General features: G+C 40.8%; 2 protein-coding genes and 1 non-coding gene across 6 annotated transcripts; 2 read left to right on the forward strand and 1 right to left on the reverse strand.

Annotated features, from left to right (window-relative positions):
- The first annotated feature begins 207 nt into the window (after positions 1-207).
- Positions 208-72,739, forward strand: NCK1 (NCK adaptor protein 1). Of its 2 annotated transcripts, none has more exons than XM_047783026.1 (4): positions 208-309; positions 54,772-55,015; positions 69,085-69,797; positions 72,038-72,739. In XM_047783026.1, the coding sequence occupies exons 2-4, from the start codon at positions 54,790-54,792 to the stop codon at positions 72,230-72,232; spliced, it is 1,134 nt and encodes a 377-aa protein (XP_047638982.1). In that variant the 5' UTR covers positions 208-309; positions 54,772-54,789; the 3' UTR covers positions 72,233-72,739. The 2 variants fall into 2 exon arrangements, with proteins under 2 accessions (XP_047638982.1, XP_047638990.1); XM_047783034.1 differs by lacking the exon at positions 208-309 and adding an exon at positions 57,825-58,053 and having other exon boundaries at positions 54,978-55,015.
- An 11,282-nt stretch (positions 72,740-84,021) lies between these two features.
- IL20RB (interleukin 20 receptor subunit beta) lies at positions 84,022-118,207 on the forward strand. 3 transcript variants are annotated; one of them, XM_047783047.1, is made up of 7 exons: positions 84,022-84,450; positions 99,168-99,294; positions 101,260-101,450; positions 105,773-105,897; positions 108,168-108,318; positions 111,419-111,561; positions 113,566-115,399. In XM_047783047.1, exons 1-7 carry the CDS (start codon positions 84,381-84,383, stop codon positions 113,692-113,694), a joined length of 936 nt encoding a protein of 311 aa, XP_047639003.1. In that variant the 5' UTR covers positions 84,022-84,380; the 3' UTR covers positions 113,695-115,399. The 3 variants fall into 3 exon arrangements, with proteins under 3 accessions (XP_047639003.1, XP_047639012.1, XP_047639007.1); XM_047783051.1 differs by lacking the exon at positions 113,566-115,399 and adding an exon at positions 117,263-118,207 and having other exon boundaries at positions 84,147-84,450; XM_047783056.1 differs by lacking the exons at positions 111,419-111,561; positions 113,566-115,399 and adding an exon at positions 117,263-117,405 and having other exon boundaries at positions 84,139-84,450.
- A 17,142-nt stretch (positions 118,208-135,349) lies between these two features.
- On the reverse strand, positions 135,350-135,456 carry LOC125113984 (U6 spliceosomal RNA). The gene has a single exon (XR_007131659.1). It is a non-coding gene; the product is annotated as a U6 spliceosomal RNA (small nuclear RNA).
- Positions 135,457-144,179: the final 8,723 nt, after the last annotated feature.

Below are 144,179 nucleotides of genomic sequence, written 5' to 3' on the forward strand. Positions count from 1 at the left end.
TCTCAGCTCACTCCACACCCAGCGCAACGCTTGATTGACAGAGGGGCCCGCCCACTCTCGGCGCAGCGCAGATCGCTCTCGCGTCAGTGATAGGAGGGAAGGGAGCGGCTGAGCCTATCAGATGGGGCAGGGAGGGGGTTTCCTGCCCGCGCGGATCCGCCCGCGGCCTCGCAGCCAGTCCGTACAGCAGCCCCGCCCACTCGCCGCGCGCCCCGCCCCTCTCCCCAGAGCTACGCGGCGGCAGAGCGGAGGCCTCGTGCCCTAACGGCCATCGCGGTGGCCGCGGTGGCATCCCGGTGCCCTCCTCAGGTGAGCTGGGGCCGCCTAGGCTCGGCAAGAGGGGAGGTGAGACGGTCCTGCCGGCAGGCAGACGCACGGACAGCTTTTCCTTGCTTCCAGAGTCTTCACAGCCTGTTACTTGCCGCGGCACTTCCTCTTCCCCGGCGAAGTTAACCCCCGGGGGCGCCGTCTGCCGGCCCCGAGTTGAGCCGGAGGGGGCGGGGAGGCCGCTCGTCCCGGCCTAGGCATTTGCCTGGCTGCTGCGCGCGACCCTCCGGCCACTGCCCTGGGCGGCGCGGCCCCGCGGCCTCCCTGTCCATCCTTTGGGCGTCCGGTCGTGTTGAGCGCAGCGGCCTGCGGCCCCGTGAGGCTGGGAATGTGGCGCGTGTCCCCCACCCCGTTTCTTTTCCTAACCAAAAGTCGTGTTGGCTGTTGTGGCTCAGTCCGAGGCCGCAAAGGTAGGGACGTGGTAGACGAGGGCAGGGGCGTGCACACCCCCAGCTTGAGAGTGGGGGTAAGGAGCGTTTCCCTGTGTTGGGGGTGGACATCCTGGTGATGCGCCATACGCCCCCTCCAGCCCCCCCCTTTCCCTCCTACTGGAAAAATGCGGGTTATTTTAATCTTGTGGATTTGCGGTAGATTAGTACGAGAGTTGATTGAACTATGAGCTTTTGACTATATTGTGTTCTAATATATCCAGTAAAAAGAATGTGTCTCGATAGTTGGTTTTGTAACCTTTCTTATCTGTGTCCATAAAAGTTAAATTAGCCGTCAGCAACTCGGGAAGCTGGATTTTGCTCGGGTCTGAGAACCCTAACATTATGTGCGCTTAGTTAATGTCTAACTAAGGAATTAGTTACCTAAAAATAATTCTGGCCGTTGGATTTGGTAAGAAACCATGAGAGTTAGGAAAGAAGGTAAGGAGAAATTTCTAATCCTGTATTGGGTGGTGAGCAAATAAGCTGAATATCCGGACAAAACTGGTAAGTGTTGCAAGAGGTATTCACTTTTTAAAATCTTAACTTAGGCAGATTTATGAAAGACAATTTGTACAATTTATTAAGCACTTGGAAAGCACTGTACCCAAAGTCTCCATCTTCAGCTATGAGTGCATAGTAAATGGGCAAATAATCCAAGAGGAAGGTTTTATCTGTTTGATAATTGTCAGTAATGTTCAGTTCTTAAATAGGCATCCCATTCACAGTTTGATAGAAACTCGAGATGTATGCAGTGGTTGATTAATAGTTTTATTTTATCTTGATCACAAACGTGGGGACTTTCTTTTTTGGAAATTATGATTTGTAAGCATTCTATGCAGAATGGTCAAGATTTCTTAGCTGTGCTTGTTCATGTATTAAATTTTAAATTGTTTGCTTTCTTTTTCTAAGCATTATATTTAGTCCAGATTTAGAGGCCTTTGTAAATAAAACTTGAAGCATACATCAAACATTTTTTCTCATGCCATTGGATTTTTCTTTTCTTTTTAAATTTTTATTTATTTATTTTTTTGTTTTTCTAGGGCGGAACCCGTGGTATTTGGAGGTTCCCAGGCTAGGGGTCGAGTGGGAGCTACAGCCGCCGGCCTACACCACAGCCATAGCAATGCCAGATCTGAGAGGCGTCTGTGACCTACACCACAGCTCATGGCAACACCAGATCCTTAACCCACTGCTCGAGGCTAGGGATGGAACCTGCATGTTCATGGATGCTAGTCAGATTGGTTTCCACTGAGCTCCGAGAGGAACTCCTTTTTTTCTTTTTTTAATTCAATGAATTTTAGTATATATTTATAGTTGTACAACCATCATCACAACCTAATTTTACTCTTTTTTTTTTTTTTCTTTTTCCAGGGCCACACCTGCAGTATATGGAGGTTCCCAGGCTAGGGGTCGAATCGGAGTTGTAGCTGGCGGCCTGTGCCACAGCCGCAGCAACACTGGATCCGAGCCGAGCCGTGTCTGCGACCTACACCACAGCTCACAGCAACTCCAGATCCTTAACCCACTGAGCGAGGCCAGGGATCGAACCCAAAACCTCATGGTTCCTAGTCGGATTCGTTAACCACTGAGCCACAACAGAATGCCACAATCTCATTTTAGAACATTTCTTCCCCAGACCGTCAGTTCATTCCTCTATTTTATTTTATTTTCTTAACCTTTGAGAACTTTCTTGTCAAAGCTCAAGGTAGATGTGATTATTGTTGTAAATCACTTGTCAGGAAGACTTAATAAATACAAATGCAGTCCACTTTTTTCCCTTATAGTTTAATAATTTTTACAGTTTGCTCTCCTTTATAGAAAAATACCAAATGCTCTCTACTTATACCAGAAGACTAAATGATTTTTTAGTTATTTAGTTAATAACTAGGATTGGAGGAAACTCTTGAAATCACTAAGCACTTAAGTTCTCCATAAATACTTTGCTGTGCTGTTTTAGGAAGACTACTGACAGGGCCAAAAATGACACTTAAGGATTATTTAATAAGGCAACAATTCTATCTGGATATTTCTTACTTTATTTGAAAGATAGAATTTATAGCTTTCCCATGAAAACTGATTCCATATGCTGACTTTGTCTTTAGTGATATTATCCTGCCTTAAATTAGCCAGACATAAAAATTGGTTTTATCTTTGACTTGTGTCCACATAACATTGGCCAGTTTTTGTCAGCTATTTTCTGAAATTTATTTGAGATTATCTGTTCCTTCCCACTAGCATTGAGCTGCATTTTCTGCCTGAATTTTCTCCCCACTCATTATGTCCTGCCTTCTGCCTCGTTCTTAAAATAACACTTGCAACACTCTCGCTGTTAAACCAGCAAAAATTCGCCGTTATTTACAGAGCCTAATTCAGAATTCCCATCTTTCTAACAGTCTGCTGAAGACCTACTTTTTCTAATGATAGCACTGTTTCTCTATAGGAGCTGTCCACCCTAACCAAACCAATCTCTGTTCTCATTTAGAATTTGTATTTTTCTGTTTTCATGTCTTATGTTTAGCCTGCATTCTTTAAAAGGAATTTTCCTCCTTAAGTAAAAAATGAAGTCAAATTTTGTTGAAGTTTCATTTTTGGTCTTTTGGTGCATTCTTCTTTATCTTTATGTTCCCTTTGTTGCTTTCCTTTGAATGCAGTCTTTACTGTTTTATCATTCCTTTGATTTTTAATCTTATGTGGGCATGTATCATAATACCATGGAGCAATATTGTGGGAACATTGGGATCCAACCTTCTGTTTTTTAGATAGGGAAAATAATCCATACGGACTAACTGCACAGTTAACTAATTCACAGTAGTGATAGTGGCAGAGCTGAGACTCAAACCTTGATTTCCTGCTTGACTTCCTAACTCCAGTTCTGTGTATTCCTTTTTTTTTTTTAAATGCTGTGTTATTAATGAAACCATACTTCTTTTCATAACTTGCAATGTCATTTTGTATTGTTTGCTTCACATTACTTTGCACTTTGTGTATTTATGTATTCTCATAGTTTCAAAACTTGTGTGTCAGGGCAGAGGAACCTTCATGACTTGCATTGCTTGAATCATTGAAACAGTGATTTTTAAAGTCTACGTAAAGTCTTCTAGCTTGTTGGGTATATTAACAGAGTTAACAAAAATAATATTGTCATGTTCACAGTTGAGTTCTATGACCCACTGAAAATGAATCTCCAACAGTATTACTATTGAAATTTAGTTTGTTTGAGTCTCTTGATAAAGAGACTGAATTGTGGGGAGCCTTGAAAGTACAAGTGAACAGTGTATTACATATCATGTAACTAAGTTTATTGATCTAACTAAATGTTCTTTTTTTGATAGAACAGTAACATTTTTACAGTTTCCTATTTTGTCATTTTTGTTCATCAGTCAAGAACCAGCTTATTGAGCAATCTGCTTATTAAGCAAAACATTCTGAAAACCATTTGTTCCATTTGGGGAGTTAGCTTTTATGTATTTGTTCTTCACATTTTTTCCCTCTTAACTAAAGTTTCTGTTAATGCCAGCAGTATAGGGTTTCCTTGGTATTTTTCTTACATTTATGTAGCAAGAGTTGAATGGTGTAAGACCTCTAGCATGGAAAACTATCAGGTGAAACATCTCTGGAGAGTATACTTTTCTGATCTGAAACAAATTTAGAAGCTATTTTTCTTTTTTTTTGGTTGTTTATAATGGCATATTTTTATTTTTTTAAGTTATCTTCAAAGATAAACTGTTGACACACAGATTGTCTTGTTTATTCTTGAACTTGTACTTAAGGAGTGCTGACTTGGATAAGTTTAGTATGAATAATTTCTGCTTTTGTTCAAACAGACCAATTGAATAAAGCAGTGAGAATATAGCTTGGGGGAATCGTTTAGAAAATGGATGCATCTAAAAAGTTTTTTTTTTTTAATTTCAGAATTAGCCTTCCAGAACTTTCAGTACATGCTTCAAAATCATGTTGCATTTAAATCCATTCAAGTAATAAAAATAACAAAGAATTTTTTGTACTTTTTGAGTATTCCAGCTATTATAAAAACATCTTATTAAACAAGGCATTGGAAAAATTTTTGGAAATGCTTGGTCACTTCTAAGTACTACAATATTTTTAAATAACATTTTGTTTTTTGAAACATTTAGAATACTTCATGTACAACCATGTCCCTGCTCTACCAGGATTTTGCTGCTCTAGAAAATCAGTTACTTTAATCTTTCTTTCTTTCACATTTCTTTTACATTTTGCATGTTCTTAAAAAGGCCTATAAAGTTTCCATGATTTGGCTTTTACTGACTTCTAGCTGCATCTTTTACCATTTTCTTTTCCCTTTTAGGCTGTTCTTTGGACCTTGAATAGCCAAGCTCTTTTTTTGCCTTGGAGCCTATGAACATGCTCTTCTCCTTGACAGATGTCTTCCTTGAGTTAATAAGGTTGGCTGCTAGTAACAGAAAGACACCAAATAATAATTTCTCTGCCACACCAGAGAAATCCAGAGTTTGTGTGGCACTCATTCATTAGGTGTTATTTCCAGATTTTTTTCCTATTATAAATAACTTTGAAATAAAGATCTTTGTGTATATGACCTTAGAAAATTTTCCTTTTGGTTAATTCCTGTTGTGGGATCCAGTTGAAAATCTCATTAATTTCTTTAAAAACTTGCTTGGAGAAAGCATTGTAAATTTTTTGAAATCGCAAAGGCCCAAAATTTCAATGAATATATCATTGAATTTTTCTATTTGTAGACATACACCCATCACCCAGATCGAAGTGTAACATTCCCATTGCTCCAGAAGGTTCTCTCATGCCTTTTCCCAGTGTGTATCTGCCCCCCCCCCAAAGTAATCGCTGTTTTAACCTATATCACCATAGGCTATTTTTGCCTGTTTTTGAAGTAATATAAGTGAAACCATACAGTGTATACTCTTGTGTGAATGGCTACTAACTTAACGTTGTTTTTGTGAGAGTCACCCGTGATGTTGGATGCAGCAGTAATTGGTCTTTTTCATTAGTGGCATATTTTGTTGGATGAATATATAATTTTTTTAAAAAGTTGCACTTTTAAGGATATTTCCAGTTTTTTAGCTGTTGTGAATAAAACAGCTATGAACATTTATTTACAAGTCTTTTAGTGAACATACACCCTCATTTCTTTGGAGTATCTATATATATGGAAGTAGAATTGCTATGTTTTTGTCTACCAGTTTTTGAACCTGATTGAACCAGTTCTCTGGTCCATAGTAGTTTCCTGTGATTTCTCCCTTTACCATAAAAAGTAGTGACTCCCTATAGCTATATTAATTTGTTTTTAAAAGAACTGTATTAGGCATTCCCACTGTGGCACAGTGGGTTAAAGACCTGTCTCAGGTGGTGCTGTTCAATCCCTCGCCAAGTGCAGTGGGTTAAGGATCCAGTGTTGCTGCAGCTGTGGTGAAGGTTGCAGCTGCTACTCAGATTTGATCCCTGGCCTAGGAACTTCCATATGGCATGGGTATGACCAAAAAAGAAACAAAACAAAACTTTTTTAAATCCACTATTTTAATTGGAACCCCTCAAAAAGCCTTTTTGTACTGCCTTCAGCTAAGAACGATTTTACTCTTTTTTTTTTCTTTTTCTTTTTGGCTTTACCTGCAGCATGTGGAAGTTCCTTGGCCAGGGGCAGAACCTGTACCACAGCAGTAACCAGAGCCACAACAGTGACAATTCTGGATCCTTAACATGCTGCACCACCAGGGAACCTCTATTTTTAAAGGGTTCCAAAAAAAAAATAATAATAATAGTAATGTGAGACAGATATTGTGTGTGGCCTTTAAAAACAAATACTTACTCTCTGGCCCTTTATAGAAAAGGTTTGCCTACTTTGTTCTTATTGTAATGGTTCTGATTTCCTTTAATAAAATTTCTATACTACTACTTCTTTTATTCCCACTCACAACACATAATGAGTGTATATGTGCATTATTCTTGGTCTTGTCATTTATGTATAGAACACAGAACATACGTAGGGAAAGGGGCAGTTGTCGTACTGAGAACAAGTCCAAGTCTTTTTTTTTTTGGTTTTTAGGGCTGAACCCGTGGTATTTGGACGTTCTCAGGCTAGGGGTTGAATTGGAGCTACAGCTGCCGGGTCCACCAGAGCCACAGCAATGCCACATCCGAGCCGCGTCTGTGGCCTACACCACAGCTCACAGCAATGCCGGATCCTCAACCCGCTGAGCGAGGCCAAGGATTGAACCCAAAACTTCATGGTTCCTAGTTGGATTCCTTTCTATTGATCCACGATGATTTTTTTTTTTTGGATTTGAATATTATTCTTTTTTTTTTAATAATTTTTTTTATTTTCCCACTGTACAGCAAGGGGGTCAGGTTATCCTTACATGTATACATTACAATTACATTTTACTCTGTTGCAACATGAGTATTTAGACAAAGTTCTCAATGCTATTCAGCAGGATCTCCTTGTCAATCTATTCTAAGTTGTGTCTGATAAGCCCAAGCTCCCGATCCCTCCCACTCCCTCTCCCTCCCATCAGGCAGCCACAAGTCTCTTCTCCAAGTCCATGATTTTCTTTTCTGAGGAGATGTTCATTTGTGCTGGATATTAGATTCCAGTTATAAGTGATATCCTATGGTATTTGTCTTTGTCTTTCTGGCTCATTTCACTCAGGATGAGATTCTCTAGCTCCATCCATGTTGCTGCAAATGGCATTATGTCATTCTTTTTTATGGCTGAGTAGTATTCCATTGTGTATATATACCACCTCTTCCGAATCCAATCATCTGTCGATGGACATTTGGGTTGTTTCCAGGTCCTGGCTATTGTGAATAGTGCTGCAATGAACATGCGGGTGCACGTGTCTCTTTTAAGTAGAGTTTTGTCCGGATAGATGCCCAAGAGCGGGACTGCGGGGTCATGTGGAAGTTCTATGTATAGATTTCTAAGGTATCTCCAAACTGTTCTCCATAGTGGCTGTACCAGTTTACATTCCCACCAACAGTGCAGGAGGGTTCCCTTTTTTCCACAGCCCCTCCAGCACCAAGTCATATTTTAAATGAGCCACTTTCAGAGTTTTCTGGTGGCCTAGTGGTTAAGGATCTGGCATTGTCACTGCTGTGGTGTGGGTTTGATCCCTGTCCCAGGCACTTTCACATGTTTTGAAGGCAGCCCCCCAAAAAACAACCCCCCCACTTTAATCAGCTCTCTCTGTAGTTGTGAATCATAATTGGTGGAATAAGAAGCTATCCAAGCAGTAATATATATTTACGTATACACATCTAAGTCTGTGTATGTATTTGTATGTGTGCGTGTGTGTGGTTGTATTTTCCTACCTGATAAAAGTCAAAAATGAGAGAGAATTAATCTAAGCCACATAGTAGAGTGGGAGAAACAGGAATTACATTGTTATAGGAAATAAAGTGTGTTTTCCTTTAAGTCCTAACTGCCAAAAATCTCAGTTATGTTTAGTCTTAATTATATGAGCAGTCTCATCACAGGTTTCTTGTATAATAATTTTTCTTTCTTCTAAATGGCATCTATCTATCTATTTATTGGCTGCAGTGTGCAGCGACTTGATGTGGGATCTTAGTTCTCAGACCAGGGATCAAACCTGGGCCACAATAGTGAAAGCACTGAATCCTAACCACTAGACCACCAGGGAACTCCCTATCATTTTTTGATATGTATATTCCAAATTTGTTTCTATGGATATAGAAACTTATGCTATAACAAACTTATGCTCACTTAAGAAAAAAGTAGGATCACATGCTACATCTTGCTTTCTAACTTGGCTTTTATAAATATTCTTTTAAGTCAGTATAAGTTCAAAGATTCTAGAGTCATCTTAAATTCAAATGATGAAGTATAGGTTTCATCACTGTTAGTTTATTAGTTTAGGCTTAGGCCTCTCCAAACCTCATTTTTCTTATCTGTGATGTGGGGATGATACCTAATCAGAGGATTATTATAAGGTTTAAATGAGAATTTATGAATCCATTTAACTGCTAAGCATTGCTTGGTACACATTAGGAGCTTTAGAATCAATGTCTACATGTAAAATGACAGGGTTCAAAAATATAGATGTTTTAAATTTGCTAACTTGTCAAACTGCTATTCAGAAAAAAAATACTAATTTATGCTTTTACCAGCAAACTGTTCCTTAACTTTGTATTATTCTGATTTTTAACCAATCTTGTACATTAAAAAAAAACCTAGCAGAACTATAATGAGAATTAGACAAATCTATAAGCATAATTTGAAATATTTTAGCATAACTCTGAGTAACTAGTAGAACAACAGGACAGAAAAGTCAAAAGAAAAGAGTTGAACAACATAATTAACAAATGAGTCTAATTATATGATTAGAATATTTCACCCAGCACATACAGAATACAGATTTTTTTTTCATGTGCCTATGGACATTTCCCCCAGGTTGACATATGCTGGGCCGTAAGAAAGATGGAAATAATCAGTTCTAGAATATGTGCTCTGACATGTTGGAATTAAGCTAGAATTCAGTTACAAAAAATACCTAGAAAATTTTCAACTCTTTGGAAATTAAACAGTATACTCCTAAGTAACCCATGGATTAAAGAAGGAATGACATTAAACTGTTTTGAATTGAGCGATTAAAATAATATGATGTAACTTAAGGGATATAGGTAAGCTATGCTTAAAAGAATTTATAGTCTTAAAATGCATATGTTAGAATAAAGGCTAAAAATAATAGAAAAGACTTCTGTGTAAAGATGGAGCAGTGAAAGATGCATTACTTTTACTCCCCTCCAAAGTCTATCAAGATGATCATATAGGATATTTTTTAAAGATTTGAACTACATCAGTAAATAGAATGGAAGAAGCAATAAAGTTTGGAAGCTAGAAAGCACAGACTGATAGAAACATTTTAGTAGACTTAAAAATAGTCAATCCTGGGAGTTCCCCTTGTGGCTCAGTGGTAATGAACCCAACTGGTATCACTGAGGATGCAGGTTTCATCCCTGGTCCTCGCTCAGTGGGTTAAGGATCCAACATTGCCATGAGCTGTGGTATAGGTTGAAGATGCGGCTTGGATCTGGTGTTGCTGTAGCTGTAGTATAGGCTGGCAAATGTGGCTCCAGTTCAACCCCTAGCCTGGGAACTTCTGCTGTGTGTGCTGCAGGTGAGGCCGTGAAAAAAAAAATCAATCCTAAAATGGCAGAAGGAAAAATAGGTAAGAGTCCTTGGGCTCAGGAATTGGCAGTATCAGGTTATTTTTGTGGAAAAGGGGGTAAGAGTGGGTGGTGCTGAAAGTAGAAGAATTGCTTGACCGTCTGTTTAAGAAGATAGCTCAGGAGTTTCCATTGTGGCTCAGTGGTAATGAACCTAGCTAGTATGCACGAGGATGTGGGTTCAATTCCTGGTCTCGCTCAGTGGGTTAAGTATCCAGCGTTGCTGTGAGTGGTGGTGTAGGTTGCAGATGCAGCTTGTATTCTGCATGGCTGTAGTGTAGGCAGACAGATGCAGCTCTGATTTGACCTCTAGCCTGGGAACTTCCATATGGAGCATATGTGGCCCTAAAAAGCAAAAAAAAAAAAAAAAAAAAGACAGCTCAGTCAATCATAATAGCCAAAAAGTAGAAACAGTCCAGATGTCCATTAAATGATAAATGGGTAAATAAAATGCGTATTGCAAAAAAAAAAGGATTGAAGTACTCATACATGTTATAACGTGAATGAACCCAGTATGACTATGTAAAAGAAGCTAGTCAGAAAAGGTCACATGTTGCATGATTCTATTTGTATGAAATGTCCAGAAAATACAAATCTATTGAGATAGAGAGTTAATTAGTGGTTGCCTAGGGCTGAGGGTAGGAGAGATTAGAGGGAATTGGGAAATGACTGTTCAAGGATATGGAGTTTCTTTTTGGTGTGATGAAAATGTTCTAAAATTGATTCTGATGGTGGGTTGCACAACTGTGAATATACTAAAAACCATTGACTCATACACTTTAAATGGATCAGTTATCAATTGTATAATATTTGAGTTATAGCTTAGTAAGCTATTACAAAAAAAAAAGCAGCATGAGCCTACTCTTTGTTAATCTGTATAGCTAAGTGACTGCCCTCTTTAATGCCTCAGCAGAGGACTGAAATTTATCCTCTGCAGTGGTTAAAATACAATGTCTCTGAGAGACAGGTGCTAGATATAATTAAAGACTAGGTGTCCTACAGGATTAAGTGAATATGGTCAATGTTAGAACCCTTATTGGGGTCCCTTCTCCTTTGGAGATCCCAGAATGCTGACAGTCAAGTAGGAACTTAGAGGATGCTTCCCTTAGTAGCCCAAGAAGAAAAACTAAGTTACTCACAGTCAGTTTTTAGGACCCTACTTTTATTTTTTATTTTATTTTATTTTTTCTTTTTAGGGCTGCACTGTAGCATATGTTAAGTTCCCAGGCTAGGGGTTGAGTTGGAGCTGCAGCTGCCAGCCTACACCACAGCCACAGCAAGGTGGTATCTGATCTGCCTTTGCAACCTACGCTGATCCTTAACCCGCTCAGCAAGGCCAGGGATTGAACCCTCATCCTCACAGATACTATGTCAGGTTCTTAAGTCACTTAGCCACAATGGGAACTCTAGGACCCTACTTTTAAATATGAGCGGACAATCAAGGATCATTAGGTTCATGAGGAAAGCTTTTAGTACAAGAGACCAAAGCAAATAGAAAAAAAGAATTTGGAGCAATCAGAACAAAAAACAGCTCTTAGAGGAAATTAGAGGATGGAGTGTGTTAAGGATCAGGTGTTGTCACTGCAGTGGCTCAGGTTACTGCTGTAGTCTGTGGCCCAGGAACTTCCACATGCTGCAGGAGTGGTCAAAAAATCTGTCTTTAGACGGTAATAGCTAGAAGAAAACAAACAACAGAATGGAAGTTAAAGTAGAAGAAACTTTGCATAAAGTAGAGGAAAAGATGGAAGACTGATTAAACACACACACACACACACACACACACACACTTCAAAAGTCAGTCCAAGAGAGAAGTAGTATCAGTGAAGTACTCAAGAAAACACCCAGAATTGAACATCATTTGCACTATTGAGAGGCCCTCTGGGTACTCAAGGAAAATGAATGAAAATAGGTGAATCAGAGTCTAGTTAGGAAAATGGAGACTATACCATTTATAACAGAATTTTATAATATAAAGAATTATTTAGCCATAGGTTATGGGTTGAGTTGTGTCTCACCACCCCAAAGATGCTGAAATCCTAACCCTCAGTACCTCAGAATATCACCTTATTTGGAAATAGGGTCTTTATGGCAGTAATCAAGTTAAAGTTCATTAGAGTGCCCCCTAAGCCAGTATGACTGGTGTTCTTTAAAAACAGCGGGGAGGTTTAGACACACGCTTGGACACAGGCATGCATAGAGGAAAGATGGCCATCTGCAAGGAATGCGTGAGGCTACCAGAAGCTAGGAGAGAGGCCTAAAACAGATCCTTACTAGTACCTTCAGACAGAGCATGACCAATACTTGGATTTTTGACTTGTGGCCTCCAGAACTGTGAGATGGATTTCTATTCTAAGCTACAACCCAGTTTGTGTTACTTTGTTGAAACAGTTCTCAGAAACTAATAGACTAGATAATTGGAGAACTGAAAAGGCAATAAAGGAACACTTGGGTGTCACAAAGACAGCAACTATAGGAAGTAATTACTAGTCCCTAGGGTTGGGAAAACAAAGAGAAGAGATTGGAATTATTAGAATTTAGGAGCTTGAAGAGTGGTCCTGAGGAACTGAAACAAACTTCTAAGTAGTTGCTGCCTGCTCAGGAAGTAAAGATATTTTAGGAGATAATGCTGGTCTGGGAATGGCAGGAAAACCATAAAAGCAGAAATTTGCTAACTGGAACCAGTTGCTGATACTGGAACCATTACTATTGCCAGAGTGAAAGTTGATGGTTGATACTGATAGCTCCTTCTTTCCTCCTTGAATCTTCTATTGTCTTCCTAGTGTCCCTTTTATGGAGAGTCTGACAGGAAGCCAGCTAGCTAGCATAGGAGTGTGATTTGCAGGGTTCTGGCCCCTCAGCATTTCAAAGCATAATAGAGAAGAGTAGGTTTGAAGTCTGAGACATTAGTTTAGTGACCAGTACACACAGACACTGAAGTATGTCATTGTGAAATTCTGAAATACATGGGACAAAGGAGATCTATAAATTTCCAAAGGAGGGGAAATGAATCACATTATGGAGATTGATCGTTCTAAACTGCAACCTCAGAAGACAGTGAGCAATGCACTCAAATTCTCAGGGAATATGATTTCCAAGCTAGAATTCTTTTTTTTTTTTTTTTTGGTCTTTTCAGGGCTGTACCCACAGCATATGGAGGTTCCCAAGCCAGGGGTCAAACAGAAACTGTAGCTGCTGGTCTGTGCTACAGCCACAGCAACGCCAGAGCCAAGCCGAATCTTTGACCTACACCACAGCTTACAGCAATGCCAGATCCTTAACCCACTGAGCCAGGCCAGGGATTGAACCTGCATTTTTATGGATGCTAGTTAGGTTTGTTTCCATTGAGCCACGACAGGAATTCCCCAAGCTAGAATTCTTTACTCAGCCAAATTATTAAGTACAAGTATAGAATGTAGATATTTTAAGACATGCAAGGTCTCCAAAAATTATTCTTCCTTAGTTCATTCTTAGAAAGCTGTGGTGTAATTTGCTCTACCCACCTAAAGGAAGGCATAAAACTTAAAGAGGAAAGTGAGCGGTATATGAAATCAAATTCTAGAGGGACAAAAGGAATCCCTAAGGTGAAAAAGGATTCCCTGAATACTAACTGATTATCAGATGAAAGAGCAGTGAGTTTGGATTCGAGCAGATCAGAAGGCCCTGGTAGTTTTATGACACTGAAACTAATAGAATACCTGATGTCTGTTTCTCGTAATTTAGGCAATTGGCAAAGAGTTTGGTGTTGAATTAGTGATGTCTTTTATTTACTAATGTTTTTTTTTATATTGGAGTTTAGAGCTTCATTCTGGAATTATTTCTCTCTTGTATGATCCCATGGTTATCGCATTGAATCCTATGATTTTAAATAGTATGATATGTGGTTGATTCACAAATTCATGACTCTAGGTGAGACCTCTCTGAGTTGCAGGTATAATTATATCCATTATCTCTTACTGTGTAAAAATCACTCCAGAACTGAGTGATTTAAAGCAATAGTTATTTTCCTTTTGCTCATAGATCTGCATTTGGGTAGGACTTGTGTGGAGGTGGCTTGTCTCTGTTCTGTGTGCTGTCATCTAGGTTGGCCAGTTCATATTGCTAGCAAGTTGTTAGCAGTTGACTGGGAGCTCCTTGACTGGCTGTGGGTTGAGGGCCTTGGTTCCTCTCCTTGCATATGTTTACATAGACTACTTGGGCTTCATCACAGCGTGATGGCCAGGCTCTAAGAATAGGCATCTTTAGAGTGTCCAGCAGAAGCTGTAGACCTTTTATGACAACCTTGAAAATAGAATAGCTTGACTTCTGCAGAGTAATAAACCTAACACAGATCCATATTCAAGGGAAGGGAAATTGACTGCCCACTAAGAAGTGGCATCTAGGAGTTCCCATCGTGGCTCAGTGGGAACAAATCTGACTAGCATCCATGAGGATGCCGGTTCGATTCCTGATCTTGCTCAGTGGGTTAAGGATCTGGTGTTGCTGTGAGCTGTGGTGTAGGTCATAGATGTGGCTTGGATCTGGCATTGCTGTGGCTGTGGCGTAGGCCAGCAGCTACAGCTCCGATTAGACCCCTGTGCTGCAGATGCGTCCCTTAAAAAAAAAAAAAAAAAAAACAGGAGTTGGCATCTAAATCACATAAGTCTCTTCATTTGGAAATATTTTCTCCCATTCTGTGGGTTGTCTTTTTGTTTTGTTTAGGTTTCCCTTGCTGTGCAGAAACTTTAAGTGTAATTAAGTCCCATTTGTTTATATTTTTTCATTGTCATTACTCTAAGAGGTGGATCTGAGAGGATATTGCTGTTGTTTATGTTGGCGAGTGTTTGGCCTATTTTTTTTCTAAGAGTTTTATAGTATCTGGTCTTATATCTAGGTCTTTAATCCATCTTGAGTTTATTTTTGTGTACAGTGTTAGGAAGTGTTCTAATTTCATTCTTTTACATGTGGCTGTCCAATTTTCCCAGCACCACTTATTGAACAGGCTGTCTTTTCTCCATTGTATGTTCTTGCCTCCTTTGTCATAAATGAGTTCGCTGTAGCTGTGTGGGTTTAATTCTGGGCTTTCTATCCTGTTCCACTGATCTGTATTTCTGTCTTTGTGGCAGTACTGTACAGTTTTGATGACTGTTGCTTTGTAGTATAGTCTGAAGCCAGGGAGCTTGATTCCTCTAGCTCCATTTTTCTTTTTCAGGATGTCTTTGGCTATTCTGGGTCTTTTGTGCTTCCAAACAAACTTTAAAATATTTTGTCCTAGTTCTGTGGAAAATGTCCTTCGTAATTTGATAGGGATTGCATTGAATCTGTAGATTGCCTTAGGTAGTATAGTCATTTTGATAATATTGACTCTTCCAATCCAAGAGCATGGAATGTCTTTGAAGAGAATGAAAAGGGATTAACCTCCAAAATTTATAAACACTTCCTATAGCTCAATACCAAAAAAACAAACAACCTCATCAAAAATGGGCAGAAGATCTAAACAGACAGTTCTCCAAAGACATACTGATGGCCAAAAAAACATATGAAGAGATGTTCAGCATCATTCATTACTAGAGAAATGCAAATCAAAACCACTGTGAGGTACCACCTTACACCAGTCAGAATGGCCATCATCAAAAAGTCTACAAACAATAAATGCTAGAGAGAGTGTGGAGAAAAAGGAACCCTATTACACTGTTGGTGGGATTGTAAATTGGTGCAACTGCTGTGAAAAACAGTATGGAGATTCCTCAGAATACTAAAAATAGAACTACCATTTGATCCAGGAATCCCACTCTGGGGCATCTATCCAGAGAAAACCATGACTCAAAAAGACACATGTACTCCAATGTTCATCGCAGTACTATATGCAATAGCCAAGACATGGAAATAATCTAAATGTCCATCGACAGAGAAGTGGATAAAGAAGAGGTGGTACATATACACAATGGAATATTACTCAGCCATTAAAAGGAAAGAAATAACAGCATTTGCAGCAACATGGATGGACCTAGAAATTATCATACTAAGTGAAGTCAGTCAGACAGAACCAACATCAAATGCTATCACTTACACGTGGAATCTAAAAAGAGGACACAGTGAACTTCTTTGCAGAACAGATACTGACTCATAGACTTTGAAAAACTTATGGTTTCCAAATGAGACGGGTTGGGGGGTGGGGGATGCACTGATGGTTTGGGATGGAAATGCTGTAAAATTTGATTTTGATGATTGTTGTACACCTATAAATGTAATAAAATTCATTAAGTAACTTAAAAAAAATAAATCACACAATAAAAGCATGCAGTATTGAAGACAGGTTTCAGCCATCTTTGGAAAATACAATATGCCGCCTATATCAAGCTGTATCCCTGATATTGCCACTTGTATATCTCATAGGTATTTCGAACTTAAAACAAACAAAACAAATTCTTAATTCCCCTACTTTTAAACTGCATCCTTTCCCCACCTGCTCCATTAGTCCTTTACTCAATCTTTCTGATTTCATTACATGGTATTGCCATTCACCCAGTAGTTAAAAGCCAAGTGTCAAACTTGATTCCTTTCTTTACCTCCCACATTTTTCATCCATCCTGCTCTTCTAACTCCAAATGCATTTTGAGTTCTTCTATTCTTTATCTACATAGCCACCATACAACTCAAGTCCAGGCTACCAAGATACCTTCATCTTTTCACTTGGACTCTTGTCATTTATTTATTTGAGATATGATTGACATATAATATTTTATTAGTTTCAGGTATACAGTATAACGATTCACATTCATATTAACTGGTCTTTTTAAAAATTTGTGGTAAAGCACACATAAAATTTACCATCCTAACCATTTTTAAGTGTATATAGTTCAATATTGTTAAGTATATTCACACTGTTGTGCAGGCAATCTCCAGAACTACTTATCTTGCAAAACTGAAACTTTGAACTCATTAAAGAACTCCCCATTCTCCCATTCCCCTAGCCCCTGGCAGCTACCATCTTACTTTCTGATTCTGTGAATTTGTATGCTCTAGTTACCTTATGTAAGTGGAATCATTGTTGTTTGTCTTTTTATGACTGCTTTATTTCACTTAATGTCTTCAGGGCTCATCCCTGTTGTTGTATGTGCAAAATTTCCTTCCTTTATAAGGCTGGTAATATTCCATTGAATATATATACTACATTTTTTTTACCCATTCATCTGTTGATGGACACTTAGGGTTGCTTCCACTCTTGGCTGTTATGAGTAATGCTGCTATGAATGTGGATATACCAATATCCATTCAAGTCTCTGCTTTCAGAAATTGCTGAACCATATGGTAATGATTTTTTGAGGAACTGCCATACTTTATTTTAAGGAACTATCATTCCTTCTTCCTTATCTCCCTCCCTCCCCGCCTCCCTTCCTTCTTTTGCTCCTTTCTTGATAGTGGCTAACCTAATGGATGTGAGGTGGTATCTAATTGTGATTTTGATTTTGATTTTCCTAATGATGAGTGATACTGAGCATCCTTTCATATGCCTCTTAGTTATTTGTATATCTTAGGAGAAATGTATATTTAAGTCCTGTATTTTTAATTTTTTTTTGTTATTGTTGTTGAGTCTTAACTGGTCTTTGAATTTCTATTCTTTCCTTTTATCTAATGCTTCACACAGCAAAGAAAGGTTTTTAAGATTTCTGTATTAGTCATGATATGCTAACAGTTCTAATAAGCAACAAATCTCAGAGGCCTAACACAATGGAAGTTTATTTACTTTCTCTTATCAGTGTATTGTATATGTGATGGCGTTGGAGTGGGAATACCTCTGCTCCATGTAATAATTCAGGGACACAGACTTCTCTATTTTTTTAAGTTATCACTGTCATCACAATATGACTTTTGAGGTTGCCTTGAGAGAAACAAATATATGGAAGAAGATTTTATGGCCCACTCTAGAAGTGATATATCACTTTCACCCACATTCCACTGAGGTCAGAACTGAGTTACATGATCCCATCTAACTACAGAGGTGGCTGGGAAATGTAGTATAGAAGTGTGCTAATGAAAGTGAGAACACAGATGTTAATGAGCACTAGCAGTCTGTCACAATGTATATTAGATTAGAACTCCCCACTTAAAACTCTTAAAACGACTTATTACCCATAGAATAAAATTAGCCTATGTCTATTCCAACCTTATTTTGTAATACTCCCCCTTTTTATTCTCAAGTCACATTAGACTAGGTCATTTCCCAAACATGCCAAATATTTTTTCCTGCTAAAACCTAATGTTTTGCAGTTCCTTTTCTTGGAGCACTCTGCTTTAAATATTTACACCACTGCCTCCTTTTCATTTTCAGGCATCAGCTTAAAATACATATCTCTAATTAAAATCCCTAACAAAAATTGGCCTCCTATTCTTTGTCCTTTATGATAGCACTATGTTTATATCACAGCATTTATCACAATCTGTAATTATTTTATTTGAAAAAATTTATTTGCTTTACCTGTATCCTCTACTAGGAAGAGATGTTTCTCACTGTTATATCCATGCAGCACCCAGCCACTGCTTAGCATATTCTAGTCATTCAGTAAATATGTTGTATGAATGAATGACTAATATTCAGAACAGATTAGCATGGAGAGACTGGAGTGAATTACAGCTAAGACTTATTATGGCAGTTTAGGTGAATTACTGAGGGCCTGGGTTTTAGTGGTGGCAGTGTCAATGGAACAGAAAATGATGGACAAAAGACAAAGGAAAAACCAACCCAAATTGCTGTGTGACTGAAGGAAGGAGTCTTAGTAAAGGGGATGATTGTGGCTTGTAATTAATAGATGAGTAAAGAGGATATAAGAGGTCGAGTTTCAGAGATAATGATGAATTGGAATTGATGCATGTTGAGTTTGAAGTGATAGCAAGACTTTCGAGTAGAAATATTGAGAAACAGTAGCTTGGATTAGAGAACACAATTGGGATTATAGATTTGAGAATCAACTGGCCAAGATGATAAGATGAAGCCATAAAAATGGATAATCTATTGAGAAAGAGGGTGTATTTTTGAGAAGAGCGAGGGGATTAAAAGGAGAAGCTATGTAAGGAAATCAGGAGTAGGTAGAGAGGGAGAAGGAGAGCCAATTTAATACAGGGATAAGAAAACCAGAGTTTCAGAAAAGAGGGAGGTTGAGTTTGACTGCTGGTAGTGTGGCTATTCTTTGTGATGATAGGCATTTAAAGTTTCTGAAATATTACCTTCCTGTAAGGTTATAAAATATTCATATTAATATCTGCTTCATAAGGTCATTGTGTTAATAATCAACATACTATATTAAAAGCACTTAGTGTATTTGGTCTGTACAACAAGTATGCAATAAATATTTTGGAGTGAAGTACAGTGAAAATATAGTAAAGCATCAAGGAGGCTTTTTAAGGAGTTGTAGAAAGACAAAAGGCTTCTAGCATTGCTGTAGCATTTTTTCTTTAGAGATACGTTCTTTTTAAATGTTACAATAAGTTAGAGTTGTACTAAAAGCCTATATATGGAGATAAAACTATGACTTTATTTTGGAGTGTTTTTAGTAGGAATTTTCTGATCTGAAAATATACAGAATCATAGCAGTACAATGATAGTTCATCTGTTGATGCTTCTTAACCACATCCTTTCACTGAATCTTATTCCGGAAGCATTTATAATGCAGGTGCTCCTTTGAAAGGCACCATCCCTTTAAAATGGGTTGAGATTAAATTCGTATTTAACACTGAAAGGAAATGAAGGTATATTTTAAATGGAAACATAGTTTAATATGTCAAATTGTACTAACTTCTTGGAACTTTTGATTTTGGTAGTAGAAGTTGGTTATAACTTACCGCTATGGAGAAAAGGAGAAATTCCAGTTCATTTTTGTAGATAATCAAGAGAGCTATTAACATAAGGGAAAGTGGGAGCTTTCCTGCATTTCTTTTCATTATATTCTTTTTGCTTAGGGAACTTTGGCAAGTTAGTTTGGTTGTCCCATAGGTTGCATGACCAGTCTTTTTTTTTTTTTTCCTTCTATCTTGACATGTATTATAATGGGAGAAAGTAAATGATTGTTGTCTTCTCATGATCAATAGCAGTCTATAAGTAAAAGTAGTAGTTTGGAATAAAGGGTAAGGTAAAAATACAGGTAGGTAAGGAAAGAAGTGTTTACAGATGAAGGAGAGGAAGAGAAAAAAAAGCTGAGAGATAATTGGTGAATAGAGCTTCTAAAGTTTATCTTTTCCTTTGCCTTGGGTTTCAACTTGTAGTGTATCAGCAGTTGGAAATTGCTTTGCCGGTGACATGTAATTGGTGACTTTTAGGATATTTGCTACTGGAATGGGTATAATTTCCTTATTATAAAATTCAGATATAATTATCATTGAATTTATATTTCTATACAGTTGTTGGTGGAATTTTTAAATTAGGTAGAAGGATAGAGCAGGAAAGAATGGTTATATAGCTTGTACTGTACTAATTTTTTTATAATTCACATACAGTTCACTCATTAAAATATTCGTTCTGAAATCAACCACAGAAGGAGAAAGGAGAAAAAAATGATTACATGGAGACTAAACAATGGGCTATTAAAAAATCCAGTGGGTCAACAATGAAATCAAAGAGAAAATTTTAAAATACCTTGAGATGAAAGTACTAATTTCACAGTTTTGCAGCTATTACCGCATAGAACACCACCTCCAGAAGAAACCCCACTCCTGTTAGTTGTTACCGTCTGATCTCCCCTACCCCCATCCTCCCAGACAGCCATTAATCGACTTCCTGTCTCTCTAGATTTGTTCATTCTGGACATTTCACATAATTGGGAGTCATATAGTATGTGATCCTTTGGGGCTGGCTCTTTTTTTTTTTTTTTTGTCTTTTTGCCTTTTCTAGGGCCGCACTTGTGGCATATGGAGGTTCCCAGGCTAGGGGTCTAATCGGAGCTGTAGATGCCAGCCTACGCCAGAGCCACAGCAACACGGGGTCCGAGCTGCGTCTGCAACCTACACCACAGCTCACGGCAACACCAGATCCTTAACCCACTGAGCAAGACCAAGGATCGAACCCGCAACCTCATGGTTCCTAGTCGGATTCGTTAACCACTGTGCCACGACAGGAACTCCTGTTGCTGGCTCTTTTTACTTGGCATAATGTTTTTAAGTTTTACCCATGTTGTAGCATATATTAGTACATCATTGTTGCATGTGTTATTCATTAGTGCTTTATTGTTATTACTGCCTTATTCATATAATGGATATTTATAATATTCCATTGTATGAATATACCAAATTTATTCGTTCATCAGTTGATGGACATTTGGGTTGTTTCTCCCTTTTTACTATTTTGAACAATACTGTTATGAACGTTTATGTATAAATTTTTTTTTATTGTGGTGAAGTATGTATAACATAATATTTGTCATTTTGACCATTTTTAAGTATATAGTTCTGTGGCTTTAAATATATTCACATTGTGCAATCATAACTACCAGCTATTTCCAGAAATTTTTGAACTTCTTCAACTAAAATTTTGTGTCCATTAAACACTAATTTTTCATTCTCCCATCTCCCAGCCCCTAGAAACCACCATTTTACTTTGAGTTTCTGTATATTTCTCTATAGGAACTTTATTTATGAGTAGAACCATACAATATTTGTCCTTTTGTGATTGGCGTATTTCACTTAGCATAATGACATTGTAGTATGTCCTTTTTTTTTTGGCTGCCGTGTGGCACATGGGGTTCCATTGGAGCTGCAGATCAGATCCGAGCTGCAGCTGCAGCCAGAACTGCAGCTGTGGCAATGCCAGATCCTTTACCCACTGTGCCAGGAGATTGAACGTGTGTCCCAGCGCTCCCAAGACGCCACTGATCCTGTTGTGCCACAACTCCTGTAGCACGTCCTTTTTAGGCTGGTAATATTCCATTGATTGTGTATATCACATTTTACTTACCCATTAATCTGTAGATGGACACACGTTGCTTCCACTTTTTGGTTTTTGGGAATAATGCTGCAATGAATATGGATGTGCAGGGTATCCAAGACACTGCTTTCATTTCTTTTGTGTGTATACACAGAAGTAGAATTGCTTGATTATATTTTTAATTTTTTGGGGAACCCTTAAGTGTTTTCCGAAGATGATGCACCATTTCACAATTCTGCCAGTAATGCTCAAGGTTTCTAATTTCTCTAGGTCTTCACTAATACTTGTTATTTTCTGTTTTTTTTTTTTTAAAGGATTAACCATCCTAATGAGTGTGAGGTGTTGTCTCATGGTTTTGATTTGCATTTTCTTAATGATTAGTGATGTTAAGCATTTTTTCTTATGTTTGTTGGCCATTTGTATGTCTTCCCTGGAGAAATATCTATTCAAATTATTTGCCCATTTTTTAATTGGGTTAGTCTGTTTTTGTTGAATTGTAAGAGTTCTTTATGTATTCTAGATATCAGTTCTTTATCAAATATGTGACTTGCAAATCTTATCTCCCATTCTATGATAGTGTCCTTTGATGCACAAAAGAGTTTAATTTTGATGATGTCCAGTTTGTTTTTTCATTTGTTGCCTGTGCTTTTGGTGTAAGATCCAGTGAATTATTGCCAAATCTAATGTGAAGTTTTGCCCCATTTTATTCTAGGAATTTTATAGTTTTAACTTGTCTATTGAGGTCTTTGATCCATTTTGAGTTCTTTTAGTATATGGTGTAACTTCATTTTATACATTTTTACGTGAATATACGTTTTAATTTCTTTTGAAGTCCGGGTTGTATGGTAACTATGTTTAACCTTTTGAGGAATTGCCAGACTTTTCCAAAGTGGCTGTACAATTTTACATTCCCACCAGCAGTGAATGAGGGTTCCAGTTTCTCCATTGCCTTTTGCATCCGTACTATATAACCTTCTGGCTTCACAGCCGAATTCTATTAAACATTTAGAGAAGAGCTAATACCTATCCTTCTGAAACTATTCCAAAAAATTGCAGATGAAGGGATACTCCCAAACTCATTCTATGAGACCACCATCACCCTGATATCAAAACCAGACAAAAATGCCACAAAAAAAGAAAACTACAGGCCAATTTCACTGATGAACATAGATGAAAAAATCCTTAACAAAATACTAGTCAACCGAATCCAACAATACATTAAAAGGATTGTACATCATGATCAAGTGGGACTTATCCTAGGGATGCAGGGTTTCTTCAATATCCACAAATCAATCAATGTGATACACCACATTAACAAACTGAAGACTAAAAACCATATGATCCCCTCAATAGACACAGAAAAAGCCTTTGACAAAATGTAACACCCATTTCTGATTTAAAAACCCTTCAGAAAGTGGGCATAGAGGGAACCTACCTCAACATAATAAAGGCCATGTATGACAAACCCACAGCGAACATCATTCTCAATGGTGAAAAGCTGAAAGAATTCCCGCTGAGATCAGGAACAAGACAAGGATGTCTGCTCTCGCCACGACTCTTCAACATAGTTTTGGAAGTCCTAGCCACAGCAATCAGAGAAGTAAAAGAAATAAAAGGAATCCAAATTGGAAAGGAAGAAGTAAAATTATTACTATTTGCAGATGACATGATACTATACCTAGAGAATCCTAAAGACTCGACCAGAAAAATGTTAGAGCTCATTCATGAATTTGGCAAAGTCGCAGGATACAAAATTAATACACAGAAATCGATGGCCTTTCTATATACTAACAATGAAAGATCAGAAAGAGAAGTTAGGGAAGCAATCCCGCTTACCATTGCATCCAAAAGAATAAAATACCTAGGAGTAAACCTACCTAAAGATGCCTTCTGACTGGCTTATTTCAGCAGTTTCCTTAGCTGGCCTTTTTGGTTATAATCTCACAACTCTGCCTTTTTGCTGCCCCTTTCATTAGTCCGTAATAATGTTTGTTGTGTCATAAAAGTTTAGAGCTGAATGGAACTGTAGAGAATCATGGAAGTCAGACCATTCATTTATAGTTGATAAAACAGTGAAGTTAAGAGATTTTCTGCGCATAGCCGACCATTAGCGAAGGGCTGTCAAAGGTCCTGCTTTGCGTCTCCTAGTGGCAGGGAGTGTGGTGAAAAGCAGACTGACCGTTTAAGTCCTCTGGCCTTGAGCTGGTGAATGATCTGGGAGGCCCTGGGACAGGCCGAGGGCTGTGTCTTGTAGAGCTTGGGAGCCTTCTCTGCAGCTATCTCCTGGCTGGGCCCAGATTCCACCTCTGTTACCTAATGGTGGCAGCAGCCTCCCTGGGTTGCTGTCCATAGGACTGGCTGCCATTGGTGCGACCTGAGAAGCATGAGAGCCAACTTGCTCTCTCAGTGACGACAGCTGGGCAGAGACCTAGGCCCCCCCTTTTAGCCAGGGCCTAGATCTTGGAGAGTGAAAGTCAATTCTTAGAACCATGAACAAGTAAGATGAGGGGTAATGATGTCACTTTGCTTATGGGATTTGTTAAGTATTAAAAGCCACAAGGAGACATGGAGGCAGAATTTACACCTTTGGATAAAAAATTGTAGAACAGAGAATAACTTTTTTTTTTTTTTTTTGTCTTTTCTAGGGCTGCACCTGTGGCATGTGGAGGTTCCCAGGCTAGGGGTCTAATCAGAGCTGTAGCCACCGGCCTACGCCAGAGCCACAGCTATGTGGGATCCGAGCCGTGTCTGCAACCTACACCACAGCTCACGGCAACGCCGGATGCTTAACCCACCGAGCAAGGCCAGGGGTCGAACCTGCAACCTTGTGGTTCCTAGTTGGATTCACTAACCATGGTGCCATGATGGGAATTCCCAGAGAATAACATTAAAAAAATTTTTTTTTTCGAAATTTTCAATTTATTTTTTTCTTTTTCTTTTTTGGCTACCCTGCAGCTCATGGAGTTCCTGGGCCAGGGATCAGACCTGAGCCACAATTGCATCCTATGCCAAAGCTGTAGCAATGCCATATCCTTTAACCCACTGTGCTGGGCCAGGAATGAACCCTGTGTCCTGGTGCTGCAGAGACACTACCAATCCCATTGAGCTGCAGTGGGAACCCGTAACATTTGTTTTGATGGAGGTTTACAAGAATATTGTGACCTGACCAGTGAGTCTCCCAAAGTTATCTATGTGGATAGCTGCAAGAACGAAGGCTCTAACCAAGTTTACAACAACTAACCATGCTATAATAGGGCTTTGCTGAAAGCCTTTGAGGAGTTAAGTTTTTAAGGCATGAGCCACCTGTCCCCTTACCCTCCAGTAAACCTTTCTCTGCTCCAAACTCTGACATTTTGGTATTGTTTGGCCTCACTGTGTGTTGGGTACACGGACTTGTATTCTGTAACAATTTGACAAAGTTGTTATTAGACACCACCCTTTGTGTCTAGGTTTCACTTTATTAAATTGTGTTTCCCATTTCTTTGTCAAACTCTACCTGATTGTGTTAACTAGGTCTCCTCACTTTGCTTTCCCCCAAAGTACAGTCTAAAAGCAGGGAGTCGTGTTTAGGTAATGGCAGATGATCCTAGGGAACAAGAGCAAGGGACCAGAGTGAATGAAATAAAAGAAGAAAAGGCAATACCAGAGTGTGTTTTTGAGTTACTCAGTGCTATGGCAATTAAGGTTCAATCCCAGTGGGAACTTCTGAGGATCTGGATGTTTCTCAAATTGCCTATTCAGCGGTGGACAGGAGTAAACTGTATCATCTGTTCTTGTTCTCCTTCAGTTGATGGGTGCCTCAGTCAGGGGTAAATTCTTTCTTCCTACCCACCCCCCCACCATAGGACTGCACACAAGAGTCTGCCTAATGAGTTCCCACTGGTGTCTCACTTCATGTCTTTAAAGAGCTTCTAGGACAGAAGGCAAATGAATTATAGTTATTATTGTGGGGGAAGTAAGCCAAAAGTTGCTTGAAAATATTAGCCTTGGCTTATGACTAGTGTGGTAGGCAGAATAACAGTCTCCCAAGGTATCTACATCCTAACCTTCTAAACTTGTGAATCTGTTACCTTGCCTGGAAGAAGGAACTCGAAATGGATTGATTTTTCTGGATTATCTTGGTGAGCCCATTATAATCACAAGGAGACTTATAAGAGGGAGGTGGGAATGTCAGTTTTAGAAAGAGATGTGACAATGGAAGCACAAATCATGATGATCTGGCTAAAAGCCAAGGAATGCGGGCAGCTTCCAGAAGCTGTAATGGACAAGGAGTGAATTTTCCCCTAGAACCTCCTGAGGGAATGCAGGCTTTGGTTTAGCTCTGTAAAACCTGTTTTGGACTTATCTTCAGAACTTTAAGATAACAAGTTTGTATAGTTTTAAGCCACTAAATTTGTGGCGGTTTGTTATACAGCATTAGGAAACTGATATAGCCAGAATCAAAGGAGAGTTGGATAACATGAAGATAAGTATAAGAGATTTCTGATAGAATCTGCATCTTGCTGCCAGCCTCTCCTTTGATTCTAGCTATTTTAGGTTTTTGCTTTGTAGCAAATTATCACAAATGTACCTCTTTCTCTTCTCAGATGTTTGGACCCTGCATTGGTTCTAATCCTTCACCCAGTCACTGCAGTCTCAACAGAAATTTTAAAAGGATTGGTGGTGCAAGCTGGTACTACCTGCTTTTGCACCTGCTCTTAAGGCAGGGTTTAATATTCATTATTTTTCTCTTTCACCTCCCATTCTAGGCTTCCCAGCAGTTCACCTTCTCTAGGTTGCCTATGACCTCTTAACTTTCATCCCTGAGGGACTTGTGCCCTTAGTTGCCTCGCCCTTTTTGGACCATGGTTGCTGCAACTCTCTGTTCCCTTTATTAGTACCAAACATAGAAAACCTCCTGAGTGTCAGACAGACTGCTCCCTCCCTACACTGTGTTGTACAACAACTCCTAATGAGAATTAGTAATCATTGCTAGTATATTTATTTATTTTTTCTACTAGCCTTATCAGCATGAGGAGCCCAAAGTGCCCAGGTGGTGGTTGTAGCTTTTTTCAAAAAACGCTCATTTATTTAATTATGTTTCATTTAGTACAATTACATTTGCATTAGTCACATTCCAACCAACACAATTGTGGTAAGTGTTGTATAGGGAACTTTCAGGACTCCTAGAGCACGTAAAGGGAGAGAAAGACTAGTTTAGGCCTAACAGTTGGCTGGGGAAGGTTTCTCTGAGGGAATTCCACTTAATTAGAGACTGGATGGATAAGTTGAAATTAAGCAGATAAAGAAGTGGGGAAGAACATTCCAACAGAGAACACATGTGCAAAGCCCCTGCATCAAGGGGGTGCTTGATGCCTCCCTGCTCTGGAACCCTCTATTCCATTGACTTACATGGTTGTAGCTTTTAGGTTCAGTAAAACCCTTATTGTATCTGCTGGTGGAGCATTAACTTTCAGGACCTCTAATATAGGAGAGGTTTTAAACTGTGGGCATAGGAAACCCAGATTCCATAGCTGAGTTACTGGGGTTGATGGTGAAAAAAGTCAGTCCAGATTTTACCTTTTGGTTTCTGAACTCATGCATCCTAGATAATATCTTGGATATAACACCAGAGTTATTGGCTCAGTGCATATATTGCATTCCTGGAAGACCAACAGAGTGAGTGACTGTTGAGCTCAGCCTTTAAAATGCCATTCCATCATTCTCTTAGGCTGGCAGTTTCCTGGTGATGTGATGTGTGTTAGGACCAGTGGAGGCCATGGTCAAATGCTTATTGTTATTTCTCCTTCACCATTGAATTGGTCCTTTGAGATAATGTTAATAAGGTGGATATGATTTTGGTAAAGCAACTTTTTTTTTTTTGGTCTTTTGTCTTTTTAGGCCTGCACCTTTGGCGTATGGCGGTTCCCAGGCTAGGGGTCAAATCAGAGCTACAGCTGCCGGCCTACACCACAGCCATAGCAAGTGGGCTCTGAGCCGTGTGTGCGGCCTACATCACAGCTCACAGCAACACTAGATCCTTAACCCACTGAGTAAGGCCAAGGATCAAACCTACAACCTCATTGTTCCTAGTCAGATTCGTTAATCACTGAGCCATGACAGGAACTCCAAGCAAACATTTTGAAGCCACTGGGTGGTGGTACTGGGCAGAGGTACTATAAATGTTGAGGGACACTTGGGGCAGGGAAGGCAATCCCATTTTTAGAGTGAAGTGTAAATTCTGCTCCCTCCCAGAATGTAAGGATCCCAACTCCACCTGTTTGCCACCTGTTAAGCTCTATGTCTGATAAATTGCTGTTTGTATTTTGCAGTGATCATAATCTTGCTAGAATTTTGTCTTAGGCTTTTTTAGAACATTTTAAAAGTAAGTCAGTATTTTTAATAATAGGGGATCTGATGAACAGAAGTTCTAAATTTAATGTAGTCAACTATATGATTCCATTTATGAGGAATTCAAGAAAAGGCAAACTATAGGGACAGAAAGCCCATTAGTTAGAGGAATGACTGTTAAGGGGCACGTGGTTGGGGTGATGAAAATATTTTAGATCTTGACTGTGATGCTTGGTTATGCAATTTTATAAATTTGTCAAGATTCATTAATCTCTACACTTGAAATCAGTGAGCTTTTTATGTGAATTCTCAGAACTGATTTTAAGGAAAGCAGAGGATTTAATGTACTCATTTGTCAATCTTTTCCATATTTATTATTTTTTTCTTTTATAGGTTGTGCTTTTCGATTCTTAAGTTTGAGAAACTTCTCTGGGATTTTTTTTTTCCCCTGATTTTCCATTTTGTTAATTCTGCTCTTTATTTCCTTTAGTGTCTTGAAATGTACCCAGGATTTGATGTAATCAGGTAAAACCACACAGACTTGGAAATGACTGTCATGAAGGAAGAAGTTCATTAGAAACAGGAGTGACACCATGCCAGGCAAAGAGAGCAAGGGGAAAGTATGGACCAGAGCCTTTGTTGTGGTTTCTGTGCAAAGGAGTGGGTGAGGCAGGGTAGGCAAATTTGAGTGAGTTTGGGATTGGATAGTGTGAGTAATTTATTAATTTATAGCTCTGGGTGATAGGGGGTGGTCTTTAGTTGTCTCAAATAGTGGCCCTGAGGTAATTTAGGGCAGGGAGAATATTGGCTTGGTATGCGAGAATTTTTTTGGAAATGGTTGGGGATATGGGCGATTTGTTGATTGTACATCAAGGATGTGCTTTTAGGCTTATTATTTGCTATCTCTGGGGATTAGGTAACCCTGGGAGGACAGTCCTTCCCTGGGTCTGAAGGGCCCTGCCATGTCAGAGCATTATAAAATATAGAAAATTTAAAAACACGAGTAATATGCTTTCTTGAAGTTTATTCTCTTTTTTCCAGTCTTTTGATTGAAAATACATTAGTTAAGCATATTTAGTCTTATATTTTTGTTACAAACTCATTAAAGCTATAAGCTGAGTTCTGCATTTTGATAGCATAATGCTTTTTTTGTTGCTTGGATCCTAGTTTATCATTTCTATTATTATTTTACATTTTTTTGTCTAGGAGCCTGTTCTTAAGTTTCCAAACATTTAAAAGCTGTTTCATTGGTGGTTTCAACATTATATTGTGGTCAAAGAAGGTGGTCTTTGATATAAGTTCTTTGAAATTTTTTTGTCTTCCTTTGTGACTCTTTAGTACAAGATCAGTTTTTAAAATGTTTCATGTGTACTTGAAAATAATTACATCCTTATTTTTTTTGCTTAGTAACGGGCTCTCTATAGATACATAATAATAGATTAAATTTATTAGTTTTGTGGATCAAGTATTCTATAACCTTACTTATTTCTGATTTATCTTTTTTCTTTTTTAAATGGCTGCACGTGTGGCATATGGACATTCCCAGGCCAAGGGTCAAATCAGAGCTGCACCAGAGGCCTATGCCACAGCCACCAGATCCGAGCTACATCTGTGACCTACGTTGTACCTTGTAGCAACTCCAGATCCCTAACCCCCTGAGGGAGGCCAGGGATCCATCCTGCATGCTCTCAGAGATAACATCAGGTCCTTAATCTACTGATTTGCAATAGGAACTCCTGATTTATCAGTTTTTAATATAAGTAAATTAGAGGTTCATGCAGTAGTTGAAGATTGATTTTTTTCTTATAATTAGTTTTGCCTTATTTATAATGAGTGAGGTGTGTATAAAGTTTTGATATATTTTCTTAGTTTATTTATACTTTTATTACTGTATTCCATACCTCTACATACCTATTAATGTTGCCATGATATTGTTTTGTCTGATAGTAAGATTGCTATATCATCTTTTTTTGTGTTGGTGTTTGCCAAAATATTTTTTCATTTATTTTTAGTCTTTCCTATAAGCAGCTTTAGTTGAATTTTGTATTTTATTTTTATATCAAATCTGATAAGCTTTTATAAATGAGCTAAACTCTTTTACTTCTAGTTTATGACATAAGTAGACTTATTTTTTTCTTGTTTAACACACTTTTTTTTCTTTCTTTTCTTTCTTTTTTAATGGCTGCACCTCTGGCATATGGGAGTTCCCAGGCCAGGGATCGAATCTGAGCCACAGCTGCAACCTGTGCCGCTACAGCTGTGGCAACATCGGATTCTTAACCCACTGTACCGAGCTGGGATAGAACCCATGCTGCCACATAGCACCAGATCCTTAACCTGCTGTGCTACAGGGGGAACTCCTTTTCTGTCTTTTGATGAATTGATAATTGAATACTGCCATCACTCAGTTTGTAACACAGTGGGAATGTAAAATCTTACCTATTGACCTCATTGTTATAGGTAACATATCCTTATGTGGCATCAGCCTCAGGCACCAGATCCTTGCATGCCTCATATGCTAGAAACTGGTGATACAGTGATAAATATTGTTTCTACCTTAGAGTACTGGTATTCCTGAAAGTAGAGTCGGAAGCTTTTATTTTTCAAAAACACTGAAACAACAACAACAACAACAAAAAAAAAAGAATAAGAAAAAGAAAGAAATAGTTGATGATAAATATGATTTTCAGGGAGTTCCCATCCTGGCTCAGCGGTTAATGAACCTAACTAGTATCAATGAGGATGCAGGTTCGATCCCTGGCTTTGCTCAGTGGGTTCAGGATCGGGCTTTGCCGTGAGCTATGGTATAGGTTGCAGATGTTGCTTGGATTCCACGTTGCTGTGCCTGTGGTATAGGCTGGCTGCTACAGCTCCGATTCAATCCCTAGCCTGGGAACTTCCATATGCTACAGGTATGGCCCTAAAAAGACCAAAAAAAAAATTCCTTAAAAAAAAAATAGCATTTTCAGGGAGAAAAAGCATGTCTTTTTTCCTTCCTCCCTCCCTCCTCCCTTTATTCCTCCCTTATTTTAATGGCTGCACCTGAGGCACATGGATGATCCCAGGCCAGGGATTGAATTTGAGCTGCAGCTGTGGCAATGCCAGATTCTTTAACCCACTATGCCAGGCTGGGGATTGAACCTGCATCTCCCCTACAAGCAGATTCTTAACCCACTCTTCCTCAGTGGGAACTCCTGCATGTGTTTCTTTATGGTCGTCTTTTTATTAAAAGGTATAATATATATCCTCTACAACCTTTTGGTTTTGTCATATTAACATTTCTTTACAATATCTGTTAGAACCCATGTAGTTTTAATTGTTTGAACTAACAAATTTTTAAGCTAATTTTAAACAAATATTAGAGTGGTTAATACATGGCTGCTCTATAGAAGCAATGACAAAAAAAAAAAGAAGAAGAAAAAAGAAGCAATGACAGACAAAAATAGAAAGAATTTTAAAAGTTAAAGCCTTTTCTTCCAACTTTGGCCATGAGGAAATTCCTGGGCCAGATATTGAACCCTTGCCACAGAAATAACCCTCACCACAGCAGTGATACCACATCCTTGAGTTGCTAGGCCACCAGGGAACTCCAGATAAAAGCATTGTTATTAAATAAGTTTATCTGTGGAAGTAGTGAACTAGAAGTACAGCTTGTAAAGTGGGATTGAAGCCTTAGCTATGCCACAGTATGAAAATAGTTGAGGTGATCCTGAATTCATATCCCTGTAAGATCATAGAGGCTGAAGGAATCACACATGATACTGGAGACCAGAGTTAAGGACACTGCATAAGACCAGAGATAGGGGTAGGTTGCTCTACTTGTTATAGGAGATAAGCTGCAACTGACTACTGCTTGAGATTAAGACTTATATGGTCACATCTAACTCCAAAGGAGGCTTGAAATGTAGTTTTTATTGCAGTTCCCATGTGCTGAGCTAAATTGAGGAGTTCTGTTACTTAGGAAGAAGACAACAAATAAACAGGTAGACAACTAATGGTTTCTGCCATATGGAGGTATGAAAATTATACAAACTGTACAAGAGAATTTCAGATTCAGTGGGATATGTATTTAGAGAAGAGAAGTTAGGTAGATGCATAGTGAAGGGGTTGACTAATAACTCAGAGAGATGTCTGGGGAAATGGTGCAAAGAAACAACATGAATGAGATCATAAAGGATATTTAGGACTGAAACATGATGTGAAGGTAGCTTAGATTATGATGTTGATTCTGTAAATTTAATTATCACACACATGGTATTCTCTTAAGGCGCCATGGTTACAAGATGTAATGAGACTTTGTCTAAGAACTTGATGTTTAGGGAAACATTATTTAAGCAGCCTGTTTCAATGACAGGATGTTGAGTGTCTTAATAAAATAAATAAAAGGTGATGTAAGAGCACAGTGGAGAGGCACCTAAATTTGCCTTTTCTTATGGGCTTCCTAGAGAAATGACTCAGATTTAGGTTCCAAAGAAGAAACACAGATAAACATCCTTAAAGGATCTCAAATTTAGGGAGCAGAACATGGATCTTTTTCTTTCTTTTGACTGTGCCTGCAGCATGAGGAAGTTCCCGAGCCTGAATCGAACCTAAGCCACAACAGTGACAATGGAGTTAAGGAACTACTAGGCTTCCAGGCAATTCCAGAACATAGATCTTTATGTATGGGTAGAGCCCAGGTGGAGTATACAGAAAGATATGACTGTGTGAAGGTATGGGCTAGGAGGAACCATTGAATTAAAAATCTCAGATTACTCTGGCTGTAGTGTGGGAACTAGGTTGTTTAGAATTTAGTAATTAAACAGAAAACATGATATTATTTAGGAAAGACTTTTTGTTAAAGGAAAAACTCTTTTTTTTTTTTTTTGCTCTTTCTTGGGCTGCTCCCGCGGCATATGGAGGTTCCCAGGCTAGGGGTCCAGTCGGAGCTGTACCCACCGGCCTATGCCAGAGCCACAGCAACATGGGATCCGAGCCGCGTCTGTGACCTACACCACAGCTCACGGCAACGCCGGATCGTCAACCCACTGAGCAAGGGCAGGGACCGAACCCGCAACCTCATGGTTCCTAGTCGGATTCATTAACCACTGCGCCACGAAGGGAACTCCCAAAGGAAAAACTCTTAAAACACTTTACTGAATTTTATTTGTATTGCCGTGGGATAAGAACAGTGATATATGTATTTTTAACCTTATTGTAACATGTTCCCCTGTATATCATATCATCAGTTGGCTTATTTTAAAAGTTATGTAATTCACACACTAACCATTGTTTTATTTTTGCGTAAATTTAAACAGGGTTTTGACACTTGAAGTGGATTTAAGTATAAAGAATTAAAGTATCTAACAAAAAACAAAAAGGGAAGCATGACACCCAGGAAGTTTTAAATGTATATAACTTTTCTAATCTTTTTATTGTGGCAAAATACATGTAACATTTACCATCCTAAACTCCCCTCCCCCAGTTTTATTGAGATATAATTGACATCTAGCACTGTATAAGTTTAAGGTGTACAACATAAAGATTTGACTTACATGCATCACGAAATGATTACCACAGTAGGCTTAGTGAACAGCCATTATCTCATATAGATATAACTTTAAAAGAGTTTTTTTCTTGTGATGAGAACTTAAGATTTACTCTCTTAACTTTATATATCACATAGAGTTGTGTTAATTATCTTTATCATGCTGTCCATTACCTCCCTTGTAATAAAGATAAAATAATTATAACTGGAAGTATGTACCTTTTGACTGTCTTCATCCAATTCCACCTCCCCGACCCCTCTGGCAGCCACAAATTTGATCTCTTTTTCTATGAATTTGTTATTTGTTTTTGAAGTATAATTGACCTACAACAACCCTATGTTCCTGTTATTCAACATAGTGATTTCATATTTCTATACATTTCAAAATGATCATGATAAATCTAATTGTCATCTGTCACTATATAAAGATATTACATAATTATTGACTATATTCCCCACACTGTATATTTCATACCTGTGACTCATTTTGCTTTGTAGCTGAGTTTGTTCCTCTTAATTTCCCTTACCTAATTCTTTTCTCCCCCAATCCCCTCCCATCTGATAACCACCTGTTTACTTTCTGTGTCCGTGACTGTTTCTGGTTGGTTATGTTTATTCATTTTTTTTTCAGAGTCCGCATATAAGTGAAATCATACAGTATTTCTTTCTCTCTCTGACTTACTTCACTTAGTATAGTACCCTCTGGGTCCATCTACATTATTGCAAATGGCAGGATTTTGTTCTTCTGTATGGCTAAGTAATAACTCCATTTTGTGTGTGTGCATGTATGTGTGTGTGCACGCATGTGTGTGTACACATACGTATATACCACATCTTCTTTATCTGTTTATCTATTGATGGGCCCTTAGTTTGCTTCTATATCTTAGCTACTATAAATAATGCTGTAGTTAACATAGAGATGCTTATATCTTTTTGAATTAGTATTTTGGTTTTCTTTGGGTAAATACTCAGGCGTGGAAATGCTGGATCATATGGTAGTTCTATTTGTAAGTTTTTGAGGAATTGCCATACTGTTTTCCATACTGGCTATATCAATTTACATTCCTACCAATGGTGCGTGAGGGTTTCCTTTTCTCTACATCCTCACCAGTATTTATTGTTGTCTTTTTGATAATAGGTGTGAGGTGACCTCTGAATAATGTCCTGCATCTATTTTTTGAATAAAAATTACATATGGAGGGCATGATGGAGAAGTAGAATTAAGTGGAAGCAAATATGTGAAAGATGCTCAAATATTATGATTAATTGCATGTTAAATATGTTTGGCATTTGAGGTGCCCACACGTTTGGTATATGTCAGGAGAATATGGTTGTGAAAAGTAATGATGTAGTCTAAACCTTATTTATACTGTACATCATGGGAAAATGATAGTTCCACTCTGTCCCCTCTGATGTCCATTTTCTTTTGGAAATATGTACAACTTGGAGCGACATTTTTAAGGTAATTAGAGTATACTAATGGGTAAGCAGTGGAATAGTGAGGGGTTAATACAATGAAAAAAATACAAAACATACAAATCTGGTTTTCTTTAGTCAAAAATATTTAAATTACAAACTTTGACCATAGTTTTGGTGCTCAGAAAAGACTTTTTGATATTATCTGATTCAGTTCTCTTATTTTACAGATAAGAAAATGAAGTGGAGTTTGATAGGACATTCCCTGAGTCATAGCTAATGACAGAACTGTGTCTAGAACCCAGATATGTGGTTAGAAAGGAAATTGAATGTAACATAAGCATGTTTTTATTCATGGGGCAGTGAAGCAGGACTAGGACTAGGGTGAAGCAAGCAATCAAGGTGCCTAGGTTACAGAATTGAAGGAAGTAACTCATTCTTAGGTGCAGACCTTTAGGTGCATAACATTATTAACATAATATATGAGCCCTAAAAATGTCAAATAGGGCTAAGAGATACCTTTAGTCCTACAGATTAGGGATAGCCTGAGGAACCTAGATGGGGTGATGGTAGAAGAGAATTATCCCTTAAGACCTAGCCCTCTGTGTGCAGTAATCTAACAGTTTGCAAGCACCAGTAGAGCATTGCTTCACTTTACGTGGGAACAAATGTGGGGTATTCTGTCTTTAGGCCTAGACTGTTTCCTCTTCTCCTTTTTCCCTTGAATTATTTCTCAGAGTGTAGATTTTCCTTTGTGCTTTTAAGATTTTGTTTATCTATACAATGATTTGGGGGTTCTCTCAAGCTTGGCTGCAGGGTTAGAGAATCTAGATGACCCTATCTATAATTTCCTCTGCCATATGGCCCACATATGCAAATATGGAGACAGTTTAAAAATAATAGTAATAAAGAAATAGATAATCCTGCTGTTTTACTGTCATCTCCTTTGGTCTCTAGTTTCTGATTCCCATTTTGTTTTTGAGCGTAGTTACCTAACTCTGTTCTCCTTAGGAAAAGGACATGTTTTTATGAAAGTCCTTTTCCCCAGCACTTAGTGGTTAGAGGTAATCAGGCTGACTAAAACCCCTACTTCTGTGTCTTAGCAAGACAATTTATATATCCCAGAATCTCCAGGATCACATGTGGAGTAGAAAAGCTCTCCTCCAAATATTAGTAGTTCCCATTTTGGGGTTATCCTGTGTGAGGAGAATAAAACCAGAATGTATATATAGCCTCTGTCTTAGAACTGGTAGGTATGATATTGCTTCTCTGGACCTCTTCTGTTTTGTTTGTTTGTTTGTTTTGTTACAACTGCAGTGTGCAAAAGTTCCCAAGCCACAGCAGTGGTAACACCAAATCCTTAGCCCCAAGGCCACCAAGAAAATCCCATTCTGTTGTATACCCGATACTGAGATAGCCTTCTTAACGACTGTTACATCTTGTGTTCTTTAGGTTTTTGGAATTCAAAGCAGGCTGTATGTTTTTAAAATAGGTGTAGTCTGGTAACTAAGAGTTTATAAAATGAAAAGATGGTAGTTGTACTAGTCCAGTCAGAGGTAGCTAAATATGTAAACAGTAGGAACACATTGGACCTAGTATACAGATGCAGTTGGCATAGTTTGATGCTAATTAGGAGCAGAATATGTCAGCATCACAGGCAAAACGGTATTAACAAGAAATAGAACTTCTCCCACTAGCCGGTAAGCTCTTCCAGGATGGCTTTAGCTTTGTAAACTGGTTTGCTTATACTGTGCCTGGCAAGTTAGTAGGACCTTGAAAAAAAAACTAGTAAACATGTTTACAAGCAAAAGCTTGATAAAATCAGTGATTTGGTTGTTTATAAGCTCTACGTAGTTTTCAGTGTTAGGTTTCATTAAACCCCATTCCGAAGTGTTTATACATATATAAACATACACACAAGCAGGGTTGTTAAATTTGGAAGTATCTGTACTTGCTAGAATTAGTATTTCTTTAATCCCTAATCTAGCTTTTTATATTCTTCATTTTTGTTCATTTTTCTTCCATCCAAAGTCTTCTTTCTTATGGTGGTCTTTTCTCCTTTAAATTTGATACTCTGTTTTTTGTTTTTTTTTTTTTTCCCCAGTCAATTCTGGTGCCTATTATCTTACATATTGTATCTTATATATTGACCCTATTAGTTTGTTTTTGTTTTAGCAGAAAGGTAATTTTTTGCTTATGAAATGAAAAATTCAGGGACATTCTAGATTGAGAAATGATTAGGTTTGTAGTGCTGAGGCCTACAACAAAAGTAACATTGTTTTGCTCCTCTTTCCTCCCCCTTGCCTCAAAAAGTAATCCGTTTTTAGCTATTTTTTCTTGTTTCACCCTGTACCATTAGAAACAGAAAAGCTGAAAGTGATTACTTCTTGAGTCAAAGGGGTGGGAAAAGTGGAGGGAGAACAAAGGACTGCAATTTCTTGAAATTCTAAGGAATTTTTAAGATTTTCATTTAAAATTTTCTTTGTTTAAATTTATAAGTAGACCTTCCTACACCCTCCAACAGTTCTATAAAATTTGTATTTGTGTAATTTTTAGTCATAGCTGTCAGATAATCTGTCAGTTTCTCTTTTTCCTATAATCCTACTCCAATTTGGACTATTTATTCTAGACCTGCTTCAGAGTTTGATTTGCTTTCTTTGGCATCCCGGAAATCTTTTTTGCCATTCTTCATTGGTTCCCCTGCTTCCTAGATCCATTGTCTTCTTTTTTCTTACTTTTCTCCTTTCTTTAGCTGTAACATGTTTTCCATTTGTTTCCTAAGTAAGGGTACATTGGAATTAAATAATTTGTGAATGTGTGTCTGAAAATTATTTTATTCTTCTGTCATACTTGGCTGTGTATAGCTAGACTTATCACTTAATGGGTATAGAATTTAACTTTTGCAAAATGAAAGTTGTTCTGGGGATGAATGGTGGTAATGATTGCATAACACTGTGAAAGTACTTAATGGCATGGAACTGTATACTGAAAAATGTTTCAGATGATAAATTTTATGTTTATTGTATTGGTTTGCTAGGGCTGCCATGATGAAGTATCACAAACTGGGTGGCTTAAACAACAGAAATTTATTGTCTTTTTCCACTGTCTTTGTAATATTTTTCCCACTGAGTGTGACTTTGTACTAACCAGTGCCTAAGATAACCTTAGTCATTACTGGATTAGAACCTACTCTGATGACTTCATTTACCTCAATTATCTTGTTAAAGACCCCATCTCCAAATTTAGTTCCATCCCAAGGGTCTAGAGGTTAGGACTTCAGCATCTGAATTTGAGGGGTGGGGGTGGGGGTTTGACCCATAAAAAGGATTTTACTACAGTTTAAAAAATACATATAAAAATATGATTACAGTCGGAGTTCCCATCATGGCACAGCAGAAACAAATCCGACTAGGAACCATGAGGTTGTGGGTTCACTCCCTGGCCTTGCTCAGTGCGTTAAGGATCTGGTGTTGCCGTGAGCTGTGGTGTAGGTCACACACATGCTCAGAGCCCACTTTGCTGTGGCTGTGGTGTAGGCCGGCAGCTGTAGCTCCGATTCAACCCCTAGCATGGGAACAACCTCTACATGCCTCAGATGCGGCCCTAGAAAAAGACAAAAAGGCAAAAAGACAAAAAATATATATATACATATATGATTACAGTTAATTATTAACCCATTTGTTTTGTTGTCATGAAGAACAATAAGGATTAGACCAGTTAATGTGTTTACACTTGTATTTATTATGACATTAAATTCATTATATTATGCTTTTGTCATAGATGGTGATTTATACCATAATTGTCTGCTTATAATTTGGCAGTATTAGGAGTTCCTGTCTTGGCTCAGCAGAAGTGAATCTCACTAGCATCCATGAGAATGCGGGGTCGATCCCTGACTGTGCTCAGTGAGTTAAGGATCTGGCATTGCCGTGAGCTGTGGTGTAGGCATTACTGTGGCTGCGGCAGTGGCATAGGCCGGCAGCTGTAACTCTGATTCGACTCCTAGCCTGGGAACCTCCATATGCTGAGAGTGTGGCCCTAAAAATACAAAAAAAAAAAAAAAAGGTGGCAGTGTTAGCAAGATTATTATATTGCTTTTACTTTAGCAGTAGCGTATAATGGCTTCTTTATACAAAATGTAATATTCAGATTATAAAAGTCTAATCGTGAATCTTGGTATGGCTTATTGTAGTTCAGAGAGAGTTAAGTAAACTTTTTGATACTTGACAAAATCATATGGGAACAATGCCTTGTATATAAAAGGCATTAACTAAATAAACTGTTTAAGAAATAGAGTTATAGTCTTTTTTGAGAGCAGGATTTTTCTTGATATGCCTGTTGTTATTCTTAGGCTTAGCTCAGTGTCCTTCTACCTATAATAACTACTCTATACATTTGTTGAATGAATTAGTGAATGAATTTTGATGTGCACAGGACTTTAGACCTTGTCATTATTTTGTGCTTGCTCATACTGGGAATGTTTTCAAGTAATATTTTCAAAAGTGAATAGAATAAGGTGGCATTTTATTTGACCTATTCTTTGAAAGAATAGCGTTGATATTAAGTAGTCTTTATTTCAGACTAGCCTTTAAGTTTTTGTTTTCCCCATGGTGGATTCTTATCTATGTTGTCTTATTAGTAAGAATGTCTACCAATTAAAATTACTTGATAAGATAGTAGGTTTTAAAACATTGAATAGAACAAAATAATCTCATGAATTGCCTGTCTTTTTGCATTACTTATAGCATATTGAAGTTTGTAATTTGGGGATTTTCCCTCCTTCATTGTTTACTGAGAGATCTGCAGCTCAACCACACTTCCTGCACTAGTCACTTGGGTATTGTCACTCTACTGATTTTTATCAGAAACAGGAAATTGTCAAGATATGTGTTAAAGTATAGCAGATTTGTATTAGCATGAGAGATTTCCCTTTAGAATTTTTTTCTGTTACTAGCTGGTTCTTTACTTTTTCTTCAGAATATAATAGCTGCCTTACCCCAAATGGTCATATTTATCATGATCTACATAGATAGTAAACAGTGCGTTTCGTCATAGTTTACATATCATACACAATATGATAAAATGATGATTGTTAAAATGACTTAGTGACTTAGATACACCTAATGAGTTTGTAAGAGTAGATTTGGAGGAACATGACTTTAGGTGTTTGGCCTGATATTATTCCCATATTTAGATTAGCAATTCTTTAAAGGTTCCTAAAGTGGACATTTTAGGGAGTGTATAAGGCCAAAACTATTTTCATTACACTGGGATGTTCAGTTTCTTTTTCCACTGTGGAATTTCCAAAGACTGCCTGAAATGTAGTGATATAAGGATCTTAAAATTTGGAAGATCTGCAAAACTCAGTGCATATTTTATAATGATACAAAACCACATATGAGTACAAATAATTCCAATTAAAGTATAAAGCAGACCAGTGGATATTTTCTGCTGTATATTTATTTTCATTTACATACAGTAAGATCCACACTTTTTGAAGTGTGAATGAGCTTTGGCACATACTTAAGAGTTATGTAATCACTGTCACACCTTAAGTACAGAATAGTTTCTTTATTGTCAAGAAAAAAAAACTTCTTGCTTTGTAATCAGACTTCCTCCCTCATCATGTGAAAACCACTGATGTGTTCTCTTTCCCTGTAGTTTCACCTTTTGCAAAATGTCCTGTATAGCCTTTTTGAGTCTGGCTCAGTGAGGTTGCTGGGTCCTTTGGTAGGTTCTACCTAACTTTATAAGAAGCTGTGAGACAGTTTTACAATAGCACCTTTACTATTTTGCATTCCCACAAGCAGTGTTTGTATTCCGGCTGCTCTGCAGCCTCCTTCACAACTAGTTCTGTCAGTTTATGTGTTTCCTTCCTTCTCTCTTCCTCTCTTTATTTTGCCCATTAAATTGTCTGCTTTCTTCACTCCCTCCTCCTTTCTTCACCTCCCTTCTCTTTTTAAGCTGTTTAATAGTTGTGTAGTGGTTTTTAATTTGCATTTCTGTAATGACCAATGATATTGAAGATCTTTTCATATGCTTATATGCCATCTGTATGTCTTCTTTGGTGAAGTATCTGTTCAAATATTTTGTCTGTCTAAAATATTAGATATTTTAATATTAAATGTTAAATATTTATGTTTCTGCCCCATGGCTTTGCCAGGCACAGCCTGAGGCAGCTCCCTTGGGGCTGGAATCTGTACTAGTGGCTTTACTCACCCGGTCCTCATTGCTTTGGGCTCATAGTCTTTGGCCTATCTAAAGCCTGTGATAGCCTCCTCTTTGGAAACAGGAGAGTCAGCCTTCATGACTTTGGAATTACCTTTGGGGTCCTTCTTCTCTTGTCCTAAAGAATATCTCAAGTTCCCAACTGTATAGCTCTATGGTCCCATCCTGTAAAGTCTAATACAGCTGACAGTCTTCCTTCATTCCTTCCAGTTCAGATTGGCTATTTTCTGCTGGGGTGGCTAAGTCTGATGTTCATACCCATGCTAATCTCTTGACCAAAGTGTCCCTTGGCCACAGCCTTAGAGTTCTTTTCTGAATATAGTGCTTTGTTATTTTTTATAATATGTATGAGAATTTCCCAACTTTAAATTTCTGTTTCCTTTTTGATTAACAATTCAAGCTTTATTTCTCTTCTTGCATTTTACAATGAGCAGTCCAGAGAAGGCAGACTGCACCTTCTGCACTTTGTTTAGAAATATATTCAGCCAAATAGTCCAACTTTATCCTTAAAAATTCTGCCTTCCACTCAACACTAAGACATGAACAGTTCAGCCAAGCTCTTTGTCATTTTATAACAAAAGTTGTCTTTCTTCTGTTTTCTTTTTCCTTTTTTTTCTTTTTCTTTTTTTTTTTAATGGCTGCAGCTGCAGCATGTGGAAGTTCTGGAGCCAGGGATTGAATCTGAGCTGCAGCTGCTACCTATGCCATAGCTGCAGCAATGCCAGATCCTTAAACCCAGTGTGCTGGCCTGAAGATTGAACCTTAGCCTCCTGAGTTGCTGAAATTACATTTTTATTAAAAAAAAAATTTTTTTTTTGTATTTTTTTAGAGCTGCCCCTGCAGCATATGGAAATTCCCAGGCTAGGGGTTGAATCAGAGCTGCCAGACTACACCATAGCCATAGCAATGCGGGATCCAGGCCGCATCTGTGACCTACACCACAGCTCACAGCAACGCTGGATCCTTAACTCACTGAGCAGAGCCAGGGATTGAACCTGCATACTCATGGATACTAGTCATATTCATTACCACTGAGCCATGACGGGAACTCCCTGAAATAAGATTTTTAACCCACTGTGCCATAATGGGAGCTCTGTCCTCCAGTTTCTAATATTGTGTTCCTCATTTTTGTCTGAGACTTCATCATTGACCTTTACTGTGCCATGAATATTTCAAACAACACTCTGTGACCACTTAGATATTCTTTAAGAAGACTGAGGCTTTACTGCTACTCTTCTTTTCTAAGCCTTGGGGAGAAACTGCCCTTAATAGTCCACTCGCAGCTATATTGACTTTTTCCAGTATGCTTTTCATATGCTTATATGCCATCCATATATCTTCTTTGGTGAAGTGTCTGTTCAAATATTTTGTCTGCTTAAAATATTAGATATCTTAATATGTCAAATATGTTAATATGTTAAATGTCAAATATTTATATATTTCTGCCCCATGCTCATCTAGACTCTACCAGCCTCTGCCCATTATCTTGTTCCAAATCTTCTTCAGGTATTTGTTGCAGTAGCACTCCCACTTCTTGGTACCAGTGTTTTGTCTTAGAATATTTTGACTACTAGTACAAAACACCACAGCCTGGGTGGGAAGAGTACTTAATTCCATTCCTGAGAGCTCCACGCTTATGACCTGTTTATCTCCCAGAGGCCCTGCCTTCTAATACCATCACTTTATGGGGCTTAGGATTTCACCATGAATTTTGGGGAGACAGAAACACTTAGACCAAAACAGTGGTATTCTTTTATTATATTTTTAATAATGTCTTTGGGTCTATAATGGTATTCTCTCATTTCTGACATTAATTTGTATTTTTGGTCATTCTTGCTAGAGGGTTGTCAGTTTTCTTATCTTTCTCAAAACATCTTTTTGGTTTCAGTCATTTTCATGTTGTTTCAGTCTCACTGTTTCTGGTCTTTATTAAGTCCTTCTGTTTCTTTTGGGATTAATGTGCTCTTCTTTGTGGTTCCTTAAGGTGGAAGCTTAAATTATTGATTTGAGACCTTTCTTCTTTTCTAATACTTCATTAACAGCGTTAATTTCTTTCTAAGCAGTGTTTTAGCTTCATCTAACAAATTTTATCATACGTTGTGTTTTCATTTTCTTTCAATTCAAAATATTTTCTAGGAGTTCTTACGGCTCAGTGAGCCATATAGTGTCTGTAAAGGTGCAGGTTTGATCCCTGGCTTTGCTCAGTGGGTTAAGGATTCGGCATTGTTGCAAGCTGCGGTGTAGTAGATGCGGCTCGGATCCCGTGTTGTGTGGCAGTGCCATAGGTAGGCAGCTGTAGCTCTTATTTGACCCCTAGTCCAGTAATGTCCATATGCTGCAGGTGTGGCTGTGAAAGGAAAAAAAAATTTTTTTCTAATTTCCCTTGAGAAGACTCTTTGATATATGAATTGTTTAGAAGCATATTGTTTAATTTCAAAATATTTAGAGATTTTCCAGTTATCTTTCTGTTACTAACTTCTAGTTTAATTCCATCATGGTCAGAGAACATAAGTTGTATAATATGAATTCTTTTACGTTTAAGGTTTGTTTTATGGTCCAGAATATGGTATGTCTTGATGAATATTCTATATATACTTGAAAAGATATGTACGTATGTTCCTGTTGAGTATAGTGTAAGTCGATTAGATTCATTTGGTTGAAGATGATGTTTAAATCTTCTATATCTTTGCTGCTTTTCTGTCTCCTTGTTCTGTATATTACTGATAGTAGCGTTCTTGTTATCTAAGAATAATTGCGGATTTATTATTTCTTTGTTCTAGTAGTTTTTGCTTCATGTATTTTGGAACTCTTGTTAAGTACATATACATTTAGGATTGTTGTTTTGTCTTGATGAATTTACCTTTTTCTTGTTAACTCACACCTGATAATTTTTCTTGTTTTGAAATTTGCCTTGTCAGATACTAATATAGCTTCTCCAGCTTTTGATTGGTATGTGCATGATCCTATCACTTTTAATCTGTATAACATTTTATTTATTTATTTATTTTCCCTTTTTTGGCAATACCTGCAGCATATGAAAGTTCCTGGGCCAGGGATCAAATCTGAGCCAGAGTTGTAACCTACACCAACAGCTGCAGCAGTGCAGGATCCTTAACCTGCTGCACCAAGCTAGGAATTGAACTGGAGCCTCCACAGAGACAAGCTGGAGTACCACAAGGAGAACTCTGCTGTATAGCATTATATTTAAAGTCGGTTTTTGTCAACAGTTGGGTCTTGTTTATTAATTTGATTTGATAGTCTGTTTTTTAATTAGTGTGTTTAAGTCATTTATTTAATTATTGATATGTTTGAATTTTATTATTTGTTATTGTTTGTTCCTTGTGTTTTTTAATTTTGATTTTCCCTTTCCCTTCTTTTGGATTGAGTATTATTTAGTATTCATTTTAATGTATCTATTGGCTTTTGGCTTTAATCTCTTTTTTTTTTTTTTTTTGGCCGATTGCCCTAAGATTATTACATATACTTAATTTTCACAGTATATCTAGAGTTTGTATTTTACCACTTCAGATAGAAAATAAAGCCTTACAACTGCATAGTTTCTATTGCCTTCCCCACTTTTTGTAGTTGTCACATGAATTATACATATATATGTTGAAATTCCCCCATGAAGATATTGTAATATTCCAATTTAAGAGCTATGTATATTTTAAAATTTAAGAGATGAAAAATATTCTTATCCACCCAGATATTTCCCATTTTTGTTGCTCTTCTTTCATTCCTGAAGTTTTAGGTTTTCCTCTGATACCATTTTTCTTTTAATAAACTTCCTTTACATTTCTTTTAGAGCCAGTCTGTTGGCAATGAAGTCATTTAGTTTTTCTTTATCTGAGAATATCTTATTTCATTCCTGAAGGCTATTTTCACTGAATATAGAATATGGGTTGTCAGTTGTTTTCTTTTAGCATTTTAAAGATGTGGTTCATAGTTTCTGCTGAAAAATCCTGTTGTTTATATTGCCTCTATATAAGGATTTCTCAACCTTAGCACTTTGGATTGGGTAATTTCTTTTGGAGGCCTATCCTGTTCATTATAGGATGTTTAGCATTATCCCTGGCCTCCACCCATTAGCACCCCCCAAGCTGCGACAGTAAAAAATAACTCCACATATTGTCACATATCCCCTGGATGTGAAATAAACCCCAGTTGAGGTCCACTGGCCTGCATATAATATGTTGGGTTTTTTTCTGGTTGCTTTCAAGAATTTTTTTTAATTTATGGTTTTTAGTAGATTATGACTGGTCGGCATGATTAGAGTTTATCCTACTATGGGTTTGCTTAGTTTTTTCCAATCTGTAAATATATGCCTTTTGCAATTTTGGGGAAAGTTTCAACCATTATTTCTTCAAATATTTTTTTCTGCACCAGTATCTTTTCTTTAGAGATTATAAAGACATAAATATTAGCTCTTTCGATACTGTCCCATTAGTCCCTGAAGCCTTTTTCTTTCTTTTTCAAAATTATTTCCCCCCCTCTGTTCTTCATATTGGATAATTTTTATTGATCTGTCTTCAGGTTTTATACAGTCTTTCCTCTGTTGAAGTATGCTGAATGGCAGTCCGCAAAAAGATTTCCTAATCCCTAGAAGTTGTAAATATTTATGTGAAAAATGTGTGATTAATTAATTCGAGGATTTTGAGAGGAGGATAATTGCCTGGGTTTTCTGGTAGACTCTAAATCCAGTGACAAGTATCTTTGTAAGAGTGAAGCAGAGGGAGGTTTGACAGAAGAGAAGGAGGAGGCAGTGTGACCACAGAGGCAGAGTTAGAATGATGCAGCCACAGCAAATGCTGACAGCCACTGAAAGCTATGAGGCAAAGTACAGATTGTTTCTTAGAGCCTTCAGAGGTAGTACAGCCCTGTCAACACCTGACTTCAGACTTCTTGATTATATCTTTGGTTGATACCTCAGATCTATGATAGAAGAAATTTTCTGTTAATTTAAACCACACAGTTTGTAGGAAATCAGAAATTCCAGTTTTCATGTCCTCCCATAACAAAACATATACACACACACATAAGGAAGAGACACACTATGTATATATACTCTCTGAACCTTGCTTTATTTATTTATTTGTTTACTTATTTTTTGCTTTTTAGGGCCACACCCAGAGCACGTGGAGGTTCCCAGGCTAGGGGTCAAATCGAAGCTGTAGCCACCGGCCTATACCACAGCCACAGCAACGCAGGATCCTTAACCCACTAAGTGAGGCCAGGGATCTAACCCACAACCTCATGGTTGCTAGTCAGATTTGTTTCCACTGTGCCACAATGAGAACTGCTTAACCTTGCTTTTAAAATATAACAGTATATCCTGAAGTTCATTTCATAGTGGTATGTGAGAGTTCTTTTTTAATACAGATGCTTCTAACTACGGCACAGTACTTCCTCATTATAGAAGTAATATAATTCTGCCAACACTTTGATTTTAACCCATAATAATCATTTCATACGTCTGACCTCTAGGACAGAGATGATAAATTTGTGTTTTCCTAAGTCACTAAGTTTGTGATAATTCGTAGATATTAATGTCCTTTGCTGTACCAAAGTTAAAGTTTTTTCATTTTATAGTTTTTAATACTGGATTCATGATAATAAAAGACTTCCTTGCATCAAGAATATGAAAGTATTATTTCTGTATTTTTTGTTTTGTTTTTATTTGTGTTTTTTCTTTGTCTTTTTTTTTTGGCATTTCTTGGGCCGCTCCCGCAGCATATGGAGATTCCCAGGCTAGGCATCGAATCGGAGCTGTAACTGCCAGCCTACGCACAGCCACAGCAACGCAGGATCCGAGCCACATCTGTGACCTACACCACAGCTCACGGCAATGCTGGATCCTTAACCCACTGAGCAAGGCCAGGGTTTGAACCCGCAACCCCATGGTTCCTAGTCGGATTCTTTAACCACTGAGCCATGACGGGAACTCCTGTTTTGTTTTTAATTAGTCTTCTATTTCAGTTAAACTTTTAATTTTGAGATAATTATATATCCATGTGCAGTTATCTTAAGATTTCTTAAGAAATCTTAAACCTTTGAGATCCAGTTTATCCTTTACTCAGTTTCCCCCAATGGTAACATCTGGCAAAAGTATAGTACAGTATAGCAAACAATATTAATATTGATAGTCAAGATACCAAACATTTCCATTACCACAAGAATCCCTCATGCAGCCCTTTTATAACCATACCTACTTCCTTCCCTGTCCCACTTCATCCATAACCCCAAGCAACCATTAATCTCTTCACCATTTCTATAATTTTGCTATATCAAGAATGTCAAGAGTTCTGTTGTGGCGCAGTGGAAAGGAATCCGACTAGGAACCATGAGGTTGTGTGTTCAATCCTGGCCTCGCTCAGTGGGTTAAGGATCCGGTGTTGCCATGAACTGCGGTGTAGGTCACAGACACGGTTCAGATCTGGAGTTGCTGTGGCTCTGGCGTAGGCCAGCAGCAACAGCTCCGATTAGACCCCTAGCATGGGAACCTCCATATGCTGTGGGTGTGGCCCAAAAAGACAAAAGACAAAAAAAAAAAAGAATGTCAGATTAATGTAATTATATAATATGTAATAACCTTTGGGATTGGTCCCTTTTTTTTTTCCTATTCAGTATAATTCCCTGGAGATACTTCCAGGTTTTTGCTATACCATTTTTTTTTCCTTTTTATTGCTGAGTAGTATTCCATGGTATGAATGTACCATAGTTTAACTATTTGCCTGTTGAAGGTCTTCCAGGCAGTTGACAGTTTTTGACTGTTACAAATAAAGTTTCTGTAAACATCCATGTAAAGGTTTTTCCATGACTTTAAGTCTTCATTTCTCTGGAATAAGTACTCGGGTATACAGTCGTTCAGTTGTATGGTAGTTGCATGTTTAGTTTTATAAGAAACTGTGAAACTATTTTCCAGGGTATCTGCACCATTTAAAATTCTCATCAGCAGTGTATAAGTGATTCACTTTCAACATATCCTTGTCAGCATTTGGTGTTGTTACTCTTTTATTTTAGCCATTCTAATACATATGTAGTGATGTCTCAGTATGGTTTTAATTTTCATTTTCTTAGTAGCTAATGATGATTAGCATCTTTTCATGTGCTTGTTTGCCATCAATAATAGCTTCAGTTAATGTCTCCTTATGTCTTTTGCTTGTTTTCTAGTTGGAGCTGTTTTTCTACTGTTAAGTTTTTCCTTTTGTGGATCTTACTTTTTAGTGTCAAGTCTAAGAATTCTTTGCCTAGCTCTGTAGCCTGAAGATTTTCTTTCATATATTTTTCTAAACATTTTGTATTTAAGGTTGTCATCCATTTTGAGTTATTGTTTGTATGAGCTGTGAGGTTAGGTCAGTGTACATTTTTTTTTTTTTGTTTGCCTCTTGTTGTCCATTAGCTCTTGCAGCATTTGTTGAGAAAGGTATTTATTTTTCCTCCACTGAATTACTTTTACTTTATCAAAACTCAGCAGGGCATATTTGCATGGGTCTATTTTCATATTTTCTGTTTTGTTCCATTGATACATGTGTCTGTCCCTTTGTAAACACCATATAATCTTGACTTACTGTAGCTACATAGTAAGTTTTTGCTCACTTTATTCTAACTTTTAGAAGTTGTTTTAGCTATTTTAGTTATTTTGTCTTTCCATAAAATCATAGAATGATAATGTCTATATATATATATACATTTTTTTGCTGGGATTTTAATAAGAATAACCCACATATATCAATTTGGAAAAAATTGACATCTTTTCTGTGTTGAATCTTCCATTCCATAAACAACTAGATTTTCTTTGTCTCTTTCATCTGCATTTATATTTTTTAGCATAAAGTCTTCATATTTTTGTTAGATTCACATTTCTTTCATTTTTTTCCTTTTATTATAGATGTTACTGCTTTTAATTTTGGTGTCCATGTATTCATTGCTAGATATAGAAATACAGTTGATTTTTGCAGTTTCGTCTTGTATCACAAAAATTTTAATAGGTTGTATTTTCATTTTAGTTAAATAATTTATTTTCCTTAAGACTTCTTTCTTTTTTTTTGGTCTTTTTTAGGGCCGCACCTGAGGCATATGGAAGTTTTCAGCTAGGAGTTGAATTAGAGCTGTGGCTCCCAGTCTATGCCACAGCCACAGCAACATGGGATCCAAGCCACGTCTGCAACTACACTACAGCTCACAGCAACACTGTTAACACACTGAGCAAGGCCAGGGATGAAACCCACATTCTCATGCATACTAGTTGGGTTTGTTACCGCTGGGTCATGATGGGAACTCTGAGACTTCTTTGACCCATGGATTATTTAGAAGTATGTTCTAGATATTTAGATGTCTTTGTATTATAGAGTTCTAGTTTGATCCTATTGTAGTCAGAGAATACACTGTATGACTTCAGTTATTTTCAATTTGTTGAGGTTTATTTCATGGTTCAGGATATGGTCTGTCTTGGTGTTTGTTCCATGGGCACTTGGAAAGCATGTATATTTTACTGTTGTTAGATCGTGTGGAATATTATATAAATGTTGGTTAGATTGTGTTGGTTGAATGTGTTAGTAATTTCTTTTACATCCTTGCTGGTCTGTCTGGCTTTGGGTAATAAAGCCTCAACTGATCTTTACTTATACCACCAGACAGAGATGTTGGGGTACCCTTTAATAGCTTCTCAAGAGTAGGAAGTCTTTTCTCCTTGGCCTTACACTGGTACAGGTGGAGCCAGTTTTTATCCAGTAGTGTCTGACTGGAGAAGAGAATGTTTATTGTCTAAGTTTTCTGTCTTGCTAGGAGGTCCCTTTTTTGATCCACTGTCTTAAGAGCACTGGGTTTTATTGTTTCTGTTGTTTTTTTCTGTGCCTGTTGGTATGTTTCGATTGTTAGTCATTAGGTCCAACTTTAGAATATATCAGGCAAAAAGAAAACCTAAGAATTTCACCACTACATTGTTTACTTGGGTCCTGAGGTTCCTAGCTGAGCTGCCTTCTCTTTACCTTTCAGAGTTTTCTATTGTTTGTTTCATATAAGATGTCCAGGATTTTTACTTCTACTTAGCTGGAGAAATAAAGAAAAGTACCACTCACTATGTCTTCGTGGAAATGGTAGTCCTCTAATTTACTTTTGTGTTTAGTGTGAGGTAGGGCAAGTAGATAGTATTCTTAGTATCAGTTATTGATAATTCATTCTTTAATGATTTGAAATGCCCTGGTTGTATGTGAAATTCTTGTATATTTGCATATTTATAGACATGTAGGAGAAGTTAGCTGACTTGTATAATTAACTAAACCCCTCTATTTCTGTTATGAAATATATAATTTGGTATTCTTGACATATTTCCACTCTCTCATATTTCAGCTGAGTTGAATCAGCTTACCAAGAGTTAGATGTACTGTTTCTTTCAGGTGTGCATCAATATAATCTTACATATTATATAATTTAACAAAAATAGTGCTGGAAAAAAGTTGCTTTTGTGAAAACTAAGGAGACTGCTTTGGAAGGACTTTATTTAGAGGAAGTAACTTTAAAAAATTCCTTGCTTTTGTATTAGGCCTGGGTGAGACTACTGTAAATGTTTAGGGGGAAAATACATACAAAAATTCTTTTTTTTTTATTAAGTACTTTGAAGTAGTACTTATTTAAAAAAATGATTTTTTTGTAGGTTCTAGACCTAAACTAGAACAGATTAGCTATTACATTAGAGAAAAGGGCTTTTAAAACCACCTGAAGGTAGGTCTGCAGATCTCAATTTATATTCTACTGGTCTATTTGATTCTATACAAATATCATATTCTTTTAAATTGCCTTAGTATTTTAGGGCCTTAATATTTTAGGGCATTTTGATGTCTGATAAGGTATGTTTGCCTGTAGGGGGAACTTTCAACTGAAAAGAACAAACCCCAACTAAAACTGTCTTAACATAATAAAGAAATACATGAGCTCAAGGAACTGGTGGTTTAGAGAGCAGTTCTTAGTATCTGTTTCAGTAGCTCTGGCTTTATTTCCCAGCATCTCTCCTTCCACACTTTGTGAGCTTCATTCTTCAGCTGGTGACAAGATGTTCCAGTTCTCACATCTGTCCACAACAAAATACAGAGACAGTCTTTCACTGTGTTTTTCAAGAGTCAGTCATTTCCCTGAAATTGCTAGCTTAGTTTTCCTTACATACTGTTGATTTTAAGTGGTCTAACGTAGGCAAACTTGGTAGGGGAGAAATTGTCATGATTGGCTTAGATGGGCTGTCAGCCCTGTCTTACATTAGAATAACTTCGAAGCTAGAGTCATTCCCCCAGATTGCATGGCTAAAATAATAATAATGAGGTAGCAACTAGGAGGATAATTGGGATACTGTTAGGAAAAGAGAAAATGAATGCTGGATGTACAGTCTATAAACTATTACACCAACTCTTATTTTTGTACCAGCTTTTCATCTATAACTCTTACACTTTTTTTTTTTTTTTGGTCTTTCATCTTTTTAGGGCCACACTGCAGCATATGGAGGTTCCCAGGCAAGAGGTCTAATCAGAGCTATAGCTGCTGGTCTATGCCAGAGCCACAACAACGCAGGATCCAAGCCATGTCTGCGACCTACACCACAGCTCATGGCAACGCTGGATCCTTAACCCACTGAGCGAAGCCAGGGATGGAACCCCCAACCTCATGCTTCCTTGTTGGCTATGTTTCCGCTGCGCCATGACAGGAACTCCTTCTTTTTTTCCCCCAAAAAATATTTGCCAGTTTTATATGTTTACTTTTCTAGATGTATTTAAAAATCAGTGTGTCAAAATTTCAGAATAAATTCCACTGGGACCTAGAATTAAATTTTATTAAATGTATAGACAAATTTTGGGGGGATAAGGGCAGGTTCCCACATGGAAGGGCTCACGGTCAGTTCCCAAGTATCCCTTAAAAAATATCTCCCTGTTGGAGTCCCATCGTGGCTCAGTGGCTAACAAATCCAACTAGGAACCATGAGGTTGTGGGTTCGATCCCTGGCCTTGCTCAGTGGGTTGGGGATTTGGCATTGCCATGAGCTGTGGTGTAGGTTGCAGACACGGCTCGGATCCCAAGTTGCTGTGGCTCTGGTGTAGGCCGGTGGCTACAGCTCCGATTGGACCCCTAGCCTGGGAACCTCCATATGCCGCGGGAGTGGCCCAAGAAACGGCAAAAAGACAAAAAAAAATCTCCCTGCTTTTCAGGGTCTCAGAAAATCTGTCACTTGTAATTTTTTACATCATGCATTAGTAATATTTAGACTTTGTTATAACTTTTTATTTGGAAATAATTTTAAACAGAAAAATGCAAGAATACAAATTAATTTTTCTTTCTGTTCATCATTTCTTGAATACCACATCATCCTATTTTTTAAGCATTAGTTATTTTGCTACTGTACATGCTTGAATCATTCTTTTAGAAGACGGTGGTAGGTTTTGAGGCCTTGTAATACCCTTAACAAAGTATCTACCTTGTAGATATAAAAGTATCTACACTTGAATGCTAGGGTTTGTTGAATTCTAGATTAAAATGCGTTTTCCTGGGTACATTGAAGAATTTGCTTCATTGTTGAGAAAACGATGCTGTTCTATATCCAAAACCAGAAGCTGTTGTTATTTGCTTGCTAAACCAGAGGTAGCTACTTATGTAAAATAATCTCTCTGAAGAAAGCCAAGAGCTAATCTTGGTTCAGGAGTGAGTTAGGCTTGTAGCATTTCCTTTCTTTGTTCTAAAAGAATTTGTATAAATTGGAGTTATTTGTTCCTTGAATTTTCATAAAACTTGCCTGTAAAACCATCTGGTCCTGATGTTTTTGTTATCAGCAGATTTCTTAGTGACTGATTCAATTTTTACTACTTTTATTATTTTTTTTCATAAAATGTACATTTTTCTTCTCAGATTTACAGATAGTTTTTAATACTGCCATGTCTTTTGAATGTCTGTAGCATCTATAATTACAACTCTTTTTTTTTGTTTTGTTTTTTTGTTTTTTTATCTTTTTGCCTTTTCTAGGGCCGCTCCCGCGGCATATGAAGATTCCCAGGCTAGGGGTCTAATCAGAGTTGTAGCTGCTGGCCTACGCCAGAGCCACAACAACGCAGGACCCGAGCCATGTCTGCAACCTATACCATAGCTCACGGCAATGCTGGATCCTTAACCCACTGAGCAAGGCCAGGGATCAAACCCGCAACCTCATGGTTCCTAGTCGAATTCGTTAACTACTATGCCACGATGGGAACTCCACAACTCCTTTTTTATTTTTGGTATTTGGGTGTACTTTTTCCCTTTTTTCATTGATCAGTCTTGCCAGAACTATGTCCATTTTTTAGTCATGATGAAGAACTACCTTTTGTTTCTTTAAGCTTTCTCTGTCTCTGTTTCATTAAATTCTTTTATTTGTACATTTCCTTTTTAGCTATTTTTATTCCACTTTTCTGATGACAGATGATTAGTTAATTTAGCTTTTCTTATTTATGATGTAACTATTTACAATTGAGAATCTCCTTCTGTATACTTTTTTTACTGCATCCCATGTAGTTAGCTATATATTTTTTTTAATATTTTACTTATAAATATTTTCAGAATTCTCTTATGACTTCTTCTTTGACTTGAGTTTTTAAAAATGTGTCTTTTTGTTATGATTGTCAAAGAGTATGTTTGTAGGATACCAAGTACATGAAAAAGGTAGGGCCTAGCATTTGATCGATTTTTGTATATGTTCTCTTTGTATTCTTCTGTCTGTAAGTTTTTGTTTGTTTGCTTGCTTTTTATGGCCGCACCTGCAGCATATGAAAGCTCCTGGGCTAGGGGTGGAATCAGAGCTGCAGCTGCTGGCATATGCCACAGCCGCAGCAACTCAGGATCTGAGTCGTGTCTGTGACCCATACCACAGCTCAATGCCAGATCCTTAACCCACTGAGGGAGGCCAGGGATGTAACCCTCATCCTCATGGATACTAGTCAGGTTTGTTACCTGCTGAGCCACAACAAGAACTCTATATATGTTTATTACATCAAACTTAATGATTATGATGTCAGTTTTTCTTTAGCCTAATTTTTTGGTTCCTTGATTTATTACTGAGATAAATATGTTAAGAATTATACTGACACCAGATTTGTCAGTTTTTTCCTTGCATTTCTATCCATTTACTTTGGAGCTATATTAATAGTACATATAAGTTTAGCTGTTATATAATAAGGCCGTTTATCATGATGTAGTGAATTTATCACTAGTAATGGTTTTGTCTTAAAGTCCTTTTGTGTGTTATTCTATACCAGTTTTGTGTTGATTAGTATATGCCTGGTGTTTTAATTTTTTCATACTTTTATTTTTAGTTTGATATTTTAGTTGTTCAGTGCTCTTAGGTTCTTAGGCATGTCTCTTTTGAAAAGCATGTAGACTACTACTAGTTAAACTTTATCTAAATATTTTCTATGTGGTTACAGTGCAGAAGCTGCTGAAAAATGGCAGAAGAAGTGGTGGTAGTAGCCAAATTTGATTATGTTGCACAACAAGAACAAGAGCTTGACATCAAGAAGAATGAGAGACTGTGGCTTTTGGATGATTCTAAGTCCTGGTGGCGAGTACGAAATTCGATGAATAAAACAGGTTTTGTGCCTTCTAACTATGTGGAAAGGAAAAACAGTGCCCGGAAAGCATCTATTGTAAAAAACCTAAAAGATACCTTAGGTAAGTTATTTTTGTATTAAACGAACAGCAATACTTGCTTTTAAATGGATGCTAGAGCTTGGTTCTTTGTACAGAGTTTTAGCAGCTTTGGGCAGAATTGACTAGAAAATCCCAGGGCCAGGATTTCAGCTAGCCAAGGTAAGCTTGGCTCATAGCAGGTGTTCAAGTCGGGAGACCAGTGAAGGCTAGTTTCTTTAAATCTGGCTAATGGGTTTGGCCAGAATTCAAGAGTCAAGCTAGCGTGATGCTGTCAGTGAAACTGACTCTGATCTTCTATCAGGGGCTCCTTGAACCAAGAGTGCCTATTAGAATTTAGCCAGATTGGGAGTTCCCTTTGTGGCTCAGTGGTCAACAAACCTGACTAGGATCCATGAGGATGCTGGTTCAATCTCTGGCTTTGCTCAGTGGGTTAAGGATCTGGTGTTGCCGTGAGCTCTGGTGGAGGTCACAGATGTGGCTCAAATCCCACATTGCTGTGGCTGTGGTGTAGGCTGGTAGCTGTAGCTCCAATTAGACGTCTAGTCTGGAAACCTCCATATGCTGTGGATGCGGCCCTAAAAGTAAAAAAAAAAAAAAAAAAGGAATTTAGGCAGATTCTACATCTAATTGAGATGGGGATAAATGAGCATGTCCTCCTTGTCATTAAGGCAACTTATTTTATAAGATACATTGCTGTATTTTATGTCTAATGGCTTACATTTTGCTTTTAAAAACAAGCCATCGTTTTATTCTTTATTTTGATAAAAGAGTTTTAAATTGTGGATCATTAATTGTAGTAGATTAGCATTGACAAAACTTATCTCTTTCTTATTTTGGTTCTCTTTTTTCCTCTTTCTTCCCTTAACTGTAAGTTGTTTGTTTGTTTTTACTGGCCTTCCATTAGGGCCAGAGATAGGAGAACCTACTTCACACTGGGCTTTGCGAAGCTGTGATAGGAAGGAAATATGCGCAAATGAGGGCTAGTCTCTCTTTTTATAAAAAAAATTCTTCCTGGCTGACAGGAAGGAATTGGGAGGGACAGAATTTCCCTCAGGTATTCAGGCAAGCATGCTGTTAATTAATAGTTCTTTGTATATGTGTGTGTGTGTGTGTGTGTGTATATATATATATATAAAAGTAAAATTTCTCCTTGCAAAAAGATCATTTGGGAGTAATGTGACAATGATTAGTGGATATGAAATATAATATTATTGACTAACTGCTTTATATTTGGTTTTATTTCTTATTTAACATTATTGTTATTTTATACTCGCATGTTCTTTCCATTACCAGTAATAGAAGACAAATCTTTTATGTTTTTAACCGTTATAAACAGTAAAAACTAAAACATAGTACAATTCAAAATAAGTTATAAAGTATAGAATATTGGTTTCTGAGCTGAAAAACATTTCCAGTTTTCTAAAGCTAATTTAATAAATGGAATTATTAATCTAAACTTTCACATGATATTTAACTGCTTTAAGGGTTACTTTTTTTTGAGATTTTAAGGTTTTGAATATAAACCCTTTAATATTAGTTTTTATTTCTTTATTTTTAAAATCTTTATGGCCTCACTTGTGGCTTATGGAAGTTTCCAGTCTAGGGGTTGAATCGGAGCTCCAGTAGCTGGCCTGTACCACAGCCACAGCAACACCAGATGCTTAACCCCTGAGTGATGTCAGGGATCAAACCTGCAACCTCATGGATACTGTCAGACACATTCTACTTATTAATGAAAGAGTTAGAAAGAGACTGTTCTTTAATAGCTGAAGAAAGTTAGAACCAGGAATACGTCTGACATTTATTTAAAGCACATTCATTAGTGGTATTGGGGGAAATGAAGGTAACTTCTATCAATAAAGAATGCCTCATAGTGATGAAGGCACAGGAAAGACTAGATCCACACCTAGATGAACTTTTATGTCCCTTTTTAAAAGGATAGTGGTATCCTGGAACTAGAGCAAGTGTGACAGTAATTAACAAAAGATAGTGAAAAAACTAATATCATAGAGCAAAGAGGAGAAATATCCCAGTATTAGGTGTGACTGCATATCAGTTGTAAAAGCCTAATTAAATACAATTTTTATTATTTGTTAATATTCCTGGGAAACCGTCCATACAGTTTTCTGATGTTATTTAGATGATTTTAGCAAGACTATATTTAAGTTTGAGGCTATCACTGTTAGTTTTATTACCATATTACAATTCTTGCTATCTATTCCAGAATGCTTGGAAACATTCTGTTTTAAGGTCATGATCCAGGGAGTTCCCATTGTGGCTCATTGGGTTAAGAATATGGCTAGTATCCATGAGGATATGGGTTTGATCCCTGGCCTTGATCAGTAGATTAAAAGATCTGGTGTTGCAACAAGCTGCAACATAGGTCACAGATGCAGCTCAGAAACCTTTGTTGCTGTGGCTGTAGCATAGGCTGGCAGCTGCAGCTCTGATTTGACCCCCAGCCTAGGAACTTCCATATGCTGTGGGTACAGCCCTAAAAAGAAAAAAAATTAAGGTCATGATTTATATGTAATGTATAGATGATGTGAATCCGGCTTTTGCATTGGACAGCCTCCCCTCTTTTCTCAGAATTTTTGAAGCCCTTTTTGGTAACTTAAATGTTCCATATAATTAATGGATTTGTTTCACAATGATTGTGGAGACATTGTATGAAGGTTAAGAAGAAAAAGGAGAAAACAAAGAAAGAATGAATACATGAATATATTTTCATCCACTGAAAAAAGTTTGTATGTTTTAAAGCTTCTTCCAAAGTAAGTCTGAAAAGTAAGGTCAGACCATTTGTGGCCATTATGATATACTTGTTTTATAGATTCTGTTAGAGTTCGGGGGAAAATGTTATGGGAAGAAAGAAGCCTCAGGAAAACTTTCTATTGCCTGGGTGTGGGCCAAGTCACATGGATCGGGTGTGGGGAGTTTCATGTTGCAGAACCAGGAAGTTTATACTGAGAATTCTCCTGAGCTGGGTTAACAAACTGACAAAAGAGAGCACGGGATTTTTTTCAAAATGGATTGGTTCAACGTCTTTAAAGATTTTTTCAGTAAGTTAATCTGTTTATTAAATCTGTAGTTTTCTTGTAGTTTTTTAATTAGAGTTTTCACTTTGGTAAATTTAAAGGAAAACTGGATGGAATATGTTAAGTTCATATAGGCTAGTGCTTTGTATTGTTTATGAAACCTGAGCTAAGTAATTGGTGATAATACATCAAATAATAATAGCTTTGACTTGATAAGTAAAATGCTTTTAAAATACTTTGTTATCAATGTTTAAATAACAAATAGGAAAAGGAAATAAATGATTTGAATTTGATACAGTTAACTTCCTTGAACTTAGCATAGACATTTGAGGTGAATTAAATAAATTGTAAATACAGTAAAAATAGGACAAAAAAATTAAGTGAACAAATTCTTTCATCCTTAATTAACATTTGGAATAACATGATATTGTCTTAGTGCTTTTTTTCTTAGATTTCAGAGGACCAGTGTAGAAGTTAATGTTTAATAAAAGCACCAGTAAAGAGAATGTTATGACTTAATCAGTGTCAGATTGCTAGAAATTACTTTGGCAAATGTGAAATTTGAAATTCTGAAATGAGTTGTGAGAGCAGCACATATAAAGAATATGAAAATATTGAAGGAAAATGGCGAATTCTTGAATTGTTCTTTTGTTCAGGTCATAAAGTAGTACTAATACTAACAACAAGCACCTAATCTGTGTATGTACTGATGGCCTTTTAATGCTCTTATGATAGTGAACTTGCTCAGTGGTTCTAGAAAAATAAACCAAAGGGATTTCCCTGGTGGCCTAGTGGGATCCAGCATTATCACTGCTGTGGCTCAGGTTCAGTCCCTGGCACAGGAACTTCCACATGCCACAGGCATGGCAAAAAAAAAAAAAAAAAAGGAAAGAAAGAAAGAAAAATAAACAGAGGAACTGTAGACCTCGCTTATGTGTAAGGAGTCTAAGAAAGCAAAAGAGTAACCTGTTGAGAGATTTCAGGGAAGACGGCAAAATGTAAAGCTAGCAAGCACTTTTCTGGGAAAAGAATGTTAATACTTGTTTGTTTCTTTAGTTAACTATGATGACCAAATTAATCCTTCTGGACTATATCTCTTGTTTATTACTTTTTGGGGATTTGTTAAAATTTTAGATCCATTTTGGGGGGTTAATTTTGCTTTAAAAGAGCTAATTTATTCACTCATTTGTTTATGAATATATTTTTCTTGGTGGCCTACCTACAATAGGCCAGACAAAAGTTATACAATAAAAAACTAACCGTAACTTTCATAGAACTTACATTCTGGTAGGGAGATATATGGTGATTGTTATTTATTATTAATAATACAGTGGAGTTTATGTTTAAGTTTGATTGTAAGTGATGTTGAACATAAATGAACTAGAAGTGGTATAAAAAGAACATATTTTATCATTGTTATAGACATTTAATATGTACCACCAATGTAATATAAAATTATCATTCTCTCTACTGAGTCTTAGAAAGTTGATAGTTATTCTTAAATAAATTTGTACAGTTGGGGGGTCAGGATTTTAGATTTGTACCCAAAATATTCCTTTCATCATTGCCTGCAATATGCCAAAATTTATATTTTTTTAGCTTTTTACCTTGTTACAGACAGGCTTTCACCCACATTTTCCCTGAATGGACTTGATAAGTAGATTCCTCTACTTTTATGTGACAATATTTGTGCTCCTTGTATGTGGTAGCCAGAGTACCCTTGAGAACCTGAAGGGCACATTTATTTTAGATAAAGCAGAGAATAATAAAAAAACAACAGTTTATCTTATTTCATGTAACTGCAGTGAACAGATAAAAATTGTTAAAATTAAATAAAAACCTGTAATAGAAAGAGCACCATATATTTGTATTTAGAATTCCTTAGTTCTGCTCCTAGCTGTACTATTTATTAGCCATATGGCCAAGGGTATATAACTAACTTTCCTGATTTTCTGTTCCTTATTTGTAAAGGAGAGAGTTCGGCAAGACTAGATGATCCTAGAAAGTCCCTTCTGACTCTAAAAGTCTTACAGTCCCAGTAAACAACTGATCAGTCTCTGATGTGTCATGGAAATCAAGGGAAAATCCATAAGGGAGAAACTGGTTTTGAAGAAGTAGGAACATAAGAACAGAATTATAGTTCCCTAAAGAATTAGCAAGAATCAGTAATACTTTCCTAGGCCTTGTTCTTTTGAACATTTATTTAATCTGTGATTTAGATGGAGGGAAAGTGACATGCTTAAAGTAAAGAAGACCTAATGATGGAAGTATAACTAGTATATTGGGTTCAGAAATATATGTGAAAGTTAAAAACTAAGAAGTAAACAAGATGAATAAGATAGATATTAATGTAAAATTCTACATTGAATTTTTAAAAGGAATTGAAAAACTTGCTGAGAATCTGACCTCACAGTGGTTTACATGAGTAAAAGACTTTGTAAGAGCTTCTGTGATTATGTAGGTGCTAAAAAAATCTTAACACATTGTGTGATGGCATTGATTCAAATCTATGAGGTGCTCAGGGGAAGGGATGCAGTAGTTCCCATATGTGTTTGCTGTCCAAATAAAATGACATAGTCTATTCACTCTGGCTAGATAAACTTTAACAATTGTGTTGAGAAACTCAGATGCTTCCAAATACTAGCATCAAGTATATCAAAGGATTTGGAAACCAAGTTGCATAAAGAAGAGTTATGGGTACAAAGATTTGCCTAAGTTGAGGACAACTACTGTGTGAAAATGAAATATTCACAATGACTAACCAAAGTCTTAAAAACTTTTGAGGAGTTAATAATACATTGTTTTGGTCAAGAAATAGTGCTATAGGAAGAAAGAAGTAAGACTAGTGGATTAGCGTGAGGGGAAGATTGAAAGCTATACTAATGCTTTTGGCTTTTTAAACAAAGCTAATGATAACAGTGACTGCCTCAGAAATCTAAGTGTGAAGAGAATCTGAAAGAGAATGAATATGTGTATATGTATGCCTAAATCACTTTGTTGTACAGCAGAAATTATTGCAACCAATAAATCAACTATACTTCAATAAAACCTAAAAAAAAAAAAAAGTGCATCAGAGTTGTGCACATCCTCATTGCTTAGACCTGAGTATTTCCCTCCCAACTCTGTCCAGGTCCAGCTATTTAATGCTATAATAAATGTTCTAAGTATTTTTGAAAAAGTAAATGAAGCATTAAGAGGCAGGAAAGTAGTAACCACCATTGATTGAGTACCTGCTATGTGCTATGGACTCTACTGAATGCCTTACATATAAACTTTTAGAAGTTCTTTATAAAAATATTCTGAGATAGGTACTTCTACACACCATCATTGCGTACTCACACACACCACCATTTCACAAACAAGGAAACTGGAGTTTAGAGAAGATTAAAAAGCTTGACCAAGATCAGATTAACCAGTAAGTAGCAGCACTAAAATTTAAATTTAGGTCTCTTTTGTATTAACCAGTAAGTAGCAGCACTAAAATTTAAATTTAGGTCTCTTTTGTTAAAGAGTTTTCCTAGTGCACACATTATGACTATAGATAGAGAAAGAATTAGAGTCACATAAGCAACCACTTTGAAAGATTTGATGCAAAGGATTTCCCACTTTGGTGCAATGGGATAGGCCATGTCTTGGGAGCACTGGGAAGTAGGTTCAATCCTTATGCCAGAACAGTGGGTTAAAGATCCGGCATTGCTGTAGCTGCAGCTTAGGTCACAACTGGCTGGACTCTGATCCCTGGCCTGGGAACTCCATGTGCCGCAGGGTGGCCAAAAAAGAAAAAAACAGATTTAATGCAAAGGGACTAATTGAGATTAGGAGGATTGTGGTGAATTAAATGTGAAATTGGGAAGAATTTAGAAAAGATAATCCTTTGATCTGAAGGAGTCTGCTTTTGTGGAGTGATCTAATTGTTGGTGATTATAACATAATTGAGAAATTAAGGGATACTAATACTTTACTTTTGCATCTGTTCTGTCATTGATAACATGAGATTGGAAGGACCATGTTTTAGCAGTGGAAAACGAAGAGCAATAAACAGGCCCTTCACAAAGCTTTGTAAGCAGTGGAAAAAGCAAGCTTATCAATTATGTATGCATTTGTCAGTCATTCGCATGATAAATAGAAACAGAACACTTTATGTGGCCCAGGCACTGGGGAGAAATAAAGAGGTGGTTAAAAACATGGTTTTTAATTTCCAGGAAGAAATACTGGTATGCAGAGTGATGAGCATTATAGTACAAATATTTACAAAGAATAGTACTGGTATGAAAAATGGGTAACTGCGGATAGATAGGGAGATCTTCAGTGAGAAGACACTTTGAGTCTTGAAGAATGAGAATGGCACATGTTTTATGCAGAAAAACATTGTATGCAGTCTCAGAGCCTTGAAAGAGCATGAGGTTTTTGGTTACTGAGGAGCTTATATAGCTGTAGTAGTTAAGCAGGTATAAAGTTAAAGTCATGTTCACAAGAGAGATCACAGAGGGTTCTGTGTTTCATAGAGAACAAATATTCTAAGATTAAAATGGGTTGTTTGGTATTTTCCCAGGTGGGGCTTTAATTGTTGAGTCTGTCCAAAAATTCTTTTCATTCTTTATTTGGACAAGGTATAAGTAGTCTTAGACATTATCTTTTTCAGAATCAAACGAAAAGCATTTTGGAACTAGCCTTTATTTTCAGGTTTAAAATTTTATATTTGCTTATATCAGTATTCAATTTAATCAATGTAACAAACAATTATTGAGCATCTCCAGTATATATAGTTCTAATAGTATGGGAAATGCAGAAGATCAATGAGAGATTAAAATACTCTTAGGCTCTACAAGATGAGCTTAAAAGACAGACACAGGAAATACTAGCATACAGGTACCTCAGAAATACAAGGTACTGGGATGCTTAAAAGAAGGAGAGCTTATATGTCTTTGGAGGTACGGGTAGGGAATGAAGGATGCTGAAAAACATGAAGCAGGAGGATGGATAAAATAGTGAAGTTGTTACTTGAAACAGCACTTCTTGAATGGGTAGATTTTTGAGAGGCAGAAATTTTAATTAAGGTTTTGGGAAGAACTAGCGAAACAAGCTATACTAAGTCATAAAGATAGGAACATCTAATTCAAGGGATTTAGGTGGCCCATTTTTTAAAAATTCAGGACATTTTCAGTGTAGGGCATTATAGAAAGATGCTTGTGTTTAACATTTGCTCTGTGTAATATTGCTGTTACTTAACATTATTTTACTCAATTTTCACAATACTCTCATGGTGAGTGCTGTTTCCTCCATTTCTGAGCTCAAAAAAGTGAAATAACTTGCTTAGGATTCTACAGTTAGTAAGTAGCAGACTTGAACCCAAAGGCTGATTGCTGTTTTCAATAGTCTGTACTATAAGTCTGCACAGGAAGGCTTGAGGACATTCGAGAGAGGGCTGTAGATGCTAGGGATAGTATTTCCTTAATTGATAGGCAGGAGAGCCACTGCTGGCTTTTGAGCAATAGGGTCATGTGATTGTAGCTGTGATATAAGATGATTAGACTGGTGTTCCCTTTGTGGATCAGTGGGTTAAAGACCCCATGTCTTTGTAAGGATGTGATTTCGATCCCTGGCTCTCCTCAGTGGGTTAAGGATCCGACATTGCCGAAGTCTGCACCATGGGTCACATATGAGGCTTAGATCTGGCATTGCTGTGGTGATGGTGGTGGCATAGGCCTCAGTTACAGCTTACATTTGACTTCTAGCCTGGGAACGTCCATATGCCATAGGTGTGGCCATGGGAGGAAAAAAAAAAAGATTAGACTGATGTGGAAAACGGGTTGAAATGGAATAGATTGAATTAATTAAAAAAGAAAAAAGAAAACTAGTTCAAAGGTAGAGAAGGCTCAAGGACAACAACTTAGGCCTGAATTAACATATTAATAGTGGAAATGGAAAGTGTTGGCAGAAAGGACACATGACAGCTTTAAGGATTTCAGGTGGAAATCTTTTTTTTTTAATAGGTCTGTACCCGTGGCATAAGGAAGTTCTCAGGCTAGGGGTGGAATTGGAGCTGAAAGCTGCCAGCCTATGCCACAGCTGCAACCTACGTTGCAGCTCATGGCGATGCCAGATCCTTAACCCACTGAGTGGGGCCAGGGATCGAACCCTTGTCCTAATGGATACTAGTTGGGCCTGTTACCACTGAAGCACAATGGGAACTCCAGAAATCTTTCGAGAAAATAATTTTTATGATGTATAAATTTATGAAGTTAACTGTTTTAAAGCGTACTCTTCAGTTGTGTTTAATACATTAACAACATTGTCCAACTATCACATCTGTCTAATTCCAAGCCATTTTTATCACCCAAAAAGGGAACCCCATTCCCATTAAACAATTACTCCCATTACTCCTTCCAAGTCAAAGTCAAAGAAGCCATTGCTAAATCCAAGGTCACAAAGACTTATCCCTTTGTTTTTTTCTGAGAAAGATATGTCAAAGTTCTAAATGGAAAAATTTGCAACCTTGAATACTCTACCCAGCCAGGTTATCATTTAAAAATAGAAGAAAAAATAAAGAATTTCTCAAACAAAAACTAAATACAACAATACTAAACCTGTCCTAAAAGAGTACTGAAAAGTCTCCTCCAAAATAGGAAAGAAGTAAGAAGATATCAGGTAGAGGAAATCGCATTTGGAAAGTAATCACTTAAATAAACCAGAGTACAGATTTAAAAAAAAAAAAAAAAAAAACCTGTTCATGAAAGTAGTGATAAACACAAGGAACAGCAAAAGGATAAACATAATGATGTAAAAAAAGGCATCAAAATCATAAAATGTGCGAAGGATTACCAGAAAATCTAGACTTTTTTAAAAAAAGACTGTCTGATCCTATATGGCTATCAGTCTAAAGAGAGCAGATATAGGAAGGGGTTAACATATTTGAAAAATGAGGCAACCACAAATCAAAAATAAATAATAGATTCACAAAAACCATGAAGAAAAGGACACAAGTATAACATAAAAGGAAATCATCCAACCATTAAAAAAGAGAGAAACAAAGGAGAAACATAAAATCAACTAGAAAACAAGGTTTAAAATGGCAGTGAATACATAATATATATGAATAATTACCTTAAATATCAGTGAACTGAATGCTCTCATCAAAAGACAGAGGAGTTCCTGTTACTCAGTGGAAATGAACCCAACTGGTATCCATGAGGTTGCAGGTTCAATCCCTGGCCTCCCTCAGCGGGTTGAGGATCTAGTGTTGCATGCAGTGAGCTGTGATGTAGGTCACAGACTCGGCTCAGATCTGGCATTGCTGTGGCTGTGCTGTAGGCCAGCAGCCGAAGCTCTGATTTGACCCCTAGCCAGGGAGCTTCCACATGCTGTGAGTGTGGCCCTAAAAAAGACATAAAAAAAATAATGATAATAAAATAAAATAATATATGGCACAAATGAATCTGTGAAACAGACTCACAGGCATAGAGAGCAGACTTGTGGTTGCCTGGGGGAGGGAGTGGGATGGACTGGGAGTTGGGGTTAATAGAATCAAACTGTTAACATTTAGAATGGATAAGCAATGAGGTACTGGATAGCATAAGCAAGTAGGAACTGAATAGCAGAGGGATCTATATCCAATCTCGGGATAGACCATGATGGAAGATACTGGAAGAAAGGGAATGCATGTATGTGTATTGACTATATCACTTTGGTGTACAACAGAAATTGGTACAGTGTTGTAAATCAACTGTATTTTAAAAGACACATAAACACTTTTTTTAAAAAGGAAGCAGCAATATGAACTAAAAAAAGCCTTATCAACCTCAAACTGACAACTTAATGTTTAAAACCAAGGCCAATTAAATACTTGCTTATCCTGGGGTGGTGGGGGGGGGCAGAAATTACTGATAAGGAAGGCCTTCTGCTATTTTGCTGTTTGTTTTCTACATATCTTATACCTTTTCTCCTCTCAGTTCTTTTATTACTGCCTTTTATAATTGATTTTTTATGATGTACATTTTGTTTTCATTCTCATTTCTTTTTCCGTGTAGTTTTTCCTTAGTGATTACCCTGTGGATTACAATTAACATCTTAACTTTTTAACAATCAAGTTTGAATTGATACAAATTTAGCTTCAGTAGAGTATAAAAATTTGCTTTTTTATAGTTGTCTTTATACATTGTATGCCTGTTAACCTAGATTTGAAATTACTATTTTATACATTTGCATCTTAAATCATATAGGAATAAAAGAGGACTTATAAGCTAAACATATAATACTACTAGCTTTTATATTTAAAAATATAGCTACCCTTACCACTTCTTCACATGACTTCAGGTTACTGTGTAGTGTCATTTCGGCCTGGAGGATTCTGTTTAACATTTTTGGTAGCTCAGATATAGTGTAACAAACTCCTTCAGTTTTTGTTTTCTGGGTTTCCAATCTGTTCCTTGTCCCAGTTGTCTCTAGCACCAGGCTGCAGCATCAACTAAATGATTTCAGCAGAAGACACCTTAGCCCAGAGAATGCTCTAAGTCAGGTGAAACCAAGGCAAGCCATTGTGTTGGTACTTCAGGTAGCTGCCAGACAGGTTGAAACCCACAATTACAATTCTTTGTGAATAAGACCTTGATTGCTTTCTGTGGCATTAGTTCAGGTTGCTGTCCTCCCAGCCACCATTGATTTGGGATTTAAGGGATGTTAGGCAGGCACCTTAAAATGCCACAGTGCTCTCTTACTACAAAGCAGCAGCAGCTTTCTTCTTTCTCTAGTTTTTTTAAACTTTCTCTTTTTTTAAACTAGATTCTAGAATTGTGTAAAAGTCGATTTTGACAATATTCACCAGTTCATTAATTACTCTTTTGGAGGGATAGAACCCTAGAGTTCCCTACTATGCAAGAAATCCCTGATATACAAATTTTTCAGGATGATGATATGTCATTAACCAGAAGGAAGGAAATTGGGAGGGAGGAAGTTAGTTGATTTATGGATATGGGAGAGGTTATTTTTATTTGGATACAGGGGTTGTATTTGAGGTACTGATGGTACAATCTGTAGGTGTCTAGTGACAATTGGAATGATAATGCTTGAATTCTAGGGAGAGCTTAGAGCTGTAAAGAAAAAAGACCTTGGGATCTTCTCTACAGAAGTTACAGAAAATGAAAGTGTATGATTGTCTTGAAGTAGAGGCTAAGTCCAAGCATGACATCTTGGGAAACACTTTCAACTAGGGAATCATTTACTTATTCTTTCAGCAAACGTTCGCTTTCTTCCTACTAGCTAAGCGCTGGAGATACAGGGTAATACGATACTGCCCCCATTAAGACAGACAAATTACAATGCAATTTTATAAAAAGGTTTAGAAGAGCCCAGAAGAGGAACACAAGAATATTTAAACAGGTCAGTAGGAAAAGTAAGGGACCCTCAGTGAAATTAGTGAAGGAGAAAATGCTGGAGAGAGTAATATGAGATCTTGGTTTCTGTATAGAGAGTTTGAATAGACCAGGGGCTTTAAAAGTACTGATTTGGCAGTGAAGAGATGACACATCTCTTTTATAAGAATGATTTTAATTGAGTAGTTTGGATGGATTTAGAGGACTGGATTATTAGGAGTGTAAGTGAGTGATGAAAAGTTGAAGGAAAGGGAGAAGACAACTTTAGTTTAAAGGTAGTAGCAGAGGGGAGTTCCCATTGTGGCGCAGCAAAAATGAATCTTATTTTAACCATGAGGACACAGGTTCAATCCCTGACCTCGCTCAATGGGTTAAGGATTCAGCATTGCCATGAGCTGTGGTGTAGGTTGCAGAAGTGGCTTGGATCCCACATTGCTGTGGCTGTGGTCCAGGGCAGCAGCTGCAGCTCCAATTTGACCCCTAGCCTGGGAACTTCCACATGCCACAAGTGCAGCCCTAAAAAGCCAAAAAAAAAAAAAAGGCAGCAGAATTAAAGTCAATTTATTTTGGAATAGAAGTGATCTAAGTTTGTTTTTAGACAATAGAGGGGAATGAATAGGAGGGAAACAGGGGTGGCCAAAAGTTCCAAAAAGAAGCAGGAAATTTGATATTAAGAACCCAGAAGGATAAGCGGTTGGAAACTTAGGACAAGAAAAAGAGTAAGGGTAATGAAAAAGAATTTTGAGATAGTGAGAAGGTGTTTGAGGAGTTTTATATAGGAGTGCCTTAGTTTACTCAGTAAAATTAGAACACAAAATCGTGTGCTAAGAAGTGAACAACAGTGAAAATTCTTGACTAAAGTTGATGTAGCATATATTTGTGATGATAGTACCATTTGGTGATTTTTTTTTCAATTTTTATAACAAGTATATATTAAGCATCTACTGTGTACTAAGCACTATATGAGATCCTTGGGATTATAGCCAAGAATATAGCAAAAAAAAAAAAAAAAAAAAATCCCTGCTCATGTGGAGCTTATGTGTGAACTGGGTGAAGAGTGACAAATAAGTAAATAGTATATTACTTTAAAATAAAGATGAGATAAATAAAGCAACTGGCTCTGGGAACCAAGAAAGCAGCTGGATTACTCAGATATAACTACAGTTTTATTTTGCATATCAAGTCGTAACTTCAGTTATTGTTTTGTTTCTATACTGCTAGTTACAGAATCTTGGTTAATAAAGTAAGACAAGTAGAATATGCGTTTCTTGGAGCCTTTATGTACTTAGATTGTTGGTATGAGAGAAGTAATCTTGTATGTACATTTAAGAGACAATTTGTTAATTTAGGGCAATTTTATAATTGTTATGCAATTATTTCCAAGCCTTTGACACAAAAAAAGATAAAAAGTTAAACTGCAATATAATAACTATAGTTAAGTATTTGGTTATGAAAAGAATATGGGAAGGGGGTCAACAGGAACAAACCTCCAGGGAAGGAGGGAAGAAGTTGGAGGGGAGGGAGGAAGGAGAGAAGGAAGGGAGGGAGACAGGGAGGGAGGAGAGATTTGTTATCTTAGTTAAAAGGCTTAAAAAAATAGCAATTGAAGATCCATTTTTTTAATAATGAATGAATTGGTATCTTTGATTATTGTTTTATATTCTCATTACCCTTTTTATTTAAACAGGCATTGGAAAAGTGAAAAGAAAACATAGTGTGCCAGATTCTGCATCTCCTGCTGATGAAAGCTTTGTTGACCCAGGGGAACGTCTCTATGATCTCAACATGCCTGCTTATGTGAAATTTAACTACATGGCAGAGAGAGAGGATGAATTGTCATTGATAAAAGGGACGAAGGTGATCGTCATGGAGAAATGCAGTGATGGTTGGTGGCGGGGTAGCTACAATGGACAAATTGGATGGTTTCCTTCAAACTATGTAACTGAGGAAGGTGACAGTCCTTTGGGTGACCATGTGGGTTCCTTGTCAGAGAAATTAGCAGCAGTCGTCAATAACCTAAATACTGGACAAGTGTTGCATGTGGTACAGGCTCTTTACCCATTCAGCTCCTCCAATGATGAAGAACTTAATTTCGAGAAAGGAGATATAATGGATGTTATTGAAAAACCTGAAAATGATCCTGAGTGGTGGAAATGCAGGAAGATCAATGGAATGATTGGTCTGGTGCCAAAAAACTATGTTACCATTATGCAGAATAATCCATTAACCTCGGGTCTAGAACCATCACCTCCACAGTGTGATTACATTAGGCCTTCACTCACTGGAAAATTTGCTGGCAATCCATGGTATTATGGCAAAGTCACCAGGCACCAGGCAGAAATGGCATTAAATGAAAGAGGCCGTGAAGGTGATTTCCTCATTCGTGATAGTGAATCTTCGGTAAGTTGATTTTCAAAGGTAAATGGAAATAGAGCTCTGGGTATTAAAAAAATAAATAGAGGACTGGAGAGCTTAAGTGGTTTTCCTAAAGTTAACCACGCAGTAAGTTGGGACATAAGCATATTTTATTCTGAGTGAAAGTCAGTGTTCTTTCCAACTGTATTTATTTTTAGTAAAATATAGCCCTACACTGAATTATTTGGCCCTGTCTAGTTCTTTTGGCTTTGCCTTCCTAATATATTTTCTGTTGCAGTAAACTGAAAAATGGAAAAAATTAAACACTGGCTTCTTTACTTCTTCCATGCAGTAGACTAAACTGAGAAAACATATTTTGAATTGGGTATTGGATGCACTATCCTTACAATAAGGGAAAAACCCTAAATTTAAAAAATTGATATTTAAGTTTCATTATAAATTGGTCGTTTGGAAGTTATTGTGTACCTAAAAAAACCCATTTGAATAAGCACTGTATTTGAGGTCCATTTGCAATAAAAGATAAATTCTGTTCCAGTACTAGTAAAACTATAAAACCATAAATTGAATAAGAAAAATTATGTGGGCTCTTTGGGATACTCTCTAGGATATTAGAATTTGATGATACTCTGTCCCTTAAAAATTGCCTTTATTTTTATCACTGCTTTTCCAATTTTTAAATCATGATTAGTATTGGCTTTGTGTGTATATATTTGTACAAAAGTGAATGTGTGATTATAGAAAAGGTTGAAAGAAGAAAACCTATCTGTGAGAGTGGTGTAAGAGAGAGAGAAAAGAAGAGAGGGTGAAAATGAAATTAATTGAACTGTCCTATATGAAGATCAAGAAATGGGGCCTGTACATAACCCCTCAGGAAGAGAGGCGGTTGATGATAGGGAAGACTGGTGGGATTTGTTTTCTGTTAGATGCCTGCCCTGGGTCTTCTTTCCAGGACAAGCAGTGGGCAGAGGGATTAGGAAGGGAGCAACCCTGGAATAGATGGCAAATAACCATAAGTATAGGATGTTTCCACTTTTTGAAACTGACAGTAATTGTATAAGAGGCTTCTGAGGTTGATACAGACTATTCAGAAGTGTGTTAGGTTTAAAAAAAAACTAAGAAACTAGCTTAATTGCAGAATACTGTGTATTTTCTTGTGGGTAATCAAGCATAGATATTAGCCAAAATATAACATTATTTTTAACAGTAGAATTTTTAATGTAGTGGTCTCAAGTAGGAATGTTTTGTTTGATCTGCATAGTGTTTTTTAAACATTTGAATTCATTATCAGTATTTAAGTTTTGGAAGGCTTGGAGTTGGCGTCATGGCACAGCGGAAATGAACCTAACAAGGAACCGTGAGGGTTCGATCCCTGGCCTTGCTCCATGGATTAAGGATCCGGCGTTGCCGTGAACTGTGCTGTAGGTCACAGACTCAGCTTGGATCTGGCATGGCTGTGGCTGTGGCCGGCAGCACCAGCTCCAATTAGATCACTAGCCTGGGAACCTCCATATGCCAAAGGTGCGGCCCTAAAACAAACAGGAAAAAAAAAAGAAAAAAAGCATTAAAAAATTTTTTTGGAAGGTTTATTATAAAAATTCAGAAATCAGATTTCCCTTTTAAAATTGGAAAGTCTGTCAACATTGAGCCATATTCCTACAAGGTAACAACTGCAGCTAAGTGGCCACATCCTTTAGATAAGCACTGTTGTTCCCTCTATATAGCTACTCTGGCCCTTGCTTACATTTCTTTTTTGCCCCTTGTAGGCATTTTGAGCTTATGACCTCTTATTAGAGGTTATATCAGTTCTCATTTTTTCGCCTTCATCTTTGAGAAATCAGTATTATATCAGCTACTCTGTAAGACAGCAACTGATAGCTACTAATTGAACAGAAGTAGTTGTCTTGGATTTTCTATATGTTTCTGAGAAGTCAATGGAGAGAATATAGCTCTTATGCTTCAGATTTTAAACAAAAGGATTTGCTCTGGGTGTTACATAGAGTACATAAAAGGAGTCTACTTCAGTTTGAATCCTATCTCTTTTAACTAGATGGGTGATCTTGGACAACTTCTCCTCAGCCTCATTTTTTTTTTCTGTCTGTAAAATGGGGTTTGCTTTGAAGCATAAAGGAGATAATTCCCATAAATAATTTAGCATTGTACCTACTACTTAAAAGTGCTCAAATCTTAGCTGTTATTAGTTTAATATAAAAATGCCAATAAATGGTCTTTCAAAATGTTTACCCTACATGTTTTTTCTCTTTTAGCCAAATGATTTCTCTGTATCACTAAAAGCACAAGGGAAAAACAAGCATTTTAAAGTCCAACTAAAGGAGACCCTCTACTGCATTGGGCAGCGTAAATTCAGCACGATGGAAGAACTTGTAGAACATTACAAAAAGGCACCAATTTTTACAAGTGAACAAGGAGAGAAATTATATCTTATTAAGCATTTATCATGATATTGTTGACCAGAAGTGACTGCTACACAGTTGTAATTCATCATGTAATTGAAGACTGAGAAAATGTCAGTCCAGTCATGCTTGATTGGAAACTGCTGTTTCTAACTCTATGAGAATTGACTGTAATACATAAGTATTTTTTATTATAACTCGGCACATACATATATTTACTACATATGCCAAGCATCTGCATAGAGCAATTCCTTATCCTTGGTCTTCTGTTTTATTGGGATTTTTTTGGCTGTTTTTCTCTTTGCTTCTAATAGTAAGGTTTTATATTTTGAAAAAATAATGCAAGTCAAAAGTCTTTATATGGAAGAATTTCTTTATTGCCTCTTCTTTATTTCTGTGTAAGGGCACCACCTTAGTTACTTCTGCAATGGTTTCTCATCATATAAAATTATTATATCAATTATATCAATATATGGCATATGCTAAAATAAATTTCTTGGAGAGTTAATCTTTTCTGTGACTAAATAGCAATAATAAATGGAAAATTAGAAATTATTTTCAGGTATTGTATTTGTCACAAGCCATTGTAAATATCAAGTATGTTGTGTCTGCCATTATTCAAAATTCATTCGTTGTCTTCAGTGTAAAACAAAACATATGGGACATAGGTTAGAAAACATTATATACAATTTAATTTTACAACTATTGGAAACAAAAATCTCTAAATTCGTAATAATTTTGGAGGGGGGTTCTTCTATCTGTTTATGCAAGAGAACAAAGCAGTTTCTGAGATAATTAGCTTTTCAAACTGTGAATGGATGCTTTAGTGTTATTTTACCAAAGTGTCTTGTATTTGAATACATTACCTGTGTCAATGTGAAAAAAAAAACTATGGCCAAATTTTGAGAAGTAGGAGACAGTGAGATACTTGATTCTCCCCCCACCAAACATCATTAACTACCAGGCATAATATATCTACTACTTTTCAGCTTTGAGTTTTATTGACTGGGACATGAATTGATGTATACCTGAGGAAAAGATGCAGTATGTGCTAATGGTTAGAGAAAATTATTTTTAGAATTTGTTTTTGTAGGTGCTTCTATTATGTTTTTGTTTACCAAGCAGAAGTTTGAGTGTATGGATATGAGGCTGCTCTAGAGTATTGAATCTTTTTCTGTAGATCACAGAAGAAAACCAATTGTATTTTATGGTCACGGCTCCCTGCCCCCCCCCATTATAAATATTGGACATGTAATTTAAGCAATGTAACCTTCAATATTTTAATTGAGAATACTTACTGAAACCATGTAACTTAGTAAATAGTAGGAAGTCATGAGCTTTTCAAAAAATTTCCCCAGTGCTGCCTTGGCAGATGACTGTTTGCATTCTTTACTATGTTATAAAGAGACATTTAATATACCACAAAATTACTGGTGTAATACACCAAAATTACATCATCTAATTCATGAGGTTTTTGATTTGGTGTTTTTAATTTTTTTTTTAAATGTTTTTTTATTTCTCTAAATCTTCAAATCATTTAAAGACTTACATTGCCACTGGGTGGCAGCCCTGGCTTCTCCCACCAAGCAACAAAAGTCAGCAAATATAATTAAGTCATTGATGTACAATTTTTATCTTCACTGCATCTGCTTTTAAAGGCTTTCAGTTCATATTTAATTATCTTTCTTAGCCCCCCCCTTTGTCTATTAAGATGATTATTAGTAGGAAAGTTTAATAGAAACAAAAGTCATATTTTTTTTTTTTGCTGTAAAGTCATTTAAATATAAATTGAAAAAATAGATTTAAAGTGGTTGTAAAATGACGAGGTAGTAAACATCTTTTTAATTTTAAGCAAAACTTTGATGATGCTTTTTTTTACTCTCCATCTCTTTGTGAGTTTTCCCCATCTTCCTTACTTTAAAAAATGGGTGTTAAAAAAACAAAATGAGGGGAGCCATTACTTTTATGTATCACAGACATGAGCTATTTATAGCAAACCCCACTGAGCTGATGTTAAGGATTTTGAGAAAGTAGCTAGAAATGGAGTAGCACTGGAAGCAGAATGAATATATTTCTGTGCCATAATTAGGTTTATAATAACTAGAGAATTCCTAGATAGTCCATGTGTGCCAATAATAGCTGTTGTGTGCTCTTCTTATTATGTGATGAAAACCTCACTGGGAACTACTTAATTTTGTACGTCAACATTTTCTCAGTTTTTTTAAGGTCTTAAACCAATCTTCACAGCAGTGGCTGCTTTTTAAAAGCATGAATTGATTTTCTTAAGAACTAGAACATTGGAGGTTCCTATTGTGGCTCAGCAGTAACAAGCCTGACTAATATCTATGAGGATGCAGGTTCAATCCCTGGCCTTGCAAAGTGGGTTAAGGATTGGGTGTTGGCTATGAGCTGTGGTGTAGGTCGCAGAGGTGGCTCGGGTCCCAAGTTGCTGTAGCTATGGTGTGGGCTGGCAGCATAGCTCTGATTTGACCCCTAGCCTGGGAACTTCCATATGCTTCAGGTGTGGTCCTAAAAATCAAACAAAAACCCCCCTAGAGCATATGGGAGTTCCCTGGTGGCTCAGCAAGTTAAGGACCCATTGTCATTGCTGTGGCTTGGGTCACTGCTGTAGTGTGGATTTGATCCTCCACCCCGGTATGCCGTGGGCGTGGCCAAAAAAAAAAAACTAGAAAACCTATATAAACACTACAAAACATCTACGTAACTAGCTAGTAGCAGGATGTGTATTAGAAACCAAGTTTCCTTATTCCCAGCCTTGTACATTTTGTATCATGACACATTGGCCTCTGTGTGCTTGTTTTTAGGCTAGGAGGAAAGTCCTGGGAAAAGCAGTATTAACAGGAATTTTCTTCCACCTGTGAGGAAATGCTTAGCTATCAGTTTAAATATTCATAACATGCAAATCCTGTCCCACCCACTTATACAAGTAATATCCCCAAAATCTTGGAAGAAGATATAAGTTCTTTCAAAACTTTATATAAACTCAATAACAAAAAGCTATTGCTGCTGTATATGTTTTTTGGTCATAAGTCCTTAATTCAACTGACTCTATACTCACACATATATATTACACATCTTTGACTAAACACGGTAACACAAGACACTATTAAAAACGGTGTGTCACAAATATATCACTTAAAATAGGAAGGCCTAAGTACAATCCATTGCCATTGCTAGAATAAGAAGCCTGGAAGATGAGCAGCTTGCCTTGATAGAATGATATTATTCTCCTAGGTATGTGGATGGATTAAAGGCGCATGAGTTAACTCCAAGCTCTAATGCTTCAATTCTGTTTTCTAATCCAGAGATTGCAAAAAGTGGGGCCACTACTGTCTGTGTAGGTACCCTTGTGAGAACTGGGAAAAGGCACCTCCCTTGGCAAGCCTAGCCTCTTTTGTTGTTGAAAAGTGCAAAACTCACCACCATCACCCTTCCCCCATCTTGCAAGGTGCTCCTATTCAGGATACAACTTAATAGGAATACAGTTCAACCCACACTGCTTAAAAAAGTAACTTAACATTCAAAATTGGGGGGTTTCTGCATAAAATTCAGATTTCTGGTTTCCCCTGCAAAAATGAGAAGCTGATAATACTGTATTTGAATTCCCACAAGGTTATTCTTAGTATGGATGTTCCCTTTATTTTTATGAAAAAGGTGATAAAACACATGCAACAACAACAAAAAACAGCCCAACGGTGTAAAAAAGTCTCTTTCCCAACTTTTATTCCCCTAGTTCAAATCTCCAAGTGCAGTTACTGTTAACTCCCTATTTTTCCTGTAACTTGGAGTTTTTGTTTTGGAGTCTGGAAACTCATTTTTTCAGAAACACTTCAGATGCAATGTTGGAACCAGTAAATTAGGAATGTAGCATTCCAGCATGCTTTAACTTTTCCATTTTAGTATTTTGCTAGAAGATAAGGGGTTCCTTTGTAATCTTGTATTTGTATAGATCCTTTAACTTTTCAAATGGCTTCACAACTGAAGTTGCACTTAAAGCATATTTGAAGTAGGGTAGATGTTCATTTTGAACAACATCCAGTGGACTTTTGAGAATGCCATATTACTTACTGCTTCGGGGGAAAGCCAACAGTCTATTGCAAAGCAAGGTAGGAAGCTCCTCTCTTCTGATAAACTTGTTCTATTGGTTTAGCAAGTTTATATGACTCAACTCTGTCATGTTCTAAACAGACCATACTCTGCATAATCCACACCCTAGTTCTTGCTGTTACATACCCTAAAATGAAATGACCAAAGAACTGAAATATATTTTTTCTAGTTTTCTAATGGGGGTTTCTTTTGATTTGAAAATATACAGATTGCTGAGACTTGTTTGTTTAATGAGTAGAACATAAATTGGGCTTGTGAGGTTTTGAAGAGCAGGAGGAGTTTTAGTTATTGGCCACATTCACAGAGGTAAATGTTTTAAACCATAGTGTGTTTTTGAGAATGTATTTTGTCAGCCAGAACATTTTCTTTATCTCAAGTACTTCAGAATTGGCCTCATGCCCACAATTGCTTAGCACAAACAGGATGATTTTAAAATGCTTCCACTCAAAATACTCTAAGCTATCTTTATTGTTTGTGGTTTGTTTGTTTGTTTTTGGCCATGCCTGCAGTTTGAGCGATTCCCAGGCCATGAATCTAAACTGCGTCACAGCAGCCACCGGAGCCACGGCAGTGGTGATGCTGGATCCTTAACCCACTGAGCCACCAGGGAATTCTTGAGCTGTTTTTTAAAGCTCATAGGAAAGTGGTCTCACTATTTTGGAATAATGTTGCAAAATTTATTTGCAATTTGTTTGTTTGTTTATTTTGTCTTTTTGCCATTTCTTGGGCCGCTCCCGCGGCATATGGGAGGTTCCCAAGCTAGGGTTTGAATCGGAGCTGTAGCCACCTGCCTACGCCAGAGCCACAGCAACGCGGGATCCGAGCCACATCTGCGACCTACACCACAGCTCACGGCAACACCGGATCCTTAACCCACTGAGCAAGTCCAGGAGTCAAACCCGAAACCTCATGGTTCTTAGTTGGATTCGTTAACCACTGAGCCATGACGGGAACTCCTATTTGTAGTTTAAATTCAAAAGATGAAAAAGAATACTCAGTTTCCTCTCCATGTTTTCTTGTACCTTGTGGAATGATAACGACTTTCAAACAGGAAAGCAAACAAATAGATAATTTAAAATAGACATCTAAGGTGGTTAAGATATTTAGTTGCTTTAAATAAATCTCTCGGCTCAGATAATGTCTTAAATAATGTAGAAAATTTGCACATAGCTCTTGGGAAATTACAGAGAAAGGTAGATTCCAGAATGAGACTAAAGTGTTGTTTGTTTTAGGTTTAACACCAGAATGGTTATTAAATTGATTTTTGTTCTATTTTTCTGTTTTTTAGGGCCACACCTATGGCATATGGAAATTCCCAGTCTAGGGGTCAAATTGGAGCTGTAGCTGACAGCCTACACACCACAGCCACAGCAATGCCAGATCCAAGCCGTGTCTACACTACACTCATGGCAACTCGGGATTCTAAACCCACTGAGCTAGGCCAGGGTTTTAACCCGTGTCCTCATGGATGTTAGTCAGGTTCATTACCTCTGAGCCATGACGGGAACTCCCTTGATTTTTTTTGTTTTTAATCTTGTGGAAGAAATTAGTAATCCCTGAATAAGTATGTCCTTCTTGGAACAATTAATGCCAAACAAACTTTCACTTGTTTTGATATTTTCTAAACTATAGAAAAGGGGGATGTTGTAGAAAACAAATAGTGATTTCATCAGGACATATGCTGACACTTGGTGTCAAGATAAGAAAAATACTTTTGGGGAGTTCCTGTTGTGGGTCAGTGGGTTAAGAACCTGACATTGTGTGTGTGAGGATGTGGGTTCAATCCCTGGCCTCCCTCAGTGGGTTGAAGATCCAGCATTGGCGCAGGCTGTATTGTAGGTCACAGATGCAGCTTGGATCCTGCTTTGGTAGTGACTGTGGTATACGCCTGCAGCTGCAGCTCCATTTTGACCCCTAGTCTGGAAGCTTTTATATGCCAAGGGTGTGGCCATAAAAAAATAGGAAAAAAATTTTTTTGAACTGTTATATCTGTGTGTATGATTTTGCATTTTTGTTTAGCTTTTGGAGATGTTTATGCATCATTCAACCAGCTGATATTCGATTGCACAGGTGCCAGACTATTCTAACCTAGCAATATGATGGTGAAGAAATTGGCCAAATTTGTCCCAAAGCTGTCATAAACTTATATTGCTAGTGAGCAGTGATTTAATGCCTGATGGGGACGTGCAGTAAAGAAAAAAACAGAGCAGGATGAGGGGGTTGGAGACTGAATACTAAGGTGTTAATTTATGTAGGATGGTCAAAGGAGGCTTCTGATAGAATTGACCTTGAGCATATTATGTGCTTTACTTAATAGAATCAGTGATGACTAGGATTAGACCAGTGAATGAAGGAAAATACAGCAACCAAAATCATTTAAAAATAGTATTAAGATCTTCACTATTACAGAGCATTATTTCTGGTTTTCAAATTTTACAACGGAATAAAATGGTATTTGTTTTATTTACACTTGGAACTTCTAACTACAAAGGGCTATTCTAAATAGGCCTGATTCTCCATTTTAAGAGAAGTTGTTGGAGAATGTCACATAGAAAAGGGTTAGTTATAACTACTGAAAGGAGGACTGTTTAACACTTAAGGGTTTTAATTCATTACACTCTAAGGAAAGAATTGAGGTTAAGGAAGGTCACCTGATGTTGTACACTGTGGCCAGACAATAAACCAGGGAGGAAACTGAATAAGGAAAATATATTCAAAGGAGATTGAAAAAGGGCTGCAAGAACCCTGAAAACTACAGCTTGAAATTGTCTGGAAGTTAAATCTTGAGCAGACTTAGTGGAAGCAGGAGTCAGAAGAATCTAATACAAGGAGAACTCCACTGTTTAAATACCCTGTGTCACTTCCAGGAAAAATAAAATAAAATTGTGACAGTGGGTTACAACTAAATGTCAAATGCTCTAAAACACAAGACATAGATACTTAGGAATCTTGGTAAAGAGAACTATTTTGTGCCAAGTAGAGCAAGGAAGGGTTATTGGACCAATTGACCATGTAGTCTGTTCTAGGGCACAATGACCTGCCCTGCATTTGCACAACCTAAGACGGAGTGCCTCAAAATTTACACCCTGGTTCTTCCCTTGCTGTATTCTGCTCCTAGCCCTGTGGGGCTCAGAGGGCTTAGGAATCTCTTCCTTGACCATCAACCTCCTTTTCCCTCCCCACTATTTACCTTTCCCTAAAAACCTGTATTCCTTTGCTTTTTCCTTCCATAAGTAAATGTTTAAGTGCTAGATAGTATAATAAAACAAAGTCCTATTTCTAGACTGTACCTGCTTATATGAAATAGCATCATTCTTCCAGCAATTCATCTTCAGATATAGATGACTGATCATCTTCAACTCTGCAAGGCAGTGGAAATTAATTTGATAAGTGCAGGCAGCAGGTTAGAGGATAGTTTGGTTTTGGCATGTTGTGTAGATAAAGATCACAACCAGATGATGAGAAGGTACAGACAGAGAAATTCCTCCAAGCCAGAAGAGAAAGGCAAGATCAGAGTCGGGGGTGTCAAGGTAGGGGCTAGCAGTTAAGGCAGGACACTCCAGAAGTTCTCACCCAATGGCATGGCCCATGCAGAGGTGGATGGTCAGAGTTCCTTACTAATTCATGAACCAGTCCTGAGAGGAACTATCATTCAAAAGCTTGTGGCAAGCAGGTATAACCCCTCTGTGCCCCTAGAGGTGCGCTGAGCCTAAGACGGGATCTCCTTAGAGTGGCTTGTGAAGGATTAACAGGTTGTACTGCCTTGTTTGCATGGCAGTGCTGGGCAGGAACATCCTGACAGGGATCCATGCCTGGGTTGAGCTAACTATCTTAAGACCTCAAGGTTTGGTGAACAACTCTCCCTCCTCCGGAATACCATAACTCTTTCTCCCATTTTCTGAGTCTTGCTCTTTCTCCCATTTTCAGTTTACTTACTGTTTCTTTTTCATCCTCAGTCTGTTTTCCCTTCAACTTTTCCATCCTTGGGCATTATCCATATCATTCTCCCAATTGGAATGCTTAGCTGCAAATGTCTCTCTCCTATCCAAATCTAAATGAATACATCCTTGGAGTTCCATATTGAGTCTCTTCTCTAAAGCCTTTGATAAACTCCCAGATCACTCACTGCTTTATGTGCCTCAGACGCATTGTGAGCTCCTTTGGTTCTAGTGGGGAGGCAGTGAGAACTTGGAGTTAGGCAAATCTCTGTTGGAATTCCTATCTCCATCCTTGACTAGGTCTGTGATATACAGTAGATAAATTTCAGATGTGTCACTGAAAAGTTGGGAATCGAATCTTGCAGTCCTGATGTGTAATATATGAAAATGTACATAGAGAGCAGGGATCAAGGAGAGGACGCACCAAATGTTCCTAACTATGGTGTAGTAAAGAGATAACACAGTTAATGCTTATATACTTTGCCAGATCCTTTTCTAAGTGTGCCATCACATTTAAACCTCATAACAGCCCTATGAATTAGGTACTATTATTTGTCTACAATTTGCAAGTGAAGACACTTAAATAGATTGTTTAAAAGAGTTGGCTTGGAGTTCCTCTGTGGTGTAGTGGGTTAAGGATCCGGTGTTGTCACTGCAGCGGCTTGGGTTGCTGCTGTGGCCTGATTTCCATCCCTGGCCCTGGCACTTACCCAGGCCTTGGGCTCAGGAGAAAAAAAACACAACTTATAAGTGGCAGAATCTGAATGCCCACCCAGACAGTCTGGCTCCAGAGCCATGATTTTAATGACTACCTTGTAATAGGTATCACCAACTAGAGCCCTTCTTTGCTGATTGAGGGGCCAAATTGAAGGATAGGCAGCCCACACAGGGCCAGCCAGTCAGAGGAAATAATCACTAATATATTTATTTTATATATTAATATATAATATAAAAAAATTATAAAGACCTACTGTATTCCTGGCACTTTGCTAATGTGCTTTGTCTGCATTCTTTAATTCCCACAACTGTTATGCAAGATATCATTCTATCTATTTTATAAAAATGAGGCTTGTGGAGCTGTTGAAAGAGCACACTTTTCCCCCTACTCCTCAACCTAACTGCTGAAACGCTTACTGAGATTATAAATGGCCTTCTAGGTGACATAAGTCCAGGAGAAATTTTTCAATGATTTACTCAGTAACTCTCTTTTTCATACCCGCCTCGACGGTTACTTCATCCTTCATCATTTCCAGGACCATAGTTTGTTCCAGGACTACCTCTTGGACTGATTTCTTTCCCCTGTATCTTCCTATTTCATTTTTCTTGTGCTGGTCCTTAAATGTGGGTCTTTTCCGGGAACATACCCACACCTTTCCTTACTCTACATATTCTTCCTGGATGTGCTCACCCACTCCCTACTCCCTGGTCTCAGCTACCACTGAGATGCTGAAGGTGGAGGAGATTGTTCCATGCCCTTGATCCCATGAAATGAGACCAAGATCATTTATATATTAGAGACTCCCCCTGCCCATACAAGCACCTCAAATTGAAGTGCATCAAGCTGAACACAACCTTTTCCTGTACCATCCCCAACCCCGCCTGCCCTGCTTCCACCCCTCCCTCCTTTTCATTATTTAGGTTGAGGTGCTGTCATCCACCCAGTTACTTAAGCCTGGAACCTGAAAATCGTGTTTGTCTTCTTCAATCCACTCAATATCTAGGAGCTGTCAATTCTACCACCCTCATTTGAATTTAGCCACTGCTCTCTACAGACATGGAAAAACCCAGTAGAAGCTAATATCTCTCACCTGGCTGACCAACATATCTCCCTCCTGGCCCACCTGCCTCCAGTCTGGGCCCTTCCACAGTTTTTGCTACCCTAGTCATAAATTTTTTTAAAGCTCAAATATAGGGGGTGACATGATCACATGATTAGATTTGCCCTTTTTATTTTTTTGTCTTTTTAGGGCCACACCCACAGCACATGTAAGTTACCAGGCTAGGGGTCAGAGCTGCAGCTGCTGGCCTACACACAGCCACGGCAACGTGGGATCCAAGCCATGTCTATGACCTACACCACAGCTCACAGCAACTCTGGATCCTTAACCCACTGAGCAAGTCCAGGGATCAAACACGTGTCCTCATGGATACTATATTCAGGTTTGTTACCCCTGAGGCGTGACGGGAACTCCCAGATTTGCACTTTTAACCCCTCATTTGACCTTCAATGCCTCAAGATAAACTTTAAGCTCCTCAACAAGGCATTCAAAGTGCTCTTGAATCCTATTGTTGTCTGCCTTTGAGCCCTATTTTTTTCCACTCTGACCTTGCTATCCAGTTGCACAAAACTTTGTGGTTTCCAAAACACACTATGGCTGGCTGATTTTTTTCAGCATTTAATACTCAGCCCAAAAGTTATCTCCTCCAGGAAGCCTTCTGTGATACCCCAGACTGGGTAAGGTATATATCTTTAGTGCTTCTATATTCCCTTGTGAATATTTATGTCACTTCATTTTCAATATTGATTTATGATAATTCCCCTGTCTATTTTTTCCATTAGTTGGGAAGTTTTTGGTTGAGGGCAGAAACTATTGCATTTCCAGGATCTGGCACATAGTAAGTCCTTAGTGAATGTCTGTTAAATGAATAAATAAGTAAATTTCCCAAGCTTATACTGCAAATAAGTTCTGACACAGGAACCAAAATCAGTTGAGCTCTAAAATTCATGTTCTTCCCACTAAAGAACGTGTACATGTAGAGAGTTTGGCGTCTTTGAAAAGCTGTCATTTTAAGGGGACAAACCCTTAAGGTTTTCCTTCCAATTAAAAAAAATTTTCTCCAAAATTGCAATAGTACATTCACATGATTCAGTCCTCAAACAGTATAAAAAGATACACAGCACCCATAAAAATTGAAAGCAGGATCTTGAAGAGATATTTGTAATCCATGTTCATAGCAGCCTGATATTCGCAACAGCTAAAACATGCAAGCAACTCAAGTGTCCATCAGTGGGTGAATGGATAAGTAAAATGTGGTATATGGAATATTATTCAGCCTTAAAAAGGAAGGGAATTCTGCACTATGCCACGAAATGGGTGAATTTGAGGGCATTATGCTAAGTGAAATAAGCCAGTCATAGAAAGATTGATACTGCATGATTCCACTTATATGAGATACTTAAGAGTAGTCAAAATCATAAAGAAAGAAAATATAATGGTGGTTGCCAGGGCTAGGGGGAGGGGAGAAGGGGGAGTGATTGTTTAATGGATACAGAGTTTCAGTTTTACAATATGGAAAGAGTTGGGGACAAATGGTGATGATGGTTGCACAGCAGTTTGGATGTATTTAAAACCACTGAACTGTATATTAAAAATAGTTTAGATGGTAAATTTTATGTTACGTGTCTTTTGCCACAATAAAAACAATTTTTTAAAAAAAATCTCAAAACAAACAAAAGATACCAGAGTCTAGTTCCCATTTTTCTCCTCTATCTTTCCCAATTGCCACTCCCCTTGTGCCAAGGTAACCAATCTTAGTAGTTTCTCTATCTTCTTCTGGGTTTTCTTTTTACAAATGCAAGCAAATGTAAAGTTTTATTCATGGTCACTTCCTGACTTTTTAAAAGATATTAAAAATATTTTAAAACTTCCCTTTTTCTGAAGTGGGGCTGTAGCAAAAAGAGCTAATTGGTACACAGCTTGAATGAACTCACAAGAGGGAGACTTGGAAGGAAAGAGCTATTTGATGAGGGTCAGATAATCTTTGTCTGCTGACTGCCAAGGGGGCCTCTAGGGACCATCATCGTCCCCCAGGACAAAGCCTGTGATCCAGGTATCTCCCTCAGACAGATTTTTAAATTTCCCAGAATTAACTTTTCTGTGAAACTCTCCTAGGCCACTCCCCCTGATGCAATATCTGGGTTTGGGCAGAAAGGAGGGTGCTGCACAGCCCGCCTCTTCTGAGCTGTCTGGGCTGGCTCCTCTTTCCAGAACAATTTAGGCTTTACAGCGACTCAGACCTCAGCCCCAACATCTGTGTGCCGAAGCAAGGATGGCTGAGATGAACAGAGTGCTACATTTTGGAAGGTAACCACGTTCCAGGTCAAGCTGAGTCTGCCACAGATCCTCACGATGTTTCTAGAAGAAATCGCAGCAAGTCTTATGTGGTTTTCCTACGCCTTGATTCCTTGCTTGCTCACAGGTAAGTATGAATCAGAATATGGCCAATAGTCTGGGACTCAAATATAGATTGAGAAGGTGAAAAAAACTTTCTCCGGGTTTGGAGTTGCAGTATATGCATAGAACATCTTATGTCTGTTTTTAAAAAGATGTCTCACCTACTAATCCTCCATCCCCACATCCCAAAGAAAAGGCCTGCATTCCGTTTAGAAATCTCTCTCTTAACGTCCATATAACAATCTAGAAAGAAAAAGCGTCAAAACAAGTAGTTAAAAGGCTAGCAGAGATCCATGCGTTTTGTTATGTATTTCATTATCTAGCTTTAAAAAGCACAACACAATTATCTTAGTCATTCTGTGTGTTTCTCAGAGATGTTAACTGTAAGGATATGTTTAGGTAAAATAAAGATTCTAACAAAATATATGTGAATAAAAAGATAAAATTTGCAAACTTAATATTGGGTACAAGACATAAAAATTGGGTTTCTCTCCTGATCAGGTACTCCATACCACTTTAAAAAGGGAGTAGTCAGGTACTCCATACCACTTTAAAAAATATTTGGTTTGGGGCATTTTTTGCCTGCCAGTAAGATTACATAATTTTCTCTGCTCCACTCCTGGCTGCTTGCACATACATGTTTTATTCCCAAATCACAGCTCCTTAGCCTTTGCTGTTTCTCCCTGTCAAATCACATTGAGAAATTTCAAATTTGAATACTCCAAGGTACTGAGCACTTTGCCGTGTGGATGGGATTCTTGAGTTTCTTTTCTTTCTTTCCTTTTCTTTTCTTTCTTTCCTTTTCTTTTCTTTCTTTCCTTTTCTTTTCTTTCTTTCCTTCCTTCCTTCCTTCCTTTCTGTATCTCCCTCTCTCTTTCTTTCTCCCTTCCTTCCTTCTTTTCCTTTTTTTTTTTTAAACATGGAGAACTAATTATTCTAGTTGTTTTAAATCACGTAACAAATCAGTGCTGAGGTGATTAGCAAATGCTTAGAACTGACTTAAGCATCAAATTTATGCCCGCCTAGCTCAAACAAACCCTTCACAGCTCTCAGTGTCTCAGCCCATGATGTTCAAATCTGCTGTTTGTTTCATGACTCACCATATTCAGGCCCCAAACTTATTTCTCACTACTCCTTGAAAACTCCTTGAAAACTCTTGAAACTCCTGGGCCACATGCGGCTGCTGTCTTCATAGTTGGCATGTTACACCCTCATTTCCTCCTCTTGGCCTTTATTTTTGTACTTTCCCACCAGAAGCTCCATCTCCAGTTCCTTACCCCATCCCAAACCCATCCTCTCATCATCCTTCCATATGGGTGAGTCCCTGCTCCTACAGACCTTCCCAACCTCTCTCCTTTGACCCTTGACCCCATGTACTCTGTTTCCATGGGTTACTTCTGTTTCTTGCACTGGCCTGAAGGCAGGGCCTGGACATCTTTCCTGGTGTCCCCACAGCCCCCAGCATAGACTGAGCATGCTGGTTGATTGGTTAGTCAGTTGATTGATTAATTAATTGGTGGAGCAAACAAGGTACCAGGAAAATACTATTCTACTAACCCAAAAGAAGAAGACCAGGAGGCCAAATGAGAAGGGGCCAGCATATTTTCCCTGATTTTTAAAAAAATAGAGGTGTAATTGACAAATAACATATTATTAGTTTCAGGTGTACAACATACTAATTCACTATTTGTATGTATTTTGAAATGATCACTGTAACAAGTCTAGTTAACAGCTATCATCATACATAATTACAATTTTTTTCCTGTGATGAAGATGTTTAAGATCTACTTTCTCAGCAACTTTCAAATATGAAGTGTGGTAATTATAGTCACTATGCTGTACATTACATCCCCATGACTTATTTTATAACTGGATAGTTATACTTTTTAATTCCCTTCACCTATTTTTAATTTGACATTTTCTTCAACAAGGCAGTCCAATCTTTTTAAACCTTTTCCTGAAAACTCCCATTTCAAACGGACCTCTTCTGACACCTAGAAATTTACACAGAAAAAAAACCTCCCAAAAATCACAACCACCATTACCACCACCTCCCGCCTCACACACATGCAAAACACACAAACAAACCAATGGTGAAAACCACAAGATGTTAGAGCCAGAAAGACCTATGTGTGCGTTTTGACGTTTATCACTTGCTAGTTCAGTGAATACATCACATCACTTCAGTTTCCTCATCTGTAAAATGGTCAAAAGAGCCACTTTGTGGTTGGGAGGTGTCAAATGAGATAATGCAAACAAAGGCACTCTGGAGAGGTCAGAGTGCCCACCCCCACGTTCCTCATCAACTGTTAGTTATGCGAACAGGTATAGTGTGTGCAGATATTTGCTTTAGTTGAATTTGTCTTTATGCAAGTTTTGCCATTTCCTCTGGATCGTGTGGGAGCCTGCAATGAATTCTGGAAATTCTAAATGAACTTCTGTTACTCTAGATCCCTGGAACAGATGGGTAGAATTCTTGCCTTGCCCTGTCCCTTTCAAAAAATAGTGTGTGATTCAGAAACTGATTCCCACTACCAATAATAATAAAATAACAATGACCGTCACAACTGACATTTATGAGCACACCCTGTGCTCCAGATCAGCAAAATTGTTTTCTTGATGTCTCACATCAGTCCGGCAAGATGGGTGATATAATCCCCTTTTTAGACACTAGGAAACAGAGACTCAGAGAGGTTCAGTTATTTGCCCAAGTATATACATCTAGGAAGTGGGAGAACTGGGATTTGACTGGTCTGACTGGCTACAGAGCCTGTGCCCTTGGTACTTCTCTTTAGAAGAAGCTGAGACATTGAAGCAGGCCAGAAAAAGGTTGGAGGGACAAGCAAAACTAATAAAGATGTTGCTACCTTTTCTGACACACTTGCCATAAGGGCCGTTGGAGGTAAATGTGGAAAAAGAGGACCCAAATGAAGGGAGTTGACAGCAGACCCAGCCAGGGGAAGCCAGCATGGCATCCTTCCAGGAAGGAGGTGCAAGGATTTCTGCCTGGGAAGTTCACCTGACCACTTTGTCATAGGTAGCCTTTATGCTGCTTTTTTAACACTGACTCAAGATTTTAGGAAATAGATGTTCAGCATAAGCTTCAGAGCAGCACAAAGGTCTAATGTGAAATAGATGGGGACTAAGGGGAAAAAAAGTCCAAAGCTAATTTGATTACAGAGCCAGATGAGGTTCACCTGTTTAGTTTTCATTCATTCCTCATTTCTGAGCACCCACTATGTGCCTGATTCTAGGTTAGGTGCCCATTAGAGATGAACAACACAGTCCCCCATCTTCAGGGGACATAAGAACCTGCTAGGAAATACATTTAAGTCTTTGGGGAGTTATCATTCATAGTTTTCACTATTCTTCAGGTACCTGAAGTAAGGTCTAGATCAGTGGTTCACAATCTCAACACATGGGAATCACCTAGGGAGATTTTGAAAGTACAGATGCCAGAATTTCACAGCCAGAGTTCTGACTTAATTTAGGGTGCTGTCTGGGCTTTAGGATTTTTTAGAACATCCTGGGTGGGGATCCTTAAAGAAGTAGTTTATTCTGTAACTGAAAAAATACAAGTCTGGTGCATCTTCTGGTAAGGAAAGAAGTGCTCAAAAAAAGGATAAGGGGGAGTTCCCATCGTGGCTCAGTGGTTAACGAACCCGACTAGTATCCATGAGAATGCAGGTTCAATCCCTGGCCTTGCTCAGTGGGTTTGGGATCCAGCGTTGCTGTGAGCTGTGGTGTAGGTTGCAGATGCAGCTTGGATCCTGAGTTGCTGTGGCTGTGGTGTAGGCCCGAGGCTGCAGCTCCAATTCGACCCCTAGCCTGGGAACCTCTGTATGCTATGGGTATGGCCCTAAAAAGACCAACAAAAGGGGGGGGGGGACAAAATGCAACAATATCTTGGATTGGAACCTGGAACGGAAAAAGGCATTAGTGGAAAAATTGGCAAAATCCAGATAAAGTATGCAGTTTTGTTAATAATAATGTACCAATGTTGGTTTCTTAGTTTTGACAAATATATCATGACTGTGTAAAATGTTAGTATTAGGGGAAGCTGAGTGAAAGATATACAGGAACTCTGTGTACTTAGTGTCTGCAATTCTTTTTTTTTCTCCTATAAATCTAAAATTAGGAGTTCCTGTCTGTGGCTCAGGGGCAACGAACCTGATTAGGATCCATGAGATGCGGGTTCCATCCCTGGCCTCACTCAGTGGGTTAAGGATCTGGCATTGCCGTGAGCTGTGGGGTAGGACACAGATGAGACTCAGATCTGGCATTCTGTGGCTGTGGCGTATACAGCTCCAATTCGACCTCTAGTCTGGGAACTTCCACATGCTGCAGTTTTGACCCTAAAAATAAATAAATAAATAAAAATAAAAGAGAAAAAAGGAAAAAAAAATCTAAAATTATTCCCAAAGTTAAAAGTCTATTAATAAAAATAACATGAAAAAACAAAGTGAGGGATGGAAGTTAAAAGGACACGGAACCAATCTGAAAGAGCTCCCAATGACCAAAGCTGGAACAATTTCTTTTTTTTTTTGGTCTTTTGTCTTTTTTGTTGTTGTTGTTGTTGTTGTTGTTGTTGCTATTTCTTGGGCCGCTCCCACGGCATATGGAGGTTCCCAGGCTAGGGGTTGAATCGGAGCTGTAGCCACCGGCCTACGCCAGAGCCACAGCAACGTGGGATTCGAGCCGAGTCTGCAACCTACACCACAGCTCACGGCAATGCCGGATTGTTAACCCACTGAGCAAGGGCAGGGACCGAACCCGCAACCTCATGGTTCCTAGTCGGATTCGTTAACCACTGCGCCACGACGGGAACTCCCAAAGCTGGAACAATTTCTATTAGAACATCGCAGCAATCGTTGCTGCAAGTAATATCTACCAATAAATGCAAAAATTAATGAGTGAAAGTTTGAGGAGAAACAAAATATTTGCACAGTGTCTCCTCTAAGTTATTTGTTAATTATAAACGGGAAAATGGTAGTTTTATAGTGAAGACACCACCTTAACCTTGTGGTCAGGGTTAACACCGCCAGTAATAAGACATATTAACATCATGTCCTCCCTGTGAGTACATGCCAAAAATGTATGACCTTCATCAAATCACGAAAAAAAATCATACGAACACAAACAGAGGAATATTCTACAAAACAACTGACCAGTACTCTTCAAAAATGTCAAGGTCATAAAGAAAGACTTAGGACTGTAGAATAACTAAATATGACACCTAAATATGGGATCCTGGATTGGTTCTGGGAGGAAGGAAAGAAAGAAAAAAGAAGGAAAGAAGGAAGGAAAACCATGCCTGGAGTCTTACACAGCTAATGAAGGGGGATGAAACATTGTCATGAAAACACAATTTGTACATAGACATGTAGAGCACCAGAAGAAAGAAAGAAGGACTTTAGGGGAAAATTGGTGAAATTCGAATAAAGAGTGAGGCTTCATTAATGATATTGGGTCAATGTTAATATCTTCAATTTCATATTTGTACTGTGGTTATCTACATGTGGAAGGCTGAGTAGAGGGTATATGGGAGCTCTCTGCCCTATTTTTGCAACTCTTCCGTAAGTCTGAAATTATTTCAAAACTAAACTTGAAAAGAAACACAAAAGGCCACCTCCCCAGTGATTTTAATGGGCTGCCAAGGTTGAGAACCATTAGTTTAACCTCTATATACCAGTGCTTCTCAAACTTAAATACACATATGAATTATCTGAGGAATCTTGTTAAAAATGCATATTCTGGGAGTTCCCGTGGCGCAGTGGTTAACGAATCCGACTAGGAACCATGAGGTTGTGCGTTCGATCCCTGGCCTTGCTCAGTGGGTTAAGGGTCCGGCGTTGCCGTGAGCTGTGGTGTAGGTCGCAGATGCGGCTCGGATCCCGCGTTGCTGTGGCTCTGGCGTAGGCCGGTGGCTACAGCTCCGACTCGACCCCTAGCCTGGGAACCTCCATATGCCGCGGGAGCGGCCTAAGAAATAGCAAAAAGACAAAAAAAAAAAAAAAAGCATATTCTGGTTCAGTAGAGGGTACAGGCTGCAGCCTGAGAGCCTGCATTTCTAATAAGCTCCAGGGCATATGATGCTGCTGATGCAAAGACCATACTTTAAGACCTTGAAGTAATAGATCACTTTCCTGAGGCATGGATTTGTTTGCACACCTTTTGAAGCTGGGTTGTGCGTACTAGTTACTTAGGGAGTGAGTGATGCCAGCAACCTGTTTAGCAGCCATGTCCTAATTTAGCCTTGCCTTTTCTTCTGGTCATGTACAAGGTGATTCTCTTGAAATAATTTACCATATTTTAGGGTATACTGTCAGTTCCTAGTACCAATATCCCCTGAAGTGCGATCACAATAATGATCCCCTAAAGCGTCCACATTCTTATCCCTGGAATCTGCGAATATGTTATGTTACTGTCTATGGAAAGGGGGATTTTAATGTTATGGGGTTTTGAAATTGGGAGATTATCCTGGATTATCAAGGTGGGCCCAGTTTAATCACACGTGTCCTTCAAAGCTGAGAACCTTTCCTGGATGCAGTAAGAGAAATGGGAGGACGGAAAAAGAGTCTGGAGGAATTCGAAGCATGAAGAGGACTCAACCAACAATTGTCGGCTTTGAAGGTGGCGGTGGGGGGGCATGAACAAGAAGGCAGGGGTGAGGGGCCCTGGGGGAGGGGTTACCAGCAGCTGGGAATGGCAAGAAAACAGTCTCCCCTAAAGTTCCAGCCAATACCTTGATTTTAGCCCACTTAGACTTGGTTCTGACTTCTGATCACCAGAAATAATAAATCCGTGTTGTTTTAAGATGCTGCATTTTGGGAATTTGTTATAGCAATACTATACCAATAAATTGCAAGAGAGAGGGATCAGCTTTGTGAATGCAGCTCTATACCAAAAACGTTGCTTAGCTATGTTCACCACGCTGAGCCCCAGAATCTTAATGGTCAGGTCACAGTCACTCAGCTCAAGTTTCTGTTGGCAACACCACCGAAGAGCCTCCATCCAGTGGGCCTTCTTGAGATACCTGAGTCAGATTGCCAGAGGGAGAACTATACAATTCTCTATAGTAACAGGAGCATAGCTATTCACAGGGAACCAAAGGATTGTACAGAGGGGTCCAGTCTCTCACTGCAGCTCTGTTGGGAATTCTCATCCAATGTGGCTGAGGAAATGATTCTTCCCAATTTCACACCCTCCTCACTGTCTTTCCTGTTCACACTTCAAACTCACTCTTCCCCTTCTTCTTGATGGTATTTGTTTTTGCATTTGCTCATTTACATCAAGTGGCATCTCTATTAACTGGTTTCTGCCTTGACTTCAATACACACTGCTCCTGGATTTCTTGTTAATAAGACTGCTGTGTGTATCAAAAAGTTTTCTTTTCCTCCATGTAATTGTGTTCTCAGGACCATAGTGAGCCACCTCAAACAATTGGAGGGCATTTTAAAACCCTTTGTAGGAATTCCTGTCGTGGCTCAGTGGTTAACAAATCCGACTAGGAACCATGAGGTTGTGGGTTCCATCCCTGGCATTGCTCAGCAGTTTAGGGATTCGGCGTTGCAGTGAGCTGTGGGGTAGGTTGCAGACGCAGCTCAGATCCCGCGTTGCTGTGGCCCTGGTGTAGGTTGGAGACTGCAGCTCCGATTCGACCCCTAGCCTGGGAACCTCCATATGCCGCAGGAAGCGGCCCTAGAAAAGGCAAAAAGACAAAAAACAAAACAAACAAACAAACAAAAAACCTTTGTAGGTGAACAGAGTCACTTTCAGCTTGGAGCCTGAGCTGAAAATATAGTTCCTGCCTTGTAAAGTCATTTCCTATTTAGTGTCCTAGCATAAAATGGATGCTTCTTCATGAAGTGCCATGATAATTTCTATGTAACCCGATTAAATGTCCCCTAGCATCAGTAGTCCGTGAGCATTCCTGTCTTTCCACCTCACACACGCACGCCACATAAACAACAGCAAAACAAAAATGGAATTTGGAATATGCTATACAAATGGCATAAAGATATTGAAGATGTTGCCTCTAGGGCTCCAAAAGAAGCAACTGCTTTCATTTTAATATAGGAATGAGACTATTTTGCCTACAATGGAGTTAGATTTGGAACTTCACAGGTAGGAGAAGACAGTTACAAAAGCGCAAACTTGTTGCACAACATAATGGAGCCATCTAAAAGCTGGGATATCTCTTGCTTTTGTCCTGCCTGTGTGCCCCCTTGTGAAGACATACCCAGAAATTCAAGTGTGTTCCTTAAAGCCTTGATGAGTGCCCTGAATAGGCCTCCCTCGCTGATTCAATAGACTGCACCTAATTGTACAAATTTACTTTTTTCCTAGGTACGTTTTATCCCGTTTGAGTTTAATCTCATCACGGTCTTTTCAAACTATTACCTTTGGAATGGATTAGCAATGAGATCCTGCTGTGTAGCCCTGGGAACTTTGTCTAGTCACTTATGATGGAGCATGATAATGTGAGAAAAAAGAAAGTGTACATGTATGTGTAACTGGGTCACCTTGCTGTACTGGGGAAAAATTGTATTGGGGAAATAACTATTAAAATAATGTATCCCATCGTTTAGATAATCAGAACAAATGCTATTTTTTTCAGGTGTATTTTTTAATTGAAATTTTATTGCAGTAAGTCTAGATTCACATGCAAAGGTAAAGAGATGGTACGGAAAGCCCAGTTTCCCCAGTGGTATTTTTCAAAACAATGGTATAATATCACAACTAGGATATTGATATCATGAATACAACCTACCCATCTTATTCAGATTTCCTGTTTTACTTGCACTCATTTGGGTGTGTGTGTGTGTGTGTGTAGGTTTGTGTATTTATCACCACAGGAAAGGTACTGAACAGTTCTAACATCACAATGATACCTCCTGTTGCCTTTTTATAACCTTACCCACCTTTGCCCTCCTGTGCCTTTCCCCACTGTTTCTAGCCCCGGCAACCACTGATCTGTGTTCTCTGTTTCTGAAATATTGTCACTTCAAAGTGTTATATAAATAGAATCCTACTTTTAGGGATTGGCCTTTTTCATTCAGCATAATTCCCTGGAGATTCAGTCAAATTGTTTTCTGCAGTGATAGTTTATTCCTTTTTATTGAATATACCACAATTTGTTTATTCACCTGTCTGAGGACATCTGGGCTGATTCCAGTTTGTTTATGAATGTTTATTGTGCAGATCTTGTGTGATATGTCTTTTTTTTTTTTTTTTGGTCTTTTTGCTATTTCTTGGGCGGCTCCCGAGGCATATGGAGGTTCCCAGGCTAGGGGTCTAATCGGAGCTGTAACCGCCAGCCTACGCCAGAACCACAGCAATGCGGGATCCGAGCCGCGTCTGCAACCTACACCACAGCTCACGGCAACGCCGGATCGTCAACCCACTGAGCAAGGGCAGGGACTGAACCCGCAACCTCATGGTTCCTAGTCGGATTCGTTAACCACTGTGCCACGACGGGAACTCCATAAGTCTTTATCACTTCAGGATAAATGCTCAAGAGTGCAATTGCTGGGTGGTATAGTAATTACAAATTTAGTTTTATAAGAAACTGCCAAACTATATTCTAGAGTGGCTGCACCGCCTTACATTCCCATGAGTGATCCACTTCCTCTGCATCCTCACCAGGATTTCGTTTTGCAACTTTAAACAATTTTAGTCTTAGAGTTCCTGTTGTGGTTCTGACATTGTCTCTGTGAGGGTGCAGGCAACATTCCTGGCCTCACTCAGTGGGTTAAGGATCCAGTGTTGCCATGGCTGTGGTGTAGGCCCCAGCTGCAGGTCTGATTCAACTCCTGGCCTGGGAACTTCCATGTGCTACAGGTGTGGTCCTAAAAAGAAAAAACATTTTTTTTAGTCATTCTGATAACTGTGTTGTGCTATCTCATGGAGATCTTAATTTGTATTTCCCTAATATCTAATGATGTTGAATATCTTCCCACATGCTTATTTGCCATCTATATATGTTTTTTGTCTTTTTCCCACTTTCTTTTTCTTTTTTGTCTTTTTAGGGCTGCACCCATTGCATATGGGATTTCCCAGGCTAGGGATCAAATTGGAGCTGTAGCTGTCCCCCTACGCCACAGCCACAGCAACATGGGATCTGAGCCACATCTGCAACCTACACCACAGCTCATGGCAATGCTGGATCCACTGAGCGAGGCCAGGGATCAAACCTGATCCTCATGGATACTAGTTAGGTTTGCTACCGTTGAGCTACAATGGGTACTCTGCCCATTTTCTTTCTTTCTTTCTCTTTTTGTCTTTTTTCCTTTTTTAGGGCTGCTCCTGTGGCATATGGAGGTTCCCAGGCTAGGGGTCTAATCGGAGCTGTTGCTGCTGGCTGTGATCCTTAACCCATTGAGCAAGGCCAGGGATTGAACCAGCAACTTCATTGTTCCTAGTCAGATTCGTTAACCACTGAGCCACAGCGGGAACTCCTCTGCCCATTTTCTAATTAGATTGTTTGCTTTTTTACTGTTGGGTTTTGAGTGCTCTGTGTGTGTATATGTGTATATATATATTCATATTATGTTACATATATTCATGTTCTAGATATGAATCCTTTGTGAGATATATAGCTTGCAAATATTTTTTCCCAGTTTTTATCTCTGAACAGGGTCTTTTGCAGAGCAAGAGATTTTAATTTTGATAATGCCCAACTGATTTTTCCTTTTATGGATCTTACTTTTATATTGAAGTCTAAGAATTTTTATGTAGTGCTGAAGACTTCCTCCTATGTTCTTTCCTAAAGTTTTAGAATTTTACATTTTACATTGTCTATGATCCACTTTTAATTAATTTTTGCATAAGGTATGAGATTTAGGTTGAGGTCTTCTGTTTGCCTGCAAATATCCAGTTGCTTTAATATTATTTGTTGTTGTTCATTTTTTTCACTGAATTCCTTTTGTACTTTTGCCAAAAGTCTTCTGAGCACATTTGTATGAGTCTATTTCTGGGATCTTTATATTGTTTCATGAATTTATATGTCTATTCCTTTGTGAATACCACACAATCTTAATTAATATAAGTCTTGAAACTGGGTAGATTGATATCTCTCACTTGCTTCTTTTTCAGAATTATTTTAGTTATTCTCATTCCTTTACCTTTTCTTATAAATTTTATTTTATTTTTATCTTTTTGGCTTTTTTCTAGGGCCGCTCCTGTGGCATATGGAGGTTCCCAGGCTAGGGGTCTAATCGGAGCTGTGGCTTATAAATTTTAGAAAGAGTTTGTCTACATCTATAAAAAACCTTGATGGACTTTTAATAGGAATTGTGTTAAACCTGTATATCAATTTCAGGAGAATTACGATCATTTCAACTATGTCGAACTGTCTGATTCATGAGCACAACATGTCTCTCCATTTATTTAGATTTTATTTGAAATTTTTTACCAGCACTGTGGAGTTTCCCCCATACAAATCCTGGATATGTTTTATTAGATTTACACCTGATTATTTCCCTTTGAGGAGAATGAATGTAAATAGTATGTTTAATTTCTGTAAGTTTGTTCACTGCTAGAATTTAGAAATAAAACTTTTTTTTTGTTTGTTTATCTTATATTCTATGAACTTGCTGAACTCACTATTAGTTTTAGGAGGTTTTTTTGTAGATTCTTTGGGATTTCCTATGTAGCCTATCATATCACCTAAAAATAGGGGGAGATTAATTACTTTTTTCCCCAACTATAATGCCTTTTACTTCTTTTGTCTGCCATACTACAGTTGCTAGAACTTCTAGTACAATGTGTTAAATAAAAGTGATAAGGGTGGGCATCTTTTTCTTGTTTTTGATTTTAGAGGGAAAGCATTCAGTCTTTCACCATTGAATAAGATGTTAGCTGTAGGATTTTGCTTGTTTTTTGCAGAAACAGGCTCACAGACACATAGAGAACAGATTTGTGGGGGAGTGGGGGAGAGTGAGACGAGAGTGGGAGGGGAGTTTGGGGTTAGTAGACATAAACTATTACATTTAGAATGAATAAACAATAAGGTCCTACTATATAGCATAGGGAACTACATCCAATTCTCCTGGGATAGTCCATGATGGAAAATAATATTTAAAAAAAGTCCTATGGCGCCACGGGATAGGCGGTGTCTCTGGAGCACTGGGACACAGGGTTGATCCCTGGCTGGGCACAGTGGATTAAGAATGCTGCTTTGCCACAGCTGCAGCTGCAGCTTGGGTCTGATCCCTGGCCCAGGAACTCCATATGTTGCAGGGTGACCAAAAGAGAAAAAAAGAGGGAGAGAAAGAATGTATATATATGTAGTATGACTGAGTCATTTTGCTGTACAGCAGAAATTGGCACAACATTGTAATTAACTATGCTTTAAAATTAAAAAAAATTTTTTAAAAAGATGTTAGCTGTAGGTTTTTTATAGATGGTCATTATCAAATTGAGATAACTCTGCTGTTCTTAACTTTTTTTTTTTTTTGTCTTTTGAGGGCCGCACCCGTGGCATGTGGAGGTTCCCAGGCTAGGGGTCGAATTAGAGCTGTAGCCGCTGGCCTACACCACAGCCACAGCAACGTCAGATCCGAGCCACATCTGTGACCTACACCACAGCTCACAGCAACGCCAGATCCTTAACCCACTGAGCGAGGCCAGGGATCGAACCTGCAACCTCATGGTTACTAGTCGGGTTCATTTACCACTAAGCCATGACGGGAACCCCCTGTTGTTCTTAACTTGAAGTGAGTCTTTTTGTTTTTTGTTTTTAAATCCTGAATGTGTGTTGCATTTTGTAAATGCTTTTTTTCCCGCGTCAATTGATACGATTGTATTTTATTTCTTTAGCTTGTTGAAATGGTGAATTACATGAATTGATTTTCAAATGTCGAACCAGACTTACATACCTGGAATAAACCCCCCTTGATCATGGTGTATAATACTTTTTATACATTATTGAATTTGGATTGCTAGTATTTCGTTGAAGATTTTTGTCTTTTTTTTTTTCTTTTTAGGGCCACATCTGCAGCATATGGAAGTTCCCAGGCTAGGGGTCGAATCAGAGCTACAGCTGCCAGCCTGCATCACAGCCACAGCTTACTGCAACACTGGATGCTTAATCCACTGTGTGAGGCCAGGGACCGAACCCACTGGCCTCATGGATCCTAGACAGGTTCGTTAACTGCTGAGCCATGAAAGGAACTCCAAGATTTTTGCATTTAAGTGTATGAAATATATTGATCTGTAGTCTTTTAGCTTTTTTAAAATATATACTATCGTTGTCTGATTTTTGTATCAGGTTAATACTGGCCTCATAAAGTAAGTTGGAAAGTGCTCTTTTCTTCTATTTTTGGGGAGAAGTGGTATAAACTTGGTGTTAATTTCTCTTTAACCATCTGGACCTGGATATTTCATTTTGAAAGTTTTCGAGTAATGAATTCCAGCTTTATATTTACATAGCTTTATAATCCCCACGTACCTGACTAGGGAAATGCTTTGTCCACCAGAGGAAGGATGACAGAGAGGACCATGCCCCACCCTCCCATGTTACCTTGCTGGAACTGGCCCTTTCCTCTTCATCCTTTGGATGATTGCAAGTTTAAGGGTGGGGAGGGCAGGAAGCCTCCCATGTGGGTGCCCCAGGTGTTTCCTCACAGGGCAGATGGTGGATGCTGAGAGTGAGATGGGGAGACACTACCAGGGTCTTAACTTAGAGAAGAAGGAAGGGCACCAGCCAGGGTGTCCCTGGCAGCCCCCATCCTCTCGTGGTCACAGGGCTTGATAACGAACAGCAGGTGCCAACCTGGAGACAGGCACAGAGATGAAAAGTCCCAGGCGAGGGCCCCAGCCCCATACACACTGTGCTGTTGATGTTATCACTGCAACTGTAACAGCAAAAGGTGGCAGGTGTTGGGCGTTAAAAGAGGAGCGTGTGAAAGTCAGAGGAGAGGCCCATAGCGGAAGATCCATGCTACACCCTGGGTTACACACAAGGGTGAGCCCTGGGGCTGCCCAAAGTCCTTATGAGAGCGGGTTCAGCTTCACAGGCCTCTTTGATTCTCTGTGCAAACTGTAGACCTACTGTGTGTGCCCAGTGTGCACATGGTGAGCAGATGCTTGTGTTGGACTGGCTCAGAGGCTTGCATGATGAACTGGCCTGTTGTGCTCTGTGCTGGACTCCTCCTTCCACAGCAGACCCGAGCCAGAACTTCCCACCTGGCAGCCGACGTCCTATTTGGCCTTACTGCGGGACACAAAGGAATGTGCTTTGGTACCTTTTGGCAGTAACAGGAGAGGGTGGCCGGAGGCAGTATGGGTTTGCCACGTAGGGGTAGGAGACTCAGGTTTATGAAAACTGAGGTCACATAGTGGCAGAGTCAAGGTCTGAATCTAGGTCAATCTGACGTGGGGTTGTACATAATGGGCTTCAGTTTTCTCATTTATACAGCAGAGAATCTGGTGGTCCTCACCTCCCAGTGTGGTCATTAGGCTAAAGGAGATAATTGTGTGATAACCTAGTAGGTGACCTAGACAGAGCATGGTAAGTGCTCAATAAAATTAGCCTTTATTATTATGAATGTTGACATGCCATTCTATCACCAAAGGCAGAATTAAAATGACAACAGCAAAAATTAAGTTTGAACACAAGTATGGTGAAATTACAGTTGTTCCAAAGCATGTGAGTTCTTTCATTAGAAACTAACTTGAAGCGGTGGCATTCCCCTATGTGAGCTCACCTGTAAGCCTGTCTATCTGACTTGATCCCAGATGGAGTGGCTGTTCTGCCTGCCCCACAGAACATCTCAGTGCAGTCAACCAACATGAAGCACATCTTGACCTGGAGCCCAGTGATGGTGCCTGAAGAAATAGTATACTATTCTGTCGAGTACCAGGGGTGAGTTTTTTTGTTTGTTTTAGTTTATCTCTTTTGGATAGTCGTTAACTCCTGGAGGTACAACCCTCATTCCAGAGCCCAAGGAGGCTTTGTGAGTCCAGGGAGAGATTATTTCCCATGATCTGCCTCTCGTGTCTGCCTCTTGGACACTGAGGGAGCTGACGCAGCAAGGGAAATTGTCCCGTGGATTTGACGGTGAACAACCTGGGGACACAAACATTTATAAACACATTTTTTGGTGAAGCTTGTTTTTAACAGTGAGTCAATTGTCTATCACTGAAGAAAATATTAGGAAATGAGGTGGACTCTGACTTCAGGTGGAGAAATCATTGGAGACTGAGATCCTCTGGGGATGAGGGAGGCCTCAGTTTTCCCGACTGTGCGCATGTCCCTAGGAGCCAAAACAAATTGTGACCCTCTATGTCAGCTGGTCCTCTTCCAGGTATCCAGGCTCTCAGAGGTGTTGAGTGACAGGGACACAGAAGGTGTTCAACATATTTCATTAACAACTCATATACTCTCAGCAGCTCCAGGTGTAGACTTTCTCCTAGGCTCAGGGGTACAGTTGTCCAAGTTTCTGGAGATAAGGAGCTTACATTTACCAGAGGAGACAGTAAAAAGTTAAGAAATAATGCACTGTCCAATATGGTGGCCACTAGACATGGACAGCTATTTAAAGTTAAGTTAGTTAAAATTAAATTAAAATGTCTGTTTCCCTGTCATACGAGCCATATTTCTTTTTCTTTTTCTTTTCTTGTCTTTTAGGGCCGCACTGGTGGCATATGGAGGTTCCCAGCTAGGGGTTGAATTGGAGCTGTAGCTGCCGGCCTACACTACAGCCGCAGCAAGGCAGGATCTGAGCTGCATCTGCAACCTACACCACAGCTCACAGCAATGCCAGATCCCTAACCCAATGAGCAAGGCCAGGGATCAAACCCTCGTACTCTTGGATGCCAGTTGGGTTCGTTAACCACTGAGCCATGATGGGAACTCCTCACATGAGCCGTATTTCAAGGTTTTTTTTTTTTTTCTGCTTTTTATGGGTGCAGATTCAGCATATGGAAGTTCCCACTGAGCAAGGCCAGGGAACAAATGCACATCCTCACAGAGATTGTGTTGAGTTCTTAACCCGCTGAGCCACAGTGAAAATTCTGCATTTCAAGTTCTTAATAGGCACATGTGGCTAATATCACATAGAAAAACACCCATGAATAATAGTTGCACCATTGCAGAAAGTTCTATTGGGCAGCACTGCTCTGGGTGTCAGAAATCAGTGCTAGGAGGGAGCTAAAGGCTGATGCAACAGAGATGACACTGTGACAACTTTTATTAGATGGGCAGGGGAGGTCGGCTTGAGTATGTGCTGTTTAAGCCAGTGGCTGAAGGACAGGAGCAGCCGGCCAATGTGGAATGCAGGGGCAGAGCATTTGAGACAGTGAACGTGTCAGCCTGTTGGGGAAATGGCAAGGAGGCCTGTGTGGAGAGAGCATCATGGTGAAGGTTGGAATAAGAGAGAAGGCCAGAGAGTCTTGTAGGCCATGGGGGAGGTTTGGATTCCATTCTGAGCTCCTTGGAAGTCACGAAGGAGAGAAATGTTATGCTCTGCTGAGTGATGAAGGGTTTGGAGAATGGCAGGAAGGGAAGCCGGAAAAGCAGTCAGGACACCCAGCAAGGCAAGGGGTGCAGTGGCTGCGAACGAGGTGGTGACTGTGCAGACAGAGAGACCAGGACAGAGTTTATGGGGTTTAGGTGGGGTTTATACCTGGATTTCCCTCATCTGGTAAGAAAGGGCATAAGGAAGGATGGGTGGTTGGTGAAGGAGGAGAGGGGAGGAAGTGGAATGTGGAGCCAGTTCTTCTTTTCCGGACCCATAAAAAGTCAGCGAATGAGGCAGGTACTTGAAACCATCATTGAGGCTGGGGAGAAGGGGCTGCTGTGACACTGTCTCCTTCTCTCTTTGTCCAGAGAGTATGAGAGCCTATACATGAGCCACATCTGGATCCCCAGCAGCTGGTGCTCACCCACCACAGGTCTTGAGTGTGACATCACTGATGACATCACTGCCACTGTGCCATACAACCTCCGGGTCAGGGCCACCCTGGGCTCACAGACCTCGGCCTGGAGCACCCTGAAGCACCCCTTTAATCGAAATTCAAGTAAGGCCCTTTTCTACTTACTCCACACCTCTACCAGTTCACACCCGCCCCGCTTCAGGAGCCATGTTCACTGAGCCTTTAGGATTCTTTTCAGCATCAAATTAGTCTTGCAAAGTCAGAGTACTGTGAACGTAAACAACCCTAACTGGTCTATTTAAAAAGTTTCTGGCAGCTTCCTACAGCGCCCCCCTCTTTCGTTTTTGCTTTTTAGGGCCACTCCTGTGGCCTATGGAAGTTCCCAGGCTAGGGGTCAGTTTGGAGCTATAGCTACTGGCCTATGCTACAGCCACAGCAACGCAGGATCCAAGCTATGTCTGCAACCTACACCGCAGCTCATGGCAACACCGGAGCTTAAGCCACTGAGCGAGGCCAGGGATGGAACCTGCATCCTCATGGATACTAGTTGGATTCATCTCTGCAGTGCCACAACAGGAAATCTACCCCCTCTCATTTCAAAAGAGACTTTGGAAGTTACTTGTGATTTTCTCTGGAAAGAAGGCTGCTCTAGAAGTGGGGAGATGAGGCTAGGATGGCCTCTCTCTACCCTGATGGTGCCTCAGTAAATCTTATACTGCCTCCCATCCCTACCTCATTAACTCCATCTTTGTTTCCTGTGTGTGCATCTTTGTGCAATAGCGTCTATACATTATTAGAGTGACCAGAAATAGTCTTTTGGAAATGAGTAAAATTTCTATAACAATAGAACCTGGAAAATGATGGAGAAAGAAGTAAGGGAAGAACCCAGATTAGTGACCAACTATGGCAGAGTGCAAATAATGACCAGTGTGTAAAAGGGTGTGTGTGGGGCATAGCAGGAGCAAGGGCAGGATGGCCAGCATGTGAGGAAGCAGCTGGTCACAGGGTGAAGGGCTTTGACATAAAGCTTGATCAAATCAATAGAGGGGCTCATGGAAGAAGAGAGGGTCTCGGCCAGGTCTGTCTCACCGAACACTCACCCTGGCTGCTGTGGGGAGAATGAGCTTCAGGTAAGAAAAGAGTTGGGGGGGTGAGTGAACCCTGCAGCTGAGCTAAGTTGGGTCCTGATCCCAGGAGTTGGGGAGGGGAGTGAAAACAGAGCCATGGCTGAGTTAGAAAGTTTAGAGCTTTGGGGACAAGTTACTGGGAGTCAGAGTTGTGGGGAGACAATGATGGTGTCCGGCTTCTATTTGAGGTTGGTGAGAATGTCATCCAACGCAGAGAACCTAGCAGGGGTGACTGGTCTGAGGAACAGGAGACTCTCCTGGCTTTGGGCTATTTGAGATGGGGATTCCTATAAGATATTGTGCCTCAGATGTCTGATTTATAGTTGGAAAGCAGGCCCTGGGGCTCAGACAGATCAAGGTCAGACACAAAACTAACAGCTAATTAATTAATAGCTAATCACCTCACTTGGGAGCAGGTGAGATTGTCCAGGGACAAGATGTGAGGACAAAGAGAACCCAGGACAAGATTCTAGGAAATCTATATAAAGAGGATGGAGGGAAGGGCACCCACAGGTGCTGGGCAGGGAGAGGGTCATGGAAGGGAGGATAGGAGAGCTGCTGATAGGTCTGAAGGAGGTCCCTAAATGGGTCCTTGAGAAAGTGGCTTCGTGGAGCAGTGGGCATGTTGGTCAGGCTGCCGGCCGGAGGAGTGAGTGGAGGAGAAAGGCGCAGGGCAGCCCTCCTCTGAGAGGGGTGTGGATGATAATGTGACCGGTTTGGACATGCAGGAAAGGCAAGGAAAAGGCTTGCCTTCGGTGACTTTGGTTTTCTTGGTGTGGCAGGCAATCCTCTGGTGTGAGGACGTAGGAAGGTTGGGGGCAGCATGTACAGTAATGGAAGGAGTCAAAGGTTACTGAGGGGTGTAGAAGGTGGGGGAGCCCACCCTGGAAGGGTCTGAGGAAGGTGAAGATCCATTTGCAGGGGAAGTTGGCCCTCTAGATTCCGGCAGATGTGGTTCGAATCCCAGTTCAGCCACTCGAGTCCTTTTCTGTAAGATGGGCAACAGTTTGCCTCACTGGGTGACTGTGGGCAAGATGAAATGTGTAAATGCTCGGGGCAGTGCTGTCTTATCACAGCACTCAGCTATTAGTAAGTATCACTACTATTACCGTACTACTATTACTGTTATTATCCTAGGGATGCCAGAGTTAAGAGCCAGAGAGCAGAGGAAGGAGTGAAAAGTGGGGACTGGCATGGGACCATTGAAGTGGGGTACCAGTAGGAATTTGGGTGCAGAATGTGGGCTCCTCTGCCCAGGTGTCATTCCCTAGGCACTGGGAGGATATGGCAGAAGCAGTGAGATCCCAGTGGCAAGCCCTGGGGGAGCCTGTAGGGTACTGGAGGGTGGTGCAGCTTTGCCTCTTCCTGCAATGCCCAGGCAGCATCCAACACCACCTCCTCTGGGTCCTAGAAACACGGAGCTCCAGCCAAGATCACTGCTGGGGGCTGGCAGCAGGGGTTGGAAAGGAAGGCATGGGGTGCTTGGAGATAAGGAAGTGCCTGCAAAACTACGTGGGTGGGTGTGTGCAGTAGGAACTTGCACTTGAAAAGGCCAGTGTAAACAGGAAAAGGGCTTGCTGCTGGAGAAGCTGAGGAAAGGATTCTCTGTACCTGCACCAAAAGCATAAGATGTGATCCTGTGTGGTCCCTGTGCCGGTGATGTTGGCTGTAGAGCTGAGATGGAATTGAGATTCTTAAGGGCATTAAGTCTGTACATTGGTCTTTGAAAAATGCAGAGGTTCTTAACCTCAGTTGCATGAATTCAAGTCACAGGGGAGCTTTAAAACCATTTATCTCTGGGGCCCATCCCCAGAGTCCGATTTAAATGATCTATGTGCATCCTGTTTCTTGGGAGTTAAAAATTCTCCCCAGGTTATTCTCATGTATAGCCAGAGCTGAAATCCACTAATACCAAGGCTCAACACCCCACACAGCAAAGTCTAGAAACATGGAAAGACATGAATTCAAATTCTGGCCATTAACTGTTGTGACTCTGGGAAAATCACTTCTCTAAGGCTCTGTTATGTCATCTGTACAAAAGGATGGATTAAATGAGATAAGGATGTAGAGGACAAAGGACAGAGGCTCAACACTGTCAAGAAAATCCCCTGAACTGAAATGACCTTAGGGCATTTTCTCTAATCCTATTCTCAACAAAGATGGAGATGGAAAGTCCAGTTCTAATCATGTTTGACTTAAAACTGGAGGAATCAAACATCTCTTTTCCTTCTAGGGGTGTTTCAGAGGTAGTCTAGTGGTGCTGTGTGCTCTTATGATGGTTCTGAACAGGATCTGTTTTGCACAGTTGGTCCCTGACTCCCAAGTCCTCCTGTCCCCTATTCAGGCAGCTCTTCAAATGCCAGGAAATGCTTTGTTCTCTGAAAACTCCCTGCAGGAACTGCCTTTCTTTTGAGTGTCCACCGACCCCAAGGCAGGGGGATTTAGCCCAGAACATGCTCCACTCTATTTCCTAAGCCAAGCCCAACAATCAGGGTGGCCCTTCTGGTCCTGCAGTGTCTGGATCTGAGAGGCAAGTCTGGACCCATCATTAGTAGTCAGGGACTAAAGTCTCTCTATTTAGGCCCTTCTGTTCTTGGTCTGCTGATAGAAAAGTATCTGTGGAGGTTGCTGGCCTTTCTGTTTGGGATCTAATTATATATAAGATGGTGTTTGTGTTTGTGTTGTAATTTCTAGAGCTAATTATTGAAATTTATAAATCCCTCTGATTTTCCAACACATCCTGTTAAAGATATGAGATAAAGAATCCTTGGACCAAGAATGCTGCTGATTTTTTTTTTTTTTGATCTTTTTTTAGGGCCACACCCATGGTGAACGGAAGCTCCCAAGCTAGGGGTTGAATCAGAGCTATAGCTGCCGGTCTACACCACAGCCTCAGCAACACCAGATCCAAGCCTCATCTGTGACCTACACCACAGCTCACAGCAATGCCAGATCCTTAACTCATTGAGTAGGGCCAGGGATCGAACCCGTGTCCTCATGGATTCTAGTCAGGTTCATTACCGCTGAGCCACTACGGGAACTTCTGATTTGCTAATGTTTGATAGTTAGCAACAGCTGGTATATATCACTGATCTATGTTAATTGCAGTTAAGTTTTTCTTTCTTTTTTTCACTTGCTTATCACTCGAAATGTGTTTACTGAGCACCTGCTGAGTACAGGAGAGGACTGGAGTACATGTTTCTTTGCGCTGTGAAACCACATCTAAACCCTCCCCCTCCAATGAGCCTGGCATGTTTCCAGATGACTTGGTCATGGTCTCTGGACAGAAATCAGTCCTGTCTGGGGCTGGCTCTGATTCTCCCCTTGTCTCGCCAACAGCCACTCTCATCCCACCTGGAATGGAGGTCACCAAGGATGGCTTCCACCTGGTTATTAAGCTGGAAGACCTGGGGCCCCAGTTTGAGTTCTTCGTGGCCTACTGGAGGAGGGAGCCTGGTACCAAGGTGAGATTTCCATCTTCGGCCTTTGAGTTAGGCTTTAGAGAAGAAGGCACAGACCTCTGAGAGCTGAGTGAGGAAAGCCAGCCCCTGCAACACTAGCTGTCTGGGGTGGCCTGAGGATGAGCAGACCTAATTGTGGGAAAGGAGAGATGAGCGTAGGATGACAAAGCTGGCAGCCTCCTCCTCTAAGAACCACCTTGGTCCAACCTACACCTTGGCTGGGAGCCATCTCAGGCCAGATTTGCTGAGGTATGGGGGCTGCCTCCTTGCCTTAATCTCTGACATTTTTGGATCCACAATACCTTTTCAATGCAGTTCTTCTCCTTCATCAGCGTGTCCTCTCAGCCATTCTCCCTGGCGTGTTTAGGGGCAGCAGATCAGGGTGTTCCAGATCAATTGGATGATTTCAAAAGTGTATGGGCTGACACAAGCCTCCTGAGGGTGTGTATCTGGGCAGGGTGCAGAAATCAGGGCAGAGAGCCAGGAGCTGGCTTATGCACAAAGCTAATTATGCATGGGCGGGCCACCTGGAATGCCTAGCTGGGGCACCGGCCCCTCCCTATGGGACAGTGACTTGCAGGCTGGGCTGGGTGGAAGGTCAGCTCCCCCAGAGGGTGTGGCCAAACATTGCATAGCCTCAGCCTAAGAAGGTCTAGAGCTTGGACAGATCTATGGAGGCCCTGTCCCAGCTGATATCACAAGGATTAATACACCAGGGCTCTCACAGACTCTCTGAAGAGGCCCCAAGCCAGGCTGCAGCACAGCCTCCCTTATCCAGCAGCCATTGCTTGCAGAATCCTTGCTTCCCTCTGATGGGTCTTCTCTATTGCACCTCTCCCCAGCTTTCCCTGATCCCTCATCACTCCTTCCTGCATGTGCCTATGGCCGTGCCTTACCAGGCCTGCCTCCCCTTTACCATGTCCTTTCCTCTTGACCCCTGGTTCTAGCTGCAGGTATTCAGTTTCCCAAGACCAGTTCCCAGGGGAGGAAATTTTCCTGGTCCTGCTTATCTTATCAGGCCAAGCTTAGGGGTTGCTGGTTGCTGGCTGGCCTCTGGTAGACCCTTCTCAGGCCAAGGGTACTCCTCACCTAATGCCTGGGTCTGGTGGACAGGATGTGTGCCCCATGACCTTCTCAATAGGGGTTGTGGGCTAGGTGGCTTTCCCTGGAAGGTGGTATGGACAGGTAGAACAGGCAATAGCAATGGTTTCCAGTATTTACTTCTGCTGTGTTAGGGCCCAGTGGTAGGACCTGGTACTGGAGTCCATCTGGCCAGGCAGATGGAGTCTTGTGGGGGACAGATCAGGGCCTAGGATCTAAGTCCCTTGGATTCTCTGGAAGGTACAGGGCATGTACCCTGAGTCACTTGGGGCTTGGCCCAGACAAGCCTCCACAGGTTCAGGCATGGAGCACAGGCCTCAGGGGGTGGGTAGGGGTGGAGGGATGTGCAGATGGGTAGACAGACAGTGGATGCTTGGATGTGTGAGGAGGCATTGCCCACTGACTCTGTTGTTTCTGTGCACTGATCCTCCCTGGCAGCAGTGGCCAAGCCAAGACCCCAGTCAGATTTCTGACATTCAGGTCTTGGTCCAAATATTACCTATCAGAGAGGCCTTCCTTAACCACTGCTCTAGTGCCTCCTCATCACTTTCTTTCTTTTTTTTTTTGTCTTTTTGCCATTTTCTTGGGTCGCTTTCGCGGCATATGGAGGTTCCCAGGCTAGGGATCGAATCGGAGCTATAGCCACCAGCCTATGCCAGAGCCACAGCAACGTGGGATCCAAGCCGCGTCTGCAACCTACACCACAGCTCACGGCAACGCCGGATCGTTAACTCACTGAGCAAGGGCAGGGACCGAACCCGCAACCTCATGGTTCCTAGTCGGGTTCGTTAACCACTGCGCCATGATGGGAACTCCTCCTCATCACTTTCTACCTGCTTGTCCTGCCTCAGTTTTCTTCACAGCCCTTTTCACTACTGGATGTGTATTGTGTATCATATACAATCTGTGTTCCCCCACGTAAGCTTCAAGAGAGCAGGAAATTTGTTTTGTTCAGCGTTGTGCCCTAGTGCCTGCAACAGCGCCTGGCACACAGCGGGTGCTAAATAAATAAATAAATAAATAAATAAATAAATAAATAAATAAGAATGAATGAATGAAAGGAACACTCTGTATGCATCCTGGAAAGGAAATATTTTCAGGTTTTCTTCCCTCCTCCTCCCCCTTTCCTGTTCTGCTTTGCTCAGGGTGTAACTGTTGTCTGGTTTCTAAAGGAACACGTCAAGGTGGTGAGGCCTGGGGGTATTCCAATGCACCTGGAAACCATGGAGCCAGGGGCCACATACTGCGTGAAAGCCCGGACATTTGTGAAGGCCATCGGGCGGTACAGTGCCTTCAGCCAGGCAGAGTGTGTCAAGGTGCAAGGTAAGGCCATCTGTTTGCCCCTGGTTCTGAGTCTCCCCTCAGTTTCCCTGACCTGCCCCCTCCACCTCAGGCTGGGTGGTTTCCTGTGGTGAAATTGTGCTGTGTTCTAATTCCCCCTGAAGCGAGTGTCCATCCTGGGGTTGGGTGGGTGTCACTCTGCAGCTGTCCAGCTTTCCAGAACACCTTCCCTGAAAGCTCCTGAGGCCTGAGGCCAGATGTTGCCAGGCTGGTTGACTAAGTGGCAGCTGCCTGTGAACCAGAGGGGGCTGCGGGTGAAGCAGCCTGGGGCCCGAGAGTCAGACCTTGTGAGGGTGTAGCCCACTGTGTACACGGCCGCACTCAGCCGGGAGGGGCTTCATGGAAAGTCTATGGAATCCCTTGTTTGACTTAATTTTTTTCCCTTGAACTTTTTATGGTCTATAAACCTACAATGAAAAGAAACAAAAACAAAACCCCATGGTTCTGCCACACAAACACCACCAATGACATTTAGTGTGTAATTTCTTAGTTTTTAAAAAATTATTGTTTTGAACATTTGGTACATTTACATAGTTCAAAAAACTTGAGAAGGTACACATGGCAACTCCTTCCTCATTGGTATTAGCTTTTTGTGTATGGTTCTAAAGACGTCTTAATACATTTACAAGGGAATGGGAATACATTTTTACATATCTCCCTTCTTTTTAGCACAAATGGTAGTACACTCTATACACTGTTCTAGATCTTGTCGTTTTTACAGTACATATCTTGTAGATTTTTCCAAATCAAAAAGAACTTCTTGAGAGTTCCCTGATGGCCTAGGGATTAAGGATCCCAAGCTGTCACTGCTATGGCTCAGATTCAGTTCCTGGCCTGGGACTTCTACATACTGTGGGCACAGCCAAACAAATAAATAAAGAAGAACTTCTTCATCCTTCTTCATAGCTACATGATAGTCTATTATATGTACGTAACTAGTTTAACTAGTCCCCTATTGATGGATATTTCATTTTTTCCCAATATTTTACTATTAGAGCCAATGCTTTCATTAATTACCTTGTATATAGATCATTTGATGGTATATTTGAAGGATAAATTCCTGAAAGTAGAGTTGCTGGGTCAAAGGCATACAGAGAATTTTGACCATTGTTTCCAAGTTGCTCTCTAAAGGGGTGTTATCCTTTGTGTAGACATATGGTGTATTTATATTATGCATATTCTTTTTTTTTTTTTTAAATGGCCACACCTGTGGTGTATGGAGGTTCCTGGGCTAGGGATTGAATCATAGCTACAGCTGCAGCCTATGCCACAGCCACAGCAATACTGGATCTGCAGTCTACACCACAGCCTGCAACAACGCTGGATTCTTAACCCACAGAGCAAAGCCAGGGATTGAACCCGCATCTTCACAGACATTCTTAACCCACAACAGGAACTCTGTATTATGCATATTCTTTGTACTTTTATTTTTTCACAAATATCTCCATAACATTTTCCCTGTAGATTTTCTGATTACTATTTTACATTACTTTTTAAAACCATTTAAGTAAAGCTTGCTAAAAAATTCAAACAATCCAAAAGTATATAAAGAGGTCCATATTCTCCATTCTCCCCATACCACTCCAATCTCCCCAAGATTTCCTTTGGTAAGTTTGGAGTTAATCTTCCAGTCAATGTGTGATGCTAGTATTCACAGGCACAGATGGGACCATTCTGTGCTCACTGCTCTGTCCCTGGCCTATCTTCACTTGGAATCTATTGTGAACATCTTTTCATGTCAGTGCATATGGATCTACCTCTCCAAAGAAGATGCGTATCAAGCCAATATATAGATATGCCAAACTATATGTACCTGGGCTATTAATAAGTGTCTTCTGTGCTTTCCAGTCTTTTGCCACTGCAACCCGTGCTGCAGTGAAGGAGCTTGGATATATCTTAGTTCTCATTGTAATAGCGGAACTCCTAAGTGCCATGCTGATAATGTATTCCATCATCCTCTATTGGGGGCTATTTAGATCATTTCCATCTGCTTTTGGAGATGATGTCCATTCACTGAATCATTCATTTATTCATTCAGTGAATAATTATTGAGCACTGACTATGTGCCAAGCGCTGGCTTTGTCACAGCTGGGATGTTCCTGCCCTCATGGAGCTTTGCTTCTAGTTGGGGAGACAGATTACAAAGAAGTAAGCAAATGAGATAGTTTCCCTTGGTGGTATGTGCTATGAGAAAACACACCGGAGTGCGCTGGGGGTGGCAGGACATGCAGGTGTGCTGCTTTGGGCAGAGAGGGAGACTGGTTACCAGGTTGTTGTTCTAATCCAGATGTTGCCATGAACTGCTCTCTGCATGTAATTGTTTCCTTCCTTGGAATTATTTTTTTGGAATCCACTCAAAGGAGTGGTGGAAGGGTTTGAACATTATTGTATCTCTTGATGTGTATGGCCAAAATATTTTCCATTCACATCTGGGTGAGCAGCCCAGCCCAGAGGGACTAAATGAATTGCTAGAGGTTCCTCCTGCATCTGCAGATGGCTCAGACATGGCACTTTCTGATACATCCTTTAGTGGAATTTGGAGCCAGTTCTACCTGTGTGATCTGGGGTAAGTCACTTAACCATTGGAGGGGCTTGATACCTCAGAGTTATTGTGTGACTGTTTTCTGAGCCCAGTATTTTCCTCCACAGCCTGAATCATTGCCAAGAGCAAATTGTGAAACACACTTTGTTTTCACTTGCAGCCCAGCACCCTTCTGTGCTGTTCTCTTTAGGTGCCTCCCCCTCATCCTGCCTGGGGCCTGGCACTCTGCCTTCCTTCTGGCAGAGGCGCCGAGGTACGTGCAAACACAGCTAGGGTTTAACAGATAATGCTCCTCCCTTTCCCTTCCCAAGAAAAAGGGTGTAATCTTCCCTGTGGGGCTTTCTGAAAACCAAGCCTTGATCTGGATTCTAGGAAAAGTGTTTTAATGGTGGTCATTTTGGTCATGAGGGCATCCGTCAAGTCTCAGCGTGTTGGCAGCTGCTCTCTTGGGCAGTCTGTAGAGCCAACTCCAAGAGAGTGAGGGAAGACCAGGATTGGCAAGTTTGTCTCCTAAGCTGCTTCCTGTCTTTCTGTTTCCAGGAGAGAGCCTGCCCCTGGCACTGGCCCTGTTTGCATTCGTGGGCTTCATGCTCGTCCTCGTGGTTGTGCCGTTCTCCATCTGGAAAATGGGCCGGCTGCTCCGGCGCTCCTGTTGCCCTGTGGTGGTGCTCCCTGACACCTTGGTAACTGTGTTCTTTTTTCCTTTCAAAGCACCGCCCTGACCAGATGTCATCTAGGCCTCTGTGGGGCCTGGGCACACGTGTCATGGGTCTCCAATCATTTGCACAAAGAGGGGAGAAGAGCACTTATGGGCCTTCCCTTTTGGTCAAAAGGGATGGGAGATCTCCCTTCTCCAGGGAGGGGTGGCCTTCCTCAGGGTCCCCTCAGGCCTCTGCTGCTTGCCCCGGGGGCCTGGCACAGCCAAGGCATCAGGAGTGTAGCCCATCCCAGGAGACCCGGTGTGTCAGGAGTCATGCCTGGTCTTACCCTCAGGACGGGCCTGCCAAGTGTTCTGGGCCCCTCCCATCATTACAGCAGCAGCTGCCTCCTGTAACATGTTCCAACACAACACTGTCGTTTCATAAACCAAGAGCCTCATGGGCTCTCAGGGTGAAGGGCATGTGTGTGAATGTGGGGCCCACAGACTGTGCTCTGCCTTTGGCTGGGTACAGGGGGACTCTCGGTACCTGCCCGGTAACAACCCAGGGTGAGGAGTCCCCCGGCTCCTCACAAGCCAGGGCACTTATCCTACTCCTGATGGCACTGGGCCATAGGTCTGAGTCTCTCCAGTGGGGAGAGGCCCTGGACGCCTATGCTAGAGTCAGGGAGCAAAAGCAGGGCTCCAGGGCTCCCACCATGGTCTCTATGCTTCCTGTGCACCCCCACCCCAGCCCCCAAGACCTCAGCACACCAACCAGTGCAACAAAAGACAACAAAATAATAACAGACAAAAGGAAACCCATCCCTGTCCCTTCAGGGATTTCTCACAGTTCTCTCCTGGCAGGAGGGGGTTGGCAGTTAGCTTCTCAGAAACAACTAGAGCCAGAATTTGCCTGCAAGCTATACATTCCTGTCATTCCTTATCACCCTGGAATCACCCAGGAAGGAAGCACCCTTGTGACATCTCATGGCCCTGAGAGCACAGGCCATGATCCTGTTTCACAGGAGGACTAATCCTCCCACGAGTTCAGTCCTCAGGACACCCCCACCCTGTTTGCCTAGTGTCAGCCCTCTTTCTTTCCAGGACTTCAGGGAGTCACAACTTTAGGGCACACTGGTCCAGAGTTAAGGGCTTTACAGATATTGGCTCATTTCATTTGCCCCTTTGCATAACGCTTACCAACCAGAGTACTTTTCATCAGTTCCCCCTCCAGGCATTCAGACGACTAAATGCTTTACTGCTAAACATAAAGACACAGGGGATAGGGTGGGCCTGCATCCCCTTCGGCAAGAACTGGAGGGTCTCAGAGTTTCCTGAAGCATAAAAGGATGTGCATTCTGCAGTTGTCAGGGTGCTGTTTTAGAGGTATCAATGGGGCCAAAATGTTTGATCATACTGTTCAGATCATCTTTGTCCTTACTGATTATTTTTGGTATAGTTCTATTTGTTATTGAGAGAGAGACAACAAATTCTCTATGAGTGTGGATGTGTCTGTTTCTCCTTTTGTGTCAAATTTTCATGTATTTTGAGCTGTTTTAGGTGCATACATATTTATGAGTGATAGGTCTTCCTGAGTAATTGAGTCTTTTATCATCATGAACTGTTTCTCTTTATCTCTGGCAATATTTCTTTTCCTGATATCAGTATAGCCTTTGTTTGTTTGGTTTTGGCTGTGCCCACAGCATGTAGAAGTTCCTGAGCCAGGGATTGAACTCGGGCCATAGCAGTGACCCCAGCAACAGCAGTGACAATGCCAGATCCTTAACCCACAAGCCACACAGAAACTCTTAGCCCTTTTTTGTTTACTCTTTGTAGGGTGTATCTTCCATATTTTTACCTTAAACTTATCTGTGTCCTCATATTTGAAGGGTGTCTCTTGAAGCAGCGTAACTTTTTTTTTTTTTTAAAGCAAATCCATTTCAACAATCTCTATCATTTAATTGGAATGTTTAGTTCATTAACACTTAACTCTGGCCTTCTCACTTTCTAACTTATGTTACCCATATCCATTTTCTGGTTCTTCAAGCCAGCAAGACTGTCACTGTTCATGGCACCAAGAGAGACCTGCTTTCAGACACAGAAATGCAAAAAATGGGAAATTCACCCAGAGACATTCCCTTCTTCCAAGTGTCAACTTTTGGTGGCTCTCCAGTGACTTATGGAAGTCAGTTTTATATTTTGATTTGTTTTTGAAATTGTTATCTGTGAAACGATTGGTGCTCCTCTTGCCATAAGTGGAAGCAGAGCCCTGCAATAAAAGAAGAAACCCTGAGTGAACCCCAAATGATGATGTTGGGAGGGGTGCATCCCTGGTTCAGCTGGTCCCCAGCTCTTCTTTCCCACAGATGGTGAAATGTCCAGCCTCCTCAGCTGGACTCCAGTAGTGACCCTTTGTGGTTTTCCTCTCAACTCTGACCCCTTGCTTACCCTCTACTCCAAGGCTATTCCATTCCTAACACCTTCCCTCATTTTCCCTCTTTTGGTCCTGAATTCAGTGACCCAGCAGAGTTGCCTCCCAGAACCCAGTGCGTTGTTAGGGAGCCACAGAGTGAGGGGCCAGGGAAATAACCATATAAAGGGTCCATTTCCGATAGAATTTCAGGTGCACAAGAAAAGCCTTCAAATGGCAAGAGCTCCTGGGAATCCTAATGCATGATGAGCCACACCCTAAAAATAATTTTTAGAGGAAATCAAGCAACTGAGTGAGACCAGAGACAAGGAGATTCTATGAGAGACCCCTTTGGTTGATGGAAGATATGCCACGACCCTTGGTCACATTTTACTTCTCTGTTCTCCTTACCATCCTTTCTACATCACTCCAGTGTCTGTTCCACATGCATTCCTTTCCATAAGGCTTTTAATTCCTTTTCTTTTTCTCCCCAGACTTCAATGCATACGCATTTCCCATGGTGCTATGTGAGAACTAGATCACTAGTGTCCATCAAACCCCCAAAAGATTTTGGACCTGCACCTCACCACCATCCCCCCACTCTCAGCCTTGACTTTAGTATAGCCTAGCTGCACTTCAGCATTTGCATTAGTTACAGATAATCCTCCAAACTATTAAAAAGCAACTCCCAGCCAACCCTGCAAAATCCACACATCTTTCCAATTAAACCATGGAAAATTACCAAGTGGAAATCCTTGACAAGGTCTCAAAAAGTCCTATTGAGTTTGTAAGTGTTTCATTTATCTGTTTGGATTAAACATTTCATGTCTACATCTATAATTTTACAGTTGGTGATGGCTGCACTATGAAATATACTATTAAGAATGTCTTTCCATTCAAGTTTTTATCACCAAAGTAACAGTCTAAAGCAAAAAATATATATCCAAGGAAAATGATATTAAGACTTCTCAGTGTGTATTTCCCATTTTAAAATATAATGTCTTCTCCTTGTCTCTCATCCATAATTGCTTCATGGGGATGGAGGCTTTGGTCTTAAAGGGTCTTCCTTTCCTTTATGTGGCACACTTTATTCTTTTTCTCCCTGATGTCACATTCCACTGCAACGTGGACAGCGAGAATAAAGATGGCCTCAAGTTAGGCATTCTTCAATGGACCATCCCAAGTCTGACTTTATGTGCTTCATAGAATGTGGAGCTCAGATGCCTCTGGGGCCCAGACAGGTGGAAAATAAAAAAAAAAAAAAAGAGTATACAGTGCCATAAATGTGATTTAACAGGGAGAGATAGATATGAGGACCATGGCAAACATGTGTCAACTAAAGAAAGCAGCTGCTTCTCAGTTCAACAAGGTTGCTGCCAAGCGGGACTATGAGCCAGCACTCCCTGGGCTCTGCATGGAAATGAGAAACCAAAAATCCAGATTTTGTAATAAATCTCCAGATATAAATGTTAAAAATGAATTCAAATTTTAAAATATCTATGTATTTAAAATACATATTTTTTAAGCTGAACCTTGCTTGAAAGAGTATTTAACCTATGAGACAATAGTTTTTTACCTTGTTAAATTCTGAGGTTATGCTGTTTCACTTTAATGTCCTAGAACCACACTATCTAATATGGTAGCTACTCACCAAATGTGACGATTAAGTATCTGAAATATGACCAGGTCAAATTGAGATGTGTTGCAACTACAAAATACACAACAGATTTTGAAGACACTACAAGAAAATAGTGTACAATTTTTATTAATATTTTTATATTGATTACATGTTGAAATGATAATATTTATTTTTAAGATAAAATATATTATTAAGATTAATTTCACCTGCTTCTTTTTACTTTATAAAAGGTGCTACTAGAGCATTTTTTTTTGTCTTTTTTTTTTTGCTATTTCTTTGGGCCGCTCCCGCGGCATATGGAGGTTCCCAGGCTAGGGGTCAAATCGGAGCTGCAGCCACTGGCCTACACCAGAGTCACAGCAACGCGGGATCCGAGCCGCGTCTGCAACCTACACCACAGCTCACGGCAACACCGGACCCTTAACCCACTGAGCAAGGGCAGGGATGGAACCCGCAACCTCATGGTTCCTAGTCGGATTCATTAACCACTGCGCCACGACGGGAACTCCCTACTAGAGCATTTTTAATTGCATTTATGGCTCACATTACATTTTCACTGGACAGTGTCTTAGAGTTTGAAAAACAATCAGTATAAGCCCTGCAGATGTAGTTATCCAGCATCCTGAGAATCTGAGCAGACCAGCAGCAGTGAATTGGTGGTAGGCTCCACACTGATGTCCTGATCAGTGAGCCCTACTTGTACATTGTCCTTCCCTGTTTTTGCCTGTGGACACTAGGAATGACTGTAGCTGCCTCTTTACAAAGAAGCCCAAAGATAGCTGCCTGGATAAAGCCTATGTCTCCTGGGGACTGGGGTGGAGGAAACCATCATGCCCACCTGTCTGTGCCCAGGTGCCACTCTGGGGGGTGATGACAGATGGGAGGGACCATGGGAGAAGCTGTGGAAGATCCTAGTGAGTTGGAGGTGAGTGGGCTAGCAACCCTGGGGAGAGTTGCCATGAGAAGTGGATACCTACATTTTTTTTTTGTCTTTTCTAGGGCCACTTCCGCGGCATATGGAGGTTCCCAGATTAGGGGTCGAATCGAAGCTGTAGCCGCCAGCCTATGCCAGAGTCATAGCAACGCAGGACCTGAGCCGCGTCTGAAACCTATACCACAGCTCACAGCAACGCCGGATGCTTAACCCACTGAGCAAGGGCAGGGATCGAACCCGCAACCTCATGGTTCCTAGTCAGATTCGTTAACCACTGCGCCACGACGGGAACTCCCAGGATACCTACATTTTTACAACCAGCTATGGTGACATATTGGGGTTGCTAGGAGAAGATGGCAGGAACGTGAAATACAAGTGGGAAGGGATTCCTATTTATGGAGCACCGTCCCTGGACTGGGAGCCCTGCTAGGTGCTGTATGTGGAGTGCCTCAGACCAAGTCACTATTTTCAGAGCTCTCCTGTGGGTGAAGGTTAGATTTTTTTGGACCAGAACCACATCCTGGACTTTTGTGGGGCAGGAGCACTGAGGAGGCAGGGCCCCAAGAGGTCTGCTGGTCAGTAAATTGGGAGACAGCTCAGCAAAAGTTGGAAGCTCCAGCTCTAGGGGTTAGAATTGTCTTTTGATATTTATTTGCCTATTTACTTATTTAGCTTCTTCGCAGCTAATGAATCAAATAGTTGGGATTTTTGGTGATTTTCCTTACCATTTCCATTGTGTGTGAATGACAATTTTATTTCAGAAAATAACCAGTTCACCCCAGAAGCTAATCAGCTGCAGAAGGGAAGAGGTAGAAGCCTGTGCAACTGCTGGGCTGTCTTCTGAGGAGCTTCTCAGGGCGTGGATCTAGCAAGCTTGGGGCGCTGTCCAGCTGAAGCCCAGAAACCTGGTCTGCAGGACCCAGGAGCCATGAGGGGAAAGGCCATGCTTCTGTTTCCTCCATGGACAAAGGAAGGACAAGAAGAGAAGAGCCACTGTGTCCATGTCTAGAAGCAACTGTCAGAGGCAGAGCAGTGTGGCTGATGGAGCGCTGAGTCGGAGTCAGGAGATGTGACCTCCAGCACTGGGTCTCTCTGCCGTCCACTAGTGGGGTGACCCTGGGGGAAGTGACTTGGTCTCTCTGCTCCTCGGTTTTCTCATTTGTAAAACAGGGAATTCACTGCACAACCATTAACCCTATGTATATAGATACACATTCTCTCTCCACCACTTGCAGGGCTATAGGGAAATTGGCAACACTGTACATTGTGATGGGTTAAGCTTTTCTGAGGAGCAGTAGATACGTGTGTAATGAGAATGATCTAAGGCTCTTTGCACCAGCCGGCTTGGAGATCTCACTTCCCTAGAGGAAACCTTGAAGAGGAAAGGAAGGATGGGTCCATCTGGATTGATTTCACTTCAGTCAAATGCCCTTGTAGAGGGGACCAAATGTCTCAGCCAGTTTTACCATCTGTGACCCGCAGGGAGGCCACAGCCCCACTGAAAATGGGATGCACTCAGATGGTACAGACACGGGAAATGCAGCACAGGGTAAACTGTGTGCACTGAAGACAGCAGGTAAACTGCACACACATGAGATGAGACTGCCCAAGGATGTCGGTGATAAGTGTGATGTTTGCTGTGTTCCTTTTTCCTGTAGAGTTGTGAAAGGACAGAATGAAAAATAAAGAGGGGTCATCTTGGGTAATCACTGTGGTTTCTTCCTTAAAAGTCGCCGTTAGGGTTTGAGTTCTAGCATCCATGTTGAGTCCCAGCCACCCAAAGGCCACCTTTGGTCAGGAGGCATGGGGGCAACCCCAGGCAGGGGGTGGGGCAGGAGAGATCGGGAAGGAGGGGCAGCATCTGGCTTCTAGGGAGCCCTGACTGAGAGAGCTGGCCAAAGCCTCGCCTGACCAGGGTACCCCTGGGTCTTCCTGGAGGCCTCACTCTATAGGAAAGCCCTTGTAGAAACTCTTTTCCTCAAGATGGCCCCTCAGGGTGTCCTCAGCTCTCTCTGCCTGTTCTTCGGGCCGGAGCCTCTTCCTGCTCCCTTCCCCCACCAGGTGAGAAAGAGTCAGGGTCAGAGGAGGGATGGAGGGATATTTCTCGCGGGCTGAAGCGATTGCGGGGCAAGGCCTGTGCCTCCCTTCTTAGACTCCGCCCCTCCCGGCTCTGGAGCCTCTGGGCTCAGTTGTCTCTACCCCCTCTTCCTGTGCCCTGCCCAGACAACCCAGAGGTGGGAGCCATTTACCAGCTACAGCCAGGTGTTTCCCCTACAAGGCAGAGGCGCACAGCCTTCTCTCCACCTGGTGGGGTTTCAAGGAGTCAGAGGATGGGCTAAGATGAGATTGATGGAGATCTTTTTCTTCTCTACCATTGTGTATGCTCTGTATTGTTTGACTCTTTATGTGTTAGTTTTACATTTGGCCTAAAAGGGAAATATTTATTTATTTATTTATTTATTTATTTATTTTCTTTTCAAGGCCGCACCTGCGGCATATGGAAGTTCCTGGGCTAGGGGTCAAATCAGAGCTGCAGCTGTGGCCTTTACCACCGCCATGGCAACATGGGATCCAAGCTAAATCTGCGACTTATGCTTCAGCTTGTGGCAACATTGGATCCTTAACCCACTGAGCAAGGCCAGGGATCAAACCTGCATCTTCATGGACACTATGTCCAATTCTTAACTCACTGAGCCACAAGGAGAACTCCTGGAAACATATTTTCAGTTTGAAGAAATAAAGATTATACTCCTCCACCAGTCACCACCCCCTCCTCCCTCTCTCTTGCCCCTCCATCCTGGGTCCACTGTCCCCCTGTCACCTGTCCAGTCCCAGAAACCAGAAATGACCCCTGATTTCCTTCTGGTTGAGTCCCTCTCCCAGCTGGTCCTCCTGCCCCTCCATCTTGCTCACGTGTGTAAGTATACAGGAATTTCTCTCAATAATTCTGTTGTCTTCTCATGTCCGCAGCATCATTTATTAAAGCCCAGCCTTGCACTGGACATTGAGCTAATCCATGAGAACAGAGGGGCTGCCTCCCCCGTAGCGGGCCATGCCCTCTGCCTTGACTTCCCAGCCTCTTCCTCCCCTCCGCTCGATTTACCCAGGCACCCAAGCCCTCTAAACTGGGACACTTTAACGAGTGAAAAGGGGTGTGATTAATAACTACAACAGGACGGAAGGAAGACTGACCATCTTTCAGTCCTTTCTGCTGCTCAGTCCAGTAGACAACCCTGACTGCAGCATGGAGCCCAGCTTTCTTTTTTTCTTTTCTTTTCTTTCCCTTTTTTTTTTTTTTTTTTTGCTTTTAAGGCCTGCACCTGCAGTATATGGAAGTTCCTAGGCTACGGGCAGAATCTGAGCTACAGCTGCCAGCCACAGCCACAGCCACATCAACACCAGATCTGAGCCATGCCTGTGACCTACAACACAGCTCATGGCAATGCCAGATCCTTAACCTAGTAAGCAAGGCCAGGGATCGAACCCACATCCTCATGGAGACTAGTCAGATTGGTTTCTGCTGCGCCACAATGGGAACCCACAAGCCCAGCTTTCTTAGTCCTGCCTTCAGATAGTGCCAGAGTCCAATGAACAAAACCCCTGTTCCATGAGGCTTACATTCAGATGGGCGGTGGAGAAGGAGAAATAATAATAAAATGATAAACAAAGATAATAGTAATTATCATTATTAAGTGAATTATCTAGTATATTGGGAATTTGTAAGCCCTATAGGAAAATGACAAAGTGGAGCAGAATACGGAGGGATGGAGTGAGGGCAGGTTGCAGCCTCCTCTAAATGAAAATAAATGAAAATGATGGCACACAACTGTCTGTCAGATAAATCCTTACACAGTGTGGGAGATTTAGCGTGACTCTAGAACAAAATAGTTTGGCAACAAATCCTTGAGTATGCAGTCTAAAACAAAAACTGTATTCAATATTTATACTGTTTGTATTGACAGTGTATTTTTTTTTTTTTTTAGCTACTCCCTTAAGTTGTCAGAACAAGGAAATGATTATGTTTATTTTGACAGAAACCTAGATTTCAGGATTAGTGACAGGGAAAGCCATTGGCAGACTCAAACATTCGTGGAGGAGCAGTGTAACTGTTGGAACTGAATTGAATTTATCAACACAAAGTCCTGCCTTCATATAGATTAAATGAAAAATAGATTTCCCTTTTGGCTTTTTTTTTTTTTTTTTTTTGCACGGAAATGACCCAGTAGCAAAGCACCCCATATTTTGGTTCCTAATGCTATTTCTCTCTCAAAAGGAGGTGGAGTTTCTTGGAGCAATGTCTGATTCCATGCCTGGTCTGGGGTGAAAAGTGCAAGGCAGTCCCAGGATACCTGCACCTTGTTGGGCCAGAAGCAAAGCTTTAAATAACTGGGTCATTCAAAATTACACAGGAATCAGTCTAAAAGGGTTCCCACCAACCATAGTTAGGACAATGTCAGCATCAAAAGGAGAAGACTGGCTGACATGAGTTAACACAATAAATTTGAAAAGTCATGAATCCATAACAGTACACAAAAAGAACAAAATACAACGAATCTCAAAAAAGAAAAGAATAGAGTGTATTTCTACTGATTCCTGTTATTGAATCTTGTTGGGCTTACTGACAGAGTGTATGGAAGGAGAATGCTAGTAAATATAAACTAGTAAATGTAAGTACAGCAGTCGTTTTTCTTCACCACCATCATTCCCTGGGCCAAGCCATGACCCTCTCCCCACCGAATGCCTACAACAGCCTCCCCTTCTAGCCTTTGTGCACTCGCCCACTTCCTGAGCTGTCCGGAATTCCATGGCAAAGTTCTTTCAAGATCCTTTTATAGACTCGGTCTAGTTTCTGTGCTACCCTTTCCCAGCTCTTCGATTTTTTTTTTTTTCACCCTTATTTTTCTATGTGTCCCATTTTATCTTTTGGCCAACTTCCTGTGGATGCAGAGTTCTGTTTCCTTGGAATCTGTCCTCATTCCATCCCTTCAGGGAACTCTAGCCCTCTTCCGGAGCCAACCTGGACGGGGGGGGGGGGGGGGGGGGGGGGGACCTCATTACGTCCACGGGTGTCTGGCGCCACCTTGTGTTGAGTACTGGAAATTCCTCCTTTTGTTCCCTATTCCTCGAAGCGCTCTGGGCTCCCTGGATAGAGAAAAGGAAAACTCAGCTTGGGATGGTTAACTTTATGTGTCACCTTGGCTGGGCCATGGGGTGTCCGGGTATTTGGGTGATCATAATTCTGGGTTTGTCTGTGAGGGCGTTTCTGGATGAGATTAACGTCTGCATTGGTAGACTGGGTATAGCAATTGCCCTCCCATGTGTGTGGGCCTTGTCCAATCCATGCAGGCCTGAATAGAGTAAAAAGGCTGCATAAGAAAGAATTCTCTCTCTCTCTCTTTTTTTTTTTTTTTTTTTGGCTGCCCTGCATCATATGGGGTTCCCAGGCCAGGGCCTGAGCAGCAACTGTGACCTAAGCACCGCTGCGGCAACGCTGGATCCTTATCCCAATGTGCCAGACTGGGGATTGAACCTGCTTCCCAGCACACCCAAGAGGACGCCAATCCTGATGTGCCATAGCGGGAACTCTGGAATTCTCTCTCTCTGCCCAACTGTTTCCAAGCTAGGACGTCTGTCTTCTGTCTTCAGGCTCAAACTTGGGCTGGAATTTACACCATTGGCTTTCCTGGTTCTCAGACTTTTAGACTCAGACAGGAACTATACCACTGTCTCTCCTGGGTATCCAGTTTGCCAGCTGCAGACCTTGGGGCTTGTCAGCCTCCAAGTCACATGAGCCAATTCCTTATAAAAATCTCTCTCTCTCCACATATTACTATTGTTATTGTTGTTGTTGATATTGTTATCAATGCTCTCAGACCAATACAGATTCTCCAGGGGAATAGAACCAGTAGGAGATAATATCTTTCTTTATCTCTCTATCACCAATCTATTTACCTCTTTCTCCCATATTAATACAGACTTTGGTATTGAGAGTGGTTACAGAATTTTAAGAGTGAGTTTTCCAAATTGGTTCTGGTTCTGAAATTGATTCTCTAATCTGATTAGATTTATTTATATTTATATTTTTATTTTTTTCTTTTTAGGGCTGCACCCTTGGCTTATGGAAGTTCCCAGGCTAGGGGTCATATCAGAGCTGCAACTACCGGCCTACGCCACAGCTACAGCATTGCTGTGGGATCCAAGCTGCATCTGCGACCTACACTACAGCTCATGGCAACACCAGATCCTTAACCCACTGAGCAAGGCTAGGTGTGGAATTTGAGTCCTCATAGATACTAGTGGGTTCTAGAGTTTGCTTCCTTACACCTGAGCCACGATGGGAACTCCCTAATCTGATTAGATTTAAAGAAGCTAATGCCTTTGTTTCCTGTAGTGAAGAGAGCCCAGAGAGTCCATGATTTGGCAACAGAGAGTTGGGAAATATCTCCACTGGATACTCCTGATTAGCCTCTTGTAAGAAGCAAAGAGATGGGTGACTGTATAAGTGTCATTTCTGAACACTTTTGAAAAAAATGAATACAATTATGAGGTTGGCTGGTTGCTCCTAATGTCACTGGACAAAGTGGCAAAAGAAAAGGATAAGCACAGGGATTTGAATTCTCAGCTCAGACACTGCATACATGACCTGATCACCCCAGGTGTGCCCTGGGGAAAACTCTTATCTTCTGTAGGGAAGGGCTGAGATTGCTGAAAATCATACCCAGAACCTCATCCTGTGATGGGCTGACTGACAATGCAAGTTGAACTCCCAGCTTTGCAGGGTGTCTATTGTTAAAGAGAGGGCACTGACTGGGCAAGAAGTGGGTCTTGTGAGTTGGAGTGGGGATGTGTGGGGAGGCTCTGATGAAGAAGAGGACATTGAACCCCTAGATTCTGATGAGTTTTTGCCAGTGGAAGAGGCCACTCTGGTAGAGGCAGTCTTCCCACAACCAGTGGTAGCAATTCCCCACAACCTTGTATTGGCTGAAGAAACCATCACGCCTCTCCTGAGGTCTTTTCTATGCAAGATGATGCTGATACTTCTTAGGAGCCAACCCCACATCTCTCTTTGCTTCTAGACTCATAACTAGACTCAAGTCCCAATAGACCCTAAAGGTGAGGTACAAAATGTGACCCATGAAGAGGTACATGGCACTCCAAAAGAATGACTTGAGTTTTCTAACTTATACAGACCAGAGATCTAGGGAACACGTGTGGGAATCGATATTGAAAGTGTGGGGTCACGGGGGAGAGAACATAAAATTAGATCAGGTTGAATTTATTGATATGGGTTCATTAAGCAGAGATTCTGCATTAATGCTGCAGCTTGGGAAGTTAGGAAGGGCTCTGACAGTTTGATTGTTTGGTTGACTTAAACATGGACCAAAAGGAGGCTCACAGTGAACAAATTAGAAATGCCAGACTTGCCTTGGTCTAATGTAGAGGAAGGCATCCAAAGACTTAGGGAAATTAGAATGTTAGAGTGGATCGGTCATTTAAGACCTGCTCACCCACCCTGGGAGGGTCAAGAAGACACAATTTTCTTTTTTATTTTATTAAGTTGAAATGTAGTTGATTTATAATATTTTTTTTTTACTTTTTTTTTGTCCTTTTGCCTTTTCTAGGGCCACTCCTGCGGCATATGGAGGTTCCCAGGCTAGGGGTCTAATCAGAGCTGTAGCCACTGGCCTACACCAGAGCCACAGCAACATGAGATCTGAGCCGTGTCTGCAATCTACACCACAGCTCACAGCAATGCTGGATCCTTAACTCACTGAGTGAGGCCAGGGATCGAACCTGCAACCTCATGGTTCCTAGTCAGATTCGTTAACCACTGAGCCACCATGGGAACTCCTTGATTTACAATATTATATTTGTTTTGGGTGTACAACATAGGGATTCAATATTTTTTATAGTTATTCGAATCATAAAATATTGGCTCTATTCCCTGCGCTGCACATTACAGTCTTATATATTATTTATTTATTTTTATTGGCCACGCAGTGGCATGCAGAAATTCCAGGGCCAAGGATGAAGCCTAAGCAGTGACATCACTGGGTCCTTAACCTGCTGAGCCACCAGGGAACTCTGTATCTTATTTATTTTATACCTACTAGTTTGTACCACTTAATCCCCTTCACTGATCTTGTCGTCCACCCCCCTGCCCTGGTAACCACTAGTTTGTTCCCTTTATCTGTGAGTCTATTTCTGTTCTATTCTTATGTTTTAGTTTTTAGATTTCCCATATAAGTGAAAACATATAATATTTGTCTTTCTCTGCAAAAGACCTTTCACCAACACTGTGAGAAATAAGTTTGTGAAGGGAGCCCCAACTCTTTGCAGCTTGGATCTCTTTGAAGCCTAAAGGCAATGGTGGTAATTGGATCAGGGTTGCAGGGGGCCAAGTGGTGACCTTCAACCACCAAAGGCAAGGTGGTCATGGTTAGTGTAATGGACAGCAGGCCTATGGCATTGGCTGGCGATCACGGTGTTCCTAGAAGGGAAACAGGAAGGCCACTAGATTCTTACTCGATCTACAGAAACAGAAAAATTCTAGGATGAGAGACCAAAAGTCTAACCTGAACCATAAAAACATAGAACCTGGCCTCTCAATGAAGCCCCAGACCCAGAGCCCCTGGAATGATGAGGAGGCTGGCCCCTTAGGAAGGACACTGGAGTATTACCAACAATTTGTGCTGTTACTCTTCCTCCCAACTCCCCAAAAGGAGTTTATAGCCTTTTACCATGGGAACTGCATTGGGGAAAAGGAAATAATCAGGACTTTTGGGGGCAATGGAACATTAATGCTGACCTGACACTGATTCTGGGAGACACTTCATGTCACTGTGGTCCCCCACTGAGAGCAGGGATCAATGGAGTTGAATTCAGGTCCCCATCAGAGTGGGCCTGGTGGGTCCCTAAACACACCCTATGTCTATTTCCCTGGTTCTGGAATGCATGCTTGGAGTAGATAGACTTGGCAGCTGGTGGAATCCCCACACTGGTTCTCGGAAAGGTCAAGTGGAAGCCCCTGAAGCTGTGTCTCCCTAGGAAACTAGTAACTCAAAGGCAACACTATGTTCCTGGAGGGACTGCAGAGATCAGTGCCACCATTAAGAACTTGAGAGACACAGGGGTGGTGAGTGCTCCCTCATCCCCAGTGACCTCACTTATTTGACCCATGCAGAAGATGGATGGATCCTGGAGAATGACAGGGATTGAACCCGTAGCACAGCATTGACCCAGGCCACTGCAGTGACAATGCTGGATCCTTAACCCACTGCACCACAAAGGAACTCCAAGGTGGTGTTTTTAATTGCAGCTGCTGTACCAGACATGGTTTCACTGCTTGAGCAAATCAACAGATTCCCTGGTCCCTGGTATGTAGCTATTGATCTGGCAATTTCTTTTTTTCTCCTTACCTGTTAGTAAAGGCCACCAGAAGCAGTTTTCTTTCAGTTGGCAAGGCCAGCAATAACCCTCCCTGTCCCACCTCAGGGGAATATCAGCTTTCTGGCTCTAGGTCATAAGTGAGTCCGCAGGGATCTTGATCACCCTTCTTTTCTACAAGATATCACACTGGCCCATTACACTGGTGACATTATGCTGATTGAAACTGCTGAGCAAGAAGTAGCAACTGCTCTAGACTTTTTGGTGAGGACTTTGCATGTTAGGGAATGGAAGCAATCCTGGCCAAAATCCAGAGGCCTTTCACCTCAGTGAAAATTCTAGGCCCCTTGGTGAGAGGTATATTGAGATAAACTTTCTAAGGTTTTGATCTTTTCTTTTTTTTAATTTAAAAAATTTTTGTTTATTTATTTTTTAAACTTTTATTGAAGTATAGTTAATTTATGAGGCTGAGATAATTTCTGCTATACAACAAAGTGACCCAGTCATATATACACATATCCACTCTTTTTTTTTTTTTTTTTGTCTTTTGGGGCCACATTTGTGGCATATGGAGGTTTCCAGGCTAGGGGTCTAATCAGAGCTGTAGCCGCCGGCCTGCACCAGAGCCACAGCAGAGCCAGATCTGAGCGGTGTCTGCGACCTACACCACAGCTCACAGCAACGCCGGATCCTTAACCCACTGAGCGAGGCCAGGGATCGAACCCGCAACCTCATGGTTCCTAGTCGGATTTGTTTCCGCTGTGCCACGACGGGAACTCCTACACATATCCATTCTGATTCTTTTCCCACGTAGATTAAAACATAGTTGATTTACAATGTTGTGTCATTTTCTGCTGTACTGCAAAGTGACCCAGTTATACATACTCATTCCCTTTCTTATATTGTCTTCCATCATGGTCTATCCCAAGAGATTGGACATAGTTTCCTGTGCTGCATAGTGGGACCTCATTGCTCATCCATTCTATTTTTTTTTTTTTGGTCTTTTTTGCCATTTCTTGGGCCGCTCCCATGGCATATGGAGGTTCCCAGGCTAGGGGTCTAATCAGAGCTGTAGCCGCCGGCCTACGCCACAACCACAGCAATGCCAGATCTGACCTGTGTCTGCGACCTACACCACAGCTCACGGCAACACTGGATCCTTAACCCACTGAGCGAGGCCAGAGATCAAACCCTAGTTGGATTCGTTAACCACTGAGCCATGACGGGAACTCCTGCTCATCCATTCTAAATGTAAGAGTTTGCATCTACTAACCCCAAACTCCCCATTAACCGCTCCCCCCCCCCCACACTTTCTAATGTTTTGGTTTCTATGGTTATGGAGACTAAGAAGTCCCAAGAGGAGTTTCTGTCGTGGTGCAGTGGAAACCATGAGGATGCAAGGAACCATGAGATTGCGAGTTCGATCCCTGGCCTTGCTCAGTGGGTTAAGGAGCTGGTGTTGCTGTGAGCTGTGGTGTAAGTCACAGATTTGGTTGGGATCCAGTGTTGCTGTGGCCATGGTGTAGGCCAGCAGCTGTACCATAGATTAGACCCCTAGCCTGAGAACCTCCATATGCCAAGACAGCAACCCTAAAGAGCCAAAAAAAAAAAAAAAAAAAAAGGAAGAAGTCCCAAGATTTACAATTGGCAAAATGAGACCCAGGAAAGTCAAAGGCTAAATTCCAGCCTGAGTCCCAGGCTCATGGGGGGTGGGGAGGGAAGACTGATGTTCCAGCTTGAAGACTGGCAGAGAGAGAGAGAGACAGAGAATTTTTTCTTACTCAGCCTTTTAATTCTATTCAGATCTTCCTTCTAAGGCAAAGGATAAGTTGTTGCTCTAAACCCTCTTACAACTGAAAAAGAGGCACAACACCAACTGGGCCTCTTTGGATTTTGGAGGTAACATATTCCTCCTGTGATGTGTTACTCCAGCCCATTTACTGAGGAATCTGAAAAAGCACTTTTTTTTTTTTTTTTTTAGGGCTACACCCAAAGCATATGGAAGTTCCCAGGCTAGGTGTCAAATTGGAGCTAGAGCTGCTGGCCTGTGCCACAGCCATGGCAATGTGGGATCTGAGCCACATCTGCAACCTATACCACTGTATCCCAAACCCATTGAACGAGGCCAGGGATCGAACCCGCATCCTCATGGATACTAGTAGGATTCATTTCTGCTAAGCCACGATGAGAACTTCCAAAATGCACTTGTTTTGAATGGGCCCTAGAACAAGAGAAGCTCCACATCAGTCCTGGCTGCTGTGCAAGCTGCTCTGCCATTCAGTCCACAGGATCCAGCAGGTCCAGTGGGGCTTAGACTGTCATGGCAGAGAGGGATGTTGTTTGGAGCCTTTGGTGGCCTCTGTGGGTGAACCACAAGTCAGGCCCTTAGGAGTTCTCTGAGAGCCTAGACTAGTCCATAGCTGCAGTTTTCCTCCTTAGCCTCTGAATTCACTGCTGCTTACTCTGTGTTCATAGGCCCTCTGGCCTCAAAGTGAGCCACGCATCCACTTTCTTTTTCCCCCAACAGCAGGGAACACACATCAGACTCTCTGCATGGGATCCTAAAATTTGGATTAAGAGATAAACCAAAATACCCCTTATTCCCTTCCTGCGGGGTCGGTGGAACTCAGAGCACTCCAATGCTCAATCCAAAGACATCCTCTTCATAAATCCTTTGAAATGTCCAACAACTCAATCCTGTTTGTATCCTCTCAATGGTTGTTGGATACAATATTTGGATATTGTTTTTTTTTGGCTGCACCTGTGGCATCGACCTGAGCCACAGCAGTGACAACACAGGATCCTTAACCACTAGGCCACCGGAGAACTCCAGGATATTACTTTTTTTTTTAATTGCCTTTTTTGGCCCCATGGCACATGGAGTTCCTGGGTCAGGGATTGGACTCGAGCCACAGTTGTGACCTACACCTCAGTTGTGGCAACCCTGGATCTTTTAACCCACTGTGCCAGATGGGGGATAGATCCTGCTCAGTGAAGCTGGGAGCCAACTCACACCTGTCACATTCTTATCACAGGAAACATCTGGGTCAAGGGTGTGTCCTGCCTTCCTCAACCCAGGCTGGGAGAATAGGAGGCATGTGGCTGAAATCTCCTCGACTTTCTACTCCTTACTTTTCTCTCCATAAACTGATTAAACGGGCTTTTTTTCCCTTAAAAAACAACAACAACACTTTTCTGCTGCTTCTAATCCGCATGTGATGAACTCAAGGCACTTGTTATTTAGGCTCAGGTGTTTGGAACAGCACACAGTAGGACCTTATTCTAGGAGTTTTTCTCAGCATCGACACTCAGGTCTGATTGGGACCTGGCTGATTCAGATCTTCTAGAAGAGGCAGTGATGGGGACAGGGTTGGGTTGTCAAATGAAGACACAGCAGTGCCTGCCTCCTGAATATGTCCTAATCGCCGTCCTATTGTATGGCTTTCACAGGCAATGTTTTCAAAGGATGTAAAGAAGAGGAAGGGAAATAACTTAAGATCTGGCTAGCTTCATACTTTTTATTTTATTTATTTATGTTTTTTGTCTTTTGAGGGCCACATCTGTGGCATATGAAGGTTCCCAGGCTAAGGGTCTAATTGGAGCTGTAGCTGCTGGCCTACACCACAGCTCACGGTAACGCTGGATCCTTAACCCGCTGAGCAAGGCCAGGGATGGAACCCACAACCCCATGGTTCTTAGTCAGATTTGTTTCTGTTGTACCACAATGGGAACTCTTTTTTTTGGCTAGCTTCATACTTTTTAATATTTAGACCAATTACATTTGTCTCCAAAAGGAATACATGCTTATTGTGAAAACTTCGAGCAATAGGGAAGGACATATATCGAAAGGCTCTTTGATTCCTTCCCTTCTTTCCTCCTTCACCCTAGGTGTGAGCTCTAGGAGGATCTGGTGTGCCTCCTTCCATATCTTCCCTCCCTCCCTCCCTCTCTTTCTCTGAGAAGGGATAATGTGTGAAGTGGCACCAGCTCTCATTCTCCCAGCCTCCACTCCCTTTTCTCTGGATCCCTCCTCCCCTCCCGATTTTGGAAGGCAGATGGGAGGGACTCATGGCTTCGAGGAAGCAGTCATAGTGGAATCAGAGATGAAATGTGCCAATTCTTGGGGTTTAGTCTAAAAACTTCTCATCCCAGATATGAAATAGAAGAGACAGAGGAGATTATGTTTTGGCAGTTTTTCTCCCTCTTCTCAACCTCAGACTAGATGAAGATGAGGCAGAGGAAGAGGGAAGATGGGGAGGAAGTAATAGAAAAACAGTCGGGAGGGAGGAAGTAATAGAAAAACAGTCGGGGTTTCCAAAGGGAGTCTCCTTGCCCTCCCCTGGGGGTTAGATGCAGCATGTGAGGGTGCTGCAGAGGCTCAGGGTAGAGGCTGGGGACTCAGGGGCTCAGGAGTCAGTGATAAACCTCCATTTGGAGATTTGGAGAATAGATACCTGCCCCCACTCTTCAAATGTGATATGAAGTAGGCCCCTAAACCTAAGGGCCAAGGTAAGGAAAGAAAACTTCTGTGATAAGTTTAAATATAAAATGCCTGACTTTACCCAGGATTGACCATGATTACATTTTCTGCATCAGGAGGAATGAAGACTCCAAATAAAGGTAAAATCGAATTATGTAACAATAACAAAATCCATAACATGTATACCAGGTGATATATATATTCATTCACTATACATATGACTTTTGTTATATCTATATATATTCATATATTTTCTATTGTATAAATATATATATCTATATATAATTTATCTATTTATATATCTAATTTAGGGTCTTTTTAGGTCGTTTCCATTTTAAAATCATTTTTATATTATACATGCAAAATATCTGTCTCTCTATCATCATCTATCTGATACATAGACTTTTTAGGTTGTTTCCATTAAAAAAAAAATCCAAACATTGCTGCAATGACTATCTTTGCGCACCTGTGTGACTATATGCAGGTCGGACACCTAAATCAGAGGGATTGTGCAATGTAAAGCTGAATTCACCTATGCTTTTGACTCTATGCCTCCGTTTTTCTTTTGCAATAGATTTTATCCTGAGATGGGATGAAAATGTAATAGTTTCAATTTCTCCCTCTCCTGTCAAGTTAAGATGACATGAATTATAAGTTTGTCTATCACCCCAATAGTTGCTGAAAATTGAATTTTTGTTTTCCACTCTGTCCTGCCAGATATCTGTAACTATCTAGATCAGCGGCTTTTTTTTCACCTTTTGGAGCGTGACTTCCAGAGGAACGCGCCAGAGCCAGATGCAGTTTCGAAAGGGGCCACTAGGTGTCAATGTAGGTCTTGGTTGACGCCACATCGTGGCTGCCTTTAATTTCGTTCCGTCCCCCCGTGGAACCTCAGCATCTCTCCAGCAAAATAACAAATGTCCGTCGTGCAGGGCACTTTCTTCGGGAAGGACTCTAGGGAGCTCAGGAGTTTGCATACGAAGCCGAGGGAGCGAGGGGCTTCTGATAATGATATTCAATGTCTAACCGAGTCGCTTACAGGCAGAGCCGGGGTCTCTCTGAGCTTTGATATATGAGATTATTATGGAGAAGTAATGCAGGCCGAATGATGCCGTATGGTGGGCTGTGCACGTGGTCTCCTGTGTAATTGCGAGGCCTGGCGCGGCCGAGATGGTTGCTTCACAGCGTTGGGGGAGAGGGGTGCGATGGGGAACACCATGGAAGGCCAAGCACTGACTACTCTCTCTCTTCTCTGCAGCTATGGATCCCGTCTCTTCCCCAGGGTTCAAGGCTGAGTGTTTCTCCAGGAGCCTCTGATGGAATGCAGAGCACACCCCCAGGCTGTCAGTGCCTGGGAGAGATAGCAGAGGGGCTGCCCAGTGATTGCTACTCTGGACTCCAGACCTTGGCTGAATCAGTATAAAACTTACACAGGAGAGCTCTTCAATCCAGGCCTTTATGAAGGTGACAGGAGTAAAAGGAGGAATGGGCTGGCCCTCTGGAATGAGGGCTCAGATGAGGTTCCTCTGCAGTTGACTTCCAAGGACAATGGCCCCAGGGCTGGCAGATCCCTAGACAATTGTCTTTCTTCTCTTCCAGTTTATTAACCTTCTTCCATGGGCCGGCCACTGAGACTGGAGTGTTGTACTTTTTTTTCTTCCTTTTTAGGGCTGCACCTGTGGCATATGGAAGTTCCCAGGTTAGGGGTGGAATTGGAGCTTCAGCTGCCAGCCTATACCACAGCCACAGCAATACCTGATCCTTAATCCACCAAGCAAGGCCAGGGAGCATCCTCATGGATATTGGTCAGGTTCATTACTGTTGCACCACAGTGGGAACTCTTTTTTTTTGGTTTTAAGATTCTTATCTTTGAACCACACCAAAGGCTTAAAGTGAATATTTTATCCTCTTGCTTTAATGTGTCTGCTTACCCTGGGGAGGCCCCACGGTCTTAGTAGGTGAGAGTCACCCCCTCAGAGCCTCTGTATCCCATCCCCATGCTGTTCCAGGACAACAGATGATTCACCCCTGGACCCAAACTGTTGTCATTGCATACCTGCCAATGTCTGGTCCTAGATGGCTGGATGCTTGTCCTCTGCAGAGTGAATTCTCACCCTGGCATCAAAGCTATTTACTCAGTTTTTGCTTACCTTCTTGGCTGTTAACCCTCAGAACCCAGCACAGGCCCAGCCAGTTACCCTGCCAGATCTGGTTTCCCCTCACAAACCATGACCCCAGGCCTCAGGCCTTTGGTTAGAGCCCAAGTCCCTACCCACATTATACATAGACCTGTCCACCCTGACAGCTTTTTTATTTTATTTTTTATTTTTAGGGCCTCATCTGTGGCATATAGAAGTTCCTGGGCTAGGGGCTTAATCTGAGCTGCAGCTGAGGCTTATGCCACAGCCACAGCAACACTGGATCTGAGCAGCATCTGTGACCTACGTCAAAGCTTGGGGCAATTCTGGATCCTTAACCCAGGAGTGAGGCCAGGAATGGAAACTGCATCCTCATGGACACTATGTTATGTTAGGTTCTTAACCCTCTGAGCCACAATGAACTCCCTGACAGCTTTTTTAGCCTCAAGTCTGGATCTTAGATGCTTTATTCTCAGAAGATCCCTCCTCCTGCAGACTGTCCACCTTTCTCCTGAGCTCTGGGGCGTCAGGCTGGGACATACCTTCATGGTGGTGCAAAAATCTGCTACACTCCTCCAGGGCATCAGCAGTAAGGTGTTATATACCTATATCCCCAATGAGGCCTTAGCATCCTCTCCCCAAATACACACAAGACCCCTTAATATGCATAACTAAGAAGGGTCCCCCCAGTGCCCCAAGGTGACTTGTTAACCTTACCTAATGGACTAAGAGGCAGACAGTGTAATTTGGTCAATTTTGGACTCTGTGTGCTGATGGACTCTCACACTCTCTCGATTGCTCTCATTCCTTGGCCTCTTCTCCCAAAACCTGGGCACTCAACCAGTTTCTGGGGTCTGGAGGTTGTGTTGTTTGCCTTACTCAGTGTTCTTTGCTGCTGCAATTTACAATGAGGGGGCATTTTAAACCACATTGGGTGGGAGAGTCTTCCTCTTGGATCTGGGACAAAGCACAGGGATCGTGGCACTTCCGTGGGACACTGTTAAATGCCTCCAGGCTCTTGCAACTGAGGGTAAGGAAGAAGATTACAGGGGTTCCTGATATAACCATTTTATGTGCAGTGTCACGCAGAAGGCAGCATAAATATGGGTCGCTGGTTGGCAGGCAGGCAGTTGGGGTATGGGATCAGCAAAGCAGCGAGGGGGGCTTAGAGAGTGCTAGGAGTACATGAGTTATGGGCTGGAGAGAGTTCTGGCGGTCTGGATCAAGCTCTGGAAAGCATCTAAGACTCCCTCCTAGTGGTACACTGACCTCCATTTGAAGGGTCTGCATCCCAGAAGTAGGATGCTGGCCGTTAGGGCTAAAGCATAGTGAAGCCAGGCGGGAGATGCACAGAAGGTGAAAGGGACCCCAGGATCTGGGGGGCGCATTGCGAGCGTCCTTTCCTCCAGTCCCACCTCAGTCCTTGTGCTAGGTGAGACTGGAGCTGTCAGCGCGCCCTCTTGCGGCGGGTGACGCACAGGGCTGTGGGCGGCCTTGTCAGAGGATTCCCGATCCTCGTGGGGGCCCCCTCTCTTCAGTCTCCGTCCATGAGCTCAGGCCCACTTTTGGGGGTTTCTGAGCCTCGGGAAGATTCCTTCCTCTCAGCACCAACTGAGATCTGGGCTTTCCTCGGGGTGGGGCTCAGTCAGAGCTCAGGTGGTATCCCCAGCCAGCACCTCAGTTGTTCCCTGGTGAGCAGGAAGCCCCAAAACATGTGGAGAGGACAGACTAAAGTGAGGGTGAAACCTGTCTTTTAGGCATATGGGCAACTGTGATCAGTACAGTGGACCTCATTGGCCACTTAGTCCTCTAAAGGCATCTCACAGATGGGGATGCAAGGCCTAGAGACATGGATGCCCTCAACTCACAGGGGCTTCTTCAGCCCACAGGCTCCTAGGCCTTGCTGTGCATGTGGTTTTCTTCCTGGTCATCTTTCAAGTTTCTGCCTTCTGGGTTCAAGAAATGGAATGGATTCCTGGCCTGTCACTGCCTGAACATCCACAAACAACATCTGCTGTTGGAATGCCTCATGCGGGTGAGGGCCTCCAAGGAGGGACAGGAATTCCCCCAACAGTGCAGCTGGGACTCACTCTGATACTGGCTTCTATTGGAACAAACATCTGGTTGAAATGCTTCAGTTTCCCCAAACTGATCAGTTCCCGGATATTAAAGCATATATTAAACCAGACTCACACTGGGCCCCCACTTTTCTTCCACTCCTTCAGCTAAAACAGTTGGCTACTGAAGTTCCTTTTGTGGCTCAGTGGGTAAGAACCTGACTAGTATCCATGAGGACTGGGGTTCAATCCCTGGCCTCACTCAGTGGGTTAAGGATCCAGTGTTGCTGTGGCTGTGGTGTAGACCAGCAGCCACAGCACCAGTTCGACCCTAGAAGTCTAAGCTCCAATTTGACCTCTAGCCTGGGAACTTCCATGTGTCCTGGGTGTGGCCCTAAAAAGACCAAATAAATGAATAAATAAAGAATTGGTTACCAAATCTTCTTTCATTTTTGGGAAAAAAAATAATCCATACATTTTGTTTTAGTTTTGGCTTCTTCCATGGTATGTGAAAATTCCTGGGCCAGGATTGAATCCATGCCGCAGCAACAACCTGAACTGCTGCAGTGATGATGCTGGATCCTTAACCCGCTGAGATACTAGGGAACTCCAAAAAATACTCCATACATTTTAAAACAACAGCGAGGGAGCAGAATTGTGGCAGGTAGCATTCAGTTCAGGCATAAGAGTCTGCAAGTACTGCTGAATCACACCAAACTATGGAAAAGTCCATTCTGAAAAAAACACGCATTGGACTAATGCATGTTAGTTGCTCCAGTTTTTTAAAGAAATATGGAATGCTTCATGAATTTGCATGCCATCGTTGCTCAAGGGCCATGCTAATCTTCTCTGCATCATTCCAATTTTGGTATAGGTGTTGCCGAAGCCAACACGATGTTCCAATTTATTCATCGGGGATAAAATGTGGTTTGGGTTGAATCTGTAGCAAAATTTTTTTCTCTTTTAAAAAATAACAAATGATATCCTGTGGCCTCTCTTCCTTTTTTATTTTTATTTTTTTTACCCCAAGTACAATGCATACTGATAAAAAAGATGTATGTCACATGTATCCGTGATAATAGCCGCAGCAAAGGCGGTCTGAGGCATATTAACAACAGACTTATCTATGGAGCAGCACCTTATGTAAGATGCATTTTCCTCTAGAGTCACGCTGCGCAGAATCCACCTACATGGCAGATAAGTGGCCCCTGGGCCCACGTGCAGCCCAGCCTGTGGCTGGGGGAGGTTTCTCACCAACACCCTTGACACAACAAGGGGAGGATTTTCATTTAGCACAACAGAAGCCAATCTGTAAATTGGCACTTGATGCTTTGCAGTCTGCCTGTACTGCTGTCACCCATGGAACCCAGGATAATTTCAGTGACATCTTTCTTTTGTCTGGGGGAGAGATGTTCTTTCTGCCAGTGTCCATCTGACAAGCCTGGATCAGCATTTGTAAGGCGGGTGGAATCAGTGCATAAACTGCCCCCCCTTCCCCCGCCCAACTGCCTGCCAAGAAAAAGGATATAGGGTTAAATAACGATAGACTACTTCGTGGAAGCTGACTGGGATAGTCCTTCCTTTTGGGTGGCCAGGGCCTCCTTAGTCTGTGGAGACCAAATAGATTACCCAAGAAAACCTGAAACACTCATCTGTGCAGCTCTGTAAGCCTTCGGGCGTGGCTTGGTTAGAGATGTGAAGCTGTTTACCCTCGGTCCGCCCCCTCCGCGCCATCCAATCACAACCTCTTGTCTAGAGCCCCACATTCTACATCACACTCAGTCGACCAGCAGCACTGTGGCTCTGGATCTGCTGTCCAATCTTCCTTGTGTGCCATCACCCCGTAGGTGCTGCTGGAGTCCTTTTCCTAGGCTGCTGCCAGTCTCCCCCCCTCACTTCGGTTCTCCAGTCTCCTTCCCTGGCTTCTCTGCCTTCTCAGCCTTTCTATCCTTGCCCTCTTTATCAGCCCAGCATGCTCACTCCCCACAGCCTCCATGAAACCATCCAACCCAACCCTCTCCACCATTTGCCTTTTATTGAGGCCTTGGGACTGATCTGAAAGTCATGGAGGATGAGTCAACATCTAACCTCAGCTGAAGGGAATTCCCTGGTGGCTCAGTGGGCTGAGAATCCAGTGTTGTCACTGCTGTGGCTTGGGTCACTGCTGTGTTGCCCGTTTGATCCCTGGTCAAAGAACTTCCACATGCCATGGGTGTGGTCAAAATAAAAATAAAAATAAAAATAAAAATAAAAATAAAAATAATAACCTTAGCTGGAGACTCTGAATTGTGTGGAACTTCTCCTCCTCCTGGGGCCCCTGCATGGCATTTCCCTGGAAGTGTCTTCAAGCCCAAAGCCTCAAGGCTTGGTCTATTTCTGCCTCCCTATGTCTCAAGGTGGGGGTCCTCTGCTCCAACTTTCATGCTCCAATGACTCTGTCACTCTCTTTCCTCCTCTGGCCTGATTCCCTCTCAGGCTATAGCCATCTCCTCATCTTCCATCGCTGGACTTTTCCTAGGAGTGGTCAGCATTTCTGCCTCTTCTTTCTTTACCACCTGCACACCTTGAATCTTTGACATCTGACTTCCATTCCTTCCGTTTTGTGAAAATGATATTTTTGAAGGATGAGTTTGAGGCCATGCAAGACTCAGTGACTATTTCTTAGATCAGTGGCAGGGTTTGTCTCATGTGACTGTCATATCCTCTTGCAGTAGACAGAATAATAGCCCTCCAAAGATCCATGTTCTAATCCCTGCAACCTGTGAGTAAGTTATCTTATATGGCAAAAAGGAGTTTTCAGACTGACCAAATTAATTAACTCAATTACCTGAGATGGGTAGATTATACTGGATTATCTAGGTGGGCCCAATGTAGTCCTAGGGGTCCTTTTAAGGAAAAGAAGGAGACAGGAAAGTCTAATTCAGGGAGGAGGTGTGAGGATAGAAGCAGAGGTCAGTAATGCTGGGTCATGAGCCAAGGAAGGCTGGCCCCTCTAGTAGCTAGAAAAGGCTAGGAATGAAATATCCCATAGGGCCTTCACTTTTTTTTTGTCTTCTTTTTTTTGGGGGGGGGGGCAATACCTGCGGCATATGGAGGTTCCCAGGCTAGTGGTCTAATCGGAGAGACAGCTGCCGGCCTATGCCGCAGCCACAACAACACAGGATCTTTAACCCACTGAGTGAAGCCAGGGATTGAACCCAAAACCTCATGGTTCCTAGTCGGATTCCTTTCCACTGCACCATGACAGGAACTCCCACAGGACCTTCAAAAATAACATAACTCTGTCCATATTTAACATGAAACCCCACAAGATCCATTTCAGACTGCTTTCCTTCAGGACTGTAAGAGAATAAATTTGCATGTCTAAGCCACTAAGTTCATGGTAGTTTGTTACAGCAGCAGTAAGAAACTAATATATGTCTCAAAACCCTCTTCTCCCTAGGTGGTCACATTTAAATTGATGGAAACTTCTGCTTCTTCTGCTGGTCCTTTTCAACCTGTTTCCTCCAAAATGGGAGAGTTTCAAGCCTCAACCCTCTTCTCTTGCTGGGCAGTTAGAATTTTCACAATAAATATTTGTAGAATTTGCCTGTCTATTTAGTAATACCACTGTATTGGCACGTCTGGGAATACCTACCTCACCTACACTCCTTTCTTTTTTTTGGCCACACTTGTGGCATATGGAGGTTCCCAGGCTAGGGGTTGAATCGGAGCTGTAGTAACCGGCCTACACCACAGCCATAGCAACTCAGGATCTGAGCCATGACTGTGACCTACACCACAGCTCACGGCAATGCCGGATCCTTAACCCACTGAGCAAGGCCAGGGATCAAGCCTGTGTCCTCCTGAATGCTAGTCAGATTTGTTTCTGCTGAGCCATGAACAGGAACTCCCACACTTCTTTTTGAGAGAAACTTCCTTCACCCATAGCCCCTGCTGGGTGGGCCCCAGACCCCCGACCTAACTGCAGTCATTGCTGACTGGTGCAGGGGTGTGCACCTCATCTAAGGGGAGCTCACTGACCAGCTGGCCTGGTGCAGACAAAGTGAGTTGGGCCAATCAGATGCCCACTCTGGGGAGTGTGTCTGAGACCAAGTTTCAGTTCATGGTTGGCACTGGAGTGGAAAGACCATGGTAGAGTTTTGTCTGGGGTGGCAATAAAGGGCTAGATGAGTTTGGGAAGGGGGTAAACTCAGAGGTGGCTGACTGGGGGACAGGAAGGGGATGGAGGTAGTCAGGCTTCAGGGGGAGGAGGTGAGAGGGTCCTGTCCGTGTCTTTGGTTTTGCCTTTCCTGATGTCTGGGAGTTTTCTGCATTTCTCTGAGACACTTCTTGTCCTCACAGGACTCCCTTTCTACTTGAGCTAGTTTGAGTGGATTTCTATTACTCGAAATCAAAAATGCCTGACAGAATGGTTTGTGTTTATCCAGCTGCTCAAGCCAGACATCTGTGGGTCAATTTGGCTTCTCTGTTGTTCTGGAGCCTGAATACACGAGTAGGAGGGGAAAGACTCTGAGAAATACCAACATTTAAGGAGCAGAAGAAGAATCCTCAAAGGAGGAGGAGAAGAATCAGTCAGAGAAATGGTGGCTGGGAAACCAGGAACCTCCTGCAGCAGCCCTGAGGCAGAGGGCGGGAGTGGTTAGAAGCACTAAATGTCAACAGATTCTAAACCACTTGTTTTTGTTTCATTGTATGATGAGAAAATAGATAACTTTTTGGAAATCCAGAACCTTAAAACTGGGAGCTGGGGGAAGAGCATTTGGGGGAGGGAACACAAAAACCACCCTCCAGTGGAAGCCAAGGTGACCTGTTTATTTTTGCTTTATTTTATTTTATTTTATTTATTATTTTATTTTATTTTATTTTATTTTATTTTTTGTCTTTTTAGGGCTGCACTGGCAGCATATGGAAGTTCCTAGGCTAGGGATTGATTCAGAGCTATAGCTGTCAGCCTGCACCACAGCCACCACAACGACGGATCTGAGCCACGTCTGCCAACTACACTACAGCTTGTGGCAACACAGGATCCTTAACTCACTGAGCAAGCAAGGGATTGAACCAGAATCCTCACAGAGACAATGTTGGATCTTTAACCTGCTGAGCCACAATGGAAACTCCATGACCCTGGACCCTTTTAAGTGAGATTCAACATGGACCCTGGACCTCTGTCAGTAGAAAAAAAACTCCCTCCCTCCGTGACTTTTTGGAAAAAAAGAAAAGAGGAATTACCTAGTCAAATGTGCTCTTTTGGACATTCTGGGAGCAGCGGGCCAGAAACCTTATAGGTAGCATGCTTGCATTGGGCTGAAAACACACTGAGTGTTTCTGCGTCCAAAGGAACCCCTCCGGGTTGGCCGCAGCCTGGCTTTGTGAGAGCTGATTAGGATGCAAACAGTCATGTAGGCTTGTTCCTGCAGCGTGTCTCACCTCTGTCCCCTCAACTCTGCCTAGGCCCATTCCTAAGTGTGAAAGTTTTGATTGTTATCTTGGTTACAGAATCTCATTCCTTGTCTGTTTTCTCTTGCCCTTATCCTCACATTTCTTTGAATGTCCTTTCATGGGACGCCTTGATCTGCTCCCAAAGAAATGCAATTATCAGAAATCAACCTCTCTCACCCATTTCTGCCCTAAGCAGCTTTTGCCCACTGGTGAATTTCACATTGTACTGAGAAAGTCAGCAACTAATACTAATAACAATAAAATATGTTTGTATTTTTTAGATGACTTTTTCCACCGGGGACTCCCTGGTGAGAGCCAGGCGCTGAGCAGAGTGAGTATGTGTATGAGCTGGAAATAGAGAGCAAGAAAGAGACCTGGCTGGCTGAAGTCTTTCCTTGACAGCTAATTTCCATTTTTTGGTATCAAGGGGTCTGTGCCAGTAATTGGCATGCAGATTGTGTCTGATGGGCCTGTTATACAGAATAAAGGAATCTGCTAGTTAGAATAAGCCAACCCCAGGCTGATGGATGGGGCATAAGGAGGTCATTGCAAAAGAGAAATTGTGTGTGTGTGTGTGTGTGTGTGTGTGTGTGTCCCTGTGCGTTCCTGCGTGTGTTTCACAAGAATTCCTGCCCCCTCCCGTCTCCCTCTTTATCCAGCAAACTCTAATCTTTCATATTGCATTGAGACAAATGTTGCTCCATTTCTCTCCCTCTCTCTGTTTTTCCCTTGAAGGGATATTTGATGGAACCCACTCCAGGTTTTAATAAAGTGTGGGGGCAAAGGAGAAATTAAAGCAGTGTCATGGTTTGTTAGCAGCCCAGGATCTTCCAGGCTAGGCCCAAGTTACAAATTATACTCTGGAATTAATTGGCAGAAGGTAGTTCTCCTGTCCATCATTCTTAATCCAAAGGTGTGGGTGGAAGCAGCGGTGGGACATCAACAGGGATATGCGTGCTCTTGCCAGTTTCCACTTTGCTTTGTCTTAAGTTGCAGGTCTGGTTAGGGAGATGTTTACCCACATGCCTCGATTAGGTAGGGGTTGCGCTATCTGCTCTTAACTCTTGGATTAGCTGGGGGATTTGAGACATCCTCCTAAGCAGGGTGTCTCTACTTTGGGTACCTGCTGGGGCCACCGGGGTCCATAGCTGTGGGATGCTGAAAGAGCATATAGCTTCCTTTTCCAAAGCTCTATAAAAACCAAAAGGACTATAGAATAAACAGTTATTAATACCATAAGTGTATGTTAGATAGACTGCTATGGGGAAAGACGGGAAGAAATGTGAAAACACAGGAAGAACCAGTTTCTGCTTACCCATCTTTGGCTCCTTCTCCCAGATTGGAATGGATAATACTGACTCTTGCTTGCCTTGTCCAGAATGTGCATTTAGACAGCTAGGGAAGGTTCACATCCTTAGCCAGTGGTTAGTTTCCCTAAGAGCCTATTCCCTGCCTCTATGCTTTGCACACTCGAGTCTGTCTTTCCTGGCACAAAGGGAAGAATTCCTGTATGTCCAGCCCATAAATCTTTAAGAGGAACCTCTCCCAACTAGAAAGGAGGAATTTTCTTCTGTCTAGCTCCTTCTATCTAAAACCAAACTTGAGTTTATCACATTTGTTGAATGAATTTTTAAACACCTATTAACAGTATTTATGGTCCTCCTTACTGTTTGGGTGTCTTCACTCTAATAGGACTTCTGACAGTTTTGTGTGTGAGGCTTTTAAAAAGACTTTAAAACACATTCAAACAGAACATTATTATATTTAAATGAGTAGAGGAGTCCTTCATGGAAATTTCTTTACTTTCCTATTTTTCATTAGATGAATCAGTTGTGTCACTGAGTAGACATCAGCAAGGGTTACCTTCCTTTGTCATCTGAACTGATCCAGAAGGACCCATTGGGTTTTCTTTCCAGCCATGTCTCCTCCGCGAGGCTGCCTAAGCATGTGAATGAAGAAGGGTTAGGGGCTAAAACTATCTTTGACTCAGCCCTACCCTTTTGCTTCGCTCTGCAAGCAAATATATATATATTAAATACATATATATATATTTATTTACATATATATTTATTTATCTCAATAATCTCCTTAAGGGTGGGGACTGTGTCTCCCAGTTCTTTTTTTTCTTTTTGGCTACACCCCGGCTGCTGCAGTGACAAGGTGAGATCATTAACCCACTGAGCCACAAGTGAAATCCTCCCAATTTTTTTTCATCTCCAATAATCTGTAGAAAAGAAAAGTGCTCCACCCACAAGTGGTCCTGGAAGGAAAGTGGGATGTACACAGAAAGAGAGGAAGGACCATTGTGGGAGGCCAAGGAACAGGAGGGAGGGAGGTAAGAACAAAGAGAACGGAATGGAGGAGGGAGAAGACCAGAGGGGAGAGCAGAGGATAGCAAACAGGAGGTTCGCCTCCCCAAACCAGTTCTGGTTCCGGTCCTGCCCGGGGAGTTTAATCCGTTTCAGGACATTGCTGCTGTGCCGCCTATAGGCCTGGAGGTCAAACAGAGGCAGTAAATGTCAGTATCTTTTGAACTGTGCACGGCCCCTGCTTAATGCCCTCCTTTGCTGAGGAGAGACCTCCCTCCCTTCTGGGAAGTGTACCAGAGAGTCTTTCATTGGCTGCTGATGTAGGTGGTACACTGAGTTTCTCTCAGACACATCAATATCTGAGAGTTTTTGCTTCCCAGAGGATTTTTGGGAGGCAGGAGAGGGTGAAAAACAAGAGGAAAAAGTTGGGGGCGTGAGGCCCTGTGGGCTGAATCCCTGGAAGACATAGAGGTCCCTGATGACACACGGCTTTTGCCACATTGTCTAGGTCTGGGGGTGGGGTGTTAAAGGAGTTGATTGGGCCACTTGGTGAGACTCTGGGCACTGGCAGAGCTACTTTGTGATCCAGGTAATTGATGAGGTGAGGCACAGAGCTGGGGAGATCACTTCCCTACTTCTGCATGAGGTCTGGCACCATGAGGGCTCCTGGGGACGTGGCTTGGGGAGCACATGTGGCACAGATGGAGGCATCACCCCCATGGGCTGGGAGGCTATTGCAAGCAGCTTAAGAGCAGGAGATATGGACAGGTAAGATGGGGGACCAGAGGAAGGGAGGGTGATGCCTGGTGGCAGCTAAAGAGATCAGCTGTGAGTACATGGCAAGCTGCCCTTCCAGAAATAACTAGGTGTACTCTAGGTTTGCCTGGGTCCTCTGGAGTCCTGCTGTGTTGTGTGTGTGGGGTGTTGCTTATTAAGCACACTAGAGATCAAACTTGACTTTCTAAGTTCTAAATTTCTAATTTGAGCCCCTTTCTCAAATGACAGAGAAAAGAAAAGAAAATGCTATAGCTATGAGGAGCAGTTTGCTAGTCAAAGTCTGGGTTCTTTTCTGAGGAGGAGCTTCCAGCAGGGCTGCTGCAGGCACTGTGTCTGTCTGCTGCTCCAGAGGATGTACTGTCAACAGCCTGGCCTCTGGACAGGGAGCCTCCTTAAAAGTCCCTTCCCCTTGTGTTCTTGGAACATTAAAAATGTTAAAGTTCTTTAGGGGTCAAATGGGCCTCATTTTATGCTCTGTTGATATTTCTTAATGCTCCTCTTGATTCTCCTGCTGCCATGAGTTTTGGCAAGTCTAGACAGGGCCAAGGATAGACAATGAGAGAGAAACCTTTGTGTAGTTTTTGTGCAAGTTATGAAAATAGTGCCCTTTGTTTGGGAGAATAGCCCCACACAGGGTGCAAAGTGTGATTGTGATGCACAGGCTGAACTTGAGCCCTACTCACCCCTTTGTCTGGTGCCCTGTACAGAACAAACTAGAAGGGGTGCTGGCCTCTTCCACCTTCTCGCTTGTCCAGGGTGTTCTCATCATCCTGTCATCCCGTGCTTCATTTTCAGTGTCATTTTCTCATTGCCTACTTGGAGTTTTGTTAATTTTTGTGTTATCCTTAAGTATGTATGCACTTTTTTTTTCTTTTTGTCTTTTTAGGGCTGTACCCACGGCATATGGAGGGTTCCCAGGCTAGGGGTATAATTGGAGCTATTGCTGACAGCCTACGCCAGAGCCACAGCAACACCAGATCCAACCCATGTCTTCAACCTACACCACAGCTCACAGCAACGATGGATCCTTAACCCACTGAGCGAGGCCAGGGATTGAACCCACAGCCTCATGGTTCCTAGTCAGATTC

This window comes from Phacochoerus africanus, chromosome 1, assembly GCF_016906955.1.
Source record: "Phacochoerus africanus isolate WHEZ1 chromosome 1, ROS_Pafr_v1, whole genome shotgun sequence".
Taxonomy (NCBI): domain Eukaryota; kingdom Metazoa; phylum Chordata; class Mammalia; order Artiodactyla; family Suidae; genus Phacochoerus; species Phacochoerus africanus.

What these genes read in the sequence shown, in the direction of transcription:
- NCK1 (XM_047783026.1), top strand. Translation starts at nt 54,790, where the DNA reads ATGGCAGAAGAAGTGGTGGTAGTAGCCAAATTTGATTATGTTGCACAA. An exon ending in AAACCTAAAAGATACCTTAG is followed by an intron (nt 55,016 to 69,084) that starts GTAAGTTATTTT and finishes TTATTTAAACAG; the next exon opens with GCATTGGAAAAGTGAAAAGA. An exon ending in TTCGTGATAGTGAATCTTCG is followed by an intron (nt 69,798 to 72,037) that starts GTAAGTTGATTT and finishes TTTCTCTTTTAG; the next exon opens with CCAAATGATTTCTCTGTATC.
- IL20RB (XM_047783047.1), top strand. Translation starts at nt 84,381, where the DNA reads ATGTTTCTAGAAGAAATCGCAGCAAGTCTTATGTGGTTTTCCTACGCC. An exon ending in GGAGGGAGCCTGGTACCAAG is followed by an intron (nt 105,898 to 108,167) that starts GTGAGATTTCCA and finishes TGGTTTCTAAAG; the next exon opens with GAACACGTCAAGGTGGTGAG. An exon ending in TGGTGCTCCCTGACACCTTG is followed by an intron (nt 111,562 to 113,565) that starts GTAACTGTGTTC and finishes TGGTTCTTCAAG; the next exon opens with CCAGCAAGACTGTCACTGTT.